At 38.8% G+C, this 133,270-nt stretch overlaps 4 protein-coding genes across 9 annotated transcripts; all 4 read left to right on the top strand.

Annotated features, from left to right (window-relative positions):
- The first annotated feature begins 12,033 nt into the window (after positions 1–12,033).
- TLR3 (toll like receptor 3) lies at positions 12,034–18,482 on the top strand. Its single transcript, XM_057420335.1, has 4 exons — positions 12,034–12,489; positions 13,891–14,082; positions 15,729–17,548; positions 18,221–18,482. Exons 1-4 carry the CDS (start codon positions 12,049–12,051, stop codon positions 18,447–18,449), a joined length of 2,682 nt encoding a protein of 893 aa, XP_057276318.1. The 5' UTR covers positions 12,034–12,048; the 3' UTR covers positions 18,450–18,482.
- Positions 18,483–22,551: 4,069 nt separating this feature from the next.
- Positions 22,552–50,812, top strand: FAM149A (family with sequence similarity 149 member A). 2 transcript variants are annotated; one of them, XM_057420336.1, is made up of 14 exons: positions 22,552–22,877; positions 37,606–37,716; positions 38,477–38,609; positions 39,833–39,975; positions 41,205–41,330; positions 41,504–41,680; positions 43,123–43,313; positions 44,828–44,982; positions 45,761–45,861; positions 46,067–46,294; positions 46,618–46,738; positions 47,511–47,639; positions 48,558–48,746; positions 49,457–50,812. In XM_057420336.1, the coding sequence occupies exons 1-14, from the start codon at positions 22,567–22,569 to the stop codon at positions 49,487–49,489; spliced, it is 2,148 nt and encodes a 715-aa protein (XP_057276319.1). In that variant the 5' UTR covers positions 22,552–22,566; the 3' UTR covers positions 49,490–50,812. The 2 variants fall into 2 exon arrangements, with proteins under 2 accessions (XP_057276319.1, XP_057276320.1); XM_057420337.1 differs by lacking the exon at positions 22,552–22,877 and adding an exon at positions 35,512–35,580.
- Positions 50,813–53,444: 2,632 nt separating this feature from the next.
- LOC130605126 (cytochrome P450 4V2) lies at positions 53,445–68,427 on the top strand. Its single transcript, XM_057420338.1, has 11 exons — positions 53,445–53,751; positions 56,360–56,472; positions 57,914–57,999; positions 59,265–59,455; positions 59,879–59,948; positions 61,591–61,717; positions 63,356–63,547; positions 65,054–65,156; positions 65,508–65,642; positions 65,799–65,978; positions 67,578–68,427. The coding sequence occupies exons 1-11, from the start codon at positions 53,538–53,540 to the stop codon at positions 67,751–67,753; spliced, it is 1,587 nt and encodes a 528-aa protein (XP_057276321.1). The 5' UTR covers positions 53,445–53,537; the 3' UTR covers positions 67,754–68,427.
- Positions 68,428–73,778: 5,351 nt separating this feature from the next.
- LOC130605133 (coagulation factor XI-like) lies at positions 73,779–91,810 on the top strand. 5 transcript variants are annotated; one of them, XM_057420343.1, is made up of 15 exons: positions 73,779–73,913; positions 74,479–74,537; positions 77,293–77,455; positions 78,131–78,237; positions 79,832–79,991; positions 80,552–80,661; positions 83,990–84,149; positions 84,924–85,033; positions 85,122–85,281; positions 85,419–85,534; positions 85,921–86,095; positions 88,014–88,189; positions 88,502–88,597; positions 89,950–90,089; positions 91,470–91,810. In XM_057420343.1, the coding sequence occupies exons 1-15, from the start codon at positions 73,906–73,908 to the stop codon at positions 91,623–91,625; spliced, it is 1,896 nt and encodes a 631-aa protein (XP_057276326.1). In that variant the 5' UTR covers positions 73,779–73,905; the 3' UTR covers positions 91,626–91,810. The 5 variants fall into 5 exon arrangements, 3 of the variants coding, with proteins under 3 accessions (XP_057276326.1, XP_057276327.1, XP_057276329.1); XM_057420344.1 differs by lacking the exon at positions 88,502–88,597; XR_008973622.1 differs by lacking the exons at positions 88,014–88,189; positions 91,470–91,810 and having other exon boundaries at positions 89,950–90,075.
- The last annotated feature ends 41,460 nt before the right edge of the window (positions 91,811–133,270 follow it).

The raw sequence follows: 133,270 nt of genomic DNA, 5'->3' as shown, positions 1-133,270 counted from the left end.
GGTGTCTCTAACAGGAGGCATGAGAAAATTAAAAAACATATGAGAAGTTTTAAAACAGAAAAAAAACATTAAAAAATGCTCTGCATATTTGGTGTTCCTGATTCACAGTTTTCTTGCTTGTTTTGTGTTTCAGGCTATGGCTTCAAGAATAATTCTTTTCTTAAAAGCAATCTCTGTTTGTTTGGAGGAAAGGTCGTTAGCTGTCATATTTGGTTTGGAGCTTCCAGTTGTCAACTTAATTGGACTAATATGCAAAACTAATAAGGCTTTCTTACCCCCAAAGTTTTATTTTTGATGTAAAGTCAATTTAAAGCCAAGTTCAGGTTTTCTGGAAATGCAAATCATGCGTGCATAACGGTTGCAATCAGCAGTACTGGTGGAATGTGCTTCTCTGCATCAGCTTCTTTTCTGCACTTGTTCAACTTTTACTCTAAGTTACCTATTGAAAGCAAGCATTATCTCAAGGTATAAAATTCAAAAGCCCTACATTCAGTGAAACTTGTCCTTTTATTGCTGATAACTGTTTGTAGCAAAAATAACCCAGGTGACTTAACAGACAATTAAAAGAAGATTTGAAAACCTTTAAGTTTGTCAATAGTTTGTCTGTCTCCCTCATTTTTTTTATTTTTTGCTCTTCACCTCTGACTTGATCTACAAGGTAGACAAGTTACAGCAATGTACTGTGAATTGTCTTGCTTCCTGATAGAAGTCATTTTATTTGCAATTTGAAGAATTTGTTTTCTCTTCCCTGTTGTTTCCTGAATATCTACAGTAATGGCCTTGGCAGCAGAAATTATATGAAGATTAAACAGTGTTGCTCAAAGGAGCACCATTTGCTTCAAACGGTTTTGCTTATGTATCACCAGCTACTGTAACTCAGTAAACTAGTGCAGTACTCTTGCACACCATGAGGTGTTCTTCAAGTCAAGGACTATAGAACCTGCCCTCTGGACGTTTTGCAGATGTTTTTACATTTCAGATTTAAATCTTTCAACCAACACTAATGCCTAGTGTTTAAGGTTGTGAGGTGCTCTATAAATTCAGATACTGTCTTTGCTGAAGGACTTAATTTAACAGCATCCAACTGCCCGTAACAGCCATTTCAATGGAACAGGAGAGAATGGAGGAAATAATCAGTACAACAATCTGCTTAAGGAAGCTGTTAAGGCTATAAACTCCATGGTCAGTTAATTTTCAATACAGGTGGCAAAAATCTTATAGGAAGATCTGATCTGAAAAGCTAGTGAGATTCTAGGCTGATTTCTGATTGCATGTGCAAATGCAGCTAACAATATGCAGTATGTTTTATCTGCAGATGCCCAAGTTTTTTCTGAAAATTAAAAACAAGTTTCACCTCCATGTATAGGACAAGGAAAATGATAAAAGCGTAGTAATAAAGCCTGCTCAGACTAAAACTGCAGCACGCTTTGCTCTTCCCCTCAGCTGCAATCAAACTAATAACATCAGTCTCCTGCTTACATTGTTTGGGACAAAAGTATTAAAATAAAATTATTCACTATTGCTCCATTCAATCTATCTCCTCTTAAATATAAGAATGTGTCTTAAAACCTATATTCAAAAATGTTTCACTACCTATTCTGCAAATTCAAAACAACTTATTACCACATGTGAATCAATTTCATAACTTGCTCTGAAAAGAAGTGTAAAAGTCTAGATTCCAGTACCAGTATTCCTACACTGTGGACTTTCATATTTGGTGTTCAGACCTGCCTGCTTCTACGAATAAGCACAAGAGTTCAGAAAGGAAAACCAGGTCAAAGGTATTTTAGTAAGGCATGTATCCTCATGGCAGTAAGCAAAGTAAGCAGATGGAAGACAACTGAATCAGGAGAGAAGTTCCCAGATACCTGTCAGTTGCCAAAAAAGTTTCAAGTGCTTGCAGCTTTCTGCTTGTTTGGTGGTTTGTTCCTCCCCCCTCCCCCCCCCCCCTCATAATTTTAATGAATCAGCCACCAGGAAAAATCTAATGATAAAGAATTTGTGGGCAGCCTTCATAAAGCTTAAGGCTTGAATACTAGGAGTAATAAGCCATGTTTGCCAGGTATCTTTGTCATAATGATGCAAGTCTGAATTTTTTAGGAATTACTTTATTATAAAGCTCTTAAAATGCAGTTAGCACCGTATGTTACTCCTTATGTTATTTTGATAAAACCCTGGTAAATTCAGTAGCAGCAGCAGCAGGCTTATGAGTAGTGATTGCAGTACATATACCAGATTCTACAAAGCTGTGGGCTTGGCTTTTTCTTAGCTGAAGCAGAATAAAGTGCTTCATTTTACATGTATTAAATGTTCGGTTATTAAGTATATGAATGTGGAATCTCTTTGTAATTCTAAGTTTAGTTTAACAAATTCAGTTGTGGCAGCCCTGTGGCAGCTGTATGCCCTGACCCTGAATCAGTTACAGAATCGGTTTCTCAAGTTAAATGTTTCCCTTAAGGAACTTCGGACTTCATGACCTGTTTCATGGCTTTGTATGGAGCGGTAAACAGAAACTAACCGGTTCATTTTATTTCGAAGAAAGTTAATGGTGACATCTGGTGGTAATTTATTGCGTGTACAAAACCCTGACAAATGTTAACAGCGTGACGAATACGTGCAATAGCTAACCTGATACTTCGATGCAGTCTGCTCAAAATCTAATAAAATGTCACATTTTCTGTTCTAAAAAGCTTTATTTAGGGGACAAAAAATGGTACTGATAGCAATTCAGTGCTTTTCAAATGATTTTATGTAGAAAAGATGAATTGGTGATTTAATGCATTTCCCTTAACTTTCTTATAATCGAAAAACCTAACATATAATATTTCTCATAGTTCTGCTATTACGTCAGTTGCAAAATAATGCAATGTAAAAAACATTTAAAAATATTCTGGATATATTTTTTTTTAGCAATCTGGTTTTACATCAGCTGTTGATCACAGAAAGGCAGTGACTAATAGTCATAGGTTGCAAAAGCTAAAAGGAATGTCAGTGAACCTATTCAGTATTTACTTAGGTATTTGGCCATGTAGTACCATATACAATCAAATCTGTCTTTCCTGCCAGTGAGCTTTAGTATTTACTGAAGGCATGTAAGGCAATTGCTCAGAGCTAAGGAATCTGATGCCTCCTTTCTTCAGTTTCTGGGTCTTAACATCTGTATACTAAATTGATTTCAGGCTATGGGATCTTCTCATTTTACTTTGGAGAGGAATGTTTTACTTCTAACTGAGCATTAGGGCTGTACCTTTGTTACTCCTAGTGTTCAGACAAGATGCACCGCTTTCATTATGTTAAGTCTGCTCAGGTATCGGGCTGGAGTACACCATTCATGTGCTCCAGGCTAATGTGGTGATCAGTTGGTTTTTTTGCCCTTCTTTGTCTGGTACATGTTGTAGATGGTCTAGTCCCATAACAAATTTTCTTATTGCAGGCTGCTGCCACTGTCAGTGTTATCACTCCTGTACTTTTCCTGTGTAATATTCTGTTTGTTTTTCAATTTGTTCTACAGGTTTTAAGTTCATTACAGTGTGGGTGATGTTTTGTGGTCTGTGACAGTGGCCTGTGCAGATGTTCCACAGATCCTCCTGATCTAAACTGTTTTTGAAAAGTCTGTAAAAGCAGGAAGTAGGTCTCAATGACGTGGACTGTCAGTTGGTTTTATTTAGCTGTGTGGCTTGGCAGGGTTCTCTGCAGAATGTGAAATCTTTTTTTGCAGAATCTTTCTGGCTGTCAGTATGTTTTTAATTAACAATGATCAGCAATCATGCAAAGTTTCAAATGGGTATTAACAACTCATTAGACACATTTAAATAGTCCCTGTGGTGTCCTCCATTGTCAAGTCATCTTGCACATGCCCTGTGTTACTAGCAGTGAATGATAAATCCTTACTTCTGGAAAATTAGGTGAGAATTCAGTCAACATAACCTGCTGTAAGGCAAGATGGCAGTCTTGGGATTCTTCTATAAGCTCCATGCTGATCCCTGATCCTTATGCTTCCTAAGTTTCTGTCTCCCTGGGGTCAAGTCTCATTACTAGAGTGAAGACCCGGATTTTTGGTGTAAAATTTTTACATCTTACTTTCCATTATTTGTATGGATGCACAACACACTGGAATATTTCTTTTGGGCTTTTTTTCCCAGTTATATATCATCCTCAGGTAATTCCTGATACTTGAGCATATAGAAACCCAACTGATAACCAGTTTCCAATGTTACAGTCATGCTGTTTCAGTTGTGCTGAACAGAGTGGTGATCCATACTTCCTTAACATTGTTCTTCAGTTTTAACTTTCCCTAATGCAAATCAGTATGAATGTCATACTCTTATTCTGTTAAATTCCCCACACATATGACTGGAGCATAAGGTAATTAAATGCCTTTATCATCTCGGCTATTGCAATGGGTGGGATTGTACCGTTTGTATGCAAATGCCTGTTTGTATTTGCAAAATAGTATTTCCAAATGTGGTTTGTATGCTCAAAGCATTAAGCTGTAGGTAAAAGGAAACTGATCATAGGGAATGCATTTAGTGCAATAGAGAGAAAGCTGCAATTTTCTCTAATTTCAAGGAATTGAATTGAATTGAAAAGGCTTTCCATTTTGTTTATAAAATGTTTTCTTAGATTTTAGCTTTTTGTAGGTATAATTGCTGCCAAAAATAGTATTATATCCAATACTTACATAAAACTTGCCTTATAAATTAAATAACATTGAAAATGTGGATCAGCTAGGGGTTTTGTTTGTTTTTTTGTGGTTTTATTTTTAGCTAGGTACAATAAAACCTACTTCTCTATTTTTTGCCTTTGTTCTGGCTAGGAGAAGGAATTGAAAGATACTGTTCCACACTTTATTTATAGATAAAAGCTTTCACAATCTCAATCTTTGAATAACAGCAAGATGTTTAATCTTTGCAGATGAATTTAGTAACAATCTAATGCGCTGGTATTGGGAACCAGTCCTCAGATTTTAATCTGACAAGGTTAAAGTTAAAACCTGACAGTTTTGATGGCAGATATGATTGATCTTTCTTGTTTTCCTTCTCTCTGAATGTTTTCCTAACTGTCACTGCTCCTCTTGTAAAGAGGGTGAGCTACATAATGGCACTGTTGACAATGGCTTAGAAGACTTGTTGATTAGATTCAAATGGCTGTTGGGTTCACTCCAATTCAGAATGAAAAACTGAAATTTAAAACACCAGTAGAACACAAGTTTTGTCTCAACAACACTGAATCATGTTATTTTGTCTCATACTTTTATTCAGCTTTATATTTTTTGTTATGTTTGTTACATTTAGAATGTATGAGTCATTTTTACCCATCAACATTAGATCAGAAAGTTGAAATAATTTGGTATTTCTTCCTCAAAAGCTTTGTTTAAGTAGTTGTTCCCCTAAAACGTATGTTTTTCTAGACACCTTTGTATTTTCTTTGGCTATCCTTCTAAGCAAACCAAGAGCTATAGCTACTGAAAGAAATACAATACAATTTTAGTTAATCTAAGACAAGTTTTTTGAAAAAAAAAAACCCTGTTGGCAGTAATGCAAAACTAGCCTTGGATCCTTCACAATAAAACAAAGCATTGCAAAAAATCCCACACCATTAAGCAGAATATACAGAAGCAGGATCATTTGGTAACACATAAGCAGTGATATTTCTGGAAGGCTCTCAATGAATATTCACTGCATTTAGAAGCATGTTCATGATTTTTCTGGTACTTGTAAGTTAAGTTAGGTGCAGCAACTTGTATGTATGTGGCTGTTGTGATACACCTTAAAAACTTTTAGTACCTGGCAGCTGATGTGGTCTCCTTTCATACAACTGAAGCTTGATAGGTTTGAAAATATATTTATTTTGGTGAGAAAAAATAACCTGAAGAATAACTTTTTTGCTACTGTTTACACAGAGAGACAACAGAGAATAAGCATGGACAAGAGATGTACCAGGGGCCATTGTAAAGAAGTAATTTTGAATTTGAAGTCAGTTGTCAGCACAGCCAAATATTTCTTGGGGTGAGGAACTAAAACGGGTGGGCCATGTGGGTGTGTTTACATGTTTTTTAGTTGCTGTTCATTTTACCATTTGTGGGCTCAAGGTGAATCTGAGTATGTAGGGCTTTCAGGCCACAGTGACTACTGAGGAAAAGATGCAATGCAAAAAGATCCTGGATATAACTGAACAGAGATTTTAGTAAATGGAAAGATCAAATGTAGCTGTGATTCTTTTAAATACATCTTACCTTTAGAAGCTAGAGTTTACATTGCCTAAAGCATAGTTTATCAGGAAAATATTTCTAAGAGTTGTGGACTTGCACTGGTGTTTTCTATCTGTGCCACTAGCATGACTGTAAATCAAAGGCTGCCATTTCTACTTTATCATTGAACTTTGATGTGTTCATAGTAAAATCACTTGGTGTGAGGGCAGTTGTATATGATCTGCATTGGGATATATATTTTCTGTTGGAAATATACAGTGACAAAAAAACAAAAACATGCCAGAAAAAGGGGGAACAGCAAAAAAAAGGAAGGGATTCTGAAACCAGACAATTAAATACTGTTGGGAGATGCTGGGAATGAGAAACTACTGCAAATCAAAAATATTTAATACTCATGCTTAACTGTGAAAGCTGAATAAGAACAAGATTTTGAGAAGGAAGACTGTCGCCTTTTAGGGAAAGTTCTTAGAGGCAGAAACTGCTAACAAAATATTTCCACAACACAAGAATACCATGTCCTAAATTCTAGCCTTTTTACTACTTCAGTGTGTAAGAAGTTAGAACATTTAATAGCAAAATACATACACATATATACACTAAAATTCAGTGGTGTAAACATGAGACATTGTGATTCCTCTTTAAAAGAAAAAAAGTTGAAATAATGAAGAATTTTTACTCTCTCTAACCCTGACTAAAAGGTTAACTTCAAAGTGACTGCTCATTTCTCTAGCTCCAAGGTTCTTTCTTTGGGATTAGAATTCCCTGGTTGTAAAGCAAAGGCATTAATATAGAATATGAACTGATAGTGATGCATCCTTCTTCTTGCTGAAGAAATGCATAGAAGCAAATTCTTCTGTCTTTGAGCACCCAGAGGTCTGGGAGAATGCTAATGAACATAGTCCGTCTTAGCACTGTCAGTCCTCAGATACCCTTTTCCCCTTCTGTGTCCACAAAAACCTTGTATTGTAATTCAGTTTTCACAACCTGTAAATTAGCAGTAATGAGTGAGCATTCTTAAAAGAACTATCATACCCAAAATGCACCTATTAGATTCTTCAACAGCACAATTAAACTTGGCTGAATTCATGTAATCACAACACAGTAGCAGTATCTATTCTTCTGTTTCAGGAGGTAGATACAAGCTAACTCTGTCTGCCATACTGTTCTCCTTTCTAGCTACCTTGAGTTGCAGGCTGTCCCTTATAAAGACTTGCCTCAGATCTTAACTATTCAATTCTGCTCTTTCCTGCTTTCTTTGTCCTGATATCTTTAAAGATATCTGTCTCCAGGTATCTTTAAATTCCGTTTGCACAGGATGTCTGAATTGAACCACAACATACGGCACTTTCACCATTCAGTAATAACAGGAAATGTCTCCTTACAGCCTGACTTGCAGTTTGCAATAACATTGAAAATGGATTAGCCATGTGCTCAATTAATGCACTTGTTTGTATCTGAAGATCAGGTTAAGATCAGTAGACTTTCTTTTTGCTTTTTTACTAGGCTAAGTTTTGGTGAAATGTTTGCTTTGGGAGTGTTCCATGAGATAGAAACTGCACTTACGTCCCTATCCTTTTGTGCTTATAGCTTGAATAAGCTTAAAGTAGGTCTGTGCAGCAATTGGTTATGCTGCTGTTAAAGATGTATGTGAAATCTCCAGAATTTTGCCTGTCTTTTGTCACCATTCAGAACCAGCTCACTCATTCCTTGACCACGATGTGGGATCATTGCCTGGGTTTTGCACTGTTTTTTGCCTGAATCATTCTCTAGACATGTGATTGCTTGACTTTCCCCTCCATTATGAGTTGCCATGTTCTTTCCAGCACTTGAAAACAGAAATTTAAATTTAAAGTGCAGTTACAGCAACTTGAGAACCTGTTACGATTTCCTACCACTGAAATAAGCACAGATGTGTCCACTTTGTCATCTGCCTCAGAAATATTGCACTTGCCAAACCTGCACTGGTTGTGTTTCCCTAGAGCCTACCTTGCACCATAGTATCTGCTGTTTCTTGTAAATCACGCTACAAAATGCAAAGTTTTGTTGCTTTGAAATTTTCTGTAATAAAATAAATGTTCTTACCCCCAGTGAAGGTGCTCCACAACAGAGGAGCTTTTGAGCACCCTTGTGACGTTGTCTCTCTGAGCTAGAAGAGTTGGAAAGGTACTAGTGATAAAATTAGCAGCTTCACCAGCATCAGATGGTTTTCCTCTGTTATGTCTGAAACAACTCCAGCTTCCTAATAGTCCCCTACATGTATAGGGAAGAGAGGTTTTAGAGAGAATAAAAAGTGAGGTGAAATCAAAGAGCACAGTTTATCTGCAGTATGAGTATAGTGCAGGGCAGTGGCAAAACACCTGACAGTATTGCTAGGCTGGAATAATGATCTGCAAAGGTTGTTAATTATTATGCTTCTTTATCATCATTGTAATCTGTTCTGTTCCAAAGCAGCAGAGTTACATGACACAAAGAGAAAAATTGTCCTCAGAGTAACTGAATGTGACTTCAGGTGGCCGTGCTTCTGGTGAAATGACCTTGAGCAGTGCAGAAGCACACAGGGCAGCATGGAACAGAAATTTGCTCTTCCCGTAGCAAGGTGAAAGGGAGGATAAAGGTTTAATTATGAAATGGGAATGAAACAGGCTTTAGAGCCTTTCATCTCCAAAGGAGCTTGGTTCTGGTCTCAGTTTCAGTGTCCTAACTCCAAGAATAAATATTAATTTATATTAGACAGTTGCTGAAAGAATTCAGAAAGCAGGAGCAGGAAGTAAGAGCCCTTACCTTTTTGTGTAGCCATCCTACCTCCCTGGGCTCCCAGCAAATCTGCCAGTAGTCCCAGATATCATGGCATATAGGATTAGAAACCAGCCCAACATCCCTCCCCAGAGCTCCTGATGGGCAGGTGGTTAACACATGGCTGCATGCTGTAATTTCAAATGCTTTGAATGAAGAATTAGAGGCCAAGTTTACTCTTTTCTGGGTGAGTCTCCAGCTACCCACTGTCCACTCAGGAGTATCTAAAAAATGCAGTTAACTCAGTGGTGTTGGTGTGTCCTAAGTGCAGCTGGATGAACCCTGCAGGGGATTCATCAGTGGCAATGTGGTTGAAGTAGTAGCACCTTTTGGCACATACTGAGGAAGTTAAATACTGAGGAAGTCACCTCCAGGAAAGTTATGGTCAGGTCTGTGGGAGAGCAGGATGTGTGAATTCACAAACTGTATGGAAAGGAGACAAAACTAAAAGCTGTACCTAAAACTTTTACTTGGACTTTTAAAAGCAATTTCTTATTTTTAATGCAATAGAAAATATTTTATTATCTCTCCTAAAATGTAACATATTACTCTTTCACATAAGCAAATTCTCTTTTAAAAGGGGAATTTAATAAGGGAATCCTACATGTGGCTGTGTTGGAACTTGTTGGTGCTTTGTGCTTTGTTTCTACAAGAAAAGAGTAATATTCCTCTGACAGTAGTCTGTCAGTTGGTGCATCTGCTTTTGGGATATATCCCCAAGGATTTTTGGAGACACAGGAATTAGCTAGGAGTAAACTGAAATCAAGTTATAAGCAGGATTGTGTGATGCTCACCCATGACACATTTGTGTGCTTAAATTTGTTTCTGCCAGCACATCACAAATGATGATCTCAACTCTGAACTTAGGAGGAGCGATCTCCACCCTCAGCGCCTCTGACACATTTCTGATCAGGAAAATGCATTGCAGAAGCGAGCATGGTGCTGCTGCCACAGCTCAGGGTATGCTCATCCCGCTCACCCCACTGGTTCCGCTCCTCACCCTGGCTTCCTGCGGCATGGCCCTCTGTCCCTACTTTCAGTTTCACTCCTTTCGGCTCTGGGCAGATTGTTTCCTCATGGTTTCTCTGTGCTGACAGATTTGTGCAGTGCCTCGATGCCTCCAAACTGAAGGAGAGAAAGCCCACAGTGGTAAGTGCATGCCATTCTTTACTTCTTGGTAATAAATGAGAATATTGGAGGTACAAAGGCAAGTTTGGGCAACTTCCTTGGTCTTGGATTTCTCTTAATTTGCAAGTTAGCAAAGTCATATCACTGCTGCCTAATGTTTGTGCTTTGGTGCTTGTGCCTGGATGTAGTGTCCCCAGCTGGCAGGTGGTATTTTTGTGTTAAAAAAAAAAAAAAAGGCAATATAGAATTTTAGAACAAAAGGGCAATATAGAATTTTAGAATACCAGGTTGGAGGGGTCCTCAAGGATCATCTGTTCCAATCTTTCTTAGCAAAGTATGACCTAGACTAAATGTGCCAGCACCCTGTCCAGCTGAATCATAGAAATGCCCAGTGCTGGGGAATCCACTACTTCCCTGGGTAGATGATTCCAATAGCTGATGTAGGTCAAATGGAAATGTTCCTCCCTGGGAGATATCACAGGCTCCACAGCTAAATTGTCCAGGTTTTTTAAAGTTCTTACTCCTAACATTAAAACTGCCATTCTTTCTTTTGCCTGTTAAATATTATGCTGTAACACTGTCCTTTGTCTGATAATGGGTGTGTGTTTTCCTCACTGTATCCTCAACCAAAGCATGAAACACCTAAAGTCTGACTCCAGACTTTCTGGAATGAAAAATGCAGGAAAAGGCAGCCCTTCAGGCTTCACTGGAATTCAGCCAAAGAACTCGGTTTGTGTTTGTGCAGTAGGTTTCTTGTACTTTTTAAACTCAAAGATGATCTGGCCAAGGAACCTGGCAGCCACCTGATCTCTCAAAACAAACCCTCAGAAGGATGCAGGCCAGAGGTAAAGATTTTGTTATAGAAAAACAACCTTTGTTTTCGTTAGCTCTTCCAGCAGCTGGGGTGCAAAGGAATGAGGCAGGACAAGAGGTACTTTATTTTCCTCAGCTACAGGGACATGGGTGCCAAGTTCAGCCGTGGCTATAGTAGGCTAGGCTGTGCAGGACCATCAGGTTCAGTCATTTGCTGTCCCCTCCCCTTCCTTGTTTGTTATTGGCAGGTGAGTGGAAAGCCAAGGCTGTGTGAGCTGCAGGAGATGCATCAGGCCCACAAGCACTGCCCAGCCGGAAATTAATTTTTCATTAATGTTTTTTATAAATTGTCTTTTGCAGTCTTTTTTTGTATGCCTTTGCAATGCTTTAGGTCCCTCTTTCCTTTGCTTGTATCCCCACTCCCACTGGATTTTACTGGTGTCTCTCCCTAGGTGGCTAGGTTGCTCCCACAGATGCACTCACAGGGTTCCCCTCTGGCCACTGCAATGTGGCTTTTTGTCACAGGAGCAGCCCTAATGTGTGCCCTGTGAAAAGGCAGGTCACCTACAGAGACAGACTGTGCTGGGGTCTGACCTGCTAAACTCCTGTTTGGCTGTAGGTTGCAATGTCAGTTCCTCAGAGTGTTTTGTTACAGTAGTAAAAATCCTTCTCTTTAAAAGACATCAGTTCAGAAAGCTTTTTTGTTTTCTGTACAAATGCGCTAGTTTGATTTCATGCTTCATTGTTAGCTATTGACCAATAATCTAATGTACTCAAAGCAAGATCGTGTTAATTAAACATAGCTTCCAAGCAAGTGAAAATGTGAGCTGCAGAATTAAGGAACCTCATATTCCTGGGAGTCACTTTTTTTTGAGAAGCTCTTCTAGTTTCCTGTGAAGTCTAGTAAGGTTAATTTCCCTTCTACAGCCTGTATTGCAGTGGGGCACTGACAGAAGCTACTTTATGGGCGAGAAATACTGTTTGTTCACTATAAAACTATGTGGGGTTTGAGCCTGGCTTGCTTAACCTTCAGTTTGAGATATAAGTTGTGTCAAAATGACTGTAATTTGCACTGTGTTCATTTTGCCTTTGCAGATAACACAATGGGAAGTGCTGCTCTTTGGTGGAGCAGCTTATCTGTCAGACTGGTCTATGTCTTCCTCCTGTGTGTGTCATTTGGAAAGCAATGTCAGATCCAAGATGAAATGGCTGACTGCAGACATCTGAAGCTTTCTCAAATTCCTTCTGATCTCCCAAACAATATAACGGGTTTGGACATTTCTCATAATCAGCTAAGGCAGCTAGGTCCTGCAAATCTGACCAGGTACAATCAGCTGGTTTACCTGAATGCAGGCTACAACACCATCTCTAAACTGCAACCAGAATTGTGCCAAACTGTGCCCTTGTTGCAGATCCTGAAGTTAGAACATAATGAGTTGCATAAGCTCCCTGACAGAGCCTTTGCTTTCTGCACCAACCTGACTGAGCTCAATCTAGGATATAACAGAATAGATATAAAAAATGATCCTTTCAAAACCCTGGAGGTAAGCTTTAGAAACGCATCTTTTTTTGTGTAAATAAAGTTTAAATGAGGAATTTACTGTATTTTCCAGTGCATGTACAGCACAGCTGCCTATTTGCATCTGAAAATACCCAGCATGTACTCTTCCTTCACTGTTTCTAAAGAAAAGGCCTAGTCGCTTCTTGTGTTAGAATACACTGGAGTCTCAGCCACCCTTATGCTCTCCACCCCCTTTTCCCTCTTACATCCCATTGAGGGACCTCTCCACAAAGGATTTGTCCTAATAGCAGAAACAGATACTGTATAGAGCAAAGTGGGTGGTGTGGAATTTGGGTTGCCTGCGGTCTAAAAATGATAGTTAGCCTGAATTCTCAAGGTCAAGGTGTAATTTCTCAGACATGAAGCAGCATTCAGTGCTTAGGCTGAATGTGCTGTCTCCCAGGGCTGCAGGGATTGAGAAAGACTAAAAACTTTCACTCTACCTTCATTTTTCCTTGCAGTTTACATGTGGTTCAGTATTCTTCTCCATGTCATCTATGAGGTTAGGGGACCAGCACATGAGGCAGGAAAAGACTATTCCATTGTCTTGGTACCAGGCAGGGAATCATGTGAAAGGAAGGGCCTAAGAAAAAGAAGAAAATAGAGACAATGTGTAAATTATAATTGTTGTACAATGTTCTAATGAGTGTGCATGTTGTTTTGAACGTCTGAACTCTTCCGCTAAACTCAGTATTCCATTTCAGTTACATAAAATATACTTGCTTACATTGTACAACTGCTGACTCTCAACTAAATATAAATGAATACAGCTAGTTTCTGTGCTGGGAACAGAACTGAAGTTCTGGCCTTCCTCACTTTGCTGCTGCCCTGTTACTGATAGAGGCCAGGCTTGGGGCACATCAAGGCACATTCTGTGGAGTCACCTCTACAGGTGCAGGAGCAGTCTGCATCTGGGCATAAACTGTAGTATTACAAGGTGTACAGCACTGATCTCTGCAGGCTGCTCTGCACTCTTCACCCTTCTCACTTTTGTTTGCAAGGGTGGACCACAGTGAGGGTGGCACACAGGGTTAAATACTGTAGGAGTTATAACTGCAGCCAGCTTAGGCCTTGCTTTTATCATTGTATCTGGAGCAGGAGGGCTTTCAGAGAGTTAACGAATTTTAGATAAAGAAATTTTTTTGGTTTGCAATAGATATTTTAGGAGGTTAAGACCATGAACACAATGTAAGTTACAGATGTGGAAGATACAGAAGGCTTCTTCCTGCAGGAGCTTGAAAGCTGCCATTTGTCTATTACAAACTGACTATAGTATTGCAACTAATTTCTAATCAATAAGACTTTAATGCAATATTTCAAAATGGTTTTGTATTATATAAAATAAAAATAATTTTATACTTTTCTGTCTGCATCTTCTCCCCAGAACTTGAATATTTTGGACCTGTCTCATAATTTTTTGAAGTCAGCAAATTTAGGATTGCAGCAACAATTGAAGAACCTTCGTGAGCTCATATTGGATGGCAATCAAATCACTCGGTTAAGAAAGGATGATTTCAGTTTTCTTAGCAACACCTCATTGAACAGCCTTGATTTGTCATCAAATCCACTGAAAGAGGTAGGAATCATTTCAACAGAAATTCAACAGATGTAAGTATAAAATGGAACTATCCTGATTTATTCTTTATAATTCTATGTCATTTACATCACATTATTGATCTGCTGATGTCAAGGATAAAACCATTCTGTTGTATACAGCGCTACTCCTGACCTCTAGTAATGATACACGTAATTATTTTTCTCCCACTGAAATCAGTAAGAGCGGGTTCGATGTATATCAGAGGTCTCAAGCAAGAGCTAGATCAAGTAGCTCTGTGAACCCTTACCAGGCATTTTCTATGCAAGAGCTTTGTTTATTTTCTATGTGCTGTAGGTGAACAGATGACCTACTTTCTAAGCAGGGAAAAAGTGCAGTATTTGAAAGGCTAATTATACAATATAGGTCTCACTTCCTAGTTAATCACAGGAGCAAATGAATGTTCTCTTCTGGGTACCACAGAGAAATAATACTCCTTCAAAAAAAAAAAAAAGAAGTGGGTAGAAGTCTCTGCCATCTAGCTCACTATTTTTTCTGACCTGCTTCTCAGCACTACAATATGATTCTTTGAAGAATGATGGTAAGTGTTGCTGTTCTAAACTGATTGACCCTCAGCGTATGAATACTGAATTTGCTTGCATTTGGGTTTTTAAGTGTTTTTTTTCTTTATTTGTTGTTTATTTTTTTCTTCCAGTTGATTGATCTTTAAAGAACATGTACATTGAAATTACAAGACTATCTTAAGGTGGCATTATATCACTTATCCACTGCTTAGAGGTGTCCTCTTTCCCTTGGGCCTCTTCATCCCTTCTTCTTTCTGGTACAAGCTTAATGAGGCTATGCACTGAATCACTGGGGAAATTCCACAGAGTTTTTGACTTGGTTAGCTTGTGGTCAGGCTGATTCTCTCTGGTTCACCCCATGACTGCACGTAAGGCCATATTAGCACCAGGGTAAAGCATGTGGAGAAGTAGATGGGACTGCTTCTTTCTTGGACAGTGCTATTTTATGCTAGTTTAAACTGCTCTGATTTTACAATATTGCTGTCGGAAAAGCAGCCTTATGCATTCAAGTTATTCTGACAATTGGAATATTTAATCCTTAAGCTGATACTGGAATCAAAATGAGGAGCCAGCACCATGATGGAGCCTTGGTATTTGTATTGTGGAAGCAAGTCTCTAGTATCACATTCCTAGAGTGTAGCTTCTGCTTACACAAAGAAACTGGGTTTCTTCTTGGCTGTCTGAAGGTCTAAATAACTTTTTTACAGTATATCTGGTTTTGCACTAATATGTTGGTATCCCTAGCAGATACCAATAAAAGAAAGCTGAAGAAAGATATTATCTCAGCTTCTAAGATATTTCTAGTGAAAGAATTTTAGTAGTTGGGTACAAAATTGCAATTAACTGGCATCTCACTAAGCAACTTTCAGCCTTCTTCCAAAAGAGTACTACTACTATTATGATAACAATGTTACAATTTTAGAACTATTATCACACGAAGTAAAAACTCCAAGAAGCATTTGTCTGAATGTGGCTATGGAAGAAATCTGAGCGTAGCAGTTCTATTGTACTTGAAAATCTTGTTTGAAAATCTGTCAAAATTTTGGCTTTGTGGGTCAACTTATATAATCCTTTTGTTTAGGTCAAAACTCTTTTTTCTTTCAGTTTGACATAGGATGTTTACATGCAATTGGAAACCTGCTTGGCCTCATACTGAACAATGTCAACCTTGGTGAAAATTGCACAAAGAAACTTTGCACAGAATTATCAAACACAGCAATTCAGAACCTCTCACTGAGCTGTGTGAAACTTTCATACATTGGCAAATCAACTTTCCAGGGATTGCATGGAACAAATCTTACAGTTTTAAACCTTTCCCAAAATTCTCTGTCTGTGATCGAAGATGACTCATTTCAGTGGTTCTCAAGTTTACAATACTTAAACCTGAAGCATAATAACATTCATTTATCTTCACGTTTATTTTATGGATTATCCAGCCTCAAACATCTGAATCTGATAAATTCAATTAATGGGAAAATTGAAGATTTTTCCTTCCGTTGGTTACACCACCTTGAGTACCTTATAATGGATAATAACAATTTTGCAGGAATAACTCCTAATATGTTCACAGGTCTGAACAACCTGAAGTATCTGAGTCTCTGTAACTGCAACATAAACTTACAAAGAATAACTAATAAAACATTTTCATCACTTGCTAATTCCAGTCTGCAGGTTCTCAACCTCACAAAAACAAGAATATCTACAATAGAAAGTGGGGCATTTTCCACCTTGGGACACCTAAAAATTCTTGATCTTGGTCTTAATGAAATTAGTCAAGAGCTTGAAGGTCATGAATTTAAAGGTCTCAATAATATACAAGATATTTATCTTTCCTACAATAAAAAACTGGATTTGCAAAGTGAATCATTTATTTTTGTCCCAAGCCTTAGAAAACTGATGATGAGAAAGGTAGGCTGCAGTAATCTGGCATTTTCTCCTTCACCTTTTCATCCTCTACGAAATCTGACTGTCCTGGATATCAGCAATAACAATATAGCAAACATGAAAGAAGACTTGTTTGATGGACTTCACAAACTTTACATTCTGGATTTGCAGCACAATAATTTAGCCCGACTTTGGAAACATGCAAATCCAGGCGGCCCAGTCCTTTTTTTAAAAAATCTTCCCAACTTGCATATTCTTAATTTAAAATCAAACGGGCTTGATGAGATTCCAGTTCAGGTTTTCAAGGGTCTGTCTCAATTAAAAACCTTGGATTTAGGATCGAATAATTTGAATTTGCTTCCAGCAACCCTGTTTGATGACCAAGCCTCTCTGAATTCATTGAACCTTCAAAAAAATCTGATAACCTCAGTTGAAGAAAAAGTGTTTGGCCCAGCTTTCAACAGCCTGAGAATTCTGGAGATGGATTCCAATCCATTTGATTGCACCTGTGAAAGCATTTCTTGGTTTGCTGATTGGCTTAATGTGACCCAAGCATATATACCTGGATTGCAATCCCAGTACATTTGCAACACCCCCCCTAAATACCATGGTAGCCTGGTGTTTCATTTTGACAGCTCAGCCTGCAAAGACAGTGCTCCTTTTAAACTTTTGTTTGTGATTACTGCCACTACTGTGACACTATTCATTTTTATTGTTCTTATCATCCATTTAGAAGGGTGGAGAATAGCCTTCTACTGGAATATTTTAGTAAGTCGAATACTTGGTTTTGAAGAACTTGACAGACAGCAAGAAGAGTTTGATTATGATGCCTACATCATTCATGCAAGGCAGGACAAGAATTGGGTGTCTAAGAATTTCATGTCTCTGGAAGAAAACTTTCGAATTAGCTTTTGTTTAGAAGAACGGGACTTCGAAGCAGGCATATCTAAAATTGAAGCCACAATTAACAGTATAAAAAGGAGCAGGAAGATTATTTTTGTTGTGACTGAACACCTCTTACAGGATCCCTGGTGCAAAAAGTGAGTAGGATATAAAATCCAATATGTAAGGGGAAAACTTCTTAACAGATTTTTTTTTTTTAACAGGAAAATCTTTTTTGCTTTTTGTAGTTTAATAAAAAATACTATTTAATTCATAATACCATGCAAATTCTACTTCAATATATTTACATAATATATAATAATTTAAGAAGAAATCCTAAATTAATGAAGTTAATTGCTCCACATGCACCCTAGTGGAAATTTGAATCTCGTAGTCAATGGTGGTGTTTATTTTATTTTTCCGAACAATCAAGCAGATTACTTTCCTTAGAATTACATGCTTGAAATAGAGCAATAATGGGTGAGATCACTAGCATCCAAAGATGATTTTTATTTTCCTTTAAATGAGTCTTTTCACCTTTCCTACGTAGTGATCTCGAAAAGAAAGGCACTTTGCTAAACCAGGCTATATCAAGACAGTAGACTTAGGTTATATTTTTAAAGGATTATTTTTTTTTTCCTTAGTTAGAAGGTAACTCATTTAAAATAAATAATGACAATTTTATGTCACAGAATAGACATTAAGACCCCTATTTGAGTCCAGCCTTTGAGTTTGCAATGTGCTCACATAATACGTGAGCTATTAAAAGAACTGTTTGTCATTTTTCCCTCCACATGAAAGAAAACGTCTTTATCTTATTTTTGCTTCAGTTTTAAGGTGTATCATGCTCTTCAGCAAGCTATTGAACAAAGTCGTGACTCCATCATATTGATCTTTTTTCATGATATCGAAGATTACAAGTTGTATCATGCACTTCGCCTGAGAAGAGGAATGTTCAGATCTCGCTGCATCTTGAACTGGCCAGCCCAGAAAGAACGAGTCGGTGCATTTAATCAGAAATTAGTGATGGCACTTAAATCTAATAGCAAAGTGCACTGAATTTTGACAATACGGATTTGAATTATGGGGTCATGATATTGCATATTTTCTATCCTTGGAAAATTAATAAGCCTTCAAGAAGACCTGAAAAAGTTTGTCATGCTGGAAAGATATGTATGAGTTACTATAATTTAAATTTACTTGTCTATAGTCACATTTTTGTTGATATTTTAATTGACCTGCACTGAAGTGACATCATGATTGATTGTCATTTCAACCTGTGCATCTACAGTGTGATGCAAATTCTGAAAAGCAGTGAGAGTGGCTGAAGTTCTAGGAAAAATGTCCACCAATGAAGAGCAGCATAGACTCTACTTTAAAGGGATATGCGAAACACAACACAGTGATAAAATAGCAAGTTCTGTGTAGAAGGTAGGTGGACACTGCTGCTTGCTTTCATAAAACAAGGGGAGATTCAGTAAAATTAAAATTTGAAAGCATTCCTTCTGAAGCACAGTGAGTAACATGGACAAATATTTCATGAAACAGCAGAGTTTCAAAGTGACTTTAAAGCTTTTGTTTAAAGAGAAAGCCACTTGATTCTGAAAGATTGTTTATGCTTTCTGGGTGTGGCTGGTACTGGTGACAATCAAAACCAAATTTTCTGACTAATGAGTTAACTGATTTAATCAATGTGGTATGATTAAAAGAAGAATTTACTCTTCCCTACTGAATTTCAGAGAGCTGGCAGAAAGACAATTCTTTGAATGCATGTAAAATTATATGTAGGCCTTTAAATAGAACTTGAAATCAATGTGAAACATGGCTAAGGGCACAGCTGTATAAACTGAATACAGGCACAGGTAGCATTAACTAGAAGACAACTATGTGGAGAAGGTGGTGCTACTGCAATTTCATTACCAAAAACTTTGTTACTGGTGAACCCTCTACCCCTGCAAAAGAAATAGTTTTAAACCTGATCAGGAATATTATTGTGACTACAGGTAGAGTAGCAGAAAAACTTCAAAAGCAGATTAATTTCAAAATCATTGTTTCCTTTTTCTTTATGATTGTATATGGTTTTGCCCTTGATAGCTAAAAAGAAAACTGTAATGAAATCAGAATTCTGTTGTTTAATTTCTTATATAGTAATCTAGTTTGTTTTTTCCTTAACATACTTCACAAAAACATGGGCTAGTTGGCAGTTGCTAAAGCATTAAAGTTCAAGCACATGGGCTAGTATCTTCATTTGGAGAGAGCTGAGCACCAGCCAAGTGTGCTCTGAAAGGATGTTTCTGATGTTTGAGACTTGTAATTTTATGGAGTATTGAGCACAATTTATTGTAAATTAGACAGTAGACGGTCATTTGTATGTTTTCTGTTAATATGTAATTGCTGCTCCAAGGACCTTATAAAACACTTTTAGTAAGTGTGTGATTCTTCAGTATCTCAGTAAGGTTTTTAAATTGCCTTTTCCTCCCCTAGCACTTCCCTCGTCAGTTTCAATGCCATCATTGTTCCAAGAATGCTGTTTTACTTTTTTAGAAAACAGCTTTCAGACAGTTCAATACTTATCATTGTGAGAAGCTTTTCTCATTATTTGTTATATGCATAGATGAAAAACCTTGGTTTTTAATAGGTTTGTATGTCCCATGATGATAAAAATTGTAAATGAGAAAAATAATTAAATAGATTTTGCACACACCAGAAGAATGAAGGGTGTAGAGACTTGTCTTCACTTGCTGGGTAAGTCCTGAGTGAAAACAGAAAAGGCTTTGTTTACAGTTGAAGTGATAGATGATGATTCCCTAATTACAGTAATAGGATTATCTCCATTGTGATGCTTTCATCTCATCTTTCTGACCTTTTCAGAGGAAGTGACAAATTCTTTCTTCATGCTCAGGCCATGAAAGCTGAGGAGGCAAGTTGGTAAGAATGTTGTGCCAGGTATGCACTATGTCAGTCGTTCTTCCTCTTATTTAAAGACTAGCATGTGAACAGGTTCCTATGTTTCTTAAATCTGTAATGACACATAGTAGCAGAATTTCTCATTCCACATCAATATGAATAGTTTAGAAAATGTTAGCCATTCACATGGGTATTAAAAATTACACAAAGATGCAGAGGAAGTACGGAAAAACACTGAGGTCAAATGTGATACAAGGGGACAGACTAGATGATCAAATAGTCTTTTATGGCCCTTAACACCTGAAAAATGACAGCTTTGCTAAATTCTATAAAGATTTTTCTTGTTACCAAATGCCTCCAAAGATGGTTTCAGAACAGTGAAAAAATCCCATGTTATGAATGCTTAATTTTGTAATATGGCTGAGAATACAAACTAAGAGTACTTGCTGATGAGTGAAAATCATTTTTAAATGGTAAAATCATGATGATGCATTAGGCAGTTATTTTAATACCTACATTCACTTTAAAATATTTTACAACAGAAAAAAGACCCCTCAACATTATAAAAGCTCAAAATGGGGATTAGACTGTTAAAAAAAAAGGCAAAAGGAATAAACCAATGGTAATCATCAATTATACTTGACATAGAATTTTCATAGAATTTTTCCCTGTTTGTCTGAAAGTTACCTACTTCTGCTCTGCTCCTGTACATTTGTCTGACAGTATTATTGAGAGTAAATAAATGGGCTTACCATGGTGAAGAATTGTAAATGCTTTCAAGATTAACAGACCTAGCTGGGTAGTTTCATTGCAGCAGGCAGCATCAGACTATATTATGCTGATTTGCTGAGGAGTTGGATACCAGATGAATGAAAAATGGTTCAAAACTTGTAGTGTTAAAGAGATTACCTAGAACTAAAGAGGAATCATCTGTACTGAAAGCAGAATATCTAAAGCACTTGAGCGAGGCAGAATGCTCAAGTCTGTAGATTTGGGGTAGAACTTGACTTGTTCCGTGGTTCTTGAAGAGCGGGGAGTAATGAACAAGTTACACAGTGATGATCATAATAGGTTCTCTTCCAGGTCTTCATGCAGGGTTGCTTCCGGGCTGCAACTGAAATAAATACACTACACCGACATGCTCAATTATGCTACTTTCACTGTGGCTCAGTCAAGGCTTTTTGGTATGGTGAGGAATAAATGCAGATTGTGCTGCTGTTTGATTTATGTGGACCTATCCCATAAGGTTTGGTCAGAACTTACTTACTTCAGTTTGTAACAAAAAAAGTCCAAGAATGTCCCAGTTTCAAATCTCAGTCCCCTACCTGATGTCATGTGTGCGCTGCTCTGCCAGCTGATTGCACAACTTGATGTGCTAAGAAGACAAGGCAGGGATAAAATTCCCAGATTTATAACCTTGGTTGTTATCTACCAGCAGCTGACAGGTTTAAATTGATAATGCAGCTGTTTGCTTCATGTATGTTCCTGGGCTTGTACATATAAAGTGACAGTGCTATTCTTCAACTTCTGCTGCTCTTTCAGTTGCTGCCAAGGGCCAGGCTACCTGCTGTGTTCTGAGCTGACACATTTGCCTATCCATAATACCAGCCATTAGTGTCCCCAAACTCCTGCTGGTGTGATCAAGCTTCTCTCTATCCACCCAGAAATCCTGTGCAAAGCTAGGACAGTGTTTGACTCGTCCCTGACTCGTGTGCCTCCAGTGGTCTGGTTTGTGCCAGTGATGCTGGTACGTGTACCAAGAGTGAAAGGGCTTTGGTCCTGACACACTCTCTTGCTCTCCAAGCTGCCTGGGATTGTCATTGTTATCTTTGTCCGTGAGCTGCTGTCCCTCCGCACCTTCCTTTTGCAGCTGCCTAACATGGTGTGAAGAGCTGTGCTGTATTGGGTCCATCTGGGCTCCCATTTGTCTTAAACTCTTTCCGCATAGAAATGCATGAAGGCTGTGAAGCAGGGCCCTGTGACCCCGGCAGATGGAGTTTTTTTCTGCCCCTTAGTCTCAGGTAGCGTGTTAATTTTAAAAGGGAAAACGCCACACTTTATTTCGTTCGCTAACAGCTTTCTGCCCCGCGCTTCCACGCGACTCGGCTCACAGGGCTGGCCTGCGCGGTGCACCGAGGGCGGTGCGTGCCTCGGCGGGGTTTGTTTAGCCTAGCAACGCCCGTCGGGCTGGGTAGCTCCTGCCGGGAGGGCCTGCGCCTGCCCCGCCCGGGCCTGCTGCTGCGGGAAGGGGCTACCGCCCGCCCGGGCCATGAAGGTGGCGGCGCTGGAGCTGGGCGCCCTGCTCGCCAAGCTGCGCCGCTCCCCGGCCACGCCGGGGCCCCGCGCCCCGCCGGCCCCCGGCCCGCGCCCCCTGTCCGGCGGCTGCGGTCCGGGCACCGCGGTGCCGTCAGGGGGAGAGGGCGGCCGCCCCCCGCGTGCGGCCCCTGCCGCGGCAGACAAGGAGCCCGGGGGCCGGGCGGGCGCCAAGGCCCTGCTCGTCACCCTGCCCGGTATCGGGGAAGAGGCGGTGATGGAGGAGAGTGACGGCCGGGAGACGGCCGGCAGCCCGCAGCTCCCTGCGTGAGTGCGCTCCTGAAACATGGGGGGTGGTGGTGACTGTGTGTGCGCGCCCCCCTCCCCTGGGGTTTCACTCAGCCTCTTCTGCCTCTGCTTGTCCTGAGAGGTACTGAACATCTCCCTGTGCTGGAGTTTCCTTCCCTCAGGGGTATGCTGAAGGTAGGAAGGCGCACCTCTCAAGAGCAAAGTGATGGATTGCACGGGAGTTGTTTTCGGTGCCTGGGAGAAGCAAAGAGCTGGAATGTGCTCAGTGTCGCGTTTGGAAGGCGGGCGGGTGTATGCTGGGGGAATGGAGCTCAGAGCCCGGTCCCGAGGGGCGCAGCGCCTCGGGCTTGCAGGGGGAGCGCAGCGGGTGCCGAGCTTCTGTAGGACCGATAAAGTTACCTCAAACGAGTGTAGGCGTTGTAGCAAAGCCTGTTCCGGGGCTGCAGCTGTGCATCAAAGCAAACGTTTCAGTCACTGCCTTGTAAAATAACGGGTGTGAAACTTCGGATGCCTCTGTTTAATCTTCAAGCTACACCTTGGAAACGTTTAGGTTTTGATGAAGATAGAAGTGTGGTAAGTATGGGTGCTGTAGGATTCAGTTGATATTTTGCTAAAGCAAAGGTATAGTGAAGCAGAAAGTGGCTTCTTAAAGCAGAATAGCTTATTAAAGTGAGCTAATATTTGTATTATTGTATTGGGGGAGTGAAAGAAGGTTACCGTACATGAACATCTAGTTGCTGCCTCTAGAACTGAACAATGCTTGCCTTTGATATTGCTGATAATCAGAAAAACATTAATTCTGCCAGGTGTTGATAGCAATGAATATATTTTGTGAGTTTAGGTTTTTAAATCGTCAGGACTGAAATCTCTTTAATAACACTGTTAAACTCTCAGATGGATTTTATAATCTCTCTTTTAATTTGTTCCATGTAGCATAATATTTACATGATATGACATGAAAGTCAGTCTCTTGCTCTTCCCTGTCAGGGAAACTGTGCTTATTCCCCAGCATCCACGGTCATTCGAAGTTAAAAGGCAATGTAGAAGATATGTTGGAAGGTATGTTAGAAGGCAAGCACCTATTTAGTCCTTTTAGAATCAACTTATGAGCCTAATGTCTGTGAATGTGGCTGATCTGTTTTTGAATGTGCTAGTAGTGTTTGCTTCTGTAAACTTTAGAAGTGACAGTATTTGAAAGTCATTGCCTGCTCTCTTTTGGAGAAAAAAAATCTTTTATGCTTGTTTAAACTGAGCTACTGTTTTCAAGGGGTACTTTTCAGTTCTGTCTTGGAATCCTTCCTGATGTGGTAGAGTGTTTTGTTGGTAGCTTTGGTTGCATAATAAATCCATGATAACTACTCCAGGGCTGCTTTCTGGACTGTAGCTACTGGTCACAATGTCAACATCATGTAAAGGTGCTTTTGATAGTTTTGTGAGTGTTTTTTCCAAGATAACTATTGACAATACATATTTGTAAATACATACTTTTATCTAAATGTAAATTTATTTTAGCAAATAGTAAATTAATTGAAATATTGTAATTGCTAGATAACTAAGCTGTGTAACACTGTGAAAATAATATGAGTAGGAACACAAACCCTCACTGATGTACTTCTTTTATTTCCCCCTACTCCCGTCTAATGTCTTCGGCTTTGTTTCAGAAGAAATTGTAAGCTCCTTCAGGCTTAAAAGGCTTAAACTTTCCTGCATTTGTTTAGAGAAACCTTGCTGGAATAGGGAGGTTAATCTGGTTTGGAGTGTATTGAGAGAAGTCTATTTAGAATGTGTTTGATGCTTTATATAAACAATACGAGAACCAAATTAGTGTTGTTTGCCTACAATTTCCCACTAGTTGTTTCTTTTATTAGTGCAAAAAATAAAGCCCAGTACAATGCTGTATGAGCTGGTATTCATGTTGAAGTGCTGATGACTTTTATTATTAAAAAAAAAAAAATTAAATTAAATTCACTCTTAGGACAAACTGACTGATTTTATTGAGATTAAGAAGAAACTATATATATTAAAAATGGTTGTGTTAAGCAAATGCTTATTTTGCCTTGCTATTAAACCACTTGTAACTGCTATCCTCTAATTATCCTTTAACTGTTATACTTTTGTATGCATGGTGGCATTTCGAATATTTTATTCATAGCGCTTGAACTTATTCTGATAAGGTATTGTCTGCCTCCAAAAAAATAAAACCAAGCTAGAAAGATGTAGAAGGAGGAATAAGATACATTACTTTGACAAGGAAAGTCTACACCTCCACATTAGCATTTTTTAATTAGATGGCTTCACTTAAGCTTTTAGAACAAGCATCTTAATTAAATATTGAAAACTTCAGTATTCGTTGCCTAGAGTTCAGATTTGAATTTGTGAGTTACAGAATATGATATTATGTTGTTCATAGTAACATGTGGGAGGCTTTTGCTTACCCAAAGTTCCTCTGTGACAAGTGTTATTGCTGTTTAAAATGTTTCAGAAGACACTGTCAATAGCCAGTGTACTTTCATTAGCAGCAATTTAACTAGGAATAATTGGTTAAGAAATGAAAGGATCTGTATTATATCTTACTATTTCCTTCTTTTTTTCTTAGATGCAGACAAGCAATTAAAATACACTGAAAGTGCCAAGTAGTGAAAATGTAACACTGTTTTCTTCTTATCTTTCCCATGTATTCTCAATTTTCTGAGCTTTGCAACTACCAACAACTGGTCCTAGTACTGTGTAGGGCTAAGCTACAGCAGTACTGTATGATTTCACATTTACAGTTTATTTACATAATGATTTCATATCTGTCTAATCAAATTGAAGGTGTGATAATGAATAAATCTCTTCAAAGGGAGAAAAAAAAATCCACATTTATTAGTGCTTGAAAAAACATTCTGATGTATAAGATCATGGAATTCTTTGGGAGAATAGTAAAATAACCTACGCTACGCTTACCACAGTATTTTGGGGACGCCAAGATACATAGTTTCCTGTTCTAAGAAACATATTATTGCAATCCTAAAATCTTGCAATAACTAAAGGAGATAACAGCCCTTAGCTGATCTAAGGGTTCATTGGGATGAGGTTTAAGTTATATGGTTTAGGAGTGGGTAATAGTTTGTAGAAATTAATTGCACTGCTCCCCCTTTTCAGGATAATTCTAACACATGGAAAATGTGTTTGTGAACTTGGCATGAGATGTGTAGTTTTATCTGTGATGTTAAAATGTCACTGTCTTCTGCCAGCTTTTATTTCTTGGTAGCTCAAGTTTTGGCCTTCGGAATGATTAACTTTGAAAATATGGGCATGAGTAACTTGATGAGCTGCAGCAGAGAATGGAAACTCAGGTTCTCTGTCTCCTGTTTTAACCACTAAAAGCAATAGATCTCTTTCATGCTGTAAATGCATACTAACCTAGATGGAGCATTACAGTGTTACTTAGCTGCTCATTTCCATTGTTGTACTGATCTAAAAGAGTAAATGTAGTAATGCGGTCTATTTTTTTCATTGCAAATAAGTGTAAAAGAGCTTAGAGGAGAATTTTAATTTGACATGGTACTTTGGAAGTCAGTAAAAAATACTGGATTATGTATGCTAAGATTAACCAAGTTCTATCGCACATTACCAACATGGCTACCATAGCCTGTAGTTGTTACTCACCAAAATGTGCCCCAGCTACCTAAGCAGTGCAAAAGTAAAGCATAATGGGAACTTTTCTGCACCAAAACGTGAATACCTGTGGATTCTTTATTACAGGTTATTATGGCACATGACACAAAGAACCCAGCCTTTTTGTCTTGCTTTCTATTTTACAATGTATTTCTAGTGCCTTTTCATGTTCTCTCAATTGGTTTCCTCTCATTTTCATGCTGTTTCCCCTCTTTCTCCTGCTTATTGCCTTTCATAACCCTTTCTGAATGACTGATAGGTTTTACACCCTTACTCTTCCCTCTCCTGACTAGTTGTGCTGAACTACTAATAGTTTTTAAAGTATGTCCTCCCTTGGCCTTATAAATTCCTCTGTATTGGTTGGTTACTCTATTTTTATTTGCTATCCAAAATCATGATGCTATATCAACAACCACCAGAGGTTTTAATGAATTGTTTAACCCTTAAATTTTGCTTTCTTTAGTATCTTTCTATAACCTGACAATAAAGTGTACATCATCCTGTACTTTTCTGTTTTTTTTCTTCCTATGCCTTTTTCTGTTCACCTGTGTATGGACACAGAGCTTCAATGCTGCAGTGCACGTTTATTCAGTTCATTGGTGCTAACATGAGGTGAAAGCTTATTAGCTGTTGGTTGATGTAGTGGCATTGTGTCCCAGAGGCTTCAGCCAGCAAGGAATAGAGGATTAGCACGGTGACTCTATGGCTTTTCCTAATAATCTGAATTTGGCAGTGTGCATGAGGGAATTCTTGTGGATGTGTAGCAAGAGATTATCTAATTAAACACTCCATCATCAGTGTGTGATCCCTCTGCTCTGGCTGATACACCTCTTTCAGTATATTTACATACTGAGCACTTGTGCTTTAAAATATGTGAAATATGCTCTTTAACGCTTCCTGGTGTGAAAGAAAAACATTGGAATAAGGATGTGTTGCTCTGGAAATTTATTGCAAGATTGTTTAGTACTTGAGATAAGCACTGGAAGGGATGTGTATACAGTACAGGGAGCATTTCGATTGTATCCTTATTTTGGTTGCTTATGGCTACAGAGTTGGAGGGAGAGGCTTCTGCTATACAATATTTTGGCAGAGTATTGGAACACTTGCTGATGTTTGATATTAAATGTTAGTGGCAACCTGGCAGATGAAATAGAGTGTCGAGCATTATCTGGTGGCTTAAGTCAACATAAGCAAAAGTACAGTTCTGGTTGTTTAAACAGCAGCCTAGATGTGCTAATTATCTTTTTAACATTATAAACTCAGTGTCTTGACCTCACTGCAGAATTCTTTAAGGTATTTAAAACTGGGACTGTCAAATAACTTCATTGCTTGAAATTAAAGTTGTTCGTAGTGTAAGCAGGCAGATAGTTCAAGTTACTTTGTGGCAGGTGTAGTGATCTTTAAAGATCAAGAAATCTGGAAATTTCAACAGAAAGGGTATTTTTTTGATGAAAGGCAAAGCAAGCCTTAAATAGTTTGGGTTTTGTTTTGTTTTTTTTTTTTTTGAGGAAAGTGGTTGAGACTGTGGGATAGTTGAGAGATTGTTTCTTATTTTCCCCCAGTAGTGCCTTCCTTCCAATCCACCACCATGGATGTCATGCTATGGCAAGGGTAGAGAAGAAGTTTCATGTCCTCAGATTACAGAAGCTTTATAGACAATGATGTGACATCTTGACATCTCCAGCCAGGGGTGCCTGTTGTCCTAGGGGAAGGAGCAAGTTACTTAGTATACCTCAGCATATACAGACTAAGGTTTCCCCACACTTGCATTGCTTCACTCTGTACTGTAAAGCTGTTGCTGTACAACATTTCAAAGACCTTTATTTCTTTTGTTTTCAAAGACCTTTTTTATTTTATTTTATTTTTTAATTCAGTGTTCAGAGAGGAGAAAGTTTTGTTTCTGTTATGAATTATTTATTATATGTCCAATCTTCTTCAGAGGTTAGTGAGCAGAATGAAAACCTGTTCTGATCTCTGATGTTACACTGTTGAAAGAAATCCTTTATGAAAAGGTATTAACTGAATTTGCAAATGTACATCAGTAACAAGATTATACAAGGAAAGTCTTGTGGAACACTTCCAAGTGTTTTGTTAGGGGTGCTACTCCCTCCCTGTGTGTTCAGACACTTGATCTTGCAGCAGTAAATGCCTCCTATCAGATCCAAAGAAATAAAACACCTTCTCTAAGACACTAATTATCATTCTTTAATATTGCAGCTAATTAAGGTGATACAGTATTTTTCTTAAAGATAATTCTAATTTATATTAAAAAGTCAGATTTACTTCTATAAATAGAAGAGGTACTTAACTTGCATATCTTGTACTCAGAAATTGTTTCTGTTTCCTAGAACTGTTATATTTCTGTTTACATTTTCACAGTGAAACACGTTTAGAAATAGATTTAAAACCAAAATAGATAATACTCAGCAAGCTTATGCCACCTTAAAAGCTTTATAAATTTGAAATGCATTCAAAATTTGCAGAAGAATAAAATGACTATATATGAATAAGCCTATCTTTACAACAGTTTATTGTTACTCTGCTCAAAGAAAGGAGCAGAATCCAACACAGATCGTGGTTGCAGAAGCATTGCTTCAGGATTCAGAAGCGTCTATTTCAGTATTCAAAATGAAAATGCCTAATAGTAAGCATTCCACTTCAGTGTACTTAGTACAAATATCCACCTAAAATGCTGTGCTGTATGTACATGTTATTGTATTAAAAATAGTGTCCTGGTTTTCCCTTATTCCACTTTTTCTTTATTTTATTTTATTTTATTTTATTTTATTTTATTTTATTTTATTTTATTTTATTTTATTTTATTTTATTTTATTTTATTTTATTTTATTTTATTTTTTGTCTTGCCATTATGCAATTGTTCCCCAAAACTAAGATAAAATCATAGTCATCCTGGAGACCATTTGCCTACCTTGACCATAGTCATTGCAGTGTTACTATGAGATAATGAGGATGTCTATTGATCAGCTGTGTTGCACTCGTGAGCGATGGTGTTCGTTTGGCAAAGTCTTTCAAGATTACCTCCCCTCTGGAGCTGAAGGAAGCGTTCCAAAGCTGTCTTCCTTCTGAACCAAGTGTGGCTTTTATGAATGTTTAGGAAGATGTTTAGCTACAAAATAAGAAAATTTACATTGCGGCAAATTATGTTAGACAGATTGGTGATTGTCACCCAACTAATAACACTCAGTAACAGTTCAACCATATGAGTGCTCCTAGGTAGTCTAATCATCAAAGCGTCAGTAAGCTTTATATGGCTTCAGAGATACTGAGTGCCATCTCTGAAAAAAGACCTAATCAGGTGGTATGATTAAATAACAACAGAAAAACTCTGGTAAAGATCATATTTTCAAGCTTCAGGTAAAGTCAGTACTTCACAGACCAATGACCAAGGTGACTGAAAGCACTGAAATGGTTTTGACAATGCTTATTGACAGATAAAAGAGAAAAGTGAAAATAATCCTGGGGCTAGAGTGACGCATCAGCAAAGACATGTGCTATCATTTTTTTTGGGTGTATCTTTGCTAGCTGTCAAGCCTCTGGTTCAGTAATAATAATGATAAAGATTTTTTTCCTGGAAGCTTAGAAGGTACATGTTTGCTATACCACCTTCCAAGGCAGATTTTTTTTTTCTTCCCCTCATTGAACCATGTCATATCTAAGCAAACAGGCCAAACAGATATTACAGCTGTCTTAAAATAATTTTCTGCAGAAGGCAATCGAAAGATCTATTGAATTTCTCATGATTCTGCTTCATTTACTGTGTACCTACTGGGGTTACCTCAGCTAAACTATTCCAGGGATGACTTTTCAAGATATGCCACAGCTGACTTTGAGAAAGCTGAGGAGTAGGTATTGTAAGCAGGAACAGGCATTGTTGCCATCTACCCTGATTTCTTTTGTATTGCTGCAATAAGTAATAAAAGGCTGAACCAAACTGACTGCTTTAAACAGCTGTAAAACTCACTGGATCTGTCTCATCCGAGGGCCACACTGCTGAAGGAAGAATTCAGTGCTGTTGTATTAATTACATCTAAGTATGCTCTGTTCTGAGCACTGTTGTTACAGCAGTGTTCTCAGATACACCTCCTCTGGGATGTGGCAGTGATGTTCAATACTGCCTCTTATACTTGGCAGTTTGTGTTCATTTAAGTTATTACAAGAGGGTAAAAGTGCTCTTACCTACTTCAAGACCTCCTATGTCTGTTCAAAAAATCTGTTTTGTCAAGAAATACGTGGAGTGTGCGCCATGATTGACTGCAACCAAGTTGGACCTGACCTAGAGGGAAAAGGATGTGTGTATTTCCTATGAACCTTGTACTTTCTGTGGCATAAATAAAAATTCAACTACAATGTAGCATTGCACATGGAATATTTATTGTTGATACAGAAAGTAGTCATGTCACGTCTGCTTCTTCCTTGCTCCACAGATGGAGCTGGGGGACATGTGGAAAGGTTCTGTGCAGTGGTGATAACTGTCATTTGTAGTGAAGTTTGTACAGTCTGGTCTGTGAACAAGATAGTGACAAGGAATGGCCTATTTGCATTCACAAAAATGCTCTCGATAGGTGTGTTGGGAGTAAGCTTTACAGAGGAGCATCAAGCAGGCTGGGTTTGTACAGTAACAATTTCTGTTAATTGTATCAGTTCAAAGAAGAAAGAGAGAGGCTCCCATGGTAGTTGCCCTGAACCAGTGTAAGAATGGATGGTGTGATTTCAAAACCAATTTCTTCCCACGGATGTGTACACTTATGCTAGAGAGATCTTATATTTTATTGGTTTTGTAATTATATTTCAAATTAGATGTGAAAATAATCTGCTACTGATGATGTGATTTGTCCTGTCTCCCTTTGGAACTCTGACCTTGTGTACCATGTTCAAGTTCTTTGTCTTTAAAGCCCCACTCAAGGTGACGGTCAGTCAGGTCTCCTGTTCCATATTTTCATCCTTGGTTCCACCCCCCCCCAAAATGTTTCTCCTTCCATATCCATGATTTGTCTTGACTGTGTTCTCCTAAGCCTGGAACTTCTCTCTTTAATTGCTTTTATGTCTTCATGTCAAGCCCTTCATGAGTGATGGGATATGTTTTTCCTGACCTTTTGCTGACTTGTAATGGAAAAGGAAACCTGAAGCTCTAATACTTCTTTTATTTAAGCATTTTGTCCATACAGACTCATTTTTCCTTCTTGTTTAGTCTACTTTTTCTTTGATCTGATGCCCTCCTCTTCTTCTTAGTGTAGAACAGAAGACTCTTACTTCTGTACAGCATTCTGAGGCTGATGGTATAAACGATTCTGTAGCATAGTTTGAACTTTGAATTTTAAATGCAACTGCAAAACATCTATACTTAGCTGGCTTATGTTTATACCCTTTTGATCTAAGCAACTAAGTGTTGCTTCAGGAAAGAGGGGGAAAAGAAAAATTTTTTTTGCAGTGAATATTTAAATGTAACATGGGCCAAATTTTAGGCTTTTACTGTCCACAAGGCTCTACTTCCCCCCATGCCCCCTTGCAATAAACAAATGCAAAGCAAAGATCTTGAAATTCAACTGAAGACACATTGCTGATTCATATGCTCAGGCCTTCTCCCTGTTTTGTGTTCTTGTTTTGCTCTATTTCAGTCTATTTTCACATTATTCAAAATTATAAGCAGCCTTATATTTTCCTTTAGTTTGACACATTGTTTCATTTGACACAGTTGTTTTGAGGCTATTATTTTCTCTTTCAAAAGGAGTTATAATGCTTTGAAGCAGTCTGAAATAAGCAGCATGCTCAACAGTTTGACTGAGGTTTATTCAGCCTACTAGAGCATTATTTTTGTGCATCAACTCCATGCTGTGAATGTTGTTTTCAAAGGAAACAAATTACGTACAGTAGAACCAGTTTAAACACACTTACTGTTATATAATATGCCTCTTTATTGATAAACTGTTACCGGTAAATGGCTGTCCTACAAGCTTTTGGGATTTAGGGAAAGGACAGGGTTTCATTCTTCTTTTCACTTCCATTTGTCTGCATTGTGAATGTGCTTGGTCATAGAATCATAGAAGAGTTAGGGTTGGAAAGGACCTTAAGATCATCTAGTTCCAACCCCCCTGCCATGGGCAGGGGCCCCTCACACTAAATCATGTCACCCAAGGCTCTGTCCAACCTGGCCTTGAACATTGCCAGGGCTGGAGCATTCACAGCTTCTTGGGCAACCTTTTCCAGTGCCTCACCACCCTCACAGTGAAGAACTTCTTCCTTATATCCAATCTAAACTTCCCCTGTTTAAGTTTTAACCCTTACCCATTGTCCTATCACTACAGTCCTTAATGAAGAGTCCCTCCCCAGCATCCTTATAGGTCCCCTTCAGATACTGGAAGGCTGCTATGAGGTCTCCACACAGCCTTCTCTTCTCCAGGCTGAACAGCCCCAGCTTTCTCAGTCTGTCTTCATACGGGAGGTGCTTGAGCCCCTGATCATCCTCGTGGCCCTCCTCTGGACTTGTTCCAACAGTTCCATGTCCTTTTTATGTTGAGGACACCAGAACTGCACACAATACTCCAGGTGAGGTCTCACAAGAACAGAGTAGAGGGGCAGGATCACCTCCTTCAACTTGCTGGTCACGCTCCTTCTGTTGCAGCCCAGGATACGGTTGGCTTTCTGGGCTGCAAGCGCACACTGCCCGCTCATGTTCATTTCCTCATCAACCAACACCCCCAAGTCCTTCTCTGCAGGGCTGCTCTGAATCTCTTCTCAGCCCAACCTGTAGCTGTGCCTGAGACTGCTCCGACCCTGGTGTAGGAACTTGCACTTGTCATGGTTAAACTTCATGAAGTTGGCATCAGCCCACCTCACAAGCATGTCAAGGTCCCTCTGGATGGCATTCCTTTCCTCCAGTGTATCAACCGAACCACACAGCTTGATGTCATCAGCAAACTTGCTGAGGGCGCACTCAATCCCACTGTCCATGTCACCGACAATGATGTTGAGCAAGACCAGTCCCAATACCAGTCCCTGAGGGACACCACTCGTTACTGGTCTCCAGCTGGACATTGAGCCATTGACCACAACTTTTTGCTTGCAGCCATCCAGCCAGTTCTTTATCCACCGAGTGGTCCATCCATCAAATTGATGTCTCTCCAATTTAGAGACAAGGATGTCATGCGGGGCAGTGTCGAATGCTTTGCACAAGTCCAGGTAGATGATGTCAACTGCTCTACCCCTGTCCATCGGTTCCATAGTCTCATCATAGAAGGCCACCAAATTGGTCAGGCAGGATTTACCCTTAGGCTTGCCAAGATGGTGAAGAGAGCTTTAAACTAAAGTTTCTGGAGTACAGCAACTCATCCCGCTCCCACCAGTTTCATGCCAATGCCAGTGAGAGACACTCAGAGCCTGGAGAGGAAACACAGATCAGCAGGAGGGCACCTGAAGAGCAGCACGAAGGAATTCTCGCCACTCCAGCCAGTAGGTTGCCTTCATTGGGGGCCCAACTTAAACATCTCTATGCGAACACACATAGCATGGCTCCTAAACAAGAAGAGTTAGACATGCACATACCTGCAGGCCTATGATCTCATTGGCATCATGGAGATGTGGTGGAATGTTTCCTGTGACTGGAGTGTTGGAATGGAAGGATATAGGCTCTTCATGAAGGACAGGCAGGCTAGATAAGGACGGAGTGTCACCCTCAATGTCAGTGACCAGCTGGAGAGCATCGAAATCTGCCTAAGGATGGATAAGGAGTCAGCCAGGGAGCTTTTGGGTCAGGATTTAAAGGTCAGCAGGCACAGAGGACATTACAGTTGGGGCCTGCTACAGGCCACCCAACCAGGAAAACTGAGTGGATGAGGCCCTCTATAGACAGAGACGTGCAGCCTTGCATTCACAAGCCCTGGTCCTCATGGGGGACTTCAATCACCCTGATATGTGTTAGCGGGACAGCACAACAGGGCATAATCAATCCAGGAGGTTCCACAAACATATATATGTGCAGTGATTTAGAAGCTAGAATTGTGTTTTCTTAACCTGGACATGCTCTTCTAGATCTTCAGCTGCTTGTTGGATATGTGTATCTTGACAACTAACTACGCTTTTTTTCTGCGTGCGTATGGGATGTCAGACAAACAGTCTTACAGAAGAATGATTGCTAAGGACAGAGAGTTTCTACAGCCTGTGTAAAAATAAAATCTTTCTTGATGTTTGGATCACAAGAATGTGGATTTTTATTTTTTTTTTAAAGCTATGTTTGGCGAGAAGTCTTTAAATGTCACAAGAAAAATGCATAGTCATTTTCCATACACCTTTCTTAGTGAGTAGTATTTTGTTTGGTTATGAAACTTTAAATATCATTTGAATATTGTTGGTTGGTTTTCCTATAATGATACGTTTTTGTATGCTATATATTTTTCAGTCTTAATTTTTGTGATTTCTAATGTTGCCTTTCTTCTTTCTCTGTAAGAATACTTTTATTTTCTTCTTGCTTATGAGCACATGTACTTCCTCCTCTGCGAGTGGCTATCGGCAAAATATGTAGACAGCAGGATTTGCGTACTGGAGCTAGAGATGAAAGTCAGGTGTAAATCTGCAGCTGTCACCCGTGCCCCGGGAGATCGGTGGTTTGCACAGGGATAGTTCTGAGGAGAACCCAGTTATCAGTGGAAATTCTTTATTCAGTTGTCCAGCACTGCGTAACTTTATCAGGGCAGAAAGATTCTAAACTGAGCCTTTTATGGCTGCGATTTCGGAGGCGACAGGGGGGGGAGGTGTGCACCTCTTCCGTTCAGGCTGCGGCTTAATTTTCGTGGACGCCCTTTTGTGTCGGCAGCACTTGGGCGGGTGGGGAGCGGGTCGGGGGGAATCCAAATACAGAGCCGCCGCGGCGCGGCGGGGCCAGGGGCGGGCGGTGCCGGGCCGCCGCCGCGCCGCGCCGCAGAAGCCGGGGCGGTGCGAGGGGCCGCCCGGGGCTCTCGCCGCACTGCCTTTGGGGCCCCTCGATGCGCCGGTCGCGGGGCGCTGGCCCGCAAGGCTGCGGCAATGACCGGGGGCTCCTCGTCGTGGGGTGAGTGCGGGCGACAGGGCTGGCGGAGCAGTGTGCCGTGCCGCGGGGAGGGCGCTGGGCCCGGCTCGCCGACCCTCCCAGGGCGGCTCGAGCACCGCGCGGGTATGGGCTGACAACGCTGCTATTATTTGTACCGTCATCATTTGGTGCCTGCAGCTGCAGAGACCTCGCTTAGGGCTGCCGTCCCTGGCCTTTGCCTGCCAGCGCTGGAGAAGCGTGCTATGGATGTGCTGGGAGGGGTTTTCGTGTTCGCTTTATTTCATTGCGATTGTTTCCTAGCTCATCTTACTGCGTGTGGTCTAAGGAGTCAGGGGGAGTAGTACCACAGCATGCAGGGGCACCGTGTGGCAGTTTTCTCCACCTCATGTCATGTATTATGCCATTACATGTAATGCCTGTGCTTTGTTTCACAGAGGAAGTCCATGAAATATTTTTCTTTTTCTTTCTTCCCCCCCCCCCCCCCCCCCCCCCCCCATGTTTGTAGGTTTAGATTTCCTTCAAAGCCACAAAAGCCCCCACTCGGCACTTTTTGAGAAGTCAGAAAGCCTTATCGATACGGGAGATCCAGTCAGTTAGCTTGGGCTGCCGAAAGTCGGTCAAGTCAACGGAAAGCTGGAATACAAAAAGAAAGGGTTCTTGCACAGGCAAATAACTAGAGTGCTGATGATGGCCAAAAGCAGGTGCCTAGAGAATAGGGAAGAAATTTAGAGCAAACACATAGGGATGCTTTCTACTGCTGTTGGACCAACCTCCAAGAATTTGCAATTCAGGATCTCCCCTGATGAGAAGTGGTGATGTGGTCCTTTGAGTGGAGAGTTAGATTCAGCATATGTATACAGTATTCTGTGTAAAGTCAAGATAAGTATCAGAAGGGATAGGAAGAAAATAGAGCAGTCCTAAGTGTTGCATGGCCAGTCTGCATTTCTTGGCTAAAGAAACCAGGAAAACTCTTGAACTGTGAACTGTTTCCTTACAGTTACTCATTCACAAATGTACTTTGATGCAGTCATGCTGCTAGTCACAGTTATGACCTGAGGATTTATGGGGTAAAAATAGGAACTTCCACAGCTGAAGCGATCTGTTGCTGTAAAAGTGTTTCTGAGCAACACTTTGACACATCTATTTGACAGTGTATATTCTGAAGAGGTGGGTTTAACACGTTAATGACAGAATTTAGTAGGATGATAGATACGTGTGATTATAAAGAATTTCTGTTAAAAAAATAAGTTCCTTCATTAAAAGGCATTCTTTTTAGGCTAGTAATAGAAGTGCAGGCATTCCTGAGTCTTACTGTATCTTAATATTCATCCATGTGGTTTGTAAGGGATGGTTTTAATGTTTGAGCATGTGTTCAGGCATTTGGAGAAACAAAAAAGACAAGTTCTAGTGTTTCTTATGCTGGAAAGGCATAATACTAGAAAGTTTGTGGCTTGGTTTTTGCGACAGTGTTAAGGAGTCTTTGTTACTGAAGAAACTGATGCTTTGTGGCTTGTAAACATACTGCGTCTATGCGTGTGTTTCCTGATGTACTAGTATCTGGGTTCACTTAGAACAGCCAAGTTGAGAGTTCATAGTTTTATTAAAGACCACTGTCTGCTTGGCACCATATCTGAAACTTCTTTTTATGTAGAGAGACATGTGAGAAAGTGGACTCTATGTTAATGATTGAACAGAAACATGTACCAAAATACCTGTCTGCTGTATGGACAATTCCTGGGTTTGGCTTTGCTCCCTTCCTGCAAAAGTGAGGTGCTGCTGCACTTGTGTGTGATTCAGGCAAATTTTAAACCACAGAATTGAAGGAAGATGCCTGTGGATTAAAATAAGTCTCAAATATTTCCCCCTCCCCCAAAAATACTTATGTAAATAAGGTAAATAAAAACTATTTTAAAACAAGGCAGTGTGTTTCAAGGAAATATTTATGATGGATAGGATAAAAAAGTTGTTGTCTAGTCTTTTTTCTCCAGTGGAGGTGTGAGTTAACCTTATTTAATATTATGGAATGATGTGTTTATGTGTTTATAGGAGGGGGCTGTCCAGAGGTTCCACAAATCAGTGTCTTTCTGGAAAAAGTGGAGAATCTCTTCCAGCAGTTTTTGCGAGAAATGTACAGGAAGCCATCAACAATTTTACTTGGTATGCATTCACTTCTGAAATAGTACTTCCTTAAAGGACTCTTGGCTTAAATAGGTATTTAAAGATCATTCTTACAGATAACAACTATTATAGGATATAATGCAGGTTGACCTAACCCGTTGTTCAGAGGGTTTGAACTTTACTCCTGGTTTGTTATGGATTTGTGTATTTCTAGAGTATAGCAAAGAGCACTGATAAGGCTGGAAGGGAAGTCGGACTTCATGGTTAAATGCAAATCATGCTCACCAGAGTTGTGGGTCAGTTAACTTTCAAGAAGTTTTATTCCAGCTGGCACCAGTTAGGATTTGCACATCTGACAAGCCTTGCTTTCACTGCATCTGAGGACTGGTGGTAGCTGGCAGAGACCAGGTAGATCTTTCTGAGAGCTAGTATTCTGGAGCGCAAGGCTTAAAGTACACCAGGTCTAACAGCTTAAAAGACGTTGCATATCGACATAACTCAATCCTCATTGGAACATTTATAGAGATGTTGTGTTCAGTTTTGTAAAATTTTTCTTGTGACACCTTCTAATGGAGTTAAAGAAGGCTTATGTTATCTTTAATGTGTAGTTTTACATGTGCCCATTAGCTAAACGGGGCAGTTGGGAGTAGATGACCTTTAAGGTCCCTTCCAACCCAAAGCATTCTATGATTCTATGAATATATGTCACTGTCCATTTATGTGATCAGTTGCATTATTTTCAGAATGTTTATATTGAAAGCCATTGTGATCTGCATTTAAATTTGTTGTCTTTTCACAGTGGAACACTTCCGTCAATTACATCTAGTGGTTGTACAACACCCACAGAGCTGAATAATTCTTGGTCTGGAATAAAGAGCTATACTACTGGTTTGTCTACCGAAAGAAGTTCAGCTTACTCCTGGAGGGATGACGTACGTCAGAGAAACTTTTACAATACTCCTTCTGTAAATATTGTAGAAAAGATCTTTTTTTTTACAGAAAATGGACCTGCAGCACCTCCTGTAGAAGTTAACCACTTTCAGTAAGACTAGGCTAGTGATTAAGTGTGTTAATTGAATATTTTAAAAAAATAAGTTTTATTTGCATATTGGTATCTGTGCAGCTGATGTGTAACAAAGGAAAATGGAATAAAAATGTAAAATTATGAAATTTGGGGAAATCAAAGTTGCCTTACCAAAGAAGGTAGGCTTAGGTTTCTGAGTCCAATAAGGTGATAAAACACAGTGCTTTCAAATACTGTATAATGGTAGCAATGTTTAAATTGAATTATTCTTGGTGTTTTGAGTCACAAGTACATTCATGAACATGAACGTAAATGTCTCAGTATCAGTACATATTTAGCTCTTACCTAAGCTCAGTTATGTTTCATAGATGATGCAGAAAAAGGTTAAAGCTGTTATGGAGGCTGACCTCTGTGGCATACCTAGTTCAGGCAGGCAATGTTGAATAAATCCAAAAACATTGCAGTTGTTGCCACTTTCATTTTAAAAAGCCATCCATGGCTGGTAGTGGTAATTCTGTCATACCTTTTGCATAGTTTACTGACCCTGTCTGTCCTTGCCAGCCCTCCAGGAGAGTTCTTTTCCTATTCCTTTTTGGTGTGATCCCTTCTGTAGCCTGAAGTGGGGGCACTCAGCTGGAAGAAAATAGGCATGATTTGGGCCCTGAGTATTGCCACTTTTTTTCAGAGTATTAAAGTATCTAAGTGGCAAACATAGTTCTGAACAGTGCCCCAGCTGAGGAACCCTCAGCTAAGTGCTTGGGTCTTTACTGAGGTGCTTCTCTGCACAGTTCTGAACAGTGCCCCAGCTGAGGAACCCTCAGCTAAGTGCCTGGGTCCTTACTGAGATGCTTCTCTGCTCTTTGCTACTGCACTCACCTGTTTCTGGTTGCACTGAGTTATAGCTTCAGTGAAATGGTCTGGAAGGCCATTTTTCCAATTATGGCTTTTGCCAGCCTCAAGCCAGCTATTTTTGTTTGCACTGTGGTATATAGTGTGTCCAAAGTAGGTAGTCTGAATATCCATTCTGAGATGCTCAGCCAAATCGCTCCAGGTTGTCTTCTTCTTTAAATATTGTGGGGGTTTTTAGTAAATATGCGTATTGCTAACAACTATTAATTTTATAATATGTAGGAATTTGATAAAGCCAACACGCAGAGAGTGCATCAGTTATTCTGGGAGATTGATGAAATGCTGTTTGAAGGAAAAGTGACCTCCCAGACAGAGAGCCTGCAGGCAGAATGTGCAGACTGGGTTGAACAATTTCCTCATCTAAGGTAATGAAAATTCTTGCTGGTCTATCACTCTAATTTGAATTTTTGAGGTACCCTCTTATGAATAGCTCTTGATGTATGACATCAGCAACACTTCTCTGAGCTGCGCTATAGTTACACAGTAAGTCTGGGCGGTGGTGCACTAGCAGGTAATGATCTATTTTTTGTTTAACACAATGATTGCAGGCAAGGATACTGCAACAGGATATAAAGAGAAAATAGTAATGCACCATTTTCATAATAACTTCTTCTAAATAAAGAATACATCTTGTAAAAAATCCCACTTGTTTTTACTGTAAGTGAAAACATACTGTGAAATTCCAAGAAATTCAGTATTTATTCTGTTACTGATTGTTCTAAAAAGAAATGAAAAATGAAGGTGACCACGTGCTTCACATACACTGCACAGCTGTAATGTCTTCCTAGGCAGTGTAAATCAATGTAAAGCAAAGTGTGATATTAATCTGGCAATAACTAATTGAACAGATATACGGATGCATACATGATTAATTACAATTGTTTTGCATAGATGTGTAGCCTGATGACTGCTTTGTGTAACACAGGGGTCCGCAGTCAATGTTGCACTGCGTTTTACTGTCCTGCCTTCGTAAATGATGTCATGTCACTCTTTGAGATGCGGTGACTCTAAGCTATATACAGCATAGATCTAAATATAGATCTGCATGTCTGTCAGTAGTTTAACACCATTAGAAGGAATGCTGTCAGTAAGCTATGGGATGCTTTTAGATAATTTGCAGAGGCTTGTTACTAGTAAATATAAAGTAAAATCAACTAACAAAGTTTGTCACATTTTGTAGAGGACAAGAAAGAAGTGATAAATCTGTGGCAATCTTCACTAGCATTAAGCCATGCTTTGCTAAATACTTTGCCTTGTTTAAGATACTGTAAAAAATAATAGAACATACATAAAATGGAGACAGGTTTTTATGATGTGTAATTAATTCAAAATACTAAGTCATTTCACTGTATTTTTACAGTATTTTCACTGAGTAGAATTTCTAAGTGTTTCCCTATACTTACGATTTTCTGATTCAAATCTGAAGTCCAAGAGGTTGAGAATGAGCTGAAGAAATCTGGGAGCTCTGTGTCATTTGATACTAAGGAATGTAAAAGGAGAATTGGTTACTGTTTGCAGGTATTTGTATTCTTGATATTTGTTTATGGAATGAATTTTCATTGAAGATATCACTTGCTCTCTCCTTTTTATTCAGGGTTCTAGGAAAGCAACTCTTGTTGCCAAAGGATGAAGGCTTTCAGTATTTTCAGAGCAGAAGTAATACCCATGTGGATACTAAGTGTTTACCTGGCCTTCGTGAATGTGCTAGTAACATAAAGGAGTATGTCCACTTTTTAACATCTTTGTTTTGGTTTTTCCCTCTTCAGAAATATGTACATATATTACTTTTGTATTACTGAAACTATACTGAAATTATATATTTCAGTATAACTAAAAATGCACTTTCTTCTTTCTTTGAATATTTAATTTTCATTTTATTGATGTTTTTTTCAGGCTCAGCATTTCAGGTTCTAAACTGATCCCAACAGCATCTCCAATACATAAATCACTGGATTTAAGTTCCACTGGGATTTCTACCTCTGACTCAGCCATGTATTCATTCCTGGAAGAAGAAATCTATGATGTGGATGGAAAAATAGAAGAATATCTTGCTTTTGACAACAAGGAGCTGTAAATAACAGATATATGTATTTTTGAAGAATATAATGAAAAACTTATCAGTGAACCCGGTTTGTGTTCATAAGCTATGTTTCTCCTCTGTAAGATACAGTTCCTTCTGTCCTTGTGTTTGGTAGCACTCACTGGGCAGGAAGAAGATTAGGTATGTTGTCTTTCTAGTGGTTCAAAATTCACATCTCCCATGTAAGAGGAATGTGTCTTAACCACTAGTTGTTTTGAGGTGTTTTGTGCATGGAGATTCAATAAAATTACTATCTGATTTTTAAGATGGAGAGTAGAATGAAGGAATCTGTTCCCCTCAAGTAAGTGCCTTGAGTACCAGTTTGTTTAGGTTCATTACACTGTACATGCTCTCATTGTCTGTCCTAATGAATATTAAATTCTTTCTGTGCAGTGTATAACAGCTTTGTGAGGAGAGGTGCAGGATACAACCTGCATTTAGAGCATTCTTGTGGGTGACAGGAATCATGGAACTGTCTGCTTCACAGTGCAACCCAATTTTCCTGTGAGCTGATTTAATGTTCCAGCAAGTAGGCTAATGGGTGGATGAAAGACCATAATGTGCTGTTTTCTAAAACGCCTTTATGAGAGAGAAACTGTGGTAGGACTTAGCAGGTCACAAAGCAGAGCTTTTTGTGCTAAAATACATGATTGTTCTGAAAAACATAAGAACCAGACTGAGACCCTTTCAGTCCTGTTTTTTGAAAGGGGGGGGCTGGGTGGCTGCCTTTTTTGGAAAGGATTTGGGTTTGGGTTTAAGAATTCTCAGGATCATCCTTCTAATCTCAAAAAAAAAAGGCATTCCAAGAAGGAAAAGGTTAAAGTTTTCTTCCTGAGAGGTGTATTAGAAGACCAAGTTAGGAAATGTTGCTACACTTTGCTTCCCTTGGGAGGGAGGGGAAGAAAGTGAAAATGTAAGTGTCCACACAGTGGTGGGAGGGAATGAGGTAAGTGTAAGGCTATGGGCTTTGCTATTCTTGGCAGTCCACGGAAATCCTTTAAAGTTGTTTGATCAGTGGTACAGTGTTGCAGATGTGTGCAGTTATACAGGATGAGATAAACAAAGAACTATTCTATGTGATAGTCCATCTGCTAACTGCAGCAGACTGTAGTTCCCTTAAGTTGTGGTTAAAAGCATGAGATTAGTCTCAAATGACTAAGTGCTGAGTATAAAGCTGTTCCTTCTAGACCTGCAGATCTTTTTGTTGTAATGTCCTGGCTGAATTTTTTAATTTTTCACCTGCAAGCAAAAGAAAAAAGAAATCATTTATATTTATTCAGTAAGTTCTGTTCCCATAGGTACTCTGTAGGGTTGAACTTGATTTTTTTGTTACCTACATCTGACTGGCTCTTCTTCCATATGTATGTTTCTATTCACTTGGCGTATTAGAAAGAGGGGAAGAAAATTCATTTGAATTTGCTTTTTTTATTAGGGAGGATGAGAGTTGGGAACAAAAGAAGATGCATCTTGCTGAGAAGAGGAGTAAATGCGGCATTCCCCCTGTTTCTCCCAATGCCTGTATCAAAGATGCTGTGGCTTCTGAAGTTTTTGATTGTATCTGGAGCAATACAATTGGAATATTGGAGGAACTGATTAAAAAAATTTGGGACACTAATGTCACAGGTATTTCATATTTTCAGATATGGTATTTATTGACTGTAACTCACAAAAATGATTTCCTTGCTGCCTCTCCCCCTCCCACCAGCCCTGTCATAAATACAGCTTGGGCAATCTGGGTATTTTAAGGTAACCATGTTGGTAGTAGAGCACTATAAGATAATAACTTGCCATGGGTGTGCGTGCTCACTCACACACACACTCTCTCACACACACACACACACACACACACATACATGCACACCTACATTCCAAACATTCCTACTAGTTTTCATGGAGTTTTGTATGAGATGTGTAAGAAAGGGAAGAATATAGACTGAAAGAACTTAATTGCAGGAGAGCATGTTTAAGACTAAAATCTGAATTGCTGGCTCAGGATGCAAATTGATCCTGTTGGCAAGGGATCACTGGTGACGTGATCTGAATCTGGAACATAGGAATCAAAGTATTCTAGTCCTCATTGCTTGAGCTCTGTTAATAAAAAACTCCTTACGTAGTCAGATTGTTAATAGTCTTGCTGACAATATGGAGTTTAATATAGGATGAAGAAATGGTGATGCATATAATTTTATGTTTTTGTATTTTAACAGACTGTAGAGAGGAAAAGAAAAAGCTAGGAAAATTAACTAGAAGTGAAATTCTATTCAGTGTGCATGTGTTGCCTTTGGAAGCTGAGAGAAATTTCAGTTTTTCTTTCTATGTATTTTAAAAGGACAGTGACAAGTTTATCTAGGGATAGGTTTTGGAAGTTACCTCAAATGTAAGGAACACTCAACCAGAAATGTAAGTCTACAACAAAATGAGAAATGGCAAAATTTCTCAGAATACTTGCAGTGTCAGAACTTAACATTTCAGGTGTTACTGAAATATCAAAGGGCTTTTCACACAACAGGTGGGTTGCTTAGCACAATATTATAGTTTAGGGAGGATAGTTTAGGGAGGATAGTTCAACTGTAATATGATAGGTGTGCTCTTTTATCTTCATGAAGGGCATAAACTTACGACAAATTGATAGCTAACCAAAGTATTTCATCTAGGAATGTGAAAGAATTTGGGTTTATAGTAGGAAGAAGATGGTAGTATATACCCATAATGAAGCTGTGTAGCTGCTGTCAAACAAAGATTAGGATCAATAGGATTTATATATATATTTATATATATGGAAGTATATATATATATATAATTTTTTTGCTTCCTGCTTAAAAAAATAAAGTCTTTGGGAATTTAAAGGTAACATTCCAAGAATCTTAGCAACATTTTCTTAAAAAAAAACACCCCTCCAACTCTACCTGTATAAACCATCTTGTTTGTCAGTGTCAGAGTGTTGCATAAACAAATGGAAATGCTTTCAGGAAAACATAATTTATGTTAGGTTTTTAAATAACATGGAAACTTAAAGCTATATGAAAGTCTTTATTTACTGTAAAGTGTAATGTTGTTTGAATCCCAAGAAAAGATGGCTTGTAAACATACCAAATACATTTTATTCTTTTTTTTTTTTTTTTTTTGCTGTTGCTCAGAGTGTGACAAACAAGTGGAAAAACTGAAAACTGTTACAGCAAAACTGCCCCATTTGCCAGTTGTTCGTACTACGGCAGATGCTGGGAATGTTCCTCTTTCCAGAGGCTCTGAAGCACGAAGTGTATCCTTTGGATCTCATTTTGTTTCCTCACAGGTAAAAATAAAAAAAACCCAACTTTACAGGTAATGGTGTTCTCCTTTCTGCTCACCTTGGATAGTCCTGGCTGAAGATAGAAAAGGCACTTTTTGTTTTCCTTTCCTGTTTTTTTTTTAGTGTTCATTAAATGTGCATTTCTTGGTTACTATCACGTCATCTTTGGTGATTCTTAAAGGTGCTGTTTACCACTAAGATGTTGCTGAAGTTGGTTTACAAACCCCACTTGTTAGATTGTATTCTCCTCCTTTGAAAATAATTCTGATTTTACTGTGGTCCAGTCATTTCCTCTTGGTAGAATCAAGAGAACAAATCAGGCTCTTCCCTGGGCTGCCGGATGTGAAGTTGCAACTTGAAGTACTTTACTTGCAACCGTGCAAGCTTCAGACTCTCTTATTCCTTTTTATTTCCTTTGCCTATTGTAAAAGGGGACTCTGCAGTACATTCACCAGTCCACTCCCTTTGTGGAAGCTCATGTGTATAGTGATAAATTGCCCCTTTTTGTCCCCTGGCTCCTATTTTGTACTTTGGAAAATCAGACTCATCTTCAACTGAAACTTACATTGCAAATTGAGTTGCAATTCAGTAACTAAATTATCCAAGTTCTGTTTGTAGGAATCTGTTTAAAATAAGCAAAACTATGTATATGACTCATCTACTATTGAGAATTCTACGAAACCATCTTAACAGAAACTTTTAAAGTATCTCCTAACTATGTGCTTTTTGAGGTCTTACTTCAAGAAAGGTAAAGATTAATGCTTGTTTGTGCATTTGCTAGGTTCACCGTTTCGCCGGCAACTTTAGTGATTTGAATGGTGTGATGACAATTCAAGCAAAACCACTCCAACAGAGACATGTTGCCACAGTAGAAAAAATACAGTAGGTGTTGGTATTGACATTTTCAAAATGCAGCATAATTCATAATATGTAGAAAATGTTTTGTCATTATGAAAAGGCAATAATCTTCTTTGTGTGTGTCACTGATGTGATAATGATTTGTAGAGGTTGCAATGATACTGTGTTAAGATATATTCTTTTTCTCCTTAATCCTCGTTCCCTATCTTGTCCTTCTTTTTTTCCCTAGGAATGAGCAAGAAGACAAACAGCATAGCATTGGCTCCAGTGCTCCAAATTCAGTGCACGCTAGGTTGGGGAGAATTGCTCATAACAATGTTCTCTCATCACCTCGGGTACTGCTGGCACCTTCTAGGAAGCTACCAAGCCATTGTAGGTTACCTTCTCTCACTTCTGACCAACTCTCCTCAAAAGCTCCTAATATATACAATGATGAAATCCTTAGGGGGACTAAATTGTGAGTTTTTTCGTTTTATTCTTTGCTTTCTTCAGAGCTTTACTGAAATATCACCAGTGAAGGATTTTTACAAAATACTTGAGAACTAACCTGAGATTTATTATTGATTCTAGAATTCAGAGAGAAAAAGAAACTAAGCAGAACAGTATTTTTTGAGGAGAGGCATTTGTTGTTTTTTTTTTGTTTTGTTGCTGTGTCAAGTACTGTTACTTTCTGTAGCTGAGCTCTATAAAGAAATACACTGCTTAATAGGTTCATACTACTTCAGTGAAGAAGTCTTGAATATGAATTTTCCTAAAAGAGGAATCCTTTAAATTCTCTAGGGGTGCTGGCTCAGATCGTTTATCTTCTGCTCGTGCACCTACCACCCAGAACAAGTTACCACCAATAAGCTCAGAGGCTGTTGAAAAATGCCTTTCAGTACCTCGACTGCAACAGAACTCTGTAAGTTGTGTTTGGTTTTTGTACTTGTGATGAACTTCAAACTATTTGGAAATAAATTTCTCTGTGTCACTGGTTGAAATGAGGAGTTTTACAGGTTGCATTGGTTCATATTTAATACATGGTCTTAACATGCTTATGTGAGTTGCATTTGGTTACTATTAGAATGCAAGAGAAGCCAGTTTAAAACCTCAGGTCACAAACACATCGTGGTGGAAAGACTTTCCTCTGACAACAGAAAAATCTGGTTTAAAAAAAAAAAAGTATGTGAAAAAATCCAGAGTCAAATAAGTGCAAAGTTACTACCTGGCTGGCTGGTTACCTCTTTTCAGTGTTTTATTCACTAATGTTTGGTTATAAGAAGTAGAAAACTACGCTGATTGAAGTAGAAAAGGATGCCAACTGGAAAAACAGATAAATCTGACTGATATTTATTTTTGAAGGACAGGGAAATAATAAATTGGCATGTTGGTATATAATAATAATTTCTTGAATTTTTTTGAGTAGTATTTTGAGACATGCATAACATCTATTATTTTAATTAATAGAAATCTTTGGGGGATTATAAACTAGTGTTATGGAACACTCTCAAATCTGCTTGCAAAACATGAGTATCCTTAAATTACCTTAAATTGGTGCTTTCAGTTAGTGAAAACATATTTTTCTTCTTGTTTTGTGGGTTTGATTTTTTGTTTGTTTTGCTTGGCAATAGAAATTTTTTATTATAACCAATTCAATTTCTGCATTCTTTTAATGCTCTTTTTAATTCTCTCAGCATCGAGGACGATATGCTCATAGCAGAGTGTCAAGCGCAGTGCCTGGCAGTAGAGAGCAACGGCCACTCAGAGAAAGAACTGTTGTTACTGATCAATTTTCAAGGCCCAACACAACTCATACATTCAGGGTATGTTACAATGCAAGTAGGGACATGGAAAAGTGAAGAAGATTCCATTCATGCCCACTGTTAAGTCTACGGAAGATCTCATTTACTGGTTCTCTCCTGATTTTTGATGTAGAGGAATTCCTACTGCTTGTAGAGAGGAGGATGTTAAAAGGTTTTGGGAGGGTGTAGGACTTTGAGAAGCAGGATTAGTGTATGAGGAAGAGATTTTTTTCAAGTCTAATGCATCAAACAGTTCCTTTGAGGGTGTCTATGCACTAGAAGTGTGCAGTTGTACTACTGTTTAGAGCTTTGCAGTTTGGTATGACTCTGCTGGACTTGGTCATAAAAACTGTAATCAAATTATTTCATCAGATAAACATTAGTATGTTGTCGTGGTTTAAGCTCAGCCAGTAACTCAGTACCATGCAGCTGTTTACTCCCCCCCGCCCCTTCCTCCCAGAGGGATGGGGAGGAGAATCGAAAGAATGTAACTCCCATGGGTTAAGAACAGTCCAGTAACTAAGGTATAACACAAATCACTACTGCTGCCACCAATAATAATAATGATAAGGGAAATAACAAGGGAAGAGAATACAGCTGCTCACCACCTGCTGATTGATACCCAGCCCGACCCTGTCTGTGATCTAACCCTTCCGGTTCTACACCCTGGGTATGATGTGCTGTGGAATACCTCTTTGGCTAGTTTGGGTCAGGTGTCCTGTCTCTGCTTCCTCCTGGCTTCCCCTCCTCCCTGGCAGAGCATGAGACTCAGAAAATTCTTGGTCAGGGTAAACATTACTGAGCAGCAACTAAAAACATCGGTGTTATCAGCGCTGTTCCCAGGCTGGGAGTCAAAACACAGCACTGCACCAGCTACTAAGAAGGAAAAAAAATGACTGCTACTGCTGAACTCAGGACATATGTCTTTCCATTTTACAGACAGGCACACCTCAGAAGAGATCACTGACTCCCATGGATTTTGCTAACCACAGAGGGACAGGTCAACGATTTTTAATAGGCAGGCAAAGTAAGAACCGCTTGGAAGGCAAAAGACCAGCAAAACCTATTATTCCCTCGTACAGTCAAGAAGTGCTCAGGGAGAGCCATCTTGGCATCAAAGAACAACAGGTGTGCTTTGCGCAAGACCTTTTGAGTTTGGTTTTCAAGTTCCTTCTTACTTGTATGAGACATCCCTACTCTTGACTGTTAGGAATTCTGTAAATCTTTGTTTCATTCTTATGATGGGGAAGGTAAAGGATTCCCCCTCATCTTAGTATCTATATTTTTTTAAAGATTTCAGCATATTTACAGTTATGGGAAGAGTATATGGTACACAGTCTAGATGTTTTGCAGCTGCTAGAGTAGTAACTCGGATACATATTAGAACTGTTTAATGACATAAATTTTATTTTAGGCCCCATATAAATTCACTGAGTCAACTTTTTAATGTGGGATAAAATGAAAATTTGCATTTTTATCATAAGTAGAAAAATAAATGAGAAAATAAATACTGATTTGCATCTTTCATTTATAACACTTTTTTTTTATAACATTTATAAAAAGAGAGCAGTCCTGTGTGGTTTATTTAGTTCCACGGTTACAATAAAGCTGACTGTCAAGTTCCTGAGGTATTTGAGTGTAATGTATGTAATTTTTGTTTGTTTGGAAGTTCCTTAAGTTTAAATAATGATATGATTTGCATAATTATAGAAAATGTAAGAATAAGGGTGAGTTAGCAAACATTGATCTAAGCAGGCTGATAGAAGTATCTCTCATGCAATCTTGAAGCATCTTTCAGATTCTGCCACAATTAACAAACAATATTTTATCTTTTCTAGGCTTACAGCATTAGTACAGATCCTTTTGGATAAATCCTCCAACCTCTAGGAAGAGATTTCAGGCTGCTTTTTAACCCATCTTAGGAAGATATGGAACCTTTCTGCACTGAATGGAAGATTGAACTGCTAAATTTGCCAGCTAGTATCTTGTGTAACAAAGAACGTGCAGTATGCTGGTTTCTGCTGAGCCTTTCAATTCTCAGGATGCCTGCTTTGCCTTCTTTGAAAGCTGTCTGACCAGAGGTTAGATTAAAAATCAGAGCAAAATGAAATAAATGGTTGAGGTGTCCACTCTGCAGCATCAAGATGCTGCTACTGCTGCACTTTCTTCTCAGGCATTCCTCCTTTTTCTGTCCTTCCTTAGGGAATTGTTATTCTTCCCATAGAAGCAAATAAGTTATGTTCAGACCATGAAATCCTGTTCCCACTTTTTTAGTGTTTCCTCACTGTTCAAGATGTTCTAGTCTATCCAAATACCAGTCATACATAAAATATGTACTTTTAAACAGGAGTTTGCAGTATATTATCTGAACTTCTGTTTTAGCATTACTCCATTTTTCAGTCTGTCTACTTACTGCAGTTGCTCTCTTGTAAACGTTGTCTATCCCAAATTTTTCTCCTTCCTTTAATTCGAGATTATATTAATTCATTGCTTCTACTTATGCTGTTTTAATTGTCAGTTAACTATGGGAACTGCTGGGATAAACTTTGTTTAGAGGAAGTAATGTTTTCCCTGCTAGGCCAAACATATTTGTAGATGCTGAGCAATTGAACCTGCACACTAACAAGTTGGTAAGACTGTTCCTACTTGTTGACATTCCATATAAAATAGTGACTGTTACTGGGCAAATTAATCATATTTTGAAATATCCAAGCCTTCAAAGTTTTAACACAAAAATATGTACTTAACTGATGAACGCATTATTTATATCTCTTTGTGTAGACCCAGACAGGAAGATCAAAGAGGAGACTGGGATTGCATTCTTCCCAGAGATCACAGCCCTGATCAGGTCCCTGGCTAATAGCACTTAGTGCATTCACAGTCAGGAATTTCTCTGTCCATCAGAAAGACAGCAGTTTAAGTAGATGTGTTTAAGAGCTGTTGAAAGTGAAAGGAAGGAGAAGAAACAATTATTTGCTCAAATTGTGCAGTTAAAAACAGGAACAGTTTCTTCTGCTTGGGAGCTAATACCAGTTCTCCTCACTCCTTTTTTATGAATTTTCAAGCACTGGTAATGTAAGGAAAAGCATCTGTAATGTATGTTTTATTTCTGTACTGTTAATCAGAGTTCTGGTTTTTGTAAATGGTCATCAAGTGCTTCATTCTTTTGAGTAAATGAAAGCATTTTTAAATTATTTTCTTGGCTTAGTTTTTTTTTTTTTGGCTATGCTAAGTTTACTCACTGGTGATATTATGGTATAGTATCTGAGAAAGTAGAATGCTTTTGCTTTGAAGTTGCAGGTTGATTTCATACAGTTGCAGGTCAGTTTGATGCAGTTTCTTCAAAAATCTCAGGTCAAAGATAACATAATGTTTGAAATTTGCACCATCATCTTCAGCGGTTTGTCCAAAATGCACTTTTGCTCTCATAAGTGCTCCTGCCTGTACTATGTATTGACAAAAATGCAAAGGAGCAAGGGCAATATGTGTCCCTTAAAATCTATGGCACTTCTTACATTGTGGACTAAATGAAGAATATGCAGTGGTTTGGTTCTGTAATGGCAGAAGTGGGACCACACAGTGAACAGTTGCTCATCATCTGGCACTTCTTTTTCAGTGCAAGTAAATCATGTAGAAAGTTTAATCATGTTTCTAAGAAAACCCTTCCTAACTGCAAATTAAATGTGATTGCTAAGTTAGTAACTGGCTATTCTTGCTTAGTGCAGGTGCTGTGTGTTTTGCAAGGGATGATAACATGGTTTGCCTTGGCTGGAGCAAAGAACTAATGTAAAGAGCACATCACAGTTTTTCAGAATGTGTTGTGTACTCTTGTTCTTGTGTCATATCACATTCATTTTAGCCTTGCTTTAGATCTTTGTTTTTCTTGCTGGCAATGAACACTTTGTTGATTTCTTTATCAAAGAATCCAGATGTGCATTCTAGGGATCAGCAGAAGTCTGTGTTGCCATTGTGCCTGTGGACTGACATAGCCTGACAGAATTCATGCCTTCTGTTAGCATGGGCAGGTAGGCTTTCCACTTAGGTGAAAGGCTGAGTAAAAACAGATTTGTTCTGTTAAATGCATTTATAAAAGCAAAGATTCACAAACTGAAATTCAACACTGAGCAAGTAGCTCTCCATGTGAAAAAGGAGTGCCAATCACAATCTGGTAGAAAACTCCTCTCCTACAGAACATCCTCCAAGGTTTGTAATGATTGCAAGTCTCAGTGATGTAATTAGGCCTCACATATACCAGACCTCTCATTTCGTCTTTCTTGGGTACCTCATTCCAGTACAGTTGCTGCCTTTTGTTAGCAGCATTACCACTGCCAGCTGCTGACAGGATTTTGCAATGTTTGTTCCGATATGTTCCCTACTGCTTTCCCTGTGATTTTTTCACCCTGTCCCTGCTGTTTCACTGTTCCTCATTATTTTTTTCCTACAGAAGGAGTTATGAGCAGTTAGAAACACAGATTTTGACTCAGAATTACAATTAACAACTTCATCTAGTTATCAGCTTCATGAAGGCAACAAACTGCAAGTTTTTTTATAAAGAAGAGAGCATAATTACTCAGTTGATCCCTACAAAAGGTGAGCCTGTTAATCCTGCATGCATGCTTCCTTCCTGGGATGTCACCTGAACAAAAGAGGGGACTGATGGCACATAGCTTACTTTATGTGTTAACAAGTCAGGGTATGTATCTGCTACTTTCTGTCATAAAGCATTACAAATAACAGCAAGTATGACAGAGTTAATTTCCAGCTGTTTACATTGCAAAAAATTGCAACAGTTAGTATTTATGATGAAGTGTTTGCTGGGAAACTGCAGGAACAAAGTGCCCAAATTTACTCTGATGTTTTTACTTTTGATGTTCTGAGCTTTCTCTGTGTTTCTTCCCTTAAGGTCGTTGCTGTTGGTTTACTAAAAATGCCAGTGCAGTCAGTGCAGTCGATTTTGGTACAAAGCAGATGGCAGATATGTGACCGTGGCTGTAAGAAACTTCTGTGGTATATTCAGGGAATGAAGTCACAGTGTCTTTTTCACCAAACTTCTGTTTGATCACAAGGATTTTTTGAGCACTGGAGGCTTTGAGGAGCAGGTAATCAGCAGCCCTGCAGCAGTAAGAGACCCTGGATCCTCTTGAAGCAGGAAGGGCAGCAGGGCCTATGGTGTGTATGGCATCACTGCCCAGGCACTTTGCAAGTTGTGGCACAGGTGCTGGTGCTACTGACATCCTTTAGCCTGTGATTGAGCATTCAACAGTGAGATCAGTGAAGGCTATTGGAGCCATGAAGCATGAACATGCTTTGCAGTGCTGCCCTTGATCGTGGGTCTATATGGGCTCTGGTTTGTGTAAACCCCTGAAGCCATCCACCCAACTGAGGGAAGGTACTCCCCATCTGAAGCACTTGAAACCCTTCAGGCATCACGTTGAAGATCACTGGAGCAGTTATGTATGGCAAAATCGTGTTCCCTGAGCACTTGCAAACAGATGTAGAGACATGATGTTGGGAAAACCCATCCTTTCCAAAGCAACAAAAAGGTGTTTTTTTTTTTTTTTCTCTTGGCAGCAGTTTGTGTCTTTTCTTTCTGTGACATTGCAAAGGCCTGCAAAGAACTTCCTCATTCTTCACTTGAGTCAGAGGAACCGAGTGAGGGCAGGGAGACAGTACTGTTCCCTGTGGCTGTTCTGCTGTCAGGCAGTGCTTGCAGGCAGCCTCTCCACACGTGTTTTTTAGATCTCTCTTTATTTTCCTGGCAGGAAGCTGCCCCCAGGGCCTGTGTGACAGCTCCGCCTCCTGTTCCGGTGCCTTGGTCCTGGCACACTCAGCTGGGTGCAGGCAAAGCCGAGTACGGGAGTACCGGCAGCGCTCGTTCCCCAGTAGGGATCAAGGACTGCAGCAGGAGGCTGGGAGGTGATGATGGGGGTCATGCAGGGAGCTGGCGAGGGACCCCAGCTGCTGCAGTTGGGGGCTGGGGTCATTGCTCTGCTGTTGGCAGTTGTGGCTGTGAGCTCCCTGCCCTCCTTGATGGGTTACTGGAGGCGATGGTGGGTGCTGAAGCCTATACCGGGTGTCAGCCCCTGCTATCCTGTGCTGGGAAATGCTCTGCTCATGGAGCGGAGGGGAGAAGGTAAGGGCAGCTTATGCTATAGCCCAGGTATGGGGGGGGGGGATGTCCCTGAATTGTGTGGGGCTTTGCTGGAAGGGCCAGTGCTGGTGAGGTGCTTGGGTGGTTGCAGCGTGGCTGGCTTGGGTGGGGGGGTTTGTAGGGTGTGCCATTGCCTTTAGGTGTCTCTGGGCCTTTGGGCAACCTGAAGAGGGGAACGGTGTGAAAAGTGAGCAATGGGAGGGAAAGAAGATATGCTGCACAAATGTGGGGTTGTTAACCAGCAAAGGTTGGAGGGAGATCAATCTAAATGTGGCTTCCAGATGCTCATGCTGGACTCAGACTTATTCCAAGTTGGTGGTGGTGTGGAGCATGAATGCTGTGGAGTTTGTTTTTCTGACAAGGAAGCATGCTCTGTGCTCTCTGAGGAAATGCTGTTTCACAGCGCAAAGTACTGTGTACCAATGGCTGCGATCCAAACGAAGATTTAGCTTGCGAAGGAAAAATACTCCTTTAATTATCTTCCTCGAAGTGAGCATGTGCGAGGGACTTTAGCATGCTGAATTGCTGGGTCAGTTTCAGAATTAGTTATTCCTCAGTTTTCTGCATTAGATGCAAAAGAACTTACTGAGTATTGGTAGTACATCCCTCAAAAGCAAAACTTTCTGTTCTTGCACTGATCAACGGTACCGTCTTTTTGCCAGAGAGCTTGAGAGTCAAATGAGCTATGTGTTTTTTTTTTTCATTTGGTACTTGGTTTTGCATAGGAGCATAGTCCTTGAGGAGTCTGTGGTGGTATGAAAGTGGCTCTGGCTGTGCTGTTAGTGGACCAGCAGATTCTTCTGGGTGTGTTTTGTGATGCCTATGTATACCATTCTGCCCTGTGCACATGCGCTGTTGGCTGTGCCATACCTCCAGGTATGCTGCCAGAAGAGCCTGACTATGACGCAAATCTTTTTTCTTCCTTTTTCTTTCCTTCTTTTTAAATCTTCTTAGAAATAAATAATAATAAAAAAATTAATAACAACATCAACAAAAAACCCTCACCCATTGCTTCTCTCTCCAAAAAGCAATTTGAATGAGACTTTTATGTTGTATGAAGTCTGTCATCTCCTTTGTTAGCAGGAGTTGCATAGCCTCCATGCTTCAGTTAAGCCCATGACCACCTGTCTTTGTTCTCCTTTAGTTATATGAGTGAAGTTTGTGGTTTATAATATTTTTCATTAAATATGTAGTGATTAAGAAGTATAGGTTTTAGAAAAAAGGAGGTTTTTTAGCAGAAAGAAAAATGAATTGTCATCTGATGGCGATTTTATTTATTGATATAGGTAGAAAAACGCTGTGAAATTATGATATTTTAATTATGGTGATGTTAGGGAAAATGTTCTAAAACCAGCAAAATAATCTGATAGTCTTAAGCCTTTTGGATGAGGTGTCATTAGAACTTTGCCTATGACTAGGGACTGCTTTTTGGGTGTGTATTAGGAAACTAGGCTTTTTTTCATTTTTCTGGGGGGACCTTTGGCTTTTCAGCCCTGCAGAGGCCTTAGAGGGACTCATGTATCGTTTAATCTGGTTTGTGAAAAGGTGAAGGCATGTTTAATCCTTGAACATCCTGATAGCTGCCACCTCCTCTATAATTGCAAAGTGAATGAGGTTGCCCTCTGCGATAGATGGATCTGTGGGCAAGGGAAGAGCATAAGATGGCATGTAATTTGATTCAACAAGGTCTTTTATACCACCTCCCATGCTTTTGGTATAGTTAAACTGACAAGATGTAGACCGGATAAGTGGATAATTACATGGGTGGAGAACTGGCAGGATTGCTTATCTCACTGGTATGAAGTCCAGCTCGAGGCTAGGTAACAGTGTTATCTTTCAGGTGGTGTGTAGCATAAATAATCATGTGAGTCTGTGCCCTTAGAGGTGGGAACATCTGAATTGCCAAAACCACAGTGGCCCTATAAGTGGCCCACTTTACCCTCAATAAGGTTTCTAAAAGGACAAGAGTGGAGTTTAAGTTGGAGCAACCAGCTGTCAAAAGCTGGTGAGAGGGCTCCAAAAATTTTCTTCTGGAGTCCAGCTATCAGAAACTAGACATTTCAAGTGATACTGATTTATGTGCAGTGCTCTGCCACTACTGTGCATGACATCACTTATATGTGCACCACAAATGTGGTACTGGCAATGAGGCTTCAGATGGGAAAAGGCTTGACACTGTATTTGGAAAGTAAAGAAGTATCTTGATATAGCATTTTGGCTGGTGTCAGATAAGCCAAAATCTAAGCATAGCCTTGATAAAATTTGATTTGTTTCTTAACTGTTACGGAGAGTATTGCAATACAGAAAGCCCATGCTACAGTGCTTGGAGACTGCTTAAATCAAGCTGCCTTATCTACAGCTAGGAGAGGTTTCTCTAGAATAGAGTGCTTTCAAGGGTGTAGCTGTAAAGAAACAGTTCTCCAGTAGAGCTGATAGCTAGGTGCAAAATACACTGCTTGGTCATAGTGGCAAGATAAAACTACAATAAAAACATAATTACAGGGCATATGGTGAAAAAAAGTTCATTACAGAAGTCTTGCTTATTCAGCAAAACCTTTATAAAAAATTCTAATCTGCTTTTTTCATTGAGGTTTTTTTAAACAGCTACAAACTTATGTTGAAGAGTTCAGGAGTTGGCCATTGCTGAAACTTTGGATAGGACCGTTGCCTGTCGTGGTTTTGTATCACCCTGACAGTGTGGAGGTGAGTGTGCTAGTGTCCTGGGTTCAGCAGTAGCAGTCATTTTTCTCCTCCTTTGTAGCTGGTGCAGTGCAGTGTTTCGACTTTCGGCTTGGGAACAGAGCTGATAACAGCGATGTTTTGGTTTGGCCAAGGACTTTGTGAGCCTCATGCTCTGCCAGGGAGGAGGGGAAGGCGGGAGGAAACAGAGACAGGACACCTGACCCAAGCTAGCCAAAGAGGTATTCCATACCACAGCACATCATGCCCGGGATGTAACTGGGAGTTACCTGGAAGGGCTGGGAGACTGCAGGGTTGGAGGAGGTATGGGTCGGTGCTTGGTCGGGCTTGGGGTCGAGTTATTGGTTGGCTGGTGGTGAGGTGTTGTATTCTCTTCCCTTGTTATTTCCTTTATCGTTATTATCACTGGTGGTAGCAGTAGTGATCTGTGTTATACCTTAGTTACTAAACTGCTCTTATCTCAACCCATGGGAGTTGCATTCTTTTTGATTCTCCTCTCCATCCCTCCGGGAGCAGGGGGAGGGCAAGAAGTGGGGGCAAGTGAGTGAACAAATTGCCTGACTGGGTTTAAACCACAACAGTTGGTCTCCTGTCTATTCTCTGTCTATTCTACTAACATGCAAAGCAGTGTCCAACATGTTAGTTTCTATTGTCTCAATGTAATTTTTGCAAAAAAAAAAAAAAAAGTTGTTCTTGGACTGATTTTACTTGAGATGGTCCTTGAGCCAGTGCTAGAGAAAGGGTGAAAGTGGAAGAATAGAAAAAGTCTAGCCATAGAAAAAAAGTAAATACTGAAGATGGCCAGCAAATGAAAGCACCAACTCACTAGGTTTTTTATGAAGAAGCATCTCCTTTAGCTTTGTATGAAAGCTTCTGCTCCCAAGATCAGAACAGAGAAGCAAACACCAGGGAAGACTGGACCACTGATATCGGGATAGGACATTATGAAATGCAGGTTGCAGTGCCTTGTGTCTAACTGCATTAGAACTTGGTGGGTCTGTCTTGATGGCATGAAATATAGTTGTTAGTTTTGTTACTGACAATGATTGTCCTTGAGCTGGGAAGATAGAGTTGTTTCTTTGTTGGAGTGTTTATTGAAAAGATAGTACTTCTTGTGAGTTTGGTTAAAGCTAAAAACGTTAGGTTTTCTCTGAGCTCTGCCTGTGGGTTTAACATAAATTTATCTTTTTCAGGAAGGTAAGGGGAGTGGTAGTAGTAGTTTTTGAGTGTTTCATTTGTTTCTCAGGATTGGGATATTTACTGAGACTTAAGGGTGTGAACTCAATGTTGCCCTTATATAGCAGCTTGTACTGAAATATAGTGCATTTTACTGAGGCTTGGAGCATTTTTGTGGAAGAACTGAGTTTGTGTGAAGTAATCTTAGCTGCAGAAATCTCTCTCCATCTAACAAGTAACGTTTTCTTCCTCTTTTTTTTTTTGACAGGTCATTCTGAACAGCTCGAAGCATATCGAAAAATCATACATGTACAAATTCCTGCAGCCTTGGCTGGGCACTGGACTTCTGACAAGGTATAGTGAATTGCAGGTGTCTTGGTGTCCTTTTGGAATCTGTAGGGTATATGACATGAAGAGGACTTGGTGGCAGGAATGCTCTGTGTATCTTTAGACAGAGATGGAGGTGATACCTGTAGAACTCTTATTCCTTGTGGTAGTCTTGATTTCTGTTTAGAAGCTAATGTCTGATAAAAAAATCTTTTGGCATAATGTATTTCTTGGCAAATTTGGCCATTGCTGTGTTTTGTTCAGAGGTTTGAAATGAATGTGGATTTTGGGAGGTTGTATCCTATGGCAAGTGGCGTCATTTAGTCTGCAGTGCTACGGGCTGGATGTTTTGAATGTTGTGATGTATATGAGGTGGTTGGACTGTGGCAGAACTGCAACTGTGTGCATTTCTTATCTCAGCTGGTGGCACAGCAAACCAAGTAGGATGGGCCCGAGACTGGTGATACTTTGGGGTCAGATGAGAGAGTATCTTAACTCTGTCTTTCATTTCCCTCATGAAGTGAAGGCTTGTAAGAGGTGAGCCTGGGTGAGAGTGCAAGTCAGGAGCAAAGAGAGGAAGGAGCAGTGATGTAAGGGTTTGATGTCCTCTGGTCTTGGGATAGTCAAGTAGGGTTTGGTCTGGATGATGCAGATATTAAAGAGTCAGCAAGGTGCCTCTGGTGTAAAGTGCCTCTGGTGCCTTTGTGCCTCTTCTGTGTTTTTATGAGAAGGTCAAGGTGCTCCTGTTAGCAGTGGAGCTTTGTTGACAGTTTGGGGCCCTCAGAGATTAACTCCTTGTGCTTTGTGATGGGACCAAAATATAAAGTAACCAGACCTTGATACAGTCAGTTGGGTAATGCCTGTGGACTACTTTAATTCTCTGCAATCCTCATTTCCTAGTCAGTGGATGAAGAGCTGCATGAGTGGTGATTCACAGAGACAATGCAGTTAGTTGGGGTCTTGATCCTAAATAGCTGGTTTGTCCTATAGTTGAGTTCTACTCCATCCTTCTATAGAGAAGAGCCTATACACTGAGCAACCAGAGGCTTGTTGGCATCTCCTTTTGTTGATAGCAGCTGTAGAAATGGTAGTTTGTGCTTTGAAGAGAGCTGGGGCAAGAAATATTTCTATTCTAGGAAGTACTATGGACAACTTGAAGAGCCATCTACAGCATATCTGTCTGTGAAGGTGTTTCAGGCTGCAGTTTTTTTACTGTATACTTCCTGTGATGATGAGGATTTTATTTTTGCCTTGGAGTTTTTAACCTTTCCTTCTCCTTGTTAATTTTGCAGCACTGGAGATAAGTGGCGATTGCGGAGGAAGATGATAACTCCCACGTTCCACTTCACAATCTTAACTGACTTCCTAGAGGTTATGAATGAACAAGGAACTATTTTATTGGAGAAACTTGAGAAACATGTTGACAAGGAACCATTTGATGTCTTTCTGGACATCACTCTGTGTGCCCTTGATATCATCTGTGGTAAGTCCTCTTCATTTATGTGGTGGGGCTGTGAATGATGCAGGGACTCATGAGTACATCTGTGCCTCATGTGTCCTGTGAGGAGACAGTTGAAGAGGAATGTTGCTGCATGTTGTGTGAATGCATTTCTGTCCTCCCAAGGCCATCCTTTTCCCTAGGGTGTTTGGTGTGCATCTGAGCAGGTGAGTGTGTGGGATGGGCAGGGCAGATGTAGCAGTCGGAAGTGAGGTTGTGTTGAGGAGCAGAGTTCCTGGGAGTGTAAATATAAAGCAAGCTCATTACCTGGAAAGGGATATGTGTATTCACCTGCTCAAAGGACAAAGTGGTGACTATCGGAACCTGAGAGCAGTAGTAACTTACTGTGTACAGGGACTCTGCATTCCACTTTGTACTCATGAACCATTGATGATTTCCTCCTCGCAGAAACAGCAATGGGCAAGAATGTGGGTGCTCAGGAGAATAAGGATTCTGATTATGTTCGTGCTATCTACAGGTAAATGGACATTTTCCTTGGCTGCTTTGTAGTTGGGCTGGAGTTGATGCTACTGGTGTCAAGAGTTCATCTGCTGTGAGCCACAAACTCAGTTCTTCCACAAAAATGCTCCAAGCCTCAGTAAAATGCACTATATTTCAGTACAAGCTGCTACACAGAGGCAACATTGAGTTCATACCCTCAAGTCTCAGTAAATATCCCAATCCTGAGAAACAAATGAAACACTCAAAAACTACTACCACCACTCCCCTTATCTTCCTGTGCTGATTGGCAGCTGAACATGAGCCAGCTTGTGCCCAGGCAGTCAAGAAGGCCAGCAGCATCCTGGACTGTGTCACAAACAATGTGGCCAGCAGGAGCAGGGCAGTGATCATCCCCCTGTACTTGGCACTGGTGAGGCTGCATCTCGAATGCTGTGTTCACTTTGGGACCCCTCACTACAAGACAGACAAAGGGCAACAAAGCCGATGAAGGTTCTAGAGTGTAAGTCTTATGAGGAGCAGCTGAGGGAACTGGGGTTGTTTAGCCTGGAGAAAAAGTCTCGGGGAGAAGGGGAGATCTTATTGTTTTCTACAACTGCCTGAAAGGAGGTTGTGAAGTGGGTCATCTCCTGGGTAGCAAGCAATAGGACAAGAGGAAATGGCCTCAAATTGTGCCGGTGAGGTTTAGATTGGATGCTAAGAAGAATTTCTTCCCTGAAAAGGTCATCAGGCACTGGAACAGGCTGCCCAGGGAAGTGGTTGAGTCACCATCCCTGCGGGTACTTTGAAGAGGTGTAGGTGAGGCACTTAGAAACATGGTTTAGTGGTGGACTTGGCAGTGCTAAGTTAGTGGTTGGACTCCTAAAGTTTGGATGACCTTAAAGGTCTTTCCCAACCTAAACAATTCTATGATCTCACCCCTAGCCTTTGATGGGTCTTGTTGAGACAGGTGTATAACAAAGAAAGGGGTAGAATTAGAGGGTTTGATTGTCATTGGTTGCTTGGTCTTTCCCAAATTGTGGGCCCAAAGTTGGCCTAAATTTAATAATTACTCTTCAAAGTCTCTTTTTGTAGCCAAAAGTATGTGCAGGAGCTGAATAGCAATGACAATCTGCCCTTCCAAATATACTCCAGTTCTGTTTGAGAATACTTGAATTTTCATATTCTTTACGTACTTTCCATTTGCTGTTTGGCATATGTATTATCTGACAGTCAAGTAGAAATATAATGCATTCAGAGGGCTGTTTGAGGTCTTGGGGCAGATATTTTGGAACCCTCCCTGACATGAGTAGTATTTTCAGGATGTATGCATCTTTTTCATCATGATCAATGCTTTACTGATGTGGAGTAGGACTGGACTGGAGAGCTGAACATGTCTGTTTCAAGAGGATTCCAACTAAATGAGAACACACTCTCAGAGATCAATGCATAACAATATAAATGATGGTGATGCTGGGACAAATGACAAAATCAGGAAACAAATATGAACAGCCTTCCCTTCAGATAAATGGGTTTAAACCCATGCAATGTCTTAAGTTCCACTTCACTGGGTGAAGTAGTACTTTTTTGTTTGTTTGTTCTTGAAAGTGTTCTGTAAATTTGGCTTTGGGGTTTTTTTTTTGGTCAAGGAATGTTCCATGATGTAATTATTGTGTCCCTAGGATGAGTGATCTAATCCAACAGCGACAGATGAGCCCGTGGCTTTGGCCTGATCTTGTATATTCACTGTTCAAGGAAGGAAGAGAGCATGAGAAGAACCTCAAGAGCCTTCACAATTTTACAGATACGGTATAGATTTTTTTTTTTTAATGGTACATTTTAGTTGTTGGAATGAAGACTTGTACCCAGTAGAGTTTCCAAATGAGGGTGAGGCTCAGCTCCCTTAATATGCATATATTAAAAGGCGAACTCTCTCTCTGTTTGGATGCTGAGGAATTCCCTGAAAGGAATACAACAGCTGACTTTGCTGTCAGGAGCTCTGTTGTATTTAAGCAAAGGAGTATACAACTCCAAGGGAGTAACAGGACTTGCAGGTCCTTGACAACCAAAACAAACAACCAGAATTCATTGAACTCTTTTTCTGCCCCAGATCCTCCACAACTGAATTGCCTGCAACAGCTCACTGCCACGTCTGTAGCAGTAGGCATAGGGTTCTGTGTGGTAATACCACGTGATCCAGCTCTTAGAAATTGAAGTCTGTATTCATTTTCCCCTATTTAGAGGAGAACTGCTGAGATGAGCAAACACATGGAGGTCCCCACATCAGCAGTAAGATGCTTTGACACAGAAACCATTAAGCATATATCACTGACTTGGCATAAAATGCAGCATTCTATCACCGTATTGGACTGTGCATGTAACACTCCTTTCTCTCACCAATTAATTCCCATGCTATTCTTGGCAATGGTTGCCTTCCCAAATCTACTGTTAAAATGTTACCAGAGAAGCTGCTTTCCTTGAAAGAAATGTGTGTATCCCACAATGTCATTTTATCAATGTCCACAACAAAGGAAATAATCTCTGAATTTTCACTACATATAATGATCCACCTTGCATTGTTTTTGAGTAGTTCATGTTTTGCTTCTTTTTAATGGGAATTGCAGCAGTGTGGCACAAGAGAGGCTCTTGAAGGGACCTAAGGTAACGCTTTCTTTCCATGATGGGTTGGTGCACTGAATATAAGAAGCCAAATCTTAGAAAATTTGGGAGCAGTAAATACTAATATCCCTTAGAAAACAAGGGAGCAGTAAATAATAACATCACCTAATGTGTCACTGAGACAAAAGGTGGTTCAGATGTGTCTTTATATGTATATGTTCAGTGAGGGGAACATTGTGTGTGTATATAACAGTAATTTTTTTTTCCTGTTCAGTGCTTTCTTTGAATAGAATTACATACTCTACAGCCTTTATTTTTAAATTATTTTGTAGTTGCTGAGAGCAATGCCAGTTTATTGAAGGGTTTTGTTCTGCTGATATGACAGTGGTGGTGACAGCATGAAATCTCTGTCACTGGGGCTGTGTTTCAACCTAAAAAGGGAAGTTCAAGCATTGCTGTCATGCTGAAGAAAAGTTGAGAAGCATTAGTATAGTAGTTCCAGCTATACTATGTGTAGTCCAGATGTAGGGTTGTGGAGTGTCCTGGCTTCTCTTCAGTCTGTCATCCGTTCCTTAGTTATTGGATAGAGACTGTCTTCATCATGGTAAGTCTGTTCAAATCATGGTGATGTTTTGTGATCTTCTGTCAGTAATGTTGGCCTTCACAATTGGCTTGTTCCAGATTTTCTGGATGTGTTTACACTACTTGATGATCAATGAGTTATTTTCTTGGTCTCACAAAGGCTGTTCAGTGTTAGGACAAATCTGTGTGATGTAGACTGCGCATGTGCTGCATGCATCATATCCAATTTAATGGTTCTAATCTCAGGTCATAGCAGAAAAAGTTGCAGAACTTGAAAATGCCAAGCAAAAGAAACATGATACTGATGGCTGCTGTGAAGAAAGTGGGTCCAAAAAGAGAAAAGCTTTCCTAGACATGCTGCTGAATGCAACAGATGAGGAAGGGAACAAATTGGACTACAATGATATTCGTGAGGAAGTGGATACTTTCATGTTTGAGGTACCCAAGGAACCCATTGATTTGTTGGTTGGGAGGGGGGTTGTTTGTTTGTGGGGGATTTTGCCTTGGTGTTTTTCTTTTTTTTTTTTTTTCCCTTTTTTTTTCATCTCTCCCCAGAACCTGAGATCCTGAGGTTCACCATTTGCAGGTACTGACTCTTCCTTAGTTCAGGAGGTTGCTTTTAGTATGAAGTAATTTTAGCCCTGGAAGCCTAAGAGGAAATCTCTGTAGGATAGAAACTACCAAAGGATAGAAACATTTGATCCAGTACCCTGGCAAAATGTTGGACAATATGTATGTGGCAGGCCCTGCCTGTGTGAGCAGGCTCTACTCATGATAGCAGGTGAGTGGTGAGAGCTTAATAGCTGATGTGGGCCATGGGTTCTCAGCTCCTGTTACAAACCTTATTAATGTGAAAGAGAGCTCTAAATGGTTTTAGTGTTTTGCCTTGCATTTTGTCAGTTCTCCTCACACTTTGTTCCTTGCCATGTTGACTGTAACCTCCTGGTTCTGTCATTGACTGTGGATTGGTGTACTGTCTTCTCACGTCTCATTCCCTGTCCAGTGAAGGATCTGAACAAGACTTTCACAAGTCTTGCACACACCTCCATTATGTGGACCTGCATTCCATCTCAGAAGACCTTAATTCAGAGTCGTATTACTGCTGATGGGAAGAGAGCTTCTGTAGGTTATATCTTAACTTTCCTGTACTAGTCTGTAGCTGGACTTTGAAGAGGTGCAAGCATCTTGAACTTCCCAGGAAGTCTGCCTTTTTAGAGCCAAAACCCGTTTTGGTTAACTTCTCCCTTTTTTGTTCCAGTTTTTTTGTTTGGTGTTTTTTTTTTTGCATTTTGGGGATTTTGTTTGATTGTTTGTTTGTTGGTTGGTTTTGGGTTTTGTTTTGCTTTTTTGTGTGTGTGTGTTTGTTTATTTGATTTGGTGTTTGTTTGGGTTTTCTTGGTTCCTCTTCCCTTTGTTTCCTTTCCAAGTTTTTATGAGGTGCTGAGAACAGTAATAGCTGATCCGCTTCTCATAGGAGATGAAAAAGTATTCCCTCCTATGGTCAGTGTACTGTGTCTCATTAGACCCTCTTTTGGATAATTTTGTAAGGGTTACAGATTGTGTCCATTGTATTTCTCCTGTGGTAGTCTTTGGCCCCTCAGTAATCAAAATGTGTGTATACATCTGTTTCATTGTGTAGATATACTGATGGTTCATGTAACTTGTGGAAGGCAGAGGAGAGGTTCATTTGCTTGGGTAATTTCAGCACTTTTCTCTTTTGTTCAGTTTTCAGTGTGACAGAATCATGGGGTGTCTTACATCCTGATAAATCAGCATGTTGGGTAGAGTTCTACCCTCTTGTTTTGGTCTTTTTTTTTGTGGTCATGAGACTAATAATTGTCACTTTCTACCATTTACTACTTGGGTATGTAGGTATTTACAAAACTTACTTGTACACAGGAATGGTGTTGAAGTTAATGTCTTTTTGTAAATCTGGACTTCTAGGGCCATGATACAACAGCAGCTGGTATGAATTGGGCCCTGTACTTACTTGGACATAATCCTGAAGCCCAGAAGAAGGTTCACAAAGAACTGGATGAGGTGTTTGGTATGTTTCTGTTTCCCCCTTCATTGTGGTTGTGGTGGTGGTTGCCTTTGTGAGTGGGGATATGTTACATTATAAGCCTAGATGTAGAAGGGGAGGTAGGAACATGTCTTGGGGCACTTCTGGAGCTTTCAATAGCTAGAGGTGATTGGGATGTGTGCCAGAAGGTCTGTGGAGAGTACAACCAACTTTATGTCTTTGGGGCAAGGCATGTACATTTAGTCAGTGTGTATCACCTTCTTCTATGTGGTCTTGGTGCATGATGAGAGATCCTGGAGGGAGCTGGAATGAGTTTTGTGAACCAAAAAATGGGGATTTTTGGTCTTGTTCATCCTTCTATTTCTTTTTGGACAGGCAACACTGAGCGTCCTGTTACAATGGATGATTTGAAGGAGCTTCGATACCTTGAGTGTGTTTTGAAAGAAGCCCTTAGGCTCTTCCCTTCAGTTCCACTGTTTGCCCGTGCCTTGAGAGAGGATTGCTCTATTAGTAAGTAGTGTCCTGAGTCTGCCAGTCCTATCCTGCTAGCATCAACCCAAAGTATTTCCCAAGTAAATGTCAGCATTGTTTTATTTTTTATTGTGCCATTGTATATAGAAAGTCACTTATTTGCTGTTGTTTTAACCCTTTCCCTTTTATCTTTAGGAGGATATCAAATACCGAAAGGCACAAATGTTGTTGTTATAACTTATGCCTTGCATAGAGACCCTGAGATCTTCCCTGACCCAGAGGAATTCAAGCCTGAGCGATTCTTGCCTGAAAATTGCAAGGGAAGGCACCCATATGCTTATGTGCCCTTCTCAGCTGGTCCCAGGAACTGCATTGGTATGTACTGAAGGAGAAACACTTGCAGTGTGTAGCATGGTAACTGGCAGCAGCATGTGTATGAGAAATGTAAGTTTTGATGTGCCTGCTGCTTATGTCCTATTCTCCTCCAGGCTGCTGCTTCAGCCCCAGCCCAAATTCTGAGCAGTGTCTCCACTGCAAGCCTGGTGCTTGAGCTGCCACATTGGTTCTTCCCCAGGGTTTCCTTTCTTCCCAGGGCCAATGTCTATCATGCTGATTTTTCCTCCTCACTGCCTGTGCAGCTTGGAAGCATGTTAATGGGCTCCTGTGTTAGGATAGGATTGCTTCCAAATTTCTGATTCTCAGTGCCAGCAAGACAGAGCGAGGGAAGGCAGATCTCCTGCTCTTGCTTTGCTGTGTAAACAACTCATCTATTTATCTCATGTTCAGCTGGGTGTCCCAAAGATGCAGTCTGCAACTGATGTATTCTTTCCCTCTTTCTGACGCCATTGTTGCTCTGTTGTTTTCACTGGCATCCTAGAACTTGTTAGCTCTTCAGGTGGCACTGAGATACTTGGCATTTGTCTGAGCTCAGAGTAGGGGCATTGTTATTAATATAGCAGGACACATGAAAAGACTTTTCCCTTCACTGATCTTAAGTGCAGGTGGGGAACATTCAGCAATTGTCATGCCACTTGCAAACCAAGAAATCTGATTTCTTCTGTTTTTTTGTTTTGTTTTGTTTTCTTTTTTTGGGGAGTGGGGTTGTTGGAGTTTGTTTATTTTTAATGAGGCTCACTGGGAGGAGGTACCCTTCCCATAAAAACAGCAGACTAGATCTTCCCATGTTTCAAAGAGGAGTCTAATTTTACGTGTCTAGCTAGTTCCTGGGTGTACAGGAACATGTGTAGGAGAGGTGATTCACTAGTATCATTGCAGTAATAAATCACTGTGTACATATGTACAGATACCCATCTGTGCATCTTATACAGAAGGGAGAACAGAAAAAGTTTTGAGTACTGAGTTTTGTGTCCTGATGCTATTTTCAGTGTAGTTTAAATGAGCTGCCTGGATTATGGTGACACTGTTTGCTTTCCCTCACATTTCTCTGTTCTCCCTTTTCCTTCTCCACCTTTCACTGAAGTGTAAAATGAACTTTGCCCTCTGTGTTATCAAATCACTGATCTGTGTGATGCTTAGTGTTTATTGAAGGAAAGTATATCTTTCTGTTGGAGTTGTATCTCCTTTGCTCCTCTGCAAATATGGATTTGTCTCTTCTCACAGTCCCTGTGCTGTATCTTCTCCTGCATTCATTCCCTCCTATCAAGTCCATCCAAGAGACATGACAAGGCTGTGTTTTGTATTAGTTCCATGTAAAGTGCTGACTGTGCTGTTTCAGGTCTGTGTGCTAAGGGAAGGAAGGTGTGCTGTGAATTATCCCAGGAAGGCCAGAGTTGTCATGCAGGGAAAAGTACTAGATTGAGCAGTTAGTTTTGACCTAAATCAAGTTCTGTTCTCAAGGCACAGTTCCTGCTGTCCTGTGTTCCATGGAGTATCACTGTGAACATGCAAATGCAGCAACTGTTGGTACAACCTGACAATAGCATCTTTATTTTTTTACTGCCCTGTAATTTGTAGGTCAGCGTTTTGCACAAATGGAGGAGAAAGCTCTTCTAGCTCTCATCTTGCGCCGCTTTTGGGTGGAGTCATGTCAAAAGCCGGAAGAGCTTGGTATAACTGGAGGTCTGATTCTTCGCCCAAATAATGGCATCTGGATTAAGCTGAAGAGGAGGCAAAATGCTGGATCAGAATGAGAGAAAATCCAAGATTTTATTTTTTTAAAAACTTACAAACTCTAGGCTGAGAAATGTTTTTAAATTGGTTATTTTGATGGCAGTCCAGCAATTTGTTGAAACTAAATCCATTACTGATTGCTTCATTAGCAAAAATGTAATAGCCTTAAATTGCTCTATGTCTCTAGTTCATATGAACTTAATGTTCATCTTTGTAGTGGAAGTATTTAAATGTCAAATCTCAGGGCCTTATCTACTCAAATTAAACTAGTTTATTAGAAGAGTGCAAAAAAACCTTTAAATTATGGTAGTCCCAGTAATGAGTGTGATGAAGTGATCTGGTTATATTCTATAATATTTGTGAGGTAACTGATAGTCTTAAACCTTTGTAATACTGTTCAGGATTCTTTGATTCTGAAAGATAGAAGCAAACAATTCTTCCACTTGGCAAATTTTGTTTATCTGTTTTGGTGATGACTGCATCTATGAAAACAGAGCAGACATCTCTGATAATTTCACTTCTTTTTTGAAGCATTTACAGTAGTTCTTAAGCACTGAGTGCTCTGAATCATTTTTTAACAAAGTGTACCATAAGCATTAATCTGTATAATTATCCCATGAAATAGACAGTGTGCAAATTACAGACAGGATTTCATGTCGACAGAAACACCGTATTATTACAAATTTGAAAATAAAATTCTATGCCTCAATATGGAATGAAATTGTATCTGTAAAATCACACGTCTGGGTGCAGGTAAATGAATGATGGGTAATTATTTCTAATCATCAGTTCCTCTAGGGTGATCAGTTGACCAGATTTTACTGTGTTAGTTAAAGCTGAAACAATGTGCCAGTCTGCTTTTGCCTTCTGTGGTCCTGAAGGCAACACAGCGAATTTCTTGCTAATTGATGCTAGAAAGGAATTACAATGATGGAATGAAGCACCTGTGTAAGTTTCTGACTGTACCTTCAGGACAAGTCGAAATCTGCATCAATCCACACAGCTGGATAGCGGACTCTCCATGGCTGAGATAAGAACAGACCACTAACTAAGGTATAACACAAAACCACTACTCCTGCAACCAATAATAATAATGATAAGGGAAATAACAAGGGGAGAGAGTATAAACTAAAAGGGGAAAGGAAAAAAAAAGAACAAACACAAGTGATGCACAATACAGTTACCATCCCCCAACTGATACCCTGCCTGACCTGAGCAGTAATCTGGGCCTTCTGGGAAACTGCCCCCAGTTTATATACTGCGCATGACGTGTATGGAACACCCCTTTGGCTAGTTTGGGTCAGGTGTCCTGTCTCTGCTACCTCCTGGCTTCTTTTGCCCCTCCTCCCTGGCAGAGCATGAGACACTGAAAAGTCCTTGATCAGAGTAAGCATTACTTAGCAACAACTAAAAACATCAGTGTGTTATCAGCACTGTTCCCAGACTAAAGTCAAAAACACAGCACTGCACCAGCTACTAAGAGGGAGAAAAATAACTGTTAAAGCTAAAGCCAGGACACCTTTGAACTCTAAACCCAAATATTACTCCTGAGTAATGGTTCATATAAGGTGATCTGGATGCTAATCATGGGGTAGTGCTGACTCTGTTTCTGAAATATGAGTGCCTTGCTGTAAGAAGTTGATAGCCTTGTCTCAAAAGGATAAAGATCCCTGTCCTATGGTGACAGAAAGGACACAACTTTGTACTGGGATGATGAAATAGGGTGTGTGTTTCTAGATCATGGTTTACAGACCTTATGAAGAAAAATGACAACAAATGCCCTGCATGACTTCTGGTGGTGTTGCTTGAACATGTCTCCAGGGCTGCCCCAGAGGCACTAGAGGTTTCTAGCCATCTTTGCACAGACTGCTTTTTGGGCTCTGAAAGTGTCCCTACATGTTTGGGACACATGCAGGAGATGGACTACTAGTGCTCACTAGGTATGTGCCTTTCTGAATTTAATCCTCATGCTGAAGACAAACACTCATGTATAGGTGTTAGTAGTAGGTCCATACACACCTGATCTTACATGTCATCTGACTGATACTTCTCTTCCAGCAGGTAAAAGACTCAAAGAGCCTTTGAAGAATCCTACCCCACTTTTCTTCCTAAAAGTAGTATTGCTGCCATCCCTTGCCAAACCTCCCAGTATAGTACTACCCCAGTTTATAGTCGGGTCATATTTGGAAGATGATCCTCATAGTTTGCATAGATTAAAAACTAAATTAACTCACTTTCTATAAGGAAAAAAAAAAAATCAGATTCTCCTGAAAATGGGAGTTAATCTCCCAAGTATAACTCCATCTTTTGCTCAGTAAATGGGCTTTTCTGATCCATGCCTGGAGTGTAGCTTGTGGTGATGGAAAGTGTTCATTGAAAAATCAAATTATTTTGTGCAAAGAGAGGCAGTCAGTATGCCCAAACCTGCAGACCTAAGTCCAGGCTGGGATCCCAGTTCACATAGAACTTGCTCAAGTGTTGCTGTTTGACAATTTACAGGACATGGTTGAGACACTGGACCCTCCTTCACTGAAACATTCTGTCTGTCTTCTCTAATGTCTAACAGTAACCAGCAGCAGGTGTTCTGGCTACAAAGCAGCAAGGCCTTGTGCAGTTAGTATAATTATCTGTTTATAACAAAAAATGAAGCCCTTTTACAAAACCAAGCAAAAAAACCCCAGTGATTTGTTGCTTAATATTTGCAACAGTCTTTATATATATAAAAATATATAAATATTAATATTATCCTGAATTTTATCCTGGATTAATTTTATTTGACATCTGGTGTGTAGTTATTTCCAGGCTGTATTTCTAGTAAGACACTTACTGACATGTAATTGCAGGATATAGAACTACAATGCTTCTTTTATTTCAGTACAATGTGCAATCCAGCACTTCCTAAAAATTGCTGAGTAACTTATTCTAGCCATCTTTTTGCAGCCATTTTGGGAGGAATTAAGTTAAACACAAGAAGACTGGCTTAGTGTGAGAATGGATTCTTCACTCAGACAGTGTCATCTGGACTTAGATGAAAAGGTTCCAGGTTGTTGATTGTAAAAAGGAAAGATCAAGATTTAATTTCTGGAACTTGTTTTAGCAGCATAATTTCACTCTGTTCTTTCTTATGTGCATCATTATAGCCATGGAGAATTAAAGATACACAGAATGCTTTAGACTATTTGGTTTGTTGCTGGTTTTGTTTATTTGGGTTTTTGTTTTTTTTTTTGTTTGTTTATTTGTTTGTTTTTTTTTCCTACTGCATTGAGAACTAGGTTCATATTATTACGGCATCTTCTTTCAAACGGAAGGATGTCCACAAAGCCATATCAAAATGTTCTTGCCTTGCTGGTAGCTTCCTTTCCTCATGCCCTTTGAGATGCTCTTCTTGTTCCGTGTTGTGACTGTCAGGTATCTCATCACAGAAAGTAGATTTACCTCCCATGTTGAAGCCGCTTTTTTGAATAGGATTGCCATTAAGAGATGTGGGATTTTGTATTATAAGACAGAATTAGACCTGACTCAGAGTAATGTCCATTTTTTCTTTTCCTGAGGTGAAACAATTCATTAATTCCTGACACCTTTGCAGATGAATGAGATTTTGCATAAATCACAGTGGGAATAGGCAGAAAGCAGTATCAATCTAGTAGGTAATTGCACTGCCAGGGAGATTTAATCTTGAAGAATTTGGTGACATCTTAAGCTGAAGCAGGTTTTGTTTTGTTTTTAAATGCCAAGTCAAAATGAAACATTAAAAGTACAAACAAGCAATCCTTTTTCTTTCAGATGATTGATCTATATTTTGCACTTGTATCATCAAAAAATGTTTCCATTTTAGCAGTGTTTTGATGAGCTCTCCTTTTAACTCTGCCGTCTGAAGTACTGATTCTTAATTCCAATATCCTGATTTGGGTGCCAGAATATTATTGGTAGCTAAATGAATACAATGAGGGAATTCAGACAACAGTAATATTCTGTGTGGAGCCTTTATGAGCCTAAGGAGTGTTAGATGGTTTTGGTATTCTATGCACTTTGAATTTTTAGCTCTTCTCCCAGTTCAAATCATGTAATCTCTTTGGATTTCAATGAAACTCAGAAAAATGATACCAGCTGAGAATTTGTCTCACCATATTTTATAATTTGCCCTGTAGTAAATATATCCTATAAGAAATAATAATTCATTCATGGATGTAGAGTTTGTAACACATTCTTGTCTCCATACAGAAGCAGACCTCTGCTAATCTGAACAGCAGTGCAGACAGCTGTGTAGACAGGGGAGTGTTTTTCATGTGAGTAGCAGGCCCTCTGAGAGAAAATGCATTTATTTTCCAACATGAGTGTGCTCATTGTGGTTCTCTTTGAATGGCATTGCTTCCTTAGTTCTCAGATTTTCAAATCCAGCTGATGTGCATATAAATGCAGTTAAAATGACTTAGACTTTTTGAAGGAGTGTGATACCTAAATGTGAGAACTACTACTCTAAGAAAGCCTTTTTCATCTTTCCCACACACACTAGTTTGCTTATGAAACAAAAGGGCATCGCCAAAAGATTCCTTTTCCTGAGACAAATTTCTAGAACAGGGATAATGTATTATAGAAATGAAATCTTCCAGAAGCTTCTGAAAAATGGATATGACTGCATATTTTATGACAAGACACATAATATTGCTGAAATTTATGTCAAATCTGCCCTGTTTTTTCTGCAAATTTGAACTGCCTATGTTACTTTTCCGGAAGTGTGAGGTTGGAGTTTTCTTGGGGTTTTGTTTATTAATAAGACAGTAATGAACTGGAATAACACTTCCCTATAGCTGAGCTGGAAAGCCTGGATGAGAAATGAAGTAAAAGTCCTTGGAGAGAATTTCTAATCCCTTTGTGTCACCAAGTGAAATGCACACACACAAAATAAGGAAAAAAAAAATTTTAATCAAATAATAGTGCAGGTTGAGAAGCACAAACATAAAAGTTCAGCTTGTTTTATCTATAAATATACATGGTAGGTTTTGTGATTACTTTCACGATTATGAAAATTCTGTAATTTGAAGTAAAAGTGATAATTTTTACAGAGCTCTAAAAGATTATCATCTTTTTACAGATGAGAAAAGAGACACTAAGTGACATACCTGTGGTTGCTCAGAAAGACTTCAGTCATGTTGACTGGAACTCTCTCCCAGAGCTGTGCTCCCATGATACACACCTCACGGCTGATGGAAAAGCTCCTCTTCAGAGCTGAATGTGAGAGCTCTACAGGCATCTTAGTCTCAAAATATTTCATGTTACAGGAATAAACTATTAATGTGTTTTGCCATAAAACCTTCTAGCACTCTCCGTTGTCGCTGTAACCCATTAGAACAGAAGACAGCACATAGAAATGAAAGCTGCTGTGCTGAAAATATTTGAGTCCTCTCCTACAAGCATGTCTGGACAAAGCAAATTGATACACAGGAGAGTATGAAGACTTTCTTTGAGACTGTTCTTCCTCTGTAAGGAGGAGCTGAAGACCTTGCTGGCTCACAAGTCATGGACTTCCAGCAGACTCAAGATACTCTTACAAGCGTAGAAAGGACCACAGTAAAACTACTTGGAAGATGTAGATGGGATAATTTCTGCAGAGTATTGAAAAGGAGGAATAAGAACTTGAGAAAGAAAAGACAGCACAAAATACATAATTGAAGAATATAGCTTTTTGACAAGAGAATGTATCTAGAAAATGGTGTTATAGTAAGAAAACATAGGTGATGATTCTGTCCTTCGTTACAGAAGTTTCTTAATGGTGTCACCTGCTTGGGTCTGAGTCTTACAGATTTCATGCAGATTTCCCCCTGCCCCAACTCAGGATTTACTCTTGAGATCTCCTTCCCTGTTTATGTAGGTTCTTGCAGTAGTAGTAGATACTCTGGCTGTTCTGATCCAGGGATTTGCCTTTTATTTTCAAATGTCATCAAGAGGCAGATCTTCAGCTGGTGTGAAACCTGGACATTGATTTCAGTGCAGTCTAGATGATGTATGCTTTGAAAATGGCCCGAGGTCAGTAACAATATTGACAGAAAGAGTACCCATTCAAAGTAAATATTAAAGATAAGTTAGCACTGCAGGCATAGTAATATTTAACATAAACTGTTGACTTTTTTTTTTTGAAAAGCATAAGCTTTATCCATTCATCCAGACCTGCTGTATGTTCAGGTATGTAATCATTTTTGCAACTTCGCAAGTGGTATTCAGTGAAAGGTTTTCATAGCCAGAAGACAGTGTACATTGATTGGTTTATGGATTGTGTTGTGTGGTTAATTTATTTGATTCTTTGGTAGCTTAATTGCAACATATGGAGAAAAGAAAACGTTTAAAATTCATATAACATATACCAGAAGCAGTGAATGCAAGTTATTTGTTTGCTATATTGATAATAGTACCCACGTAACTAACAGGACAGAGTCAGGATTAATAATGGCATTTTGTTGGAATATTGTTCCCAGTCTAAGCAAGAATAAATATTTGCTGTAAACAAAGCAGAAGTTCTCTGAGTGCCTATAAGCTTTGCTTGAAACCATAGTAAAAAAAAGCTTTTGTTGTTCTTATAAATTACTTTATATACCCCTCGACTGCATATCACAGCTGTACTTTGTAATTCTCAATGTCATTTTGAATTAATGGCATTAAGTACAACTGTAAATCAGTATGTGGTACTTTATAAAAATAATTATACACTCTTTATTAAACATATCCTAAAGAATGATTTTGTCTTTTTTAGGATGATTGGGATTTATCAGACTTTTTATTTCATTTTCTTATTTGCTTCCGTTTACAGTGGTAAGTGAATATATAATTCTTAAGATAGGCACACAGAGTAATGCAACTCTTCTAGAGGGGTAGATGATGAGTAACTACAGTATGGTCGTCCAAGAACAGTCTTGATTCTGCTGGGTTGTGCTCAGTCAAGTTTGGGTAACTCACATAACCCTGTTGCTTTAATGGAATGTTGTAACAGGGCTTTACTGAATTGCCCTGTCACCCCCCCATGCTGTCACCTCACCTAGACTGCATGGGGCCATGCTATAGGCAATTTTCATTGTCAGACTGAGACTGCATCCAGCTCATAGCTGTGAAATTGGTGTGATGTTCAGTGTCCTGCAGCCAACAGCAAGATTAGCAGCTTTAGCAGCAGCATAGGAAGGGAGCCCTTTGTGGTAGATGGGTGTGCAGAAGGCGGGGTGGTGTCCCATAATTCTTGGCTGACTTTGCACTAACCTGGTTCTCCCAAGCACACATTACAGCTCTCTGAATTTTTGCAGTAATGTGTGTTGGCTGTCGCAGGCTGTTGTGGCAGTGCTGGGGTAAACTGGCTGCCTCTTCCTGTCTGCAGAGGAGCATTAGCTCCTTCCTCAGAGGCTGCCCTTGGGGGTAGGAGGCAGGAGTGATGCACTCAGCCCAGCTGCCTCCCTGGGGGACAGCAGCCAACAGAGCTTCAGAGCCAGCAGCTCTTTTTATATTTTTCAAGCAAGCAAACCCCACCACCCTTGAGTCTTATTCACACATCCTATTTGTGTGAAATTAAGGATATAAGAAGTATCTAACAAACACCTATGTGCCATCGTGCTTGAAAGACTATTGCAGCACATGTGAATAACTCCCGAACCAGTTGTTTTATTGTAAATGTTGGGGACTTTTTTAATTCTCTTGGTACACTGGAATATCAGTGATTGTGTTTGTTTTTCAATGTCAGTCTGGGTTAATGATTTACTTAGTTCAGTTAGCAAAAAATCAGACTACAAAATTGCCTTGCATTTCCCTGAAGTTCCATGTGCTGAGCTGATAAATTCAACTCAGGCCTAGCACAAGTTTGTATTCAGTAATGTATTAACTGCTTTCTTGGAGGACAATTTGTTAACAGCTTTGTAGCAAAATCTGTTTGACAAATGTAGTATTATTTAAGGAAATGTTTTACATGGTTTAAAATCTCAGCAAAACTAAAATCTTGGAACATTTCTCAGGCCTAGGAAACATATTTTTATGAAATTACAGTTTTCAGAGCTTACCGTTTTCCATAGTTTTACAGTGTAAATAAATATTTTTGGTGTTAATTTGTACTAGGAGAAGGTAAATAAGATACAAAATGTCTGATAAAGCAAATAATTTCAATATTATTTTCTTTTGACTTTAAAATTCACTTAGAGTTTTCTAACAGGAAACGCTTTTCTGTTAATGACAAAGTTGAGTGAAGAAACTCTAGTGAGACCAATAAATGCAGATTTTTAGAGAAAGATCCTCAAAGTGTAGAAACCAGAAAATTTGGATGCAAATTTTGTTTTAACAAGAAATCTTTATATATATTAGTGTATCTTCCACATATGCCTAATAATTCCTTTTTTTTTAGGTAAATTATATATTTTACCCATGTACAGGAAACATAGAATTACCTAAATATAGTTTATAATCACATTAATAAATAAAATTGACTTGTAATATTTTAAAACTGTAAAATCCAATACAATAGTTCCATTTGTTTTCATTTCAAACAGCCTTTGATAAAGTAGAATCACTTTGTAGTAACACATTAAGCAGCTAAATACAATGCTTTCAGTTGGGTGTCCTCCTGTTCTGTAAAAATACAGGATTTTCTCTTTATCTTTTAGCTAAGGAAAAGCACTTTTGTAAATAAAGGAATAAAAATTGACATATTTGCCAATTTCCTACCCCTTTGGAGGGCAAAATAAAAGAAGAGAGTGGGCTCCTATGAAAACCAGCCCTCCTGTGTGTTTTAATATGGAGATCTTGCAAATACCTTCAGTTTGAAAGATGGGAACAGGCTGCTGTTTTGGTATCTTCAGTGTATGGCTCTGCAGCAAGAGTGGATTTCATTATAGAGTTTAATAAGAGCTTGATGATGAATTCCTGTAGATGCAAGGTACTACTTGGGCTCATTTTTATTCTGGACAGTTACTGAGACACCACTCCTGTAACAGCATTTTCTTTATTGTGAAAAAAGTCAGAGTGGTTTCAGAGTGGGTGTGAGGGAGCTGAAGGTATACAGATGCTGGGAGCCACTGAAGCTGTGCACAGTGGCACTGCCTGGGACTCTGGTTTCAGACCATCCCTAAACAAAATAGGACATGCAACCTGCTGATTCTTTTTGGTCTCTGTGCTTCCTTCTCCTGGTATTCCTTTTAATGGTGCTCTGTATTGGTTTCTCTCAGGAGATGCTTCTGCTCCTCCTGAGATCTTCCATGAGAAGGTCCCTTCCTCTCTGCCATGCAGATCTGCCTTGTGGCACATTCTGCTGCTCTGACTTCTGCTTTGGCTCAAGCTGCCTAGCTCCAGCACTGAATACAAGGCAGGGAACAGAAGGGAGACACCTCAGAGAGTTTTATTTCCTCAGGAGTATAGGCAGAGGGAGTAAGATAAAGATAAGACTCAGAGGAACTGTGCTACTCAGCCTCCTCACCCTCTTCTGCGAGAGTGTCTTAAAATCAATTTCAACAATAAAAAGAGTCAGTGGCTTCTCCCTCTGCTGGTGAATTGTGTCTCTAATCTCTAATAATGTACACATTTTCTTATTCTGTATCAGAATGTGTGACTCAGATCTATGAAGATACATACTTCCAAGGAGAAGACCTCACTACAGTTTTTACACCAAGTGCCAATTACTGCCAAGTAGTGTGTACTTTCCATCCTACCTGTCTGCTCTTCACCTATTTACCAGCGACATGGACTAAAGATCCTGAAAAAAGGTAGAATGTTCATATACACATGGCTTCTGCTGGTCTCCAAGTTTAGGAACTTGGTAATGTTTTGACAGAACACAGGCACACAGGGAAAGTTAAAGGGTTGCCATGGAAAGCAATGTCATGTGTCTTTAATTAAAACTGGTGATCTAAAAGAGTATTTGCTTAAATTCAAAAGATAAATTGTGGTAATGCCCAACCTTTCACGCTCGCATACCAACCCTTTCAAGGAAACAGAACTGACCGTGCACTTCCTCCTCTGTGCCATGTGTTTATTGTTGGGGAGCAATGTGAGCAATTTCATATCTCCAGTGATCCTTGCTCCTGTATCCCACTTTCTCTCTCTAGCATTTTTTTCTAATAATTAAGAACCTCAGTAGCCTGAAAGGATGAGGTTCTCCTCCCTCTCTATGCCTACTGTATTTCTGTCCTCCAAAACCTGGGAGCTGCTTCTTGCTTTAATGACGCCTCTTGGAGCTCTCACATACACTGAGTAAACTCACCTATTAGCAGTGGCAACAAAGCAGATGCAGCTCTACACTATCTTTCTCCAAACTGTACTTTAGACGTCTAATCTTTAATGTTGAGGTATATTGGGCAGTCTGCATTTCATCTGAGTATCAATTATGAAAGTCTGTGCTCTACTGCAAAAGCTATGAATTCCTGCATTTTAAAACACAGGTTTTCCTGCTACTTAAAAGACAGTGAAACAGAAATGCTGCCAAAAGTGGATATGGAAGGAGCTATCTCTGGACATTCCTTAAAACAGTGTGATGTCCAAATTAGTGGTAAGATATGGTTATTCGCATTTATGCATTTTATGCTTTCTATCATGTAGCAGATGTTAGAAAATTAATGTTTTGGAAACAGGAATACAATCAGGGAAGCAGCCAAGCAGTATTATGTATGTTCTTTGCTAGATCTCTTTCAAACACAACTTACAAAATCTTCTACTGGTTTCACCCTTCAGCCCCAGTTATCCACCACCAAGGCTCCCCAGAAAAGGTAACAGGGAAATTATGCTCCTGGGGTCACTGCTTCATTTGCTAGGGGCAGATATGAGCATGTGCTTTACCTAGCAGCTTCAGTTCTAAAGATTAATTTACCACTACAATTTAACTCCAACAAGGTGCTCATGGTGTCCTGCTTTGCAGCTTTGTAGAGCAGATGTCCAGGAAAGCAGAATTGCACAGTCACAAAGTGATCTTGCTACCTTCATGATTCTGTGTAATAATTTACTAACAGCTCAATCTTTCAGTGTATGTGTGCTATGCACAGTCTTAGTGTCAGCATGCCGTACCTGCAAGTTACCAGCAAGCACATATAAAGCTATTAAATGCCTTGTTTTAAATATATTTTAAACTTCTACCATCATAATGATGTCATTAAGAGAAGATCAGCTTTAAGCATAGCACGCACTGCAGAAAACCAGAATAAGAATGCATTTATTCAGTTCCTGACTTTGATGCCAAATAGTGTCTTATGGGCGTCAAGGTAATTCTTCAGTTTTATCAGTATAACACCTCAATGTGCCAGGACTAAATGGGTCTTTCTTACTTTATGCAAGTTCTCTATTGCAGCTATTGACAAATCACTTGTGCTTGCTTCTTTTGGCCACTTGCCTTCCGGAGCAGTCAGGACTTTTAAAAGCCTTTTCCTGCCAACATCCTGTCACATTCATATTTGACAGTAGCTTTGGCTCAGCAAAATAGATTTCAATGGGATGTTTTTTTGTTATGCTATATAGACTAATTGATATCACTGGAGTTACTCTAGAATCAGATTAATGTCGCTAAAAGGGAAATCTACCCATATATGTTTAAAAATGCCTCCAGTGTTCGGCTAATTTGTGCTCTGTGAGTAGACCCACTTGACCATGAGGCAACACATGCTTCCTACATGGGGAGCTATTTCAAACCCCCCAGACCCAATTCTCCCTCTGTGGAGTGTAAATTACATCTTCTGACTCAAATAGGACATGTCTATCATTTATGATAGCAGAATTCACCTTTAAAATGCTCTATGAGTTAGGAAATGAGGAAGTATGTTTTGGAATCAATCCCGAGTTCTTGCTTCTGCTTAATGTCATCTTGGTCTCAGCCATAGCTGTCAGAGCTCATCTTTCATGTAGGCAGAGGAGCTGTCAAAGTTGTCTGTTGTTTTTTTCCTCTGACATGCAGTACCATACTGTACCTACACTTCTGATTTTGTTACTTGAAGTATATGTGAAATATGATGTAACTGAAGTGAGCATGGGAGGTGGAATCTGGATTGTGAGAGCTATGTCATACGAACTTCTATCTTTTGGGCAGCTTGGGATTCAAGGTGGGGAGGAGAACAGAAGCATGTTTTCAGAACTTCGTCTCTCTTTCTTTTCCACAGCTTGCAGTCCAGATGTCCACATAGGACTGGATATGGAAGGGCAAATTCATGATGTTACTATGACTGACAGCTATCAACAGTGTCAAAAAAGATGTACCAATGACAATCGTTGTCATTTTTTTACATATGCCTCAGAAACATTTCATGATGCAAGCTTTCGGTAAACACAAATTTGATCCCTTTCCTTCAACAGTGCTGTGCTTTGGTAGTGTAGATTTCAGAGCAGCCTAAGGTGTGAGAATTTATTCAAGAAAATTATTTTTCCTGACTTGTCATCCTTGCAATGTTTTTTCAAACTTACAGATAGGAAAATGTCTGAAGTAAATGAGACAAGAGAAAGGCAAACTTTATCATCATAGCACTGAATAAAATCAAAATCTTTTGGAGATAGTTACATGCAAATTATATTGCTAGGTATGCAACTCTGTTGGTCTGTTAAAACTTGCTCTGTTTATTGCTCTGAAAAGAGAATCATCAGAGCAACTAGAGACATTCTTTCATTTTTATCAGACCTATTTTTGAGCTGTTTATCTGAACAATTTTAAAAATTAAGCATTGTTCAGTTAGTTCTGTTCCTGTTTTGAAGTTTGTTGTGGAGAATAGAGATTGCTCTGGCCTATGTCCAGAACATGCACCATGGAATTATGGGGCCAGGAGGATGGTGTAGAGCAAGGAAGATGGCCTGCTGTCTTACCACTTTCTTTATTCTTTGTCACTCAGTAAAAAATGCTTCTTGAAACATACCAGTGTAGGAACTCCAACCAGCATAAAGGTGCTTGATGAGGTTGTGTCTGGATTCTCTTTAAAACCATGCCAGCTTTCTGAAATAGGTAACTATTTAAAATCTCTGATTCAGTTTAGTTTTAAGGGTTGTGGATGACAAGGTGCAGTCTCTCTCTGACATTTGTCCTTTGTATAAATGCTTCATTATGTAAAATCATCCTAATATAAACTTATACTTGCAAATACAGTTAATACTCTCAGGCACAAAGGAGGCTCAGATCTTTTTTATTTTCCCATTTTATCATTTGTCTTACAAAACAGCTGTCTGCTTTAAAGATCTAAAGAATTCTTTCATAAGATTAACTTGATGAAATTGCATGTTATCTTTGTAACATGGATACAAAACTGAAAGATGAAATCCCATCAAAGTCAAAGATCAGAAGACTATAAGCTTTCTAAATTCTGTTTGCATATCTTGTATGCAATTTGAAATTATTAATGAGGACCTGCAGCTTTCTAATACAACTGGCCAATACAGAGGGATGTATCTGTGTTTTGCGGATGATTTGTAATGAAAGCAGTGTTTGTGCTTGTTCCCGCAATCATCACTCAGGCAAAACTCTCAAGTGTAAGATCAAACAGTGTGTATTATACCTTCTTATTCACTATTTAAACACCTTTAAAAAAAGAAAATCTACCTCCACCTTGCCTTGCTGTGTGGTATTTTCCCTTCTTAATGATGATGATGTTCTGCTAGATATAGCCTTATTTTAGCTCACAGATAATCTATATCTTCCATATAAATCACATTTTGTAGACAGTCTGCATCTTTCTTTTTGTATATCAATACATTTCCTTCAGATTCTGTTAGTCATACTGCAGGAATAATCCTTGGAAACTATCAAAAAAGTAGTTTTGTTCAGATCTTAACAATGAAGACACTTAATTTTTCTTTAAATGTGAAAAATGATGAAAGAAAGAAAAAGGTTTGTAAGGAGAAGAAAACAAATTTACTTTTCCCTCACTATATATATGAGAGAGCATGGAGGGAAGATCGTTTTTTTTTCTAAACTCTTGATTTAAGATATACTAGAATGACATGTATTTGTGGTCAAAAGAAAAATCACAGGGGGGTACCGCTCAATGGCTTTGAGAGGAATCAGAGAACTGTCGCATATGCGCAAACAATATGATTTTAAGTTAAAAAAAGAAATTGAAAGCCATTTGAGACTTTACCAAAGATGTTTATGATTTATGACAATGATGATAAGGCAGTAATGATTCATCACAAATTAAATTAGGGTTTTGAAAGCATGTGGAGGTCAGTGTTGTTCCTACCCATCTTTCTGGTCATTTATCCTAATCCAAGGCAGATCAGCTATACTTATCCAGACAGAGATTTGTCAAAGGCAGTCATTAAATCTCAATGCTGCCTTCTGTCTTGTTGTGTTGCAGATATCTGAAATGGGTTTATTTAAATATTTCTTCTAGATTTTTTTCTGACTCTATTTAGCTAACTAGTCCTTTGCTGTGTATGTTCTAGTGTCCGCATTTCAAAACAAGACATTTCTCCTTTCAAAGCTTATGGAATCACAGCAGTCCTCTGTAAACACCAAAAGTTAAATTGTACCAAAAAAATTAGAGGTTGCTTCAGTCAGATTCTAAGGCCAGTGAAATCATCAATATGGGATTTTTGTTTCCTGTTTTGCCATGCCCTCTTTCCTGTGCTCAGTAACGCTAGTGTTGTTGACCATCTAACTGTAGTTTGTTTTCATGAAGAAGAGGGCAAAGTTAAGAAAAGGTAGTTCTTAGCCTTTCTCATGCCATTTGCCATTAGCTTTCATTCTCTGCTGAGCAGAACCTGTGCTCCTTTCTTAGTGCTAACTGAATGGCATTCTATGTTTCGTTTGCTCCCTCCTATCTGGCCTTTCATTTTGTGCCTTCCCCTTTCTGATTTTGTCCTTAAACATGCATGCTATTGCGCGTCTGTAGCAATCTGTTCTTTCAAAGTACCTTCCTTGAGGTCACTGAATATTGAACAAGCAATCACTGAACATGACCACTGAGATCATGGGTTAACTTCCCTGAACTTCTGGATCCATATTTATGCTTTAAATATAATTTCCTTTAGAAAATATCGATTCTCCTGATTTTGATTTCCCCTTAACATGGCATCTTACCTACTAATTCTCAGAATTCATTGACCCTTATTTTCTAGTGCCCTGTTGTTGTTTTTTTCCTGTTTTTATTGTGTAATTACTGTCCAGTGTTGTTGTCCTTCCATACTTATGTTTTTTGAAAACCTCACCAAATTAACAGGAGCCACATTAAGCTCTACCTTCCTTTTTACTCTTTTTCCCTTTTTTGTTGTAAGACATTCCCAGTATATGGGAAGTGTTGTCTTGTCCACTGTACTTTCTCAATGGCTGAAGTTTTCTGCTGCCACGGTCTTGTGTTTGGATAATTAAATTGTTTTTACTGTCCTGACAACTTGATAGTTTCAAGAAACGTGTTGGTGCTTCCTTTCTTATCCTCTTTTCTTTGTTCCACTGGGATTTTAGCTAAGACTTCAAGTGTGTCATTGGAGGAGGCAACTCGTTTTTCTCTTTCTAAACATGCTAGCATTTCCTGTAGCTGCTATATAGTCTGGTTTTGCGAATTACCCAGCCAAGCCTCTGCTTTGTTATTTTGGTAATATCAGAGGGTAGACTACATTACTCCTGCTCATTCCGCCTACTTTTCAAATAACATTAAATAAAGTGTTAAAATGGTAATCCCATTATTTTTCTTCTAATGTTCTCCTGATCCTTTTAGATATACCCATTACCTTAATTATTTTAGACTTTGCGGAGATTAAAATGATTTATGCCTAACTCTGAATTTATACACTGATTTCCACTTCTCCTAACTGAAAGTATTCCCTAGTAGATTAACAAATCTGTATTCTGGCTAAAAAAAGGGTAGATTTAGGTTAGTTTTAAGGAAGAAATTCCTCACTATGAGGGTGGTGAGCCACTGGCACAGGTTGCCCATAGAAGCTGTGGCTGCCCCATCCCTGGCAGTGTTCAAGGGCAGGTTGGACGGGGCTTTGAGCAACCTGGTCTAGAGAAAGGTGTTCCTGCCCAGGGCAGGGGGGTTGGAACTAGAAGATCTTTAGCGTCCCTTCCAACCTAACTCATTCTGTGACTCTGTGATTTCTCCTCTTCTCTATATGAATCTTATCCCTACTCAGCAGTCCTTTCCACGAGTTTACACACTCAAAAATGTTCTTGAGAAATAGTTTTTGGTTAAAATGTGGTGTTATTTTTCTAGCTTATCAGTCACAAAGGAAGGAAAATGTGACTAAGGATAGAAATTAATAATTTCTAAACCTTAATCTTCTGATGACATAATGAAATGTTTGGAATTTTCATATTTTGTTCTCCTTTTATACAGATTGTCAAATGGACATTTTTGAAGATCTAGAATTTTCAGGAATGAATATTACAAGTTTTTTCACTCCGGATATCTCTGTCTGCCAAACTATTTGTACATATTTTCCAAAGTGCTTATTCTTCACATTCTTTACCAGGGAATGGAAAATAAAGTCACAAAGGTGAGTATGCTATCTAACTTTAAAATTCCAAATAGGCTTTAAAAAAAAACAAACATCCACAGAGTCTTTTATTTTTTTACCACTATTTTCTTTATACCTATGGAATTTTTTGTTGAAAGGTTATTTTCAGTAAAGCACAGTTTTTTAGGTTTTGGATTTATAAGTTTATAATTTTCTGTGGGCATTTCATCTGTTCTCCAATGTGATCAGGGATCAGCTGCACATCTGGTGCTAATCTGAAAAGAGTTATACGCATCAAAGAAACAGTGAACCTCCAGATTGCTTTAATGACTTAAAGCTGAATTTTATAAGTTATCAGAAAAGTCATCTGGTTTTCCAGCAGTATTATTTACCGGAAAAGATTTTTGATAAACTTAACAGGTTTAATAAAATTGCTATTGAGCTTTCTTCTTGCATACTTAGTAGTGAGGATAGGTAAAGGTCTACATTCCACACAAAACCGAAGTATAAAATTTCAAAGGAGTTTCAGGGAGAAGCAAAAGTGTGATGGCATGTATCATCTAAAATCACCACTTCTGTACTACAACCTTTAATAGTACAGTCATCTGCCATTTCACAAAACTGCAAAAGCCCCCTCAATTTAGTGTAAACTAGTGAACTTAATGAATGCCTTTTCATATGAAATACTTTAACATATAGAGACTTGGGAGAAAAAAACACGTTAAAGAAAGAATGTTTCCTTCCCAGTACTTAAACAATGAATTTTAGAATGTGAGGACAGATTTAGTTATTATAAAAACAATTTCATTTTAGGAATCTTTGCCTTCTGAAGACATCAACAAGTGGGATACCAGAGGCGCTTATTTCACGAGAGAATGCTATATCAGGCTTTGGTCTTCTAAACTGCAGAAGATCATTTCCTGGTAAACAATAAACTACAATAAAAATACTAATTTTGAATTAATCAAATTTAGAGATTTTCTGATGCTTAGAATGCTCTCATTCTTACAGCCTGCAATTCTCGCACTTACATGCATATGAATTTTCTGGGAGATGAACTCAATGTCACTTACACTAAAGGACATAGAGCCTGTCAGCAGGCTTGCACAGATGTGATCCGCTGCCAGTTTTTTACCTACTATCCCCTCCAAGATTCATGCAATGAGGAAAGGTGAGATATATTTTTTAAAATGTCCAAAGATTGCCAAACTAATCATCGCACAGACTTGCAATGTGCAATGGGGACGTGTGTGTTCTGCATGAAAAGAAAAAAAGTACAAATTTTTTTTTGCATGAATTCATTGGCAGAAAGTGTGAGTGTCACCTAAAAATGTCCTTGAACGGATCTCCAGTGGAAATAGTACATGGGCCAGGAAGGATCTCTGGGTATTCACTAAGGTTATGTAAAAAAAAGGCCGGTACTGGTAAGTAAAATTTCTTTCATGTAAAAGAGACAGTGCTTAACTGATGTCAGTACAGGAGGCCAAAACCTCTTTTTTTGTTTGGTTGGTTTTTGTTGTTCTTTTTTAAGTGAATTGGTTGCAGTGTCCCAGTGGGGTGCCTTGTAAAGTTATAGAGTACTCTGAAAATGTGACATTGGCCAGGTCTGCACATTGTAAACGCTAACAGTAACACTTTGAACTTGGTTTCAATAGACTTTATGATCATAAATATCATAAAGATTTTAAACTACATCAGATATCACTTTCTTTGCAAATGATTGGTCCTTCTTCAGGGATCAGCAGTAGTCTTCATTTTTTATTTAATCTTTAATTTTATCTTTAAGAAAATTTTTAAATTATTTCTCTAGTGTGTATGCAGCATTCTGCAAGAACTATTAGGATTGTTGGAGGAACAGACTCTGCTCCTGGTGAATGGCCATGGCAAGTCAGCTTGCATGTGAAGTTGTCTCGTCAGAGACACCTCTGCGGGGGCTCTATCATCAGCAGACAGTGGATTCTTACAGCTGCTCACTGCGTCATGAGGTGAGGCCTAAGTGTAAATGTACAAATAAACCCCCAAATGTCATCCAGCGTGAGATCAGTTGAGATCTACCTTTCAGAAAGATAAAAATGAGGGCTAGAATAAAATAAACTGTTTTAATGTAACCATAAGGTGAACTTCTAAGGTAAAATATTCATATTCTTAATGTAACTGAACTCCATACTTTCTTCCTTTGTAACATAGTACTGTGTTTCTGATGCTAAATTATTTTAATGAATATAGATGAAATTCTAAAGAAGATATCAGAAACCTACGGAAACTTAGACATTCTCATGTAATAGAAGCTTCTTACTGTAATACTGCATCATTTATCAAGGAAAATCTGTTGTTAGGTTATCCCATGTCATAAACTTCAAATTACTTATCTCAGAGGTTTCTCCATGGCACTTGAGAAATGGTACTAATCTGATAGCTTCAGCAGTAGGGTGCAAGTTAACTGATTTGATCAGAACACAAATCTCCATGGGGGTCTCCATTTTGGTACCTGAGCTAACTATCTCTGCATTACATGAAATATCCAGATTCCAATTGTTCTGGATTTCCTTTAACTTTTTTTTGGTTGGTTGGTTTATTGGTTGGTTGTTTTTTTTTTTTCCTAAAATCTATCAATCAGTCAGTTAATAACCTATTTTTAATGCAGATTTTCACATTGATGAGTATAGTCTGTATTTTTAATTGAATTAACATCAAATTTGGGTCATGAAAGTACTTGTGAAGATATGATTTGTCATGTAGATGATTAACTTCCTTTGTTAGATTGTCATCATCTGTAAACTAGGTTATCCTGTCATTTACAGAATAAAAGGTGTAAGGCTATAATGCAGTCTGATAGGGAGAGAAGGGGTAGGTAACAGATAAAATGCTTCAAAGAGGATGTTGACCCAGCAATCTGGTCAAAAATCAGGTGCTTTTACTCATACAGTGTAGTATGATGTTACCCACTATTGTTTTCTCATGGAATAGTATTGCCAGTATTTCGCCTCCAGTGGCAAACTTTGTGAGTTTCTGAAAAACCCCATATAAAAAATATTCTCTACCTGCTATCCAGTGTAGAAGTTACCAGTATTATAAAAGGCAAAGATAGAAGACATATTTGCAAAAGAAAACATAAAAAATAGACTTTGTTAATTGGAAAGTATCAAACCTAACTGATATTTATAAATTTGTATATAAAATCTTCAAAAATTTTTGGAAGTTTATTTAAAATAAGTTTTGCATCCTCTTTATTGCATATACAAAAAAATTCTAGGTGGCCTTAATGGTAGAATATCACAGTGAAATAGCTCTTAAACTTACTCAAAGTAAAGTCAAAACCATAAAGATTACCTGGAACTTGTCATATAGGTCTATGATGTTTTACTTTACATTTACTTGGCTAGAGTTATTTTCCTAACAAATAACTGTCAGGATAGACTCTACTCGAATTTCTATTCCCAACTCCGTTTTCATTACTAAAAAAGCTATTGTGTTGGAATGAATGGGAAGAATCTCCTGTATCACTTCAGGGTTTGCATTATGCCCTTGAAAATAGTACATATATCTATGTGTGTGTGTATATATACATATGTATATTTATGAGAGGAGAAAAAGGGAAAATAAAAAAAGGCAGAAGGGGAAGGAGGATGAAGAAAGATCAGGACAATGAGAGTCTGAACATAAAGAAGAAAGCTGATGTGGGAATGAAAATATGAATAGCGAGAGGAACAGAAAGAAGTGGAGGGGATGGACCAAGCAAACCTTTCTTTTGTTTTGAGAGTATGAAAATAAAAAATTGAAACGATGACTTCAGTGCTGTTCACTGCACACTCAGGAGTAAGGGAAGATATTGGCATCTGCACGCAAACTCTAAATCAGAGCAAGTCTTTTGCCACAGACTGACTGTTTGTCTTTTTCCCTCAGTCTTGAGAATCCCAACATTTGGCGTGTTTATGGTGGTATTTTAAAACAATCAGAAATAAATGCGGATACACCCTTCTTCAAAGTGGAAGAGATTATTGTTCATCCTCAGTATAAATACGCACAGACTGGATATGACATTGCTTTAATGAAACTTGATAAGCCTATGAATTTTACTGGTATGTAGTGTATTTCAGAGGAATTCTGAAAATGTGCAGGATCACACAGGGCTGGCATTGGTGTGGATGCACATGATACCTGGGCTGGCTTCCATTAATGTGCAGTTACTGGGGTTTGAGGAGAATCTCATTCTTTTGGCTTTGAAAAGAAAACGGGTGGCTTTTATTTATATTTATTTCCTAGAATGATATGTAGTGCAAAGAGCAAAGCATAATATGGAGCCTATCTTCAGGGATTGTGTAGGTTGCCCACAAAACCTTAATGTTGCAGTTGCCTTTGCTGGTCAAACTAATATTTCTATTGTGTTTTAGATCTTCAACTGCCTATTTGCCTGCCATCAAAAGAAGACACTAATGTACTTTATACTGACTGTTGGGTAATTGGATGGGGTTACAGAAAAGAAAAAGGTACAGATAAATATTTAAACACTGAGTTCTTTTACTTGCAAAATTCACACTTTTTTTTTTTTTAAAAAAAAAAAAGAAGGAAACCTGCATTCTTTTTTTAAAGAAAATGCCACATGTTCTTGACTAGAATTATTGCTATCTGGCTAACACTGTAATATAATAAATTAGAATCTACTTATATTAAGACATCACAAAACATACATGAAAGAAGTATGAAGTTCTCATTAAATACCTCCGTGTTCTGACACAGAAATTGAATCTTATAAATTGATACAATAATTTGGAATGTGTAAGAATGCAACCTTAAGTATATCCTGTACAAACCTCAAATACTTTTTCTTAGATTCTATCTTGATCTACTGGCAAAGCCCAGAATATATCTGGAATGCACACTCCTTTTCAAGCTGCCAGCTGAAAAAAGCCAACAGTCTTATCATTGTACTGTGAGGTTTTGAATCATAGTTTGCGTATAACCCATGCTTTTCTTTTAAGCTGATTGTATTCATATGACTTTAGAAATTGCAGATTGAAGTATGTTGCTTTTATGATTCTGAAGATTGATTATTAACAATGCCAATAACTTTTTTGGTAGTACATGGGATTTCAACTCCTCTGATTTTACATGGAAGTAGGCCAAACAGCTGTTAATTATCAAAGTATGCTTTTGCATATATTTATTTATATTTTTATGCTTGTACTATTAATGTGTATGTGTGTGTATATATATATATATATATATATATATATATATACACACCTATTTAAACAGTGTTCTTTCCTTTATACACCTTCCTATCTGAAGGTTAGAGGCCAATATGAAATCAAACAAATTTAGGTAGATATCATATAGGTTGATTTTTTCTGTTAATTTCTAAGAATAGGATGCTCTCAAATACTGTTATTTACTCTGTCTGCAAATTTCTCCATCCTGTAAACTACTAGAGCATTGAGTGACACTGATTCGGCAAATGGGAGATTCCAAGCCTACTGTGACACATTACTAAGAAATAATTGTTGGTAACAGAAAGCAATACTTTTGATGGCTAGGCTCCAAGGGCCACTGTCCTGAAAGCCATACTCATACAAGGATTCACTGCAAATCACGGAGGAATTTTGAAATTTGCCCAGACATGAGTCATAAAAAGGCATTACAAAATTATTCAAATTACCAGACAACTCACATTGTTTAGTAACACAAGAAAAGGAAAATCATTGTCATGAACATCTAACAACACTCTAAAATCAGGGGCCTCCAACTTTGTAATATCACTGTATGGGGATTTCTAGAGTTTAGTTTGAAATTAATTTTGCTAGAAGTAAATATTTCTCTGTTTATATCTCCTATTCCATAGGTCGTGTACAAGATATTCTTCAGAAGGCTACTGTTCCCCTCATGTCAAAAGAAGAATGCCAGGCAAGGTACCGAAAACACAGAATAGGGGACAAAGTGGTCTGTGCTGGCTATGATGAAGGTGGAAGGGATGCTTGTAAGGTAATGAGGCAGTACATAGTCATATATTCCAACCAGTTATTTAAATATATGACTGAATACTGTGATTATTTTTTAATTGTCATTAGAAAAAATATGGTTATCAATAGAGCTTGTAATTAACTTGTCACTTTTGCATTTCAAAAGCACCGAAAATGTATATGGAAAACATTTCTTATGTGACATTGAAATCATGGTCGATAGATTCTATAGACAGAAAAATCTATGTGTAGATATATCGCATCTATTTAGGGAATAAGCCAGTATTCCTTTGGAGTATCAGAAATCCAAAGAAAGCAAGTATGGTATCTCAAAGCACTTCTCCAATTAAAACAGGTTTTTATTACTTGATATGAAATACAGTACATGAAAGCTTATTTTAAAGCATCCACTGTGTGCAAACCAGAAGGGAGGATGCTAGATATGCTATTAAAATGCATTAAAATGGGGAATGGAACACTAAAGACAACAGACTGGTCTGTTCATTATTAGAGTGCGAAAAGTCACAGCAGTGTGAGTTTAGTGATCTGAATCCTCTGTTCAGGTGTAAATTTGTGCAATTCCATTGATTCAAATATTCTGAGTTAATTTATGCAAGAAAAGATAATCTGATTAGTAAGATTGAATTCTCTGCTGATACAGTATTTTGACTTTAAGTGTTTGACAGTTAACATTTTTATGTTAAAATGCTACTGTTACTGTAATCAGTATTGGGTAATTAGGAGTCAAAATACTTTGATGTCGGAAGTAATATTTTCTCTAAGCCAGTTAAGCTTTCTTTATTTGATACATTGTACCAGAACATGGAGGTGCTGCTTTAGAAAAATAACACACTTGCTATTGTCTCAACAACTCATAACAGCTATACTGAGCATTATCTTATGTTCAGAAAGATCAGTTAGGAATAGGAAAAAGAAGAGAGAGAAGTGTTTTATCTTTTGAGAGACAGAGTCCCTCAAACAAGATAAGCCACACAGAGAACTACAACCAGGTTGTATACTGAAACCAGGGTTGTAAGAGAAAACATTGGCAAATTTATCATATTTCTCACTTGCACATGTAGTATTCATAGGGTTTTAAATCAGTGTATGTAGATAAATTTAAGCCAACAAATAAAAAAAAATTAAAAGGTAGTTTTGAACCTTTCATGGAAAATGGAAGTTATTTGCAAGAATTGGGAAGTATTTAGGGGTCAATTTATTAGAAAAACAGAAAAAATGCTTCAGTACTCTTTTAATTAGTCTTAAGCGAAAGTGATTGAAATCTAGGCAGGTATGATGGTTTTAACACAATGATGCTGATTTTAATTAAGGCTTTCTGTGAGAGAGAAATATTGAGGAGTGCTTTTCCTTGTGTTTTGTGTCTTTTTCTCCTGCGGCACAGGGGGATTCAGGAGGATCGCTGTCGTGCAAGCATGAGGAGGTGTGGTATCTGGTGGGCATCACAAGCTGGGGTGAAGGATGCGCTCGCCGCAGGCAGCCAGGTGTCTACACCAAAGTTGCTGAGTATTCAGACTGGATTTTAGAAAAAACTACATAGCATAGGAGTGACTGACTGGCTCGTAGTGGAAAAATAAGCCTAGGAGCAATGTGATGAAGTGTATTAGCATTTTTTAAATGGTATTTCTTGTTAGCCTGGAATGTAAAAGACTTGACTGAAAAAATAGGAAAGCAGGAATGAATAAACTTTGACATTATTAAATAAAAAGCAGTAATAAAAATAAACCCTGTGGTCACTGATTTGGCAGTGGAAAAAAACCCATATATCTGAACTATAGGTTTCTTCTATCCTTGCTAGCATAAAATAGGACTAGAAGAGGTTGCAGGGCGTGTATAGACCTAGGAGCTGGAAACTGCTTGTGAGGTTTGGACACAGTAATAGAGATTTCTCTCCCTTGGCTGAATTTGGTTGAAATGGGACCGTCGGTTACAAAGTTACTAAGGGGCTTGCAGAAAGGAAGATGAGCCCTGAAGAAGACTATAAGTTGCATAAACCTTGTTTCTTTATGGAATTCACCAAAAACGTGTCAGTACTAACCAAGAAAACAAAAGCAGAGGCGTAGGCAAGCTTTTCAGCAATAATTTTGCAAGTATGTTAGTAGTGCTGTCTTTCACTTATATTATTCTAACATCTGTGGAAACTTTGTGGCAAGAATGATAATGTGGGTCTAATTCCCTTGGAGCAGAATATCCAGAAAGTCAATAAAAGAATCATCCCCTTTAGGGACATCATATGTCATTGCTCTTTAGCACAAGATATTTTATTTTCCAGATCCCTAGCTGTCCTTCATTAAAGAAACAGCTTTTTCCTTTGTCTCCTTTTTTTTTTCTTTTTATTTCCTTTTATCGTTTCTCCTTATTTTGTGTCAAGTAGCAAATATGTTTTGTGGTCAAAATTAACAGTGAGAAACTGTCCTGGGTTTAGCAGTCAAAAATTTATTACTTTCCAATAGAAGGAAGCAGCATTTCACACTGTATCAGAAAGGTAGGTGCAGGATGTGGCATTGTCTTTGCCAGTCTTAATGAGCTTGTTTCCTAATCATCTGCATTACATGAATTGCTGATACTGTGTTCTAGAGCACTATTCATAGTTGCCACACAGTCACCCTGGGTATGTCGTGGAGGTAAAGAGCAGGAGTGGCTTTACAAGTAAATGAGGTAATAAAAATTAGAAATTAAACATATAAAACTTATGGGAAAAAGCAATCAAGCTGCTGAAAAGCACTTCTCAGTTTATCTTTTTGATGCTTTATTTGCAAATAACATTGAGGAAAAATATAATTTCACAACCGCAAGCTTACAAACAGTTGTTTTTGTGCCTAACTGTCCAAAGAGCCCCTGGGGTCAGAGTGCTTCTCAGGGTGTGCAGTACTAAGCTGACCTCAGTCAACAACACACCTGAAATTCCAAAGCTGTATTCAAAGTCTGGGGCTTTGGTTTTGTTTGGTTGTTTTTTAAAGAATCAAAATTTAAAGCAGGGATAAAACCAATGTAAGTGTACCGAGAGGGGAGAGGGAATGGTGCTGCTGCAGGCATGTCTTGGGAAAGAAGGGCCCTGCCTTCCCTCCGCCCTATGTTAGGCTCCTGGGGATGGAGGATTGCATCAAAAAGTGGTGTGCAGTGCTGAAATCTCCTGCTTTGGGAATCCCAGTGCAGGCTGTGGGTGTTCAGAAAGCCAACAGGCAAAGTCTGACTTGCGGTGTGGGGATTGGATCAAGGGGGAGAGGAAGGGCATATCACTGTGCTGGGACCTTTCGCTGGCACTACAGAAGCAGAATAGGAGATAAAGGTGGGAGCTGATGTCCTTTCCATGACCTGTTTAATCCACAACTGGTTTAAAATATCAGCAAACATCAGACATGCTGTCAAAAACCTAAAGGCTCAAGTAAGAGACTGAGAAAGAATAGGTAAAAGAAAAAAACCCTCCAAAAAACAACATAACAAAAGAAGAAAGATTCCTGGCATTCAAATGTGGTTCTGTCCTCATGGGGAAGGAATAGAGCTGAAAAATCACTGTGGGAGAAACAAAGGAATTGCTTCAGTATGAAAACAGAAACTGAAACTCTCTAAAGAATAATCATCAGGAGACCATCCAAAATATCTGTCTGCCAGTACTCAAGCTGCATATTTGCCAAAAGAACATATCCAATGTCAAACCGATAACTTTTAATGCTTTCTTATAATAATGCTGTCAGGTTCTTTTTTGAAATGCACGCAGCATGCATATGCTTTTTTCTTCACCCTCTTTTGCCCCCATCTTCCCTTCTCTTTCTTTCTGTTTTTTTTCCCCCCTTTTTTTTTTTGTTTTGTTTTTGTTTTGTTTTCTGCAGCTTTTCAGGTTTTGGCTATTGGAGTAATGAAGAGGAATGGCAGCTCAGCAATGTTCTGTAGGCCTCTGAAGCTCCCTCTTGCTTCTCAGAGGTATACCTCATGACAGCAATATGCAAAAGGAGGAAAGTTTTAGTTGTTCTGTGAAAATTGTTATTTTACTGTCATGAAAAACGCATCTTAAGTGCTGAAAAATAAGGAACTGGATGGAATGAAAATAATTCCTGGTGTTGGTCTTCATAGTAGGAGAACTCATGCAGTTAAATTAAAATGTGAATGCCAAATTTCCAGTATGTATAGAAAGTTCTTTGGAAAATTATTGCTAGTTTATTTTTTTAGATGAAATATCTGCTTTATGATGTATTAAAAATGCATTTCCACTTCAAGTTGAGGCCAATTTTATTTTGCCTCTTTGAACAATAATTGCAGATATTAAGTATTACATGTTTATAGTCAAGCATTTGCTGAATAGTAAATTACTTGTTTTTCATGTGTTCTTTGTGTTGTATGTCATGTTATAGATATATATAGACATATTAGAGTTAATGTGGAGTGTTATAATTTACAAGAAATGTTCTTGTGAGACCTATGAAGTGGAGATGGAAACCAGTTGTTTTGCAGCTTCTTAATATTTCTTAATTTTCAAAGGATCCTGGAAAAGACATATGGAGAAGGTCTTTAGAGATTAAGTAGTGCACCATCCTGCCCTCATGCACGATCAAGAACCCCTATGTTATTCATGACTAGAGTTTCTCTAGCTTCTAAGCAGCAGAAGTTCTACAGTCACCTTGTACGAGCTATTCCAATGCTCAACGATCTTTACCACTACAAAGTTTTCACTTGTCACTGACTTAAATAATCTTTCCTGCAGTTTAATTCTAGTACTTCTTGTGCTACCTATCATGGAAATGGAAAACATGGAGAGAAGAAGTTAGGCTTTTAATGTCATTGTTTTTTTAATGTAATTTGTTTTGTTTTTTTTTCACTTTCTGTAGTCACCCTTCCTATATTTGATGCTCTTTTCACATCACAGTGTGATATTAGCGAATTTTGACTCAGTTCCCACTTTTTTTGCTATCTGGATTGTTTGTAAAGACCAGTAAGGGCAGATGATGACTCTGAAGGAAGAGTACTATATGCACAGGGCTTACAAGAAAAGATTAGGAGGAGATGATAAGCACTAAAGCTGAAGTAAGTTATTGAGAGAAGAGTTGGAAGAAACAACAGAAATCAGTGCAAGTGGAAGAAAGACTAGCCCAAAAGGTAGGTACTCATCTGGAAACCTGGAACTAAAAACATGATGGAGCACCTAGACACCCCTTCCAGGTCCATGCAACTGTATCTCAGCATCTGAAGATTAATGAAGTATGGTGCAGAAAGAGGCTATTTAGCTATTTGTGTGCTAATAAGTTGTAGAGTTGTCTGAAGCACAGCACCACACTCAGACTTGAACTTATTGGTACACACCTCTGCTATGATTTGCTGCTCTGCATGGATGTACCAGTCCAAATTCTCAGCCTCATGACTGTAATTCCACTCCTTTTCCCACTGATTTTACAAACTGGTAGATTTTGTCTCCAGGTCACCTCTTTGCTCAATTTTGCCCCCAGAGGACATGTACAGTGTATTGTGAAGTTAGTGGTCTGGGGTCTTGACTGCTTCTTTGTGTTCTGTCTTCCATTTCCATGGTTTTCCCTTTCATAAAAGTGACTACAGTAGGCAAGATATTATAAAAAAAATGCAGGTACATGTTCCCTCCAATATCCTATAATTCCCATTCACTGTTGTAATTTGATGTATTTCTTTCCTAGACTGGGGCATTTGTGGGTCTTCTATTTCATTTAGGGTGTCTGGTGGAATTGCTGCATTAACTGCAATTCACCTAGTACCTAAAAATTTTACTTCTCTACTTGATTCCTCGTACTTTTCAGGTGGGATCTCAACTTGTGCTTTATGGAGTGCTTGCCACACTGCTGTTGCTCCTTCCCCTGTGTTTCAGGGGAACCTCAACTAGAATATCATTTATACATTGGTATAGTTTCACATTCTAAGAAAGTGAGACTGTTTGGAGAAGTTCAGCAAGTGCAGCATGAGCAGTTGTGGGTGAATGTTTATAGGCCTGTGAAAGTCTGTTAAAGGTATATTGTATACAGTCCCAAGCAACAGTAAATTTTCTCTTATCCTCCTCTTTTAAGAGGATTGTATAGAGCATATGTTTTACATCTAGTACACACCTTGTGTGTGGCTGCTTGCAGTTGCTGTAGTGTGGCTGTTAGGGTTGCAATATTGGATACTGCAGCTGTTAATGAGGCTGTGTTGGCATTTAAGCACTAGTAATCAATTGTTAGTCACCATCTCCCATCCTGTTTTCGGACTGGCCAAACTGGTGAGTTATATGAGGAGTGGGCTCTGGAGATGATTTGTCATTTCTCCAAATCAGTTATGACTTCAGAAATTCCCTTTCATGCTGCAGCAGAAGTTGGGCATTGTGGTACACCTGTAATCTTTGAATCAGAGAGTGCAGGTGCGTGGAGCAGGTGTATCATTGCCTCCCAGTTTTCATTAGGATTAAGGTCAACATTTGAACCAAAGAACCACATGCTGCCATCAGGAAGGTGCCAAGAAGGTTCACAGAACAGCCAAGCTATTTCCATTGTGACCTTTGACCATGAAGCAAGCAGATGACATGCACTTCTTGCCCAGGAGCCATAAATTATCTTTTGCAGTTTGGCGGATAACACTTGCTCTGTTTTATGTCAGTGATTTTAACTCTTTGATGTCCAGATTGTACACCCAGCAACTTGATGTTCTCTTGCATTAATAATGAAATTTGTGCTCCCACACCTATTAGGAATTTTACCAGTTGTCACTGAGGCCCAAGTGGAATTGGAATGTATTTTGCTTTAATGATGGTTCTAACCTCATACTGAGCAGAATCTGAGTGAAACAAAGAATCATCTTCCCACAGTTTGCTATTGTTGGGATCACCCCTTATGTTCCCATCCTATTCTTCACAATTCATTTCCTAATCTGTACAATGTCAGGGGAATTGAGAGGCTCATGAGCATCATACAAGCTTTTCTTCCAATGTTAGTTCTTTCTTCTTCCTATAACTGTTTCTGCAGCTGCTCAATTTACAAAGATAGTAATAATTTGGCTGCCTTTCTGCCTTCTGTTTCTTCTCTCAGATCTGTTCTTCCGCAGCTTTTCAATCACGCCAGTTATCATGTACCCATTATTCTGAGAATCTGGGGCTTGGAATTATTCCCTGCTTTTATAAGTAATCAGTGATATCACCTGCCATCCTGCCAACTACACCAACTTGTCACGAGGAGAGTGGTTTAGTATTGCTCAAAAAATGATCATCAAAGGCATTAGCAACAGTAGTTTTAATATCATTTCATAATTGCGTGACTTAAGAGTTCAATGGCAAGATTAACCATGCCAAGTGCAAGGTCCTACATCTGGGTCAGAGCAATCCCAGGCACAGCTGCAGGTTGGGCAGAGAAGAGATTCAGAGCAGCCCTGCAGAGAAGGACTTGGGGGTGCTGGTTGATGAGGAACTTAGCATGAGCTGGCTTCAGTGTGCGCTTGCAGCCCAGAAAGCCAACCGTATCCTGGGCTGCATCAAAAGAAGCATGACCAGCAGGTCGAAGGAGGTGATCCTGCCCCTCTACTCTGCTCTTTGTGAGACCTCACCTGGAGTATTGTGTGCAGTTCTGGCATCCTCAACATAAAAAGGACATGGAACTGTTGGAACAAGTCCAGAGGAGAGCCACGAGGATGATCAGGGGGCTGGAGCAAGGGCTGTTCAGCCTGGAGAAGAGAAGGATATGTGGAGACCTCATAGCAGCCTTCCAGTATCTGAAGGGGGGCTATAAGGATGCTGGGGAGGGACTCTTCATTAGGGACTGCAGTGACAGGACAAGGGGTAAGGGTTAAAACTTAAACAGGGGAAGTTTAGATTGGATATGAGGAGGAAGTTCTTTGCTGTTAGGGTGGTGAGGCAGTGGAATGGGCTGCCCAGGGAGGTTGTGAATGCTCCATCCCCAGCAGTGTTCAGCTCCGGGTTGGACAGAGCCTTGGGTGACATAGTTTAGTGTGAGGTGTCCTTGCCCATGCAGGGGGGTTGGAACTTGGTGATCTAAAGGTCCTTTCCAACCCTAACTATTCTATGATTGTAAGATTCACTCTAGTACTTATGGATGATACATACAAAAGAAAATTGAGGTAAAATCAAGCTAAAATGACGAATACAGAAACCAAAAGCACAGAAGAGTAAGGGAGACCTCCCATTAAGTTATGAGTTTCAGAACAGACCCCCTTGCTTTCTAAACTCCTGATGAAGTCTACGTGTGCTGGGTCTAGTCATAACCTCAGACTTGGTCAATGATTCGTGCCTAATGGAGTGGACCAAAGGGAAATCAAGGTAAAATCAAGCTAAAATTATGTGTATGGAAACTGAAGGTGTGAAAGGGTAAGGGAGACTCTCCCACTGAGTCATGAGGTCCAGAGTGGACCCCACTGCTTTTGAAATTCCTGGTGGAGCTTAGGTGCAGCTGAGTCCAATCTTAGTCTCAGAGTTGGTCAACAGTGTATGCCTAATGGAAGAGATGCAGGGAATAGGGATATCCTTCTGTTGAGTCACGAGGTTCAGAACAGACTCCCTTGCTTTCTAAAGTCCCAACAGGGCCCAAGTGTGACTACCTCTAGTCTTATTCTCAAACTTGGTCAATGGTTTAAATCTAAAGGATTGTAAGTGTCCAAATTCACCACAGAGGGTATTTTTCATGGCTTTCAACTAGCAGTAGCCTGCAGTTTTAAGGTGGATCTTAACATTTGCAAAATGAATCAATAGAATCATAGAATTATAGAACAGTTAGGGTTAGAAAGGACCTTAAGATCATCTAGTTCCACCCCCCCCTGCCATGGGCAGGGACACCTCACACTAAACCATGTCATCCAAGGCTTCGTCCAACCTGGCCTTGAACACTGCCGGGGATGGAGCATTCACAACATCCCTGGGCAACCCATTCCAGTGCCTCACCACCCTAACAGGAAAGAGCTTCCTCCTTATATCCAATCTAAACTTCCCCTGTTTAAGTTTTAACCCTTACCCCTTGTCCTGTCACTACAGTCCCTAAAGAAGAGTCCCTCCCCAGCATCCCTATAGGCCCCTTCAGATACTGGAAGGCTGCTATGAGGTCTCCATGCAGCCTTCTCTTCTCCGGGCTGAACAGCCCCAACTTTCTCAGCCTGTCTTCATACGGGAGGTGCTCCAGTCCCCTGACCATCCTTGTGGCCCTCCTCTGGACTTGTTCCAACAGTTCCATGTCCTTTTTATGTTGAGGATTTAATACACTTGCTTAATTTATACACACACACACACACACACACACACACACACACACACACACAAAGGCATATAGAGGTACCTGTTAAAAATCTCCCTTGAGTTTATTGAAATATTAACATCAAATGGCTTGGTTTTTCTAAACAGGTGAGGGCAGATGTGTAGAATGGTATGACTGTACTTATCTTAGGATATCTGAGGAAATTACTATTTCCACTAAATTTGAGAAATCACTATAAACCACTATTCTTAGATGTTAATGGATGATGTAGACTCCCTGAGGCTTGTTCCTAGTACAGCATCACTTTTTCAGTCATTCCTGTTGGTTGAGTGCTGCTTATGGAAAGGTTCTTTTTATGCAAATACCATCTATAGGACTCCTGAAGCTTTTGTGCTTCTGCTCCATGAGTAACATCCTTCTTCTCTACATGGTTCCTCATTGAAGAACTGTAAGCATGAGCATTTTGGTTTTGAACTTGTGCCAAACACTTTGAGTAAGGAACAAAACATACTCAAAAGATCACACAGTGTGACTGGGGAAGGAGGGAGAAGCAGTGAGGAGCATCCCATGGGGGATGGGGAGAAGGTATAGAAGGGAAAAGACAAAGGTATGTCAGATGTGGAGCTGCTTCTTTCTTCTGGGCTTCCTGGGATTTGGCTGCTGATGACTTGATGCCATTAATTTAATACCTCTAATTTTATGATCTCTCTTGTTGGAAGAACTGTGGTGAATAGTTAGTAAAACACATAATTTGTATTGGATGAATACACATATAATCCAAAACGTTAGACTTCAAAGAGTCTAAAATTTTAAGATGGGCCGAATAGGCTTGTGGAAGCATCAAAATAACTATAAACATGAAAAAGAGATGGAATAAAGAGGTTGTATATTTCCTTGGAGTAAAGTTGTTCTGCTTATTTACAGACAGGTTTGTATGGTTCTCAGTAAGCCTCTGGTTTCTTTAACATTCTCTGCATGTTCAGCTAAAATTTCAGGTAAAAAGAGAAGCATTTTCATGAATTCTAAAATAACTTTCAGTAGTTTTCTCACTAGGTGGCACTTTTGCTCTAATTTGTTTTATGTTTGAAAGCTATGGCAGGGAAATGAACTTTTTCTAGTACAGCTTTGATTAAAGTAAGTGCGATTAGTACACCTAAGAAGGATATATTCATTCCTATAGCTGATAAATAACAGTGAATAATTAAATTAGCATCTTCATTTGTAGAACTCTGAGACTAAAGACAGCACGTATGTTTAGCTCAACTTTTCTGCATGGCACAGGGAAATTATGAGACAGCAGGACATGAACACTGACAAAATCAAGATAAGCAAATGCTATTTGGCCACAGTTCCCTGTCTATGGAACCCCATAGTATTTCACATTTTAATAAATAGGCATCAAAACCACTGAATGCCACAGTCAAGGCCCTGAGCACATCTGCTCGCTCTGGGGTGCTTTGGCTTGAGGCCAGCTTGGGCATGGCACACTTGTCTGGCCCTGAATCACAGAACTGGGGGAGACAGTGTTGGGGGAAACCTCAGCTGGGTGAGATATGTGTGAGCTTGGCCCTCACACGCTACCGTGCTTTGCAGTCAAAAGCAAAATTAAGCTGTATTTTAGTAATATATAACTGGTCCTCTACCACCAAAAATATAGCTGTTAAGAATTCCTTTGTCAGATTTTCATGTCTGGAAATATCCATAGTCAGATTATTTAAAATGAGTAAATTGCTCATGTCGCTGTCCTGCCATTGGGTAGAGATGACAATCTGAACTATTAGTCTCCAGCATTTGCTCAGAACGCAACCAAAGGGGACCGTGCCAAATTGTGTCCCACTGCTACAGGTTCTCAAGAAGCAGAAAGATAAATAATATCTTGCTCTTCTACTACAACTCTATTGCTTCAAAGTGCTTCATGATCTTAGTAAAACTTGCACCAGTCAGGAAGGTGGAGAGATGTTCTTTATGTGCATCAGTGAACAAACCAAAGGCTTAGAGATATTTGTGAATTAAAGAAGAACTAATGACCTTAAGTTAAAGCAAGAAAAACTGACTGGGGTAAAGAGAGTGAAGCAGGGGACAGTTGAGAGTAATGTGGAACTTCCATCAATAGAAGTACTTAGGGCTAGGTTACACCATGGTGTAACTGGCTCTGCCTTCACAGGGGAGGTAGACTGAAAAAACTTCCTTCCAGCTGCTGATTGTCATCATCAGCAATGATACAAAATCATGGGTTTGTTTTTTTTGTTTGTTTTTTTTTTTTTTTTTATAGAATATGTGTCTTTTTGAACTTAAAATATCATCAGAGGAATACTTGTGTGTTCGTTTTTCTTACCCATTCTTTAGCTGGTTTAGTCCTTTTGTTCTCCTGCAGAAAATGAATTTTTTTATTATGGACTTATTTTCCTTCCCTGCAGTTTTGTTCATTCAGAAAACTCAAGTCCCTGTAAAATCATAATAAAGTGAAAGGAATAAAGAATAAAGAGAAGATAATATAGGCCTAAACATGACTAATATAAAGACATGAATTAGTTGTGCTAGCTCAGTAAATGCCTTGGTCCGAGCTGGTTGTAGCTTGGTTTAATAGCCGTGCAGTGGTCGGTGACTTCTCTCTGATGTGTTGTAGCTTGAGCAATGCAAAACTGTTTGCAGTAAGGGCCAAAGAACCCTAGGGAATCAGTGTGTAACAAACAACAGCTGCTTGGGGTAAAAGGGCTGAGGAGGCATCTTTCAGACTTTAGCTGGGAAGCAAAGAGAAAGAAGAAGACTATGATAAAAAGAATAAAAAGATAATTTCAAGTGGATCTTTGGGATCCCCACCATGGACATCATACTCTCCTCCTAGTGAAGGACTGATGATGCTGATGACTGCTGTACACAAAACACCCATCCACACTGTTCCCCTTGAAAGCCTCTCAAGAAAGCCTGAAACCATTGACCTTAGGACTCAAGGGGACATGGGAAAGACAAACACACACTGGAGAAAAGGACTACGTTATAGAAGACCTATTTTCTTTCTACAGCATTTTTTCCTGTGTTATTAATGAAGTTTTCCATGTTAATTGGAACACATGGATTATTAAGCTGTTAAATTGTTTAGCTGGACTGGCAATACATTTTGAATGTGCATGTGTGGGGCCTCAGCTTTTGCCTACAACGAGATTTTTTTCAATATGATACTAAGCAAATGGATATTTACCTTGGGTTATGGAGGCATGCAATGAAAAAAGTAGAAAACCCTCTGAAGATGGTAGCAGAACTTTAGTTTGGAGTATTTTTATTCATTAAACAACAACAAAAATCACTTATTTTGCAATTCTTTCTGTTACTTCTGTACTCTTAGATTACTATGCATAACACAATGGAAACAGATCTTTGTTAGCTTCCTGGTCTTACCTGATGAAATAATATTGGTAAAATAACTCATAGGGTCTTTATAAATACAGTTGATATTGACTTATAGATTTTTGTACTAGGTATTATTTTTTAATTTTCTACAGAATGTTTTGTGTTTGAGATTCCTTTGAAAGCTGCAGCTGCTAGATGAATAGGTCTGGGTGGGAAGGTCACCTTTGTACATAGAAAGTACATTTCTGTCTCCTGTAGTTGCAGAGAAAAAAGCTGAAAAACATGACTTATGGCCATCCTAGAGGCTTACAAGCTACCATTAGTATTTGAAAGCAGTTTTTCTGGATAAAAATTCTCCTGATATGAAAGCTTTTTTCCATTATTTTCAGAGCTCTGACTCTCACCTGTCACATGTGTGGCACTGACAATACTATGTAAATCTTAAGACAAGATGAAGGGTAAATCTCCTAAACTAAAAATGTAGGCCAAATGTTCCATCAGAACTCCAATTCAGCAAAATCTGACCTGAACTTCTGGCATTCCCTTTTAGATATAACACAGAACTTCATAAACGATTTGTCACTGACATTGGTTTCTCCAAGGTCAATGTACACTGCTGAAATACACTAAACCTGAGAGCAGTCTCAATAGGCAAGCCACAGATGATATGCCAGTGTTTTGCATTACTTTTCTGTTCCAGAAATGAACTCTATCAACACTATCCAGAATACAGATAGATAAAATTACCTTGAGAGTAGCACACGTGGAAAAGGGTAATCTTGCAATTAAAATTGGGATTTGAAAGAGCTGATTATTTAAAGCACGTCTCTTACTCTTTCTTTGCTTCAAGACTATCACTTATGATGCCCCTCTACACTTCTTTGCTCTGGCCTGGCTGGAGGAAGTCTCCAAAGTAAATAACAACACTGTTTTATCATTAGGTAATTATAGGAATGTTTTCAGCTGCTGTTTCTGTGCTTTGATGGAGAGACTCTGAATTGTGTTTTTCATGTATGTGTCCTGGGTTCAGCAGTAACAGTCATTTTTCTCCTTCTTAGTAGCTGGTGCAGTGCTGGGTTTTTGACTTCCAGCCTGGGAACAACACTGATAACACCGATGTTTTTAGTTGCTGCTCAGTAATGCTTACTCTGACCAAGGACTTTCTGAGTTTCATGTTCTGTCAGGGAGGAGGGGAAGTCAGGAGGAAGCAGAGACAGGACACCTGACCCAAACTAGCCAGAGGGGTATTCTATACCACAGCACATCATGCCCAGTATATAAACTGGGGTCAGTTACCTGGAAGGGTTAGATCACTGCTTGGGTTAGGCTGGGTATCTGTTGGTGAATGGTGAGTGGCTGTACTCTCTTCCCTTGTTATTTCTCTTATCATTGTTACTATTGGTGGTAGCAGCAGTGGGTTTGTGTTATACCTGAGTTACTGGACTGTTCTTAACCCATGGGGGTTACATTCTTTCTATTCTCCTCCCCAGCCCTCCAGGAGAGTGGGGAGGAAGGGGGAGTGAGCGAGCGGCTGCCTGGTTCTATGTTGCCAGCTGGGCTTAAACCACAGCAACTTATGACACTGAGATGACCATCTACAGTACTTTAGGGCAGACAAGATTATGGAGACATAACTCATGTTTCCTAAATGCATTGTCTGAACACAGGGGATACCCACAGCAAAATGACTCACGCCTTCCTGGTGAGTGAGACACTTATTTTTCAGTGAATTGCTTTCAGAACCTTATTACTTGCAGACATATGTGGCACCAAAACAGCTGTGGTTTTGGTGCATATTTTGATGCAGTTCAAAAGGTTACTTCATAGCATGTCTAACACATGATGTTTGATTTATTCTACCAAACATCTAGATTATATCCTATGAACTTAATGGAAAAGATTTAGTGTGCTGTTAAGAATGCAGTTTCTTAGTAGTACCAAGTGTTACAGGATAACCGATCTTTATGAATGGACTAAGCTTAACTGTTGGACTTGACGTCACATGCTGGATATTCCCCCATATTTTAAGAAATCTATGTCTGGACCTGATGGGTACTGATGGGTACTCTATGAGTACAGCTCACTTCTCTGACTCTTACCAATCTGATTCTTGTTTTGTTCATCTCTAGGTACAGCATTGAAAAATGTTTTAAGGACAGCTGAAGGGGCAGTGAAGGGCTTTTGATGACTTAAAAATGATGTTTCAAATAGAGGTACAATTATGTTTCCTTAGGATAGATTGGAGGAACAAAAGAAATGAATACATTTTCTAGGCTATTATAAAATAGGCAATTCTGTAGTGAAATGGATTATTTCTACTAGGATGAAAGAGAAGTGACAGATGAATGTAGAGGATAATGAACAAGTTCTTCATGTGGATGTGTTGGCATCTTTTGCAGAAAATAACTAGTCCGTATATTTCTATTATTTTTCAGAAAATAGCATAAGAATGTACATTAAACTATCAATATTAAATCAGCTGCTGCCACTTTACTGAAATATATATCAGAGATGAATAGTGGACTTGTGTTTCAGATGCTGTGATCAGTTTTCTAAATAATAGATCTGCTGCTTTGTTCAGCGTTGCTTAAGCATCTTCTTTGTAATGTACAAAGACATTTTCAGTGGTTGGGGTAATTAATTTTTCATTTCATTAATGTTTAGTATATGAAACATTACCCAAGAATCAAAAGGCTTTTCTAAGCAAGCATGGTAAAGAGGGCAAAAGGGGTTATGGCAATTTGTAGAATGAATGCATAGGACAGCCAGCTTTGTAACATCTATGGAAAACTTTGCTTTGAAACACTACCTGTTAAATTTGTAAGCACATGAGGAGCACACAGAAAAAAAAAAAATCTCTAAGTAAAGACTAAGTAGTGAGAAAGATGATAACTGAATTAGTGTACCTGTTAACTCTTCTAGATATGGCATTATGTGAGCTTTTGTTGTTGTGTTCTGCGGTTAAGCTAGTGGGGTAGAAGATAATCATAAAACAAACTGGATTTTTGGATGTTCTTTATTTTTTGACTGGAAACATTGTTAATTAGAAGATTATGACATTTTCATTATGTATATTAAGAAAATATTAATTTTATGTAAAGTTGATTTTCTTAACACTTGAACTCAGTTTTATTTTAAGAAGTGTCAATTTTTCAGGCCGCCGGACAGATCAAACCATTGTAAAATTATTTCTTTTTAATGAATCATTCTTTTTAAATTTTGATGTTGCTCAGTTGTTTCTCATGATTAAATGCAGATTTTCTTCTACAAAGACTCTAGGCAAAAAAGAAATGATAATGTTTTGATTCATAAATTATTTTTTTTTTATTCTGTCCATTTTACTGAACAAGGAACACCTGACTGTGTACTTCCTAGTGCAGGAAATATTTGACATTTTGAAAATGCTATCAAAATCTTGTTTTGAACCCACCTTGGCAAATTTCCATTATTACTTATATGTTTATTTTTCTGGCTGTATCCACAAGTCTCAGGTAAGCACATCATGTATGCATATGAGCCCTCTAAGGGGTAAAAAGAAACCCTGAATTTTCAATCACAACAGCTGTTATAAATGCTAAAAATTTCTTAATACTGGACTATGAAGCAGCTCCCCAAAGAGGGGAGCAGGCTTCTTGCTTGCCTCACAGCCTGCTTATGAACAACTCTCACCTGAGGCACAGAAGTTGCAGGCGGTGATGCTATTGACAACTGACTTATCAAAAAAGTAAAAAAAACACATATGTGTGATATATGTGGAAAGTCAGATTTTCAGTGTGTCTGTTAGGTCTCAGCTTTGACCACACAGTTTTTATTTGGCAAAGCCATTGTGGTCTCTGATAAACTCTTCCTCTCTGTATTGCATGCAGTTGTAAGAATATAAGCCTAGACAACTACATTAAATAACCTTTCAATCTTCTACACTTTTATTTATCATCACATTGTCACCTAGCACTAGCACCCTCAACTCAAAGACCATTTTTTAAAATCAATGTGTTCTTTATACCTGAGAGACTGAGTTGCTTGCCTGCTACCATATGAGTTTATGGAGACAGTAAACAGCATAGCAAAAAATTTTGTCTGAGAGGATTAAATAAGTATCTGCTGGAATAATTACTTCTTAAAGATAAAATGGGACATTGGCAGGCCTCTTTGATATCAGGAAAGAGTTAGAAGGAACTGGATGCTTATGTTAAGCAGTACGTGTAGAATTATTGGCCCTTCCAGTACAATTTTAAACTGTAGAAAAGATTAAAATTTATGGCTCAAGGGAAGATTGATGAAAGAACTTAAGCAAAAAAAATAATAAAATTACCGATGAGAATAAAGAATGGGGATAGTCTGTGAGGGCTAAATACAGTTTGGCAGTTGAAGTATGCAAACATACAATAAGGCAAGCAAAAGGAGAAGATGAAGTACTGCAGACTTTTGGACTTTTAACGGTTCCATAAGCACAAGGAAAAGCAATACTTTAAAAAGAGAAAAAATACAGATGGACAGCTGTCTCTCAGCTATATATTAACTATAAGTTAATATATAAGCATATATAATGCAGAGAGAAAATGAAAGAGTAGTGGTACAAATTGTACTTTGCTGATGGAAGTTCAACACTCAAGGAAGCACAATAAGGAGCACCACCGCTTGCGGTTACTCTGGCACTTTTTCAAAACATACAGATGCCAACTTGAACTGCCTCAGTTACATTTCAGCCAGGGCTACATTTTCATTCTCCTCATCTACCTTTTATTTGAAGTTTCTTTTGAAGAATTTTCCTTTTATTTCTTGTCTGAAAGCCAGCCTTGAGATGTCATAAGAAATGGATGTTGTGGCCTCTCAACCTAAAGAGTCAGAGCACTTCAGATGTGAATGGGATGATCCATATATATTAAGCAGAACATTCCAGCTGGAGTGAATTCAGAGGTAAAGTCTAATGACTATAAAAGTAGTTGATGCTGAGTTGAACAGCCTGGGACTCACTAGAGGGAAAGGGAAATTCTGGCCTTCTTCAAGCCAGTGAGTTGTTCACCTCTGCCTTTAGTGAGGCCAGAGCTTCTCTCTGCAATATATTATCCCAAATCTTCTCTATACTGCAAAGTGGCATCAACATAATAATTTATAAAAGCTCTGCTGTATTACAGGAGAGGGCTGCAGTCTGTGTAACTGTAAATGATTCCTGAGCCAGGTCTATATGAGATGGAATGTCTGGTTGGTGCCATGGGCTGCCCAGTGTGCTGCAAAGACCCCCCCTGGGGGCCAGGAGCAATTTAGTGCTCTTCCTGAGTAAATTAGTTTTGCTGAATAGCAAGGCTAATTAGTCTCTATTCAGCACAGTCCTGATGCAACAGAATTCTCACTTGCTTATTTTGGTGCTTATTCAGATCTTGGGTGCTTATTCATGACGCTAAATTGCACTGCACCAGTATGCCTACAGCGCAGAACCTTCCCCACTGTCTACACAAGTGTCGCAGTTTAAACCCTAGCCAGACAGCTTGTTCACTCACTCCCAGTGAGTGGTGCTGGGCTGAGAGCAATCGAGGTCCCCCCCCCCCCCCCCCCCCCCTCCCCCAGGGCTCTCCCCTTTCCTGCTCCCGGAGGAACAGGGAGGAGGATCGAAAGAGTGCAACTCGCATGGGTTGAGACAAGAACAGTCCAGCAACCAATGTACAACACAAATCACCACCGCTACCACCAACGACAACAATGATAAGAGAAAATAACAAGGGAAGAGAATACGATACCACCGGCCAAGAAACGAGTCCCACCTGGAAGCCCGTGTCCTTCCAGGTAACTCCCAGTTACCCCCCACCCCAGGCATGACGTGCTGTGGTATGGAATACCTCTTTGGCTAGCCTGGGTCAGGCGCCCTGTCTCTGCTTCCTCCCGGCTTCCCCTCCTCCCTGGCAGGACATGAGCCTCACAAAGTCCTTGATCAGGGTAAACTTCATTTAGCAACAACCGAAAACATCGGTATCGCCAGCACTGTTCCGAGGCTGGAAGTCAAAACACAGCGCTGCACCAGCTACCACGGAGGAGAAATATGACTGCTACTGCTGAACCCAGGACAACAAGTAACCATGAGCTGTGCTTGATAAGTGTCTCTTTTCAATTATCTGTAGTTTATCAGTTATCTTTCTCAGCACACAAACTTTCATCATTACTTATTCAGCAGAGCTTCTGTCTTTCCTCTGACCTTGTCTGTGTTGGCTGAAGAAGTTGGATGTTCATTTAACTGAATGAACATTTGTTAGCTCTTACAATACGTTTAAGTACAAGATACATTTTTAAGAATTCAGAGAAGAATTAATTAAATCCGTTCCTGGATGATATAGCATAAGTCCTCAGATACACATTTTTTATATCTTCTGTACTTGATAGCTGAACTCCCTTTGGAAATTAAGAAGTTTATGTCAATAGCCAGGTGCCTGACTGGGCCAGCTCAATTTCACCAAAACAGTACACAGAAGTAAGCTTTAAAATCAATGCTGAACACTTCACTAGATATGGTATAACTTTTGGACGAAGGGAATTAACTCAAAGTCTCCACATCTCACCAAGGTATTTTATATGCCTGACCTAGGACAGCCATCTTCTCTGAAAACCTAACTTCAGAGATTTTCCTTTGTGAATGGGATGGCTGTTAAAAACTTTTCTGAGGTTTAACGCCCCATTAAACATAATGATGTATATGTCAAGACTTCCTAATCTTCAAAACATGAAGAAACATTGAATAAGACAGAGAGGCCTTGGACTTGAGACTAGGACCAGGTGCTGAGCAGGTAGGAGGGGAATGGCTGGCCCACAGGTCTCATCCTGACATAGCCTGAATCTGTGCTGTGCTTCCAAAGTGTGGGAGCTTGGAAGTGCTTGTGGGTCCCTTGGCTCTGATGTAATATTTACTTTATAGGCATATCCTTTACCTATTCTTATGCCTAAAGAAGTTTGTGTGATAAAGAGAAACAAAAAAATAATTATGGGATTTCTGATAATTTCACGAGATTCAGCAGCACTGAAATTATTTTAAGAACATAAAATTGTGAAGCATGGATGGTTTTGAGGGCTTTTGGTGAATAAATTTCTCTATGCATGCTTAAAGATAATTAATAACACAATTCAGAAATGTAACATTCATAGTATTAGAAGGAAATCCTAAAGATTTATCTGGTTACAAGACTGTGTGAGTTATCAGGTGATTATTTTTTAAACTTTACTGGAATGGTGGCTTAGTCTGGAAAAATTAATCACACAGGTGTTCTCATTCTATATTCTTAAAAAACTCATTTTGAATAGTGTTTTTAGGACTGCTGTAATGCCATGTTTAAAACTATTGTCCTTTGATAAATGCCTTGGAAATAACCATCTCAGTAAAAAGACCTGAAGTATGTTTTTGGTCTTTAAACTATTTGAATCTGGGGAACTTTCTTAAATTCACTATACATTAATACCAGATTAAGTTTTAAATACCTACCAATTTTGTATGGCTTATTTATACCTGTTAACTTTTCAAGATTTTTTTTTTTTTTCAAAAGCTTTTTGAAGCTTCTGGGGATCCTTACTACCTTTCACAGCAAATGATTTTAAATAAATACTTGAAGAAATGTAGTAACAGCCATGTGACATATGATACAAGATGTAACTTAAAAGTATGCTGCATCTTACAGCTGTCTATTTTTCTCAGTGAATATAATTCCCCCTTTCTCTTGCAGTTCTTTTTTTTTATGAGGGATATGCTTTTGCCGTAAGCTATTCCTATCTCTGTCTCATTTATCCCCCTTTTTCTCCCTAGAAGCCAACCAGATCCACCTGCATATTTCAGCTTTGGAAATCACATCATAATTTTAAACATAAATCATGTTTCTTGTCAAGAAGTCCCCATCTTTTCACAGTCCTCCAAAGAGGGTTTTATTTTTTAAGAAAACTCCATTGCTATAGTGCTAAAAAAGAAAATCCTTTCGAATAATTCCCTCCCAGAAGAACTGCAGGGGCAATCATATGCACATTTTAAAAAAGACTGGCATCTTTCTCTCCTGATCTCTCCTCTTCTACACAATCCTACGGCTTGCAGCTTATCTGACATCCTGGTGACATTTGTACAGGCAGTGTAAGCACTGAATTACCGTCCCTTCTCTAGCATCAACATGATAAGAAGAGATATGAATGATAATACAAAGCCTACTGGATGCCAGTACTGGAAATCAAAGGATCTACTTGTTTTACTTTGTTATTCTTATATAAATCTACATGAACCAAAACAATGCATAAAATCCAAACCCAAGGTTTTCCACAATGAGCAATGGACTATATGTGTGTTGGCTGCTGTTCTTTCTGTCTCATAAGACCCATGGACAGAGAGTAGGTACAAGAAGCTCTGGAAAAGAGGTGCTATGTGTGTATGAGGTTTTGGGTTTGTGTTTGCTTGTGTGAATGTTCATTTTTGTCAATGAAGTCAGAGTTCTTGCGTCTGAAGACTATGAGATAAGCTGCCAGCTTTTTTCCAAAGTCTTTCTGATAACATGAGATAGAAACCCAGATGGCAATTCTGTGTGGTAATTTAATTCTCACTATTTAGACATCTGTTTCCCCTACAAATCCCTGGGAATTATAGAATGCACAGTCTATTTGAATCTTCCCCAGCTACACAGTACAAAAAGCTGTCCTTCAACTAATGAATTCACATTTTATTTGACAAATGTGGGATCATATTCCAATTACAATTAAGCATGTTTGCTTAAAAAGGAGTAGTTCACCCAGTTATCTAGTTGCATATATATCCAGCAAACTCAGACTTCCTTTTCTTTTTGCTATCACTCCTTGGGTTCCTAGCTTTCTTTCTCTGATAGTGGAAGAAGCAGACAGTTACAAATTTAAAATATCCAAGTTCTTTGTTCATTTCTTAATCAAATCTTAATGGACAATGACAGGAATAATATATATGGAAAAAGGACTTTTCATCCTTTCTCAATTTCTTTGATGTTTCTGGAATCTGTTTTAACTTGGAAGCACCAAATTTCCTGAAGACACTCTCAGGCATGTAGGAAGTCCTAGATTATTAGGGTAGAAAACTTTAGCTTGAATAAGGATCCTTGCAAGGATACCATTTAAAATGAGGTATTTTTTATAATCCTGCAGAATGGCAGATTAAGACAGGCTGAAAATAGGGCAGAAGATTTCTTCATTTCTTACAACACTGGAAAAATAACACCAAAATACTGAGGTTGGTTTCAAAAATTACTTTTTTTTTTAATTTTGAATTTGGTTCATTTACAATCTTTTTATGCTTGTGTTTATATTTTTGCCTGGTAACTCTAAATGTTAAGCATTACTTGTGCACTGTTTTTATGGAAGCAGTTCTCACACCAGGACTCCAGCTTTCAAAGGAACACCAAATATTGAGACACCTGTGATTCAGGCTGCGAAAAATGAAAATAGTAGATCACAGTTGTAGCAGGATGCATCCTGTGCATTTATTAATAGACAGCTTTTTGTCTATAATTAAGAATATAATTTATATAAACAGTCCAGACAAATTCAGTCCATGATTCTGCAGTCTCAGGTTTAGTTGGATTTCATTTCTGTGGCTGGAACTGACTGTTTCAGTTATTTAACTGAATAATTAAGGGGTAATCTAAACCCCTTAATCAATCCACTTTGATTGCCCTGGTCAGTAAATAGCTTCTTTAACGTGTAACAGGCATACAAAATACCTATTCTTTTGCAGCTGTTCACTGGGAGACAAAACTTTCCTACTATTTAGCAGAATCAAAAAGGTCACTGAAGTGTGTGTGAAAGACAATGAGTTGAAAAGACATTTAATGATTAATTAAAATTCTGAGCACCCAATAAACTGCTTTACAGGAAAACAAACATTACACTGACAAGCTCAAACTATGAGACTTTGCATATGCGAGAATGCTGTTCAAATGCACATACAAAGGGATGGATGGAACAGATTTCCCATTACTTACAACTTGACAAACAAAGTTGGAGTGCTTTACAAGTCCCTCTGCCATGACTGGAGCTGAGGGCCTCTCAGCCAAGGCATATGTTTAACAATAAGTGTTGGCACATGCATCAAGACTTACACATGCATGAGGAACTTATATGAAAGAACTGTGAAAAATTAGAACTTAAAAAGCCTGTCTGTGGACACAGAATCCCATTAAAAATTCCCTGGTCACAAACCAGACTTTCTGCTGCTTCTTAATAGTTAGCTATGTCATAGATGGGTAACAATCTTGGGATCAGAGCACCTATCTGGAAAATGGAAAAAGGGATCCATGTCCTCCTAATCAGAGCATGTTCGAAATTACATGTCCTAATTCTGTGAGGTACGTCCTAAACATGTCATGGAAGAAATGCTCTCCTGCCCACTGCAGCTGGTCACTAAGAAGCAGAGTGTGGTACAGAAGAGATGAGAAGTTTGTCCCCCTAGGCCAGTGGGAAGCAAAGGAAGTTTTTGCTTCCTGCCCCTATCTCTTGTTTACATATTGAATATTATAGCAGGATAATGTAAAAGAGGTGAGATTTGTAAGATGGTCTGATAGACATTGTTGGATGAACACATGTACTCCCAAAATCTGGACAGATTTTTAGGTACATAAGCCCTTTATCAAATCTGACACAGAGTATCTGTCTCAATAGGACCGAGTGTCCTGGTTATAATCAAACTGTGTTAAACATAGGTACAAATAAAGGTAGGAGGAGGAACTTAGGATCATGAGAGAATAAGGTGGGCTAGTAGAAGTGAAAGGAAATGTGAAGGGTATAAAATACGTTTTTCCTTTTAGCGCATGCTATTTAGTTAAAAATTAGTTGCTCCTTGACATGTCTTTAAAAAGTTCTGGTAAATGTTTGTGGAGGTCCAGTTCTATGGCTCTGTGGTTTGAGGTCCTGCTCTGGCTGTGCAGTTCCACCTCCACGATGAACATGGGCCTTATTATCCTGGGAATCACACAGAAATCAAAGACATCCATGTTTCTGATGAAACGTGAGGGTTATGTCAGGTCTTTGGAACTGAAGCAAAAGATACTTGTTTTCTATTTTTAGAAAGTTGGATGGGGTTTTGAGCAACTTGGTCTAGAGGAAGTTCTGCCTACCCGTGGTGGGGGTGTGGAACTAAATGATCTTAGGATCACTTCCAAGCCAAACCATTCTGTGACTCTGTAATTAGGGTGACAACAGAACTGCTTTCAGTAAAGCAGTATGAATAGTTGGATTTATCCCTTGGCACATGAGTCAAACTTAAAAAGGATATTCAGGTCAAACTTCAGTGCAAATTTAGCAAGTTTATTTGGTAAATCAAATACATTTCATTTTCATTCTGACCATTTTCTATTAAATATGCAAAAAAGCCTGCTGGATTCAAAAGGGTAATTTGCTGAGGGAAGCTGCTGACCTTTCACAGAACGGGGAGGAACAGGGACCTGACCTTCTTGGGAGGGCTCCTGTATCATTAAATGTCATCAGCGTAGGGCTGTCCCTGTCACCTCAAGCATATGCTACATGATACGAATTGCAGGGCATTGCAAGGATTAAAGCTCTTGCCTGTGGCCTGACCTCTATGTTTTTTATGTTCTTATTTCTGAGTTTGAATAGATAACAACACTGCACTAGCATTTTGTGTTACATCCCCGCTTTTGTGCAAGTGTTCTATTTTAGTGAATCAAGCTTAGAGAGATACTGAATATAAGCACGGGAAGGGTTTGGGAGAGATTTTTTTCTGGTTTATGACATTTCTGGCTTATGGTGTTCCTGCTTACTTTTCAGTTTAGTTTTAATAAAGTTGTAAGCATTTCTACAGGCATTTGAACGATCAGTAGAACTTATAATTTCTTCTACTGAAACCAAGAAAATCTCATTCTTACAAAGAATTTTTTTTCCAGTGTTTTGCTGAAGTGAAAGAAACATAGTGTTGTTTTTCATAAACATGAAATGGTCATAGATGCATTCACCTTCAAGTATGCCATCTTCTTTAAGTCTATTTTATGACCAGTTTCAATTCTCTGGGAATCATGCATTCAGTATAATATCAAGTTTTGTAATTTGTGAATTCTTTAATTAATACTTAGAAAGAAAGCATTTCACTTTGTAATGAGAATTTTCACTTTGTAGGAAAATACCCCACAGTGTTCTGTTAATCCTGGTAATCTTGTTTCTGTTCACAGTCTGTTGCAACAGCTTCAGATATGTTTCATATCTCCCAGGCACAGCTGAAGTGTTAAGACCAGAAGAGCTACCATATTATTCAATTGGACTCAGCCTGTTTCAACTGCTACACCAGAGATGTGAAGTGACTGCCACTTCGACTGGTTGTGGTGGGGCTGAGCGAGTAGCACCCTTTCTCAGGCAAAGTGCAGTAGTTTGGATAATGAACTACTTAATTTTGGAAAATCACAAAGAAAGGCTTTAAATACTAGTTTTACAGGAGAAGAAAGGTGAATGTAAAAACTTATATTGACTCTTTTCTCATATTTTATCTGGAGCTCCAGATTCTGTGTCATATTGCAGCTTTCATTTTTCTCACAAGAGAGGAGAAAGTAAATCCCACAGCTTTTACTTTAGCAGTCTTGAGGAGCCATGATTATAATTTTAGGAAAAGCAAATTCGAAATAATTCAGCCACCCAGCCTAACAAGATTGTTTGGACTAACCTCACACTTTCAATTCGTTACTTTCAGGACTGACTGCACAGTTGAGTTTCAAAAGGAGTGTAGTTTAAACCTTTGTGACTAGCATAGTTCACAGCACAAAGAAATCTGAACCTTTCCTTGTTGCGTCAAATCCTCCTTCTCATTTCCTCTCCAAGGCAGCAGCTTTCTGTGCTATGTTATTCTTTCCTACCACACTGTCTCCTTCAGAACACAGAGGAGAGAGCCCTAACTTCTGAGGACACCTTTGTGTTACTGTGTGGTGTTAATGAAATTTATGTTAAATATTGCAAAATTTCATATTAAGCACATCTGGATTGCTGGCCACTGACTGGAAATAATATTGCACAAAAGGTAGTAAAGGAAGTACATTTGTACACAGTTTGAAGCATTAGGAAGTACTTAAGCTATGAGGGTCATTGGCTTGAAGATACCGAACAATTAACACTTGCAGGATTTATTGTGTGACAAGGGAGAAGATTGTCAGACTAGGGTTGAAATCCTACGTTCTATTGGAGCAGGGATTTTGATTCAAGACTTGGAGAAATAGAGAGATCTCTGTTGTGGCTCACTCTAACACCAGGTCAAGTAGTGCCCTGGCTTTCCACTGGGTAGAGGGGTGAGGATTAAAGGAAATGGAAGGATTTGTAACAAAGATGGACAAGGTCTAGCAGATAAAGATGACACAAAGCCCAAGATCAAGAGAAACCTTAAGCTGAGGTTTCAAAATTCTTGTTTTATCTGACTATTTTTAAGCCTTCCATGATCTAAAACCAGCTTTAGTAGGCTTCCCTGGAGAAAGTCTACTTTCTTGGTTTGATCCCTAGGTGGCCAGAGTGCTACTTGCTGGATATTAGGAAGGAAAGCAAAGGTGACAGTTTGCTGTGAAGATCAAAGCATGTGGAACACTGTCAAAGGCTGGCAGAACGCATTACTTTCTAGCCATGACTTTTTCTGTTCCTGTGTCAAAGAGTAAAATAATGGAAAGTTTTATGGTACTGCCTCTTTTCCTGACAGGAGCATTGTCTGAAACCTCTTCTGTGAAGAAGCACCATGCTGTTTTCTCAGTTATAGGCACAATGCATAAAGGATTTAACAATGACACATTTAGCCCTCTAGGTAATTTCTGTTATGAATGCTCTAAAATTCACAAAGTGCCTTAGAAGACTTTAGCTTAGTGTTAATTTGAACTATCAACAGATGAAATATTGAAGATGTGTGTAGCACTCAAGACTACAAGCATTGACTTGAATGATTAAAAAATCTAAAGAAACTGTAATTAAAGTTTAATAATTCATAGACTGCAATATTAAATTGTGAGTTGTTTCAGTTTGCAATTTTCCATTAAATTAATTGTGGTAAGAAATGGCAGCTCCCAAGGAGGAACGTACACAGAATCTCAGCCAATACTGATACATGCACTTGTAATTCGCTGCAAGTAATTAAGAATATTTATGTAAGAAAGAGGAATCAATTTACATACATAAAGCACTCTGTTGAAAAACTGTGTGCATAAGGTTAAGCAAGTATCTAAATGTTTGCTGCATCCAGCCCAAGCGACATAAGCAGATATTTGGTGCTGGTTTTGAGTGTAGAATCCAAGAAAGTGACATTTGCTGCAGGAAGAAAAAGAGGGGCAATTTTTGCACCCTCCCCTTCCCCAGCAGCTGTATTTTAGTCAGTGCAAGTCACTTTGCAGTGCAGGCTGTTCCCTGCAGGTTTTGTGGAATTGTGATGCTCATGCTTTGTATCCTGAATAAAAAGAAGCAAGGCCACCACAAGTTTAAATCAAGGCAGAATCTGATCAACAAAAGTTACCCTGAAGGAGTGGAAGTCAAAGGAAAAGAGAAAGGACTGGGAAGAGGAAGAGACAAATATAAAAAAAAGGTAACAAGGGAAAAGGGACATGTATTATAAATGGTTATTTCAGGAATAGAAACATAATGTAAAAGATCCAACAGAAAACACTATGTCTTTTAAACTATTTTGGGACTTTTACTTTTTTTTTTTTCAAATAAAGCTTGCTGCAAGTTGCAATCAGTGCTTGAATGGATGTAATCAAGGAGAACTTATTTTTTAAAGGTGGGTAACAGATATTAATATTACAGATGTTTATCCCATTTTCTGGAGAATTAGAAATGAGCATGACTCTAAGAATTTAGACATTAAATATATATAATTGCATGGCTCTGGCCACAAAGAGAAGATTTTATTCTCTGTTCAAGGAGATATTTCTATGCAGTAAGATACAGATAATGCAGAAAAGACATTCATAGCCTTTAGTCCTGGTGAATGAATAAGTGAGATTTTATTCTGCAAGGCAAAGAATGACAACAGAGTACATCCATGATATTTCTTGTGTGGATAGAGACACTTCAGTCCTTGGTAACACTGTGTTGTTTGTTTTCCTTTTCGTTTTTGCATCAAATGATAAAAAGGCAAGTGAATTCTAAATAGCTTCATAATGAAACAAAAAGACTAATTTTATATGAGAAAAATGTAAAAATACATTTTAGTGTATTACACTGGGTAAATGCTCAGTAAAACAGGTCTGTAATCACTGTCTGAGACCTCTGTGTGGAAGCGCAGTCAACATCAACATCATAATGAGGGGAAACACAACTGATTATTTCTTTGTATTTCACTTCTGGAATGCAAGTCTGGGTTATTTTAGAGAGGCTGAAAGAAGAAGTAATCTGCAGAATGACTCATTGAAGTCATTCTGTAAATGTCATATTCTGATCTGTTCAGAGGTTTGCAAAGTAAACCCCTGAGAAATAGGACATTGTAAAGCCTCTGATGGTGCCAATGGAAATAATCAAATTCTTAGGACAAGCTCCCCTTTTTGAGTTGGATATATCCACTACAAAATGGATCTTTTCAGTAGCTCAGTTTCCTCAGTGGAAAACTATGGAGAGATGAATATGCATATGTTTAAGAGCTGTGCGTGAAGCAGTTTTCTCACACACAATTGGCATATGTCTTAATTATCATGTTTCCCAAAGCTGGCAGATAAGATGGTTTAGTTCCTTGGGCATCTGTCTGAAAAAAAGTTAGGCAGTCAGTTTTGTCATTAGAGCTCAACTTTCCATTTTATTTTACATGCTTTTACAGTTTTTTGCCTTTCTAATGCTGTTGGAGAAGATATTGTACATTGTGAGTGTCACTGCATTTGTAGCTCCAAATTCTGGATATTCCTAGTGGAGTTAATTTTGAAGTATGCACCATTTACTTATTTACTGTGATTTAAAAAGCTACTTTATTAATTGACTTTCAAGAATAAGCAAATCTTCATTGGTTCATGAGTATATTATGTATCTTCATGTATCTATGTATCGCCATGCAACATGTTTTGAGTCTTGCCTAGGTATAGATATATATACATGAATATATGTATTCATTTGGTTTTATGTATACGTTTATGTAATCTTTGTATTATATTATCTGGGAGATTATATATAATTGCCTACATAGACTGTTCATTTTCTTCTGTCAGGCAGATCAAAAGAGGATTGATTTAGGTACAAGTGGTCCAGTGGGAACAAGGAGATGAGGTGCGCTAAGTCTTCCAGGCAATACTGGAGTGAACAGAATTGACATAGGCAGTGAAACATGATCTTTCCCTTGTTTCATTGATACAACAGGTAATAAGTAATACACAGCTGTGGTTTTCTAATTTAGATCTCAATTGCTACAAAGGTATGGATTATACAAAGAAGATAAATCAGGTGACCCTAGTCTCCTTTTTATTCTAGCAAAAAGTACAAGAAAAGCTCAATTCAGTAAATAAGTGATAATTTAAACAAATAAATACACAAGTTAATTAAACTTTGGAATTCATTGCCTCAACTAGAGGTAGAAATAAGTTCATATAAAGGAACATAAGAACTTTCACTATCTCTAAAGTCTCATTTGCTTATGAGACAGGTATTTTACATGGAATGTCTCCATTTTACACACTGTCATGAGCAAAGAGCAGGATCTGGATGTTTAGCTGAAGGAAACAGAAACCCAATAGTGAATGTTTATTCCTATTCAAAGTGACTTGGTTGGCTCATGCCCTGAAGAGCAACAGTTTGTATCAGATAACAATAATTGGTTTTAACAGGTCATTCTTCTTAAAATTTTCTTGCCAGACAAAACCATCTGATATACCCAAGTCTGACAGCAGACCTTGAAAAAAGTGTTTTTTTAAATAAACTCAGTTTTATACTTTGAAAATCTAGATTATTGGATACAGGTAAAGTATTTTTTTTTTCTCTTAAATGAAAATGTGTAACAGACAGTAACTTCTCATAGGTTTTCACATACAGAAATTGGCCCAACCATCAGAAATGCCAGTCATGGACAGGGTGAATGTTTCATTGTACTATCATGACATTGGTTACAGCATTCGACTTTTATGTTCAGATGCCATTATGAAACAGCTATATCTTTTAAGAAATTACTAATGTTGAATGTGTTTTGATCTCTGTTTTCTAACAAAAAATACAGGAGAGTGAGAATGACAGCTGGGTAGGAGACTGTTACAGCCAAAATAACTTTCTTACAAACTCCTCTGGACTTTCAATCTGCAGGAAAGCTCCTCTCAAAAGCCGAAGCAATTTCAAATACATTAACAGCAACAGAGATACAAAATGAGAAGTACTGGGACTCTAATCTGTGAATTCAAAGCACACGAATGTTTAGGAAATTCTGGCCCTGGATAGTAAAAATAAAGAGAAACGCTGAAATAATTACAAGAATATTTAATTTGTGATACAAATATGTTTATTAATATGTAAAAATGTATAGCAAATAGAGTTTTCTAGAAAGCTCTTAGACCTAAGAAACAGGAATATTTATTTTCTGTTAAGAATTATAGGGACACCCCCCTGCCAAATCCCACAGCTTTTCATCTCAGAAGTTTGAGGGTTTGCCAAAATATGATTTTTATTTTTAGTTCTGAAAATACATTAAAAAAATACTTAGTAATAATTAACAGTAGCAAAATCCAATAGAACTTAGAGATGTGTGACATTCTGGTTTTGACTTCCATCGCTGCTACTTTTCCTCTCAAAATGCGAGTGTTACGCTCACATCAATACAGAATGTCTTTTGTGCTTTGATACTCCAGACACGGAAATTTAATAGTAGTTGTCTCCTCTCCATCCTACCCCATCCTCCATTTTCCTCTTCTCTTTTCCCCAAGAAAGAAAAAGGAGGCAGAAATCTTGATTTAGGCCATTTCAGTAAGAATGTTCATATCATACTGCCAGACATCTTGCCACTAGGATTAGATGTCAACCCACTCAGCAAACTGTAGGATTTTCTCTTAATTTTATTTTTTTGGCATAGGCTCCATGGTTGGTATTTATCCACGCTTCTCATTTCTGTTTCTGTTTGAACTAGCACTAACCCTTACCTGTACCATTTTCTGGTGTAAGCATGCATGTATGTGTATCTCTGCGATTCCTTTTCCAAAGCCTGATCAGCTGTGGGAAAAGTATGGGTCTTTTACCGTTATTATGTTCAAATAATCTCTATCCAGGTGCTTTAACATGCTTGATAGAGTCTTTTTTTTTTTTAACAGAAACATATCATCTGGTAGGGCTGTGGGGAAGGTTATCCAGGACCCTTCAGCAGTTTGACATCTGAAGACATTATTTTCTTTTAGTTATCTGCAGGGTACGGATTTTCACAGCAGTCGCAATTTCATCACTCACAATCAGCTGTGGTTAGCCATTGTCATTTCAACTGTAATAATGTATAGCTTTAGAATTATAAAATAAAATACAATTGAAAGTTTATTTAAGCCACCACCAAATAGCTTTTAAAATGGAAAACATACTGAAAGTATTTTCCGTTCTGAACTGAACAAATGAAAGAATTCTGATACAGTGGCCAAGAGCTTAAACTGATGATACAATTGATACATATGATTGATGCAAAGTTGCCTTACAAGTAAATCTAAAGGAATTTGACCTAAAAAGTCAGTTATTGTACTGAAAAGTATTTCAGTTTTTGTTATAGGGACCCAAAACAAATTCTCATGAGTTTTTATCAAAGAAAAAGCAGAAGTGCTTCTGATATGCTCTTGAACGTTCCATTAAGTTTAAAATACTTGCACAGTATGCAACTTCTGCAGTCTTTTTTTTATTTTTTATTTTTAAAGAAAGAATAAACAACACATGTAAGATGAAACATTAATTGATTTTTTTTTTCTTTTGAACAGTTTTAGTAATGCAAGTCACTCTTGAGGAAAAAAACTGAACACATTATCCACAGACTCTGAATGAGTAGAGTATAATGAATGATTAAATGTGAGGGCTCACTACTATGGAGGGTAATTCAGCAAACCGATTGTTAAAAATGATCCTCTTATTTTTGCAGATTTCTGATTAATAAATGAAAGCTGTAAGTCAAATGTTTCTCCAACATAAAAAGCCCTTTGCAGTTCGGTAGATGGGAGAAAAACAGAGTCATGATTTCAGATTTATTTGAAGTCTGCACACCTCCAGGCAATGTGATAATAGCAGTTGTATCCCCATCTATCTTGAAGCTGATCTAACTATCTGATGACAACTTGAGCAACATGAAAGCGTCTTTTATGGAAGGCCTCTAAAATCCAAACAGACTTGGTGATGAGTTTGTAACTGGTGTAGCAGGGAGACACACAAGAAACATTTGAGTATTCCTGCAGTTTCAAAAGAAAACATGGCTTATAGTGCTGCTTAAGAAAACTGCCCAGTGAGATCATTGCAAGGCTGGGGAGGTTAGATAAAACACTTCACACACCTCATAGCTGAGGATGCCTAGAACAGAGGTCCAGGAGTCAAACCCCTCCCTCTGTTGTAAACTGCTACAATTACTCTGCTTTATTCCGAATCATTATTTTTAATTAAAAATGAATACATAATGCCTTCCAATGCTACTGTGTAATTTCACTGCGTTAATTCAATTGCAGAAAGTGATATAACGCATGATAAAATTTTCACTGTCAAATATATCCTTTTTATTATTATACCAAAGTTGACCAAGGATTTTAATAACAATAGGTCTATTACTTTTCTTTTTCTCTGAATTTCAGTTATTACGGCTGGATATCTTCTCCTCAGTGACGCCTTTTTTTTGTGTGTTTAGACTATGATAAGACATTTTAGATTGTTTTCTGAAGATAATGTTTGGCATTTTTTACATTGCAACATCTAGTTTGACTCTTCAGACCTCATTTATGATCAGCAAACACTGTCTTTACAGTCCCAGGAATATTTTATACTTGCAAGTACACAGATTTTTTTCAGTTTGGCCATCTGTGTATAACTGCTTACTTGAATCAGTGTAGCTGAGGTCATCTTCCATTTTGTGTCTAAGGCTGTCAAATTTATTTTCAGCCTTGTCAAGTTCAGCCTTTACTTTTTCTTTTTGTGCTAAGGGGGCTTTTAGTGTAAGTGTGTTTCTGTTGGCATTTCTTTTTCTGTCCCCCTTTTGACATACTGCTTTTTTTGTGCCATTTATTGCTCTGTGACCATTCTTGGTCTTAAAACACAGGCTGTTCTCTTTCTCTTGTTCATTGTGTCTCTTACAACCTCTAATACAACCTTACACCCCCTTCCAGCAAAGCAGATAGTGATGATATTTGGTTTGTTGCTCTTGGTTCATATGAACTGAACTCAGAAATCTGATCAGAGTATATTGAAAAGAAAATTACGTAGTTCTGGCTCAGGGGGTGGGAGAAGTTCTGTAACATCTCAATGCTTGTTTAATCTCTTCAGTTGATTATTCTTATATTTTGAACAAAAAAGAAGAATCACTAAGAAAAAAAGTCTTGAACTTGCAAGCATTATAACTAATATACTGAAAAACTGTCTAAGAAAAAAATATACCCAAATCAACATTCTGTGCATCACATTGTATACATGCAAATTTGTCCAGTTTATGATTAAAATGCTCTTATCATATTTGTGCTGTTCACCTGCAGACAGACTCATCTAAGCTTATCTATAGCACACCAGTGGTGGCTTACTGTCTTTTTTTCCTATACTGTGGACCCCAAAAAAAGTTGGATCCCATGTGACTGCAGTGACTAGCACCCAGACTGTGTGCACCCTTAGGGATGCGAGGTGGTTGCAGCTGATCAAGCCATGTGACAAGTAACCAATCAGAGAGTTACTTCTTGCTTTGGGGAATTTCTCAGGTACATCTTCCAGGACACTATTTCACCCCAAAAGTTTCAAATGGAGCATTCAACACAAAACTACTTGGCATTTGCTGGAACTTATTGCACCCTTGTGATAGATTCCAATAACTGGTTTGTCCTTGTTGTCACAGAGTCAGTTGTGCACATTGTTACATATTTTTCACTTTGTTTTCATAAAATAGTATTCTGAAACTCCATGACCGACCTTGAAAATATAGTTTTACATGTAAGGGTGTTTTTTTTTCCTCCTCCAGAGAGCTTTTGTCTCTACCTCAACAGAACATTAAAGAGCAGAAAATGTGAAAGTGTTTCAGCTACTCCCTCCCTTGTTTGCATTGCCAGCAAGGTCATGTACCTCTTACTGGTAATGCTGCTCCTATGCAAGACCATGAAATTGAATGAGGATACCCAGGCAGCAGTGAGTTTTAGGGCTTTGAAGGCATTTTCTGGGTCCTGATCACACCAAGGTCTCTGCCCATGTTTCATCCTCCCTCTCCCCAGGGAGCCTCACCTCCCATTGCTGCTCCTCCAGTCTGCTACTGTCCCATTGTGGAAATAATGTGATTTCCTACAACTCTGGAAAACTGCCAAAATGTGGGGAACGGAAAGCCGAGATATACTGAGAGGGGTGCAGGCCAAGTGGGATGCACTATTCCCAAAGGAAAGCAAAGCTCTGCAATGCCTTGATCGAGTTAACTGACTGCAAATCTCTGCAAAGCAGGAGAGTGAAGGCTGGCAGGGTAGGCATAGTTTCAAAATGAGTCTGTACTTTGCTTCTGGTGCCACTTGGGTACCGTCACCTACTGGTGGGCTGCCCCAAGAGGCAGGCAAGCTGCTGTGCCAGCATGGCAGGCAGTTCTGTTCTTCACTGGATGGGCTCAGGGCAACCCAAGGCAGTGTCAGATGCCATTGTGAACTACAAAATTAAAAAATTCAGGTGTTTTGCTCAGTTGTGTCTCTCTGGAAGGAGGTTAGGATTTTGGGGTAGGGAAGGGAAGGATGTGTGTGCAATCCAAAGCACTCTTGTGAGGATCAACTTTGTGCTCTGTCACCAAGGCAGGGTGGTGGAGTGGTACTGTCAGAGATACAAGCCTCATCTCTAATTCCTTCTTTGCTCAGGAGAACTGACATCTACTGTCTTGCTTTCCTGAAATGGTATTTTGCATGTTTGTGTTCAAAGAGGTGGAGAGAAGAAAGAAGCCTGTGAAATATATCCTTGTGGTTCACCCAGACTGGGGAAGATGTGGGAACCCTGAGGGGCATATGACAGAAACCTGTGTGTGTGACAGAGGTTGCTTTGGTGTTTTGCATTAGTCTAAAGTTTGCATGTAACTGATGAGTTGTTCAAGCAGCAAAGCCTGAAGTTTAGGATTGCCTTCTCCCAACTGAGCATCCTAAAAACTAGAATGCTGGATCAGATTGAAGTTTTCTTTTCCAAATAACCTTTTTGGCTTCTTTTTGGTGTGGTACAAGGGCCTTTTTGGTCTGGTACAATGAGAGAAGAAAACCTCCTTTACTCATATAGGGATTTATTCATTTTCCTAAGAGGAGGCTTCTCACTGGTTTGAGGGGAATCAAGGTTCTCACCCAACTTCAAGTGACTGTGTTCACTTTAGCTTTTTTCCCTCCCTGGGCTGCAGGATCTCCCAGTTGTTGTTCCTAGGTGCTATAGGTGCCCCAAGCTGGCTGTCCAGTCATTATGTGATAGGGATTTATTTTTCTGTCTCATGTTTTTGAATGAATTGGAGGCTGCTACAGTATGTTGTGAGTTGTGCAGTTCTCCTGCTGTCTTGATTGTCTCCTGAGAGACAGTCTCAGTCCCATAGGACTTATGCTTTAGGGAAGTTTGGCTTTTTAAATCTAGCCATGTTTATTTTTGTTACTAGTCTTGCTGACAGACCATTCCTTAGCCCTGTGGGTAAGTGGCATTCTTTTCCCCTCTCTGCTTCCAAACAGGACAGCCAAGTCTAAAGTGCCTGTTGGGAACAACCACCAGATGTGCTCTCTCTTGATCTGTGTCCAAGCATTGTCTGTGAACATTGTCATGGGCCCAAATTATGCTAGAGGCTATGCAAATGATTAAATAATATGGATAATTTTGACATAGTTCATCATCTGACTTAGTTGAATTTGTAACAATTATAGTCATATGTGTGCTCATTCACTGATCAACATGATACATTTTCATCATAAGACAAAGCATTTTGGGTCTCACTACCTGTAATTAAGCTGCTGTAGATAGAATCAATATCCTATCAATATCTTTTTAGAAGAGAAGTTTGTAAGAGCCAGAAGGCCATGGAGTAGCACATCAACAAAATTAAATGAAAATAGAAATTTGTTTCAGAAATGCATTTGTGACTGTCAACCTGAACAAGGCTTTCAAAACTCTGTCCTCTTGCAATTTTGTATTTTAACTGAAGAATGAGTGCAGACACTGCTAATTCATTCTGCAGTCATAGCTTCCTTCATGAACTGAAATGGGATCCAGAAAAAAAGGAATTGGACCCTGTTTTTGATGTGGGCTCTATGATGTTATGCCTGAAGCACAGCTTAAAGATTGCCACCTGGTTAATTTAAAGCAACACTGAATTTATTTAAATTAGTAAGCGAACTTTCTCCCTGTGAATGTCACATCAGCTGTTTATGTTGATCATAATAACAACTGCTATACCATTGTAAACAGCTTCCTTTCCATCTGCTTAAATATACATCCACAAATTGATCTAGAGGCTAAAATTACACAGCCCAGTGCTCTCTTGTTCCTGTGAAGACATTGATTTTTCATACATTCACTGGAAAGCACCCAGGCCACCTGTGGCATTTAAACTACCTCATGAATGTAGTGCTGATGAATGAAACACTATTCACTCACTTAGGTTTCTGCCAGACACAGATCTTCAAAATTGGAAGTAATTTGTGTCAGACAGAGCTGACAACAGCCCTTTTCTGTTGATCTACTATTTTTGTCATCCTTTAGACATCTGCATGTTTCTCAGGTGTGTGAAAACTGATCTCAAAAATAAGAGGGCATAGATCATCTATGACAGTATGTGCAGCTGTCTCAAAGCGTGTTGCTGGAGCAGATGGATCGAATACCAGTTTATGGAAGGTGATTTATTTTATACCTTTGCCAAAAGGAATATTTCAGAGCCTAAGCAAATTTTGTGTAGGCAATAATGAAATTTATAGGTACAGGTGAGATGAGTTTTCGTACATCTTTCAGTATAATTAAGACTGAATACACAGATCATCATTCAGAGATATCCTGGGGATTTATAGTTCTCCCTGGAATTTGCTGGTTTTCCAAATAGCCATTTCTCCCATAATACTGTTCTGAGAGTGTACTCTTTATTGTCAGTATGTAATGAAATGCTTGAACAACCCAAATCTGCAGTGAAAAATGAGAGTAATTTCTTGGGGACACTTGTGGCCAAGTCAGATACCTTTCCTCTTTTAAAAAATATGACCACATTTTTTCTGCAATAAACACACTTTCATTGAGAGAATGGGAGGTTTTCCCCTCCTGCAAATGAATAAATATCTGGATTAGAATATTTATAGATTTGATTTTTCCATACTGTTATCATATTCTTCCTCCCCTTCCATTTCATTCTGCAGTTGTGAAAGATCTGCCAGTAGTTCCACAGTCATTGCCTTAAAACTCTGTCTAGTGACAGTCTGCGGAATGGATGGGCCTCCACAAACTTCTCCTTGTGTGTTTGCCTTGAGATGGAAAGTGTTTTCACCCTCTTCTCTCAGCCCTGATTGTTCTGTGTTTGAAGAATCTCCCCAGTGACTCTGGAGTCACTTTGCATACAGACGTACAACTGTACAAAGTTGGCAACTGACTTTTCTTTCTAAACCAGGGCAAAGGTAATCATCATTTCACAGGAGATAAGAATGCATGTACAGATCCACGTGTTCACAGTGTTATGTCACGCCCGTATTTCTTCTTGTAAAAAGCTCAGAATTTTGGTGTTTGAGCTGTGAATTTCGAGAAATGCAAGTCTAAATTGTACAAGAGCTGATTGCGGTTGTACATCATATGTTTTTATATCTGGAAACGTGTTTAGTGGATGGTTTTTAAACCTTTTGTGTGAGCCTTTCCACGTCCAGAACACAATCCTACTTCTCAATTACCTCTCAGCTATACGAGCTACTGACAAGCACTATTAAATTAGAACATCCTACTGGCAAAGGATCAACATGCTGATGAAAACAAGCCAGGATGGTTTATTCCTAGAAAGGAAAAAATGCTAAATTATACATGTTCCATTTCTGAGAGGACAAAGTATTTCCCATGTTGCTTTATGGTGAAACTAGTCCACTGGTGTTTACTGGATGATCTTTAAGACTAACTTCAGATGTAAATTGAAAATAACGTCTTTCTCATGGTCAGAAGAATTAGGCGAAGGAAAAATAATTGAAGTATATTCCAAGACTGATTTCTCAGTCTGTTTAATCTTTTACAAAATTCAGGACATTTTAAAACTTATTTCAAGTGCATTCTGCCAGTATTTATTAGGGAAAAAAAATACTTGGGAAAGGTACTATTTTCAGTGTCTGTGCAGTATCAAGAGACAAATGGATCAGATTCATATTTTCACTGTTTCATTTTTGCTTGTTCATTTTTTAATTAGAAGTTGTAACAGCACTTCCAGGCTAATATCCAAAACTAAGCCCTGCATTATAAAATGTGTTGTCTCTTTACTATAGAGCTTTTTTAATCTGGGTACAGAATGAAGGACAGTGGAGACCGGTTACTAGACTGATTAACTCTGTTTACATATAGAGTTTGCGTGACAAGGTTTTGATGGCAAGGGGTTACAGGGGTGGCTTCTGTGAGCAGCTGCCAGAAGCTTTCCAATGGCTAAGGCTAAGCCCATCAGTGACGGTGGTAGCGCATCTGGCATAAAAGATGTAAGGAAAAAAGCTGTGCAACAGCAATTGCAGCCAGAGAGAAGAGTGAGAATATGTGAGCAACAACACCAACAACACCAAGGTCGGTGAAGAATGAGGGAAAGGAGGTGCTCCAGATGCTGAAGCAGATTTCCCTGCAGCCCATGGGAGTCCATGGTGGAGTAGGTGGGTGCCTGAAAGGAGGCTGATGAAGACATTCATCAGAGTATCATGAGTACTTTTGTTGGATCAAATTCAATTTAGTGGTAGGATGTTGCTTCTATTTCTCAGGCTTACTCTCACTCACCTCTGCTTTTGTTTTCTGAAGGTTGGATCACTGGCTCTGTGCAGTAAATTAAAATTGCAGTGGTGCATTTGTAAAGTAAATTAGGTTAGTTAGGATAATGAAACATTCTACATCTTCACCTTCAACTGAATGATACAGATGATTTTTTGCCCTAGATGGTAATCTCATGTCTGAGATGTGGTAACATAATCTAGGGTGATAGAATATAAACTGGAGTTTAGCTGTAAGAAATGCATTTTTTTACTCTCAGAAATTTGAAATTCCATTTTGCATCATGACCAGACTCCACCATTTTGTTTGAAATTTCTTCTAGCACTTTAATCAGTTTAATCACTTTAATGGCTGAAAGATCATGGAATCACAGAACAGTTTGTGTTGGAAGGGAAGGCCATCTAGTCCAATGAAACTGCAATGAGCAGGGACATCTTCAACTAGATCAGACGTGCTCAGAACCACATCCAGCTTGGCCTTGAATGAAATAGTGAAAATAACAGCTCTCACCAGTTGCTTTTCATCTCTCCAGAATACAGATTACAGGGATTAACAATCCTTCAAGGGGCATCATAAATAGATTCATTATATTTTATATATAGTCTCATAAATTGCTCCCAGCTCAGCTTTGTCACATTTTAACTTCCATGAATGCTTTCCTCTGTGAACCACTAAGTTTTCTAGTACTGAAAGCAGTGCTTACTGAAAAGTGAAATTCGTCCAAAATTGCACTGGCAATTTGTAATGTAATGATTGATTTGTAGAATTAAGTAATTCATTGTCAAGGATTACCAAAACACCTGGATGTAAAATATCTGTAATTTGAAAAGATGAAAAATGGTAAAAATCTAGGGTTTTTTTAGGTAATAATTTACATTCCAATGCTGTGCTTAGAGTGTTAATGTTATTAACATGTTATACACACAGTACTAGTACCTGTTGCCCTAGTAACCATATATATTACGCTGGTAACATAGCAACATAAGTGAACATGCATGACTTTGAAGAATATGAAAGAAATATATAAATTAGTGGACAGAGTAAGGTCTGAAGGAAAAACATTTTTTGTGCATCAACAAGAACTGAACTTCCAGAAAAAACAGAACTTTTTTTTTCCTCCATGTAAATGGCCCTTAAATTGATTTCATAGTTGGAATGACAAATTTTTAATACAATTACTTTCCTTGTTCATCACCTGCCTCTCTCCTCTGTAGGATGAAAGAGCATCACTAAAAGAGAAAATTTCCTGATTGCTTTTAAAAGAACCTATGGAAAAATCATTGGAACAAAATAGCCAAGCTATAATTTGAGCAGTTTTAGCTGTGGTTTTTGACTTCCTAAGGCTCAAACCACAGCTTCAGGATGGTAAAAGAGAACCACATGAGAGTGAATAATCCATGGAATGCTGTCTTTACAAAGCCTTAGATAACTGAAGTCAGTTTTAGATACTGGTAATATAGCAAGGCAAAATAAATTGTTACCTACAGAATATGAATTTGTATTTCTATAGTACTGTGCACTTTTGATTTGTGGTGTGATTTACAGACAGTTTGTGACTTAGGTTAGGCAGAGACAGACCTCTGTGAGCTGTTACTCTAAAGACTTGTGACTTACGAGTCAGAAAATCGTCTCTATTTAGGACGCAATGAAATTATGCAAATGAAATTTTTCAAGTTCAGTATTACTCAAGCTTATGCTTAAAGTGAAATGCATTCTTAAATACTGATCAGAATAACGTTGAATTTAAGAACATGGGGATGTCAGTTCATGAACCAGGGCAAAAGACAAAAGATTTTAAGTGTGAGTCCTATGCTCTTCTATGCAACTGTTCTCATTGGTGCCATTAATGCTTTATGCCACAAGCTCACATGTCGCGTCCATGTGAGGGTGCCTAAGTGAGGAAGATTAGAAGACTTGAAATAGCATACAAAAGCCTAAGAAATGGTAAACCACCTGTGCTACCCACAGTTTATGCAAATTTTTATTTCTCAGTATTTTACTGATTTAATTTCTATACACGTAAACCACATTGGCTTTCTTTTGTTCCTCATGAGATCACCGTTACGGAGCTCTTCTTTATTAAACTCAAGCAAATCTCCATCTGTGCAAAATTACACATTCAAGTAGGCATGAATTCCAAAGGAAATTACTTACTTTTACTGCAGTCCCCTTTTGACACAATGTTCTCATTTAATTCTATTCTCTCTCTATTTTAATTCTTGATGCTGAATGGGGTTATATGTGTGGTAGACACAATATATGAAACTTGTTGTTTAGGAAACTGAAAATACCTACGTACTAGGTACTAGTACTAATTCTACTTTACTACAAGTGAGGTAGTAAAATTCTGGCCACAATCAGAATCCCCTTGTCATGATATGTACCCAGCTGAAATGACTTTTCATACAAACATTATTTAAGTATTAATATTCTCAATTATTTGTTTATATTTTTAAAAGTCTTTGTTTCATACATACAAGCATATTGTCTCTGAAATATCATAGAAACTTCTTGGCTTCTTCCCCTATATCAGGTTTGTGGTTGCTCTGGACTCCTGTGACTGTGGCCATAGTAGCCAGAGAAATAAAAGGCAGTTTGACACATTCTCACTGTATGCAACATTTTTATAAGTTAATGCTGATAATCAAACTTTGGAGTCTTTGCTCAGCTCTTTGCTGAATTCAGCCTGCATGCCATGTTTTCTCAACATGTACAATTCACTGCAGCTCAGCTGAATGAGGAACTATTGACCTTAGTGGGGGCACACTCTGGAGCCAGGAACATGCTAATGCCATAGAGAAATCAAAGAGAGCTGCTTTTACATCCACTACTGAGAAAAGGGAGAAACTAGTTTTTGATCCTTGAAGAAAACTGCAGAAGCTTGTGTTGCTCAGCCTTGTTTCCTTAAAGCATGGCAGAAAGTTAAGAAAGGGGTGTTCTGGTCGTAACAAATCTTAGCCCAAATTCTTTGGAAGGCCTTATTGCCTATCCTGGCTTGTAAAAGCTAATGATGAGTTATCCTCTGGGACCAGACTAGAGTTAGTTAAGGTTATGTGTGTGGACTTCACAAGCTGAGGTGAAGACACCTGGTTCTTAGTGATATGCTCATGTTGAAACTGCTACTCAGAAATCTTTTTTCCAACACCAAAGATCATTAGTTAAGTACTGAATACCTCATTTTTAGAAAAGTAAGCAAGTGATCCAACAAGTTTCATAACACAAGGGGCATCATTCATTGCAATGTTACTCTCATATCTTCCTGTATCTTATGGTGATTGACAAGGAACAGAGATAGCAAAGTTAGAGCAATGCAGACTGCTTGTTTAACTTCCCTCAGTATCCTTCAAGCCATGCATTCTGTCACTTTTCAAAATGAGCATGATTCCTGCCTGTACGTGTTTCAGATTCACAAAATGGTGCATGCATGGTGAGTAAAAGCAAAAACTTTGTAGGTTGTAAAGGCATAGGATAGTGCAAACAGCTATAGGATAGCGCAAACAGCTACTTCACTGAAGCTTATCTTAAAAAAATCTAAAAATCTTACCTTCTCTTATGTGTTTGTCCTGTTAGGAGCATCCTACTGCTTTATGACATCCTCAGTGTCTCCTCTAAACAATCACCTGGTTTAAAAAAAAGGCAAGATTTGTATAGATTTCTCAACATGTCTTACCTCAGCTGAGCACTACAGCCTAGTTGCAAGAGAGGAGCCTTCCTAGCAGCCCTATAGTCTGATGGAGAAAGAATTTCAGCCCAGCTAGTCTTAGCTGAGCAGTCTCGTGTCAAGGAGAATTTAGCTGCTTTTTGACAGCTATGTGTCTGTCTCCTAAATGAATCTAGAATCGGGTTATGGCTGACCTCAGGGACTTGCAGCACAACCCTTAAGCAAATCTATTTTGTTTTAGCTGCATGAGGAGAGAATAGTCATAATTAAATCACATAGGTCCAGCCTGTCAAATTTGTTGTACCATCCATATGAAGAGATGTTAAGAAAACTAACCTATGCACAATATGTTGATTGGGATTTTTTTCACTAATAAGATGAAACTGCAAAGACTTTACAGTGGAGTTTCAGAATTAAAGATTGTGTTACTACAGGTTTCTGTTTACTTGAGTATTCTCTGTTCAGAGACAAGGCTTTAACAGCTGTACATAGGTGAGCTCTACGGACTGTCATAGTGGTATTCAACTAAAAGAAGGAAACAAAGTGGGAAATTTTCACAAGATGATACTTAGCACCGCTGAGCAGCAATTACAGCATCAGTGAAAGATGAGCAATGGTGTCATAGATGGTAAGTTCGTTAAATGATGTATGGTTATAGAGGACTTGAAAAAGGCGGGTTCAGTTCATTCTTTCTATGTGACCTTGGGCAAGGTATTCATGCTGTCATGTAGCAGACAAAGTCAGATTTACTTGTCTATCTCTTTCCACTTAATAAGCAGGGAGCTGCTTTCCAAACAAGTTTTTTAATTAGTGCAGGTAAAGCTTTACGTGAAGTGAATGCAGGTTAATCTTTATGTGGAGTGAATTCCTTCTTTCAGTCAGTCTGGTTGGTTGTAGGCTTATCTGTTGATATGCGTAGTGCTTCATCCTGCAGTCCCAATGCTCTGAATGTCTTGCCCTCATCTTTTCCGATCT

This window comes from Pezoporus wallicus, unplaced genomic scaffold (assembly GCF_028554395.1).
Source record: "Pezoporus wallicus isolate ANWC-B61680 ecotype Strahan unplaced genomic scaffold, APGP_CSIRO_Pwel_v1 contig_5552, whole genome shotgun sequence".
NCBI lineage: Eukaryota > Metazoa > Chordata > Aves > Psittaciformes > Psittacidae > Pezoporus > Pezoporus wallicus.
This window is presented reverse-complemented; position numbering and strand designations above follow the sequence as displayed.

Excerpts from the sequence above, each read along its gene's own strand:
- LOC130605133 (XM_057420343.1), top strand. Across the intron at positions 85,282-85,418 it reads GATTCATGCAATGAGGAAAG|AAAGTGTGAGTGTCACCTAA; the intron begins GTGAGATATATT and ends ATTCATTGGCAG. Across the intron at positions 90,090-91,469 it reads GTGGAAGGGATGCTTGTAAG|GGGGATTCAGGAGGATCGCT; the intron begins GTAATGAGGCAG and ends CCTGCGGCACAG.
- TLR3 (XM_057420335.1), top strand. The coding sequence starts at position 12,049 with ATGGGAAGTGCTGCTCTTTGGTGGAGCAGCTTATCTGTCAGACTGGTC. Across the intron at positions 12,490-13,890 it reads ATCCTTTCAAAACCCTGGAG|AACTTGAATATTTTGGACCT; the intron begins GTAAGCTTTAGA and ends TCTTCTCCCCAG. Across the intron at positions 17,549-18,220 it reads CAGGATCCCTGGTGCAAAAA|TTTTAAGGTGTATCATGCTC; the intron begins GTGAGTAGGATA and ends TTTTTGCTTCAG.
- LOC130605126 (XM_057420338.1), top strand. The coding sequence starts at position 53,538 with ATGATGGGGGTCATGCAGGGAGCTGGCGAGGGACCCCAGCTGCTGCAG. Across the intron at positions 63,548-65,053 it reads TGGATACTTTCATGTTTGAG|GGCCATGATACAACAGCAGC; the intron begins GTACCCAAGGAA and ends CTGGACTTCTAG. Across the intron at positions 65,157-65,507 it reads AGAACTGGATGAGGTGTTTG|GCAACACTGAGCGTCCTGTT; the intron begins GTATGTTTCTGT and ends CTTTTTGGACAG.
- FAM149A (XM_057420336.1), top strand. The coding sequence starts at position 22,567 with ATGAAGGTGGCGGCGCTGGAGCTGGGCGCCCTGCTCGCCAAGCTGCGC. Across the intron at positions 46,295-46,617 it reads ATCCTTAGGGGGACTAAATT|GGGTGCTGGCTCAGATCGTT; the intron begins GTGAGTTTTTTC and ends TAAATTCTCTAG. Across the intron at positions 48,747-49,456 it reads TTGGCATCAAAGAACAACAG|GCTTACAGCATTAGTACAGA; the intron begins GTGTGCTTTGCG and ends TATCTTTTCTAG.